General features: G+C 35.0%; 7 protein-coding genes, 1 long non-coding RNA gene and 1 pseudogene across 16 annotated transcripts; 5 read left to right on the plus strand and 4 right to left on the minus strand.

The window, feature by feature from the left end:
- Positions 1–8,522: 8,522 nt before the first annotated feature.
- LOC120344561 (integrin alpha-M-like) lies at positions 8,523–20,365 on the plus strand. Its single transcript, XM_039413843.2, has 10 exons — positions 8,523–8,899; positions 14,297–14,373; positions 14,650–14,819; positions 15,250–15,367; positions 15,776–15,956; positions 16,504–16,567; positions 16,836–16,978; positions 17,229–17,334; positions 19,163–19,268; positions 19,743–20,365. The coding sequence occupies exons 1-10, from the start codon at positions 8,652–8,654 to the stop codon at positions 19,856–19,858; spliced, it is 1,329 nt and encodes a 442-aa protein (XP_039269777.2). The 5' UTR covers positions 8,523–8,651; the 3' UTR covers positions 19,859–20,365.
- Positions 20,366–24,242: 3,877 nt separating this feature from the next.
- LOC120344563 (integrin alpha-D-like) lies at positions 24,243–31,884 on the plus strand. Of its 2 annotated transcripts, none has more exons than XM_039413845.2 (10): positions 24,243–24,635; positions 24,729–24,805; positions 25,261–25,412; positions 26,313–26,430; positions 28,244–28,412; positions 29,058–29,276; positions 29,810–29,924; positions 30,317–30,434; positions 30,820–30,938; positions 31,621–31,884. In XM_039413845.2, exons 1-10 carry the CDS (start codon positions 24,403–24,405, stop codon positions 31,636–31,638), a joined length of 1,338 nt encoding a protein of 445 aa, XP_039269779.2. In that variant the 5' UTR covers positions 24,243–24,402; the 3' UTR covers positions 31,639–31,884. The 2 variants fall into 2 exon arrangements, 1 of the variants encoding a protein (XP_039269779.2); XR_005569730.2 differs by having other exon boundaries at positions 24,248–24,635; positions 30,820–31,556.
- Positions 31,885–32,021: 137 nt separating this feature from the next.
- Positions 32,022–44,940, plus strand: LOC120344797 (collagen alpha-1(XXI) chain-like). Of its 2 annotated transcripts, none has more exons than XM_039414106.2 (10): positions 32,022–34,529; positions 34,884–34,969; positions 35,909–36,057; positions 36,498–36,614; positions 37,296–37,467; positions 37,977–38,052; positions 39,701–39,840; positions 42,778–42,886; positions 43,306–43,426; positions 43,520–44,940. In XM_039414106.2, exons 4-10 carry the CDS (start codon positions 36,500–36,502, stop codon positions 43,660–43,662), a joined length of 876 nt encoding a protein of 291 aa, XP_039270040.2. In that variant the 5' UTR covers positions 32,022–34,529; positions 34,884–34,969; positions 35,909–36,057; positions 36,498–36,499; the 3' UTR covers positions 43,663–44,940. The 2 variants fall into 2 exon arrangements, with proteins under 2 accessions (XP_039270040.2, XP_077968726.1); XM_078112600.1 differs by having other exon boundaries at positions 37,982–38,052.
- A 2,844-nt stretch (positions 44,941–47,784) lies between these two features.
- Positions 47,785–57,025, plus strand: LOC120344291 (integrin alpha-X-like). 2 transcript variants are annotated; one of them, XM_078112483.1, is made up of 11 exons: positions 47,785–47,982; positions 48,182–48,267; positions 49,350–49,498; positions 49,924–50,041; positions 50,437–50,608; positions 51,974–52,049; positions 52,493–52,635; positions 53,102–53,207; positions 53,633–53,750; positions 53,847–53,971; positions 56,634–57,025. In XM_078112483.1, the coding sequence occupies exons 1-11, from the start codon at positions 47,861–47,863 to the stop codon at positions 56,658–56,660; spliced, it is 1,242 nt and encodes a 413-aa protein (XP_077968609.1). In that variant the 5' UTR covers positions 47,785–47,860; the 3' UTR covers positions 56,661–57,025. The 2 variants fall into 2 exon arrangements, with proteins under 2 accessions (XP_077968609.1, XP_077968608.1); XM_078112482.1 differs by having other exon boundaries at positions 47,786–47,982; positions 53,847–57,025.
- A 108-nt stretch (positions 57,026–57,133) lies between these two features.
- On the minus strand, positions 57,134–71,534 carry LOC120344290 (NACHT, LRR and PYD domains-containing protein 14-like). Its single transcript, XM_078112481.1, has 13 exons — positions 68,243–71,534; positions 67,844–67,942; positions 65,833–67,212; positions 65,175–65,503; positions 64,287–64,439; positions 64,049–64,210; positions 62,971–63,135; positions 62,328–62,492; positions 60,811–60,975; positions 59,801–59,977; positions 58,553–58,717; positions 57,849–58,037; positions 57,134–57,374 (listed from the first exon to the last, which is right to left on the minus strand). Exons 1-13 carry the CDS (start codon positions 68,274–68,276, stop codon positions 57,303–57,305), a joined length of 3,255 nt encoding a protein of 1,084 aa, XP_077968607.1. The 5' UTR covers positions 68,277–71,534; the 3' UTR covers positions 57,134–57,302.
- Positions 71,535–80,581: 9,047 nt separating this feature from the next.
- Positions 80,582–83,398, minus strand: LOC120344793 (uncharacterized; annotated as a pseudogene).
- A 10,819-nt stretch (positions 83,399–94,217) lies between these two features.
- LOC120345116 (integrin alpha-D-like) lies at positions 94,218–101,318 on the minus strand. 3 transcript variants are annotated; one of them, XR_013475567.1, is made up of 11 exons: positions 101,020–101,318; positions 100,601–100,677; positions 100,074–100,222; positions 99,845–99,962; positions 99,214–99,385; positions 98,753–98,828; positions 97,611–97,753; positions 96,991–97,099; positions 96,386–96,506; positions 95,516–96,277; positions 94,218–95,155 (listed from the first exon to the last, which is right to left on the minus strand). XR_013475567.1 is itself a non-coding variant. In XM_039414515.2 (10 exons), exons 1-10 carry the CDS (start codon positions 101,208–101,210, stop codon positions 95,934–95,936), a joined length of 1,500 nt encoding a protein of 499 aa, XP_039270449.2. In that variant the 5' UTR covers positions 101,211–101,318; the 3' UTR covers positions 95,225–95,933. The 3 variants fall into 3 exon arrangements, 1 of the variants encoding a protein (XP_039270449.2); XR_013475566.1 differs by having other exon boundaries at positions 94,218–95,216; XM_039414515.2 differs by lacking the exon at positions 94,218–95,155 and having other exon boundaries at positions 95,225–96,277.
- Positions 101,319–104,999: 3,681 nt separating this feature from the next.
- LOC120345118 (uncharacterized) lies at positions 105,000–107,828 on the plus strand. The gene is made up of 3 exons (XR_013475488.1): positions 105,000–105,455; positions 105,911–106,018; positions 106,775–107,828. It is a non-coding gene; the product is annotated as an uncharacterized LOC120345118 (long non-coding RNA).
- A 2,612-nt stretch (positions 107,829–110,440) lies between these two features.
- Positions 110,441–119,303, minus strand: LOC120345117 (integrin alpha-D-like). Of its 4 annotated transcripts, none has more exons than XR_005569827.2 (11): positions 118,315–119,302; positions 117,874–117,950; positions 117,352–117,500; positions 117,123–117,240; positions 116,253–116,424; positions 115,802–115,877; positions 115,470–115,612; positions 115,009–115,117; positions 114,370–114,490; positions 112,635–114,229; positions 110,441–112,139 (listed from the first exon to the last, which is right to left on the minus strand). XR_005569827.2 is itself a non-coding variant. In XM_078113088.1 (11 exons), the coding sequence occupies exons 1-11, from the start codon at positions 118,503–118,505 to the stop codon at positions 112,131–112,133; spliced, it is 1,269 nt and encodes a 422-aa protein (XP_077969214.1). In that variant the 5' UTR covers positions 118,506–119,303; the 3' UTR covers positions 110,446–112,130. The 4 variants fall into 4 exon arrangements, 2 of the variants coding, with proteins under 2 accessions (XP_039270450.2, XP_077969214.1); XR_013475503.1 differs by having other exon boundaries at positions 110,442–112,139; positions 112,478–114,229; XM_078113088.1 differs by having other exon boundaries at positions 110,446–112,139; positions 114,126–114,229; positions 118,315–119,303.
- Between the last annotated feature and the right edge of the window lie 24,876 nt (positions 119,304–144,179).

Consider the following 144,179-nt stretch of genomic DNA (forward strand, 5'->3'; position numbering starts at 1 on the left):
AGGGTCCACATAACAGTCTATAAACATAAAAATATATCTATACACACAATATAAACACGGACACTCTAGTCCGCGACACAATCACCCACGACAAAGGCAACGTGACTACAACGACAAGGCAAATGCAATAATATTATTTGCCTACACTGGACCAATGCAATAAAATCAGATTCTAATGGATTGTGCGCACTCAAGTCTCGCTAGCAGGCCCGTTTTTCCTCGCGGCACACCTGGGAATCTTTAGTGTGTCTCGGCACACAGTGGAAGTGGAACACGACATCCGTCTATATTTAAGCAGACTAAGCCGCGTGTTGCTCAAATACGGAAATTAATGCTGCAGACAAATCGCGACTACCGTACGCTTTGTATTTATATTCAATTTTCTCAAGATTTAAAAAAAAAACAGATGACAATGAAAAGTTTTTACAATGTTGGTGCGAAATTCAATTACATTTTCGTGACCCAAAGACCCAAAAGCCTTGCGACTGAAAAAATAGGTCGCAACCTTAGCGTGTACGGATCCAGTAGTATAGGAAAAAAAACTTGTTAACAATTTGAGGGAAAATTCTTTTTTTTTGATGTTATAATATGGCGAAAAATATCCATCTTTTTTTAGAACATAGTTGACGCATTCTGCATTAAATTTGAATATTTGACTGATCACAAGGTGAATTTTACCAAAAATCTGTTGGCACTGAGTTAGAATAACATGGCACTTCGTTTACATGGAAAACCGTAGACAAGTTGAATTTTTGACCTTGAGCTTAGTGACGTAGGTCTGTTACCAATATCGTACCATGTGTATTTGTTAAACAGGTGATCGTGTGTAGTTAAAAGGGTAATTAATTCATTCATTATAATACTTTAATTGCCAAAAACAACTTATAATTCAACTAATACATTTCTTAAATACAGTAATTGTTTTAACAACGAGACGCACCAGATTAACCTTCCCGTGTCTACGTCTTAGGTAATACAACGTGACAAACGGTGCAGAATATTTGGCGCGCTCGCACACTTCCGTTTCAATGTATTATACGGATATTTCTTTGTTAGCTGACTAGGTCTTAGAGCTTATGGGTTGTAGTAGATATCAAAGGGGACAATGGAAATAGATAAAAAGTTGACTTAAATTTGACTCCGTGATACAATGATAACGTTGTTCTAAATCAGACGACGTATTATTTTATAGAGAAAGTATATATGTGTATTAAAATACTATGAGAAATGTCGTTACTGTTGTTCGCCGGCACATGGTTGTATGTTGCACATTATGTACTGGCTAGTATCAGGTTTAACTTTAGTTTGAATTGTATAGAAATAACCTTTTTTAAAAATCATTTTAATGTATCACCTTACAAGATCATTAAGTTCATGCCAAGTTTGAAGTCATCAATTCGCCCACGATAAGTATAGTACCACTTATAGCTTCGTGCAGTATACCTGGTATCGTTGAAATTGAAGCTTTATAAGGTAGAAAAATGAATATTTTAGGATTTTGAATCATTGAAGGGTATAGCACTGTTTGAGTGGAATCTAGCGGGAAAGTATCTTAGTTTAATATAGTGCAGTTTACGAAAATAGTGTACATAGTTTACATGGCGGTATATTATTATAATTATATGGTACTTCATAAAAAACTATGAGTCGCCTATTAATTATGGTAAGGAAGGGAGAAAGTTGAGATGATACTATTTATTAAATTATGGTCCCAGTTGAGTATTTCATAACGCTGTAAGTCATGAAAATACTGCTTCACTACCAAGTTTTCTTCTGAGGAAGTAGTTGTTTGAAACAATCAATGACATTTCTGGGATGCGATTGAAATCGTGTAGTTTTACTCTGATTTAAACTTTCTGAAAAAAATAAAATTTACCGTTTTGGGTAAGCGAGATAAGAACGATAAACATACTTGTTCGGGAATAATCCTCATCTATGAATATACCGGCCCAAATTGAAATATATATTGTTTTACTGTTCGTAGTTGTTATTCTGGATTTTATTCCAAACGTCACCCCGAATATTTATTGTGGCAAAACATTTTCTGTTTGGAGTCTGTCACGTTCATACCGTTACTCAGTATTGTTTGTATTCTTGACCTTCCGATTCAAAAGAGCCAACCTGATAATTTCCTCTTATTGTTTTGTTGCCCGCCCACATTTTAAGAAGTATTCTTCGCCAAGAATAAACCATATATGGCAGATGCCTTTATAAGTGAATCTTACCTGGTGTAGCTTTAAAAATTTCACGATCAGGGCACAAAAAGACGAATCAATTTACAATTAAACGCCGTTTTATGATGAAGTATTGGGCAACTAAAACGGCCTCTTTTAACTGCCTAGCTAGCAGGTTAGCAATCGGGGATCTAAGATTTATTTAAATAGAGACTCTTGTAACTTGTGTGCTCGTGATTCAATTTGCAGCATAAGAAAAACATTATACACAAAACACGAGGAATCAATGAAAACGATCAGATTATAATTTGATTTGTGCGTACTTCCAAAGCAAGCTAATTTATAGGTGAAATATCAACCCAGTGAAGTCCAGCTAAAATAGGAATCATATAATATCAAAACAATCCACTTAGTAATAAAATTGTTGAAAAATATCCATCGAAACTCCGTTGACCATTGGTTCATTATTAGACTTCTGAAAAGTTAGTTTTAGAACAAATAAATTAATCTGCTCTGATTCTACAAACCCGTAAATTCGGCCTGAGCTTCCAAAGATGTTTTGAAGTGTAATGCAACCAAAGCAGGACATTACATAAAGCCTACAATGTATATCAATACTTGTAGCATGGTTAATGCAAATTTATAATTCGATTTGCAGGTAGTTTGACAGACTATATATAAATAGTTGAGTTACAAGTATTTACTGGTTTTTGCAATTTATACGATTTCAGTACGGGTGCTTCAGCAGCATTGTTGTCCTTAGCGGGAGATCAATGCACCATAACGGATGTGACTTGGCTTGTTGTACTGAATGAAAAAAAACTGTATATTAACTTGAATTTTACATAATTAAACCGTACAATTAGTAAGAATCGTCCATTACCTAGAATGCATTTAAATGCGATTTAGGTCCACAATCACTTCGTTGTTGTAATTTTGAATTTCTGTATTATTACTTTGGTAAAAAAGAGTTTACATTACCTTGAAATAGAGGTTAATCTTATTTACAAACAACAGGATGGTATATATCGAACACACGCAAATGCTGTGTGGAGTCATATTATAGGTATATTCAAAATAACTTGTTTGTTAAGTTCATCGGAGTATGAGCACCTGTTCTTGTCATTGTTATAATAGCGGCGCATATGCCTCTATTGAAATTTACAGAATATTGGAAGGTGTGTATTTATTTTTTTTTATATGCATTTCGAGCAATCCTTTATATGATTTGCTAAATAATCTGAATTATATAATCCGGTTTGAGATTAGAATGAAGTAAAACTTTAGCACAGCGCTTTAATATTTAGATAGAAAATGCAGTTTTGTACCAAAAATTACGATCTATCCTATACAAGACCGATTTAATAATATATCAAAACATCGCTCGGTTGTTGGGTTTCTATCCTGAATCAGAAAGGGAATTTGGTAACATCCTAAGCCAGATACGTGTGTTCCACAGAATACTTGTGTGTTATCAACAGCGATGTAGGCAGATCTTATGTAAAATTCCGATTATTCCCCAATATGTTTTATGGATTGTCGTCGGTCATTATGGTCACTTCCTCTGACTAGGTATTGGCTACCACGTTAAATCATATCTTCCTGAATGAGTCAACTAATTAGATTAGATGTTAAAACAGAAGGGCATTTACAAATTGCGGTGGTCAGAAGCGTTAGCCGACAGACAATACGTTTTAATGTAGCTTGCGATACGGATTTGTAAAAGGGAAAGTCGCTTATTGGCTAACCTTAGGAAAGAGGCCTGTAGATCACGTTGGTGTATTATTGTTGTTTCAGGGTTACGACAAAATTGATCATTAATATAGGACCAACAACTTTTAACTTTTTACAAGATAACTATAGCAGTGCTTTTTGAAGGCCATTACTATTTTATTTTTATTTTATGTGATGTTTTCCGAAAGTCCGTGAAGCTCATCGAATGCGAAAGCTGGATCCCAGATGTCGACTGAGTTCGCGCAGATGAAGTTGCACATATTTTTCTATTTGCTTTCCATAATGCCATATTTCACGGGCCATAAGATGCACTCTAAATTTCCTTTCCCTCAAAAATCGTTCGTGCGCGAAATTTATGGATCTGATAGTGCTTTATGACATATTGCACGCACTTGAAACCAGTACCCGTTTTATGAACAAACCGCCATTTTTCTTCGAAAATAATACAATAGCCATAAAAATATAAGATTTTTAGTGTTTACTGTGGTTTGTACTGTAACCCTATTGCATCTTATATTCCGGTGCGCCTATTTATAGACAAAACCCCAAACTATGCCATTTATTGACGATGCGCCTTATAACCATGTGCGGCTTATAGTCCGTAACATACGGTAGCATCTATGATCTATATCAGGGGTTCCCAACTTTTTTATCTCAATTTCCCACTTTCGATTAGGCTGAGTTGTTATTTCCCATTACATATGGAATTATTTAAAAAGAATAATTTTCCTGTCAATAATAATTGGTATGACTTTCTATGATATAGGCTTGCAATTGGTGTAGAGGTTGAAACCCCATGAGAACATTCATTGCGCCGTCTAGCATCCCAAGACAGTGACGATCCATGTAAAGAAAATCAGTTTTATCCATCGAAAAGAACAATTCAATGCTTAAAATTCCAAAAAAACGCATCAAAGTTTTCATCACATTACACCGTCCATATCAATTTTGCTGTTTTTTTTACATGATAGACCGGAAGTCTGAATCTATTTTTGATAATGCGCATTGCTATTGGACAAGGTGATCCGTTCATCTTTGACGGCGCAGACTTACTCGGCAGAATATCATCACACTCTACGAGACAAAGTTTCATTTATGTCCCTCCGATGTTATGAAACTTTTGGTTCTTGCTATTCGCAGGACATCTACAAAAGACGCAGTTGATATCACCTTTGAACTCATTTGAAATTGCCCATGTTGTCGAATCTTATCCTGCTTTTATTTTGCATTTTTTTTTAGCAAACTGATAAGCAAATGGGTATTTGAAATATGTTGCTTCATTTCATGGGGCTACATAGAACCATTGGAGATGGTCTTAGTGCAAAAAACTCATTGCGGCATTTGCTCAAAAATTTTCGTTAAAAACGTGGAATGTCGCCGAGATGACTATGATCGTAAATATATACTACTACTATGAATATATATACTTCATTTTCACATAAGCCATTACCTTTTATTAACAATTTAGCAGAATGGAGGAACGGGTCAAATATTTGTTCATCAGAGCGCGTGCCTACCCAATATCTCAGAGACAATTGAATAAAAACTGTTCTCTTGTGCGGCTCTGCAACGAAAATCTTTTTGCGTAACGTTTAAAGCATTGGTGTTCGTTCGAGACATGCCTGTGAGGTTGTAATCGGCCGACCAAAGATCAAAATGAGTTGCGTAGCACGATCAGAATATCATGCCCAACAATGTGATATTTTACTAAAGTTTTGATTAATTGAATGGGAATCTTTTTCCGCTTCATGGCATATATTGTGATTTTCATCGTGTAATATTTAAGAATTGTGTTGTTGTGCGTACTTTTTTAGAGAAGCATTCAATTTCCCACCTGCAACCTCCAATTAAGTATACTAACATTAACATGGGAACCACTGATATATATAGTCAGTCAGAAATGTTCATGTTAGTATACTTAATCAAATTTCAAACTTATGTATAGTCAAATTTACATTTTTAACATGAAAACCTCGAACACTTCACCAGTATTTTTACCATTACTGCCTCACCATATTGACATTGACTCTTATAGATCGCCACGTCCCTTATGGTTGTGATAAACGGATCAGGCCAAGATAATTTAGAAAATTTTCGATCGAAACATTTTATTGTACTTTTAGGCTTTTGCATAGAGTATTGTTGGAACCAAAGCTCGTATCGTAGATTTACATTTTGTTAAACCAACAACTAAAGAACAAATTTGATATCGATTAATTTAGTTACTGATGTTTTACTAAACCAATTATCACAATTACAATTGACATCAATGCATACGCAAGACACCTAGAACGTGAAATGTCATGAATTTGTAAAATTATTACAAAGCAAAAAAGTAACAATTTTCTGCCTATGTTGAAGCGTAATGCTTTGACATCTGGTTCTAATTTGGCGAAAAAGGCGAAATATATGAACGAATAATCCGCGTTGCAATTGTTAATCAATTTCATATTACTATGAAAAATACTCGGCGAATTAACTTTCATGTACCTGTAATTGTAATTCGTTGTTGTTGAGATCACCACATCTTCCAACGACAACGGTGAAGCTACAAATAATCTTTTCTCGTTGAATTTCCATTTATAGTGTATATATAAATTGCAATCTTTGCGTGATTCGGTAAATAATAAAGGGGATGACTATAGAATATCAGTTTCGATAATAGCTTCAGAGCTACCCAAAACGACAGGAAATTGGTTGGACGACAATACGTTGTAGAATGGTGTACTATTACATGATATTCCTGCAACAAGTCTGTGAATGTAAGATATTAGCAACTACTATTCATTACGTATAGAAAGAAGGATAGATAGATAACACCAGTGTCCATTTTAGTTGCCTTCTCAATAGTGGGGGATATTGGGGTGTAATGAAGCAGTGTCATAAATTGTCGTGCATAGGCTAAAGCCGTATATATAGTAATATATGCTCGAATATATTGCTTATATTTAGAAAATTTCTTGGTCAGTCGGTTACTTGCATTTATATCTTTGCTTTGGTCTGCAACTATAAATGATGGAGGTGTTTAGGTAATCTTATCTTCTACTTATTTACAGATTTTATTGTGTATCGTATAAATTGGTATCGAAAGATACATAAGACTGTACTTTAGGAAAATGATAAGTTAAGAACGCTGACTAAAATGACATATTTTTAATATTTTCATGCTAGCACTTCGAATAAATAAAATGTTTCGACGTCAAAATTTAGGAATAACATCATGATAATAAAGTATTTTTAGGTGTTTGACATTTTAATTACGTTTTATATGTCAATTTCGCATAACGAGAATTATCCGTTTTATTATTTGAAAAAATATTCAACCAGTTATTAACACGTAATCATCCCTGAAATATAATAAATAATGACTTGCTTTGTCGAACGGAAATTCAAAAAGCAGATGACCAATTGCTCATAATGATTCAGGTAATCTATAGTTCTATACCTAGGGAAATGATCGAAAATATTAGTGCGTTCCGGTACCTGGTACGTTTCATCATCGTAAAGCAATGTCGCTAAACCAGGATATAGCTTTAGTCAGATGACAGGGAAGGTGGAATTATGAGATATACTCAGTGTATTTCCAAAATTTTGACTTTGAGGTGGAGATATTTCAATCATATAAATATGAAATATGTGGCTTTAGCTCATTGTGAATTATATAATTGCAATATTAAGTCTATGCATCTGAAACAAATAACTGTCTAACTAATCCTATACCCAACATGGACATGCAACCGGACGAGAGATGCCTCATCTTTAAGCCCTTTTATCGCCTTTCCTCTATCTCGGGATAAAAACTTCTTATGCCTAATATATCAAGTGTTGACTTTCATATAGACTTATAAATAGGAATATCAATAAATCAGAAAAAAAGCAATTGAACTATATTTGTTCAATATGCACTTGATTGTGGGTCGTCGTGCCATGATTCGCGCTAGAGAGATATATTGCACCACGATGACTGTTGACTATAGTAAATATTTCCGCTTAATTTCCAACAAGCTGAATTTAATGCGAGGAAGTGCTCGATCAATTTGGAAACAGACAGCCAAGTACGAGGAAAATTTCTCTAAACATGGGCACCTAAATTATTGTTTAAAGGTACAAATTTTTCAAAAAGAGGCAAATTTCAAAATTGACGACAACATACAATTTTGGGACAATTTACCAAAAATGTATAAACAAATTTCAAATTGACAGGTCGTTGAATGCATGCAATGTTTTGGCACAAACTCGCACTAGCATCCACGTGCTTCATTTGTGACTGGATATTACCAATTTCCTCAATTGGGACCATCATGCAATATAACGATGGTTCAAATAAAATGAAAAAATTCAATTGTGGCAACTATTCTGTTCATTGCCTGGACATTTTTACATCATTACAGCGATAGAAAACATGCAGGGTTTCAGTTTATTTTCAGAAATACCATTTGCAATTCTCCCACTTTATATAGGTTTTGTAACAAATACCTACTTACAAGCAGTTGACTTCAAAGCACCTGGTAGCGTGTTTTACCAGTAAGTACTAGTAGTTAAACTTATATATCAAGTAAGCTGTTTGATCATAGTTCATTGTTATGATTTTTTCAGGAATATTTACTTATATATTATAGTCTTCATTACTTGGAATATATCAAGAAAAATTTTCACTATCAGGCAAGAAAAGGTGCTCTATAGTTTTGAAAACAGTGTGGGAGTTTTCAGACTATATAAACTGTTATATACATTAGTATCACAATGAGAAAAGTTATGACAATCTTACGTAACTGCTTCGTTCTTGCTGCTATATTTTGCTCTTCATCTTTCGGATTCAATTTGGATCTTACTGTACGTAATGCCAAATTTATGACGTCGCCAGTGCTTCAGAATCTTGGTAAATCGGTACCTGGATCACCGATACCACAACTTGACTCAAATATTCCACCTTCGTTTTATGGATACAGTATGAATGTTATGCAACCAAGTAATGGAGATATAAATTCAAAGTAAGTATCATATATTATCATAGTTTAAAGATTTATATTAATACCTATCGACGACAAGGATTTCAATGTTTATTAAGTTGTACTGGAAGGTTCTACACATACTTCCAAAAATATCAGTAGTAGCAATCATTGACACACATAAATACGAGACTACTATATTAGTAGAAGGTTATCGCGGTACAGCATAGCCTTATGTTCAATGAGTTGCGTAGCACGATCAGAATATCATGCCCAACAATGTGATGATACAGCATAGCTGTAGTGGACATAGAATTCTAGTTGATAATGGATGATTTCATTCGACAAAGTCGTTATTTGTTAGGCTGGAAGCGGCAATCCCTTGATCGCATCAATGCTGAAAATTGTAGACGATTTTCGACGGCGACAGGATTCGTAACGTTCATATTTCAGAGCGAACTGATAAGTTTCAAAAAAATTCACAAAATTAAGGTATTTTCAGAAAACAATACATCCCTTTGAACCCATGCGCATTGAGAAGAGACGTAGTTTTGGGAGGAACTCCTTAGGGGGAAATATGTCCATCGTCTCATGGTGTAACACGTCGTATAGAAATATAATGTAAATTTACGTTTTTTTTTCTATGCTATACTATACCTAACCAAAGTCTAAAACGCGCAATCATCACATGTCTTCATCGTCAGTTAAGAAAATATCTAAAATGTCATCATATTGTAATATCGTCATGTTTCGTGAAGCAATATGAAACCGACAAAATCGATACAAATGGTTCAATCACACAGGTTAATGTCAATGACTATAACTCAAAAATGAAAGCTTGCTGATCTTCGACACCTTCAAATCATAATACTTCTATAGTATGTATGAACGTTTTAATGAAACATCACATGAAAAAAAATCAGAAAATTCATTTCCTCATACTGTATTTTTTATTTTTATATTTGTCGGTAATATAATACTTGAGGAAACATGCTCAATGACTCATACTTCGACTTTAAATATGTTGTGATCATTAATTTATATTCCCACAAAATTACAGTGATATGATGTTGCGGTTTTGTTATAAAATTGACGTGTTTTGATATCTTGAGTCTTGACTATCGAAATTGGCCAGACTGAAATATATTTATCAGTGAAGTTTTGAAAATTGTAACATTGCATGGAAAAGTAAATAAAGTAAAGTAAATCGGTTAAAAAATTTCAAATCAGTTTAATGATTAGGCTTCTATGCGATTTGGCAATCACCGAAAACAAAAGAGGGGAGACTCGCACAAGTATACGTAGCAGGTGCTCGTAGGGCGCTTAATCCAATGGCTTATTAGACCTAACTCCAACGCAATCCAGAATAAAAGAAATGAGGAGGGAACTTATTAAATGAATAAAAAATATATTGGTTACTGGTCATATGGCATACCACCCACACCTATAGCCTCGAATTGCTATTTTTAAATAAGGCTAGAATATATTATTGCTCTTTCAAGTAATTGACAAGAGCTGATCACAATACTGAACTATCAGACGGTATCAACAAAATATCTGGTAAATATAATGATGATTATTTTTCAATTACCTCAAATCACACCTTAGTTAACACGTTCCGTGTTAATTTATGAGATCACATAATTGCCATATCAGTACTACCTCCCGTAAGATAATAGGAATACTTACCTATTGATAACTTAAAAAGCAATAGTGCAATTTCAAACCCATCAACAGAAACATTAAAGTAAATAACTTGGCAATAAAATATTCTAAACGAGGGATTGGCGTGACATAACAAATAAAAACAAACAAACTGTAAAAGCAATATAGTATTCAGACAGCTAAAAGTCATTTAAACTTTACGTATGAGACTGAATTTAGATTGATAACATGTTAGTAGATGATCAAAATTAATATTAAATGATTGTTTTGACAATAAATTGATCTGTCACATTTAAAGCAATAGCTATAGAGGTAACACTACTTACTCTTTGTTTCATTTTTGGGTAACCCCGTAGTATGTGTACCAGATTAGGGTTAGGCCATAAATTTATTCATATTTTCCTTATTTTAGTTTTATTCCGGGTTCGGGGACTGTTTGTGATAGTTAAGTGAATACCCCCCTGCCCATAGGTTTCAGTCCCTTTACACAACTAGATGTAAAATAGGCGAACAAAATTGTTTACCGGTACCTCGATATTGGTACACATAATTCTGGAGCGCCCATTTTTGACCTAAAAAATGTCGCGTGGGAAGTCAAGTTTACTTTCCAACCAGTAAAAAATCGAACGTAAAGAAATTATGGAGAAAATGATAATCACACAGTTTTACCATGGAAACCAAAGCTGTCTATCTAGCAATGGCACCAGAAGTTCTAATATATAATTTAAAAAGATCGGGAACTTTAGTTTCGGAACTATTGTTATGGATGACAAGAACCATCTAAATTCGACGAGTTATCTAATTAACATCACTTATTAGAGATAGATAATTACTAGCGTTTAAATAGCCATAGGACCGCGAGATGAACGGGGTATCCCCCACTCATTTGCATTACTTGAAGCAGAAAGCAACAAAGTCAACTATTTTTAAATAAATTTTATAATAAACTTTTTATACTAGTGTTTTATTAACAACAAACATATACACTAAAGTATGGATTAAATGTAAGAATGTTTACAATAAAATGTTGAGTGAAATGTATTAGTAAATCCATACTGTTTGTTTCTGATATTTTATTTATTTGAATGTTCAATTATATCGTAGATCGATTGTTCAAATATTTGAACAGATATTCAGAAGAATGACAGTATTATATGTTATTGTATAGCACAAAAAAAATATGCTGTGAGCGCTGGAGTAAGTCATATCTGCCGTTTAATACAGAAGACAAAATGATTAAGAGACAAAAAAAAATTGATTTAAAGACAAAAAGAACGAAAAATCGAGTTTACATTATAGATTGTATCTATTGATAAAAATGCGCAATTTATTCAATATTGTTTATGACGTAACAAGGTTTCCCACTATAGTTAACATTCACTGATGATACTATAAGAAATACATAGTGAGAAATTGTACATATATTTAGTTTATTGAATATGCATGTATAATATTTTTCCATGCATTTTATATTGTAAAGCTTATTTTTCATACTAACTTATTGTTCAAATGTTAAAAGTCTGGGGTTTCGATTGCACGAGTGAGGATTTAACAAATATGTTTTGCTTCTGACTGTTTTACATGGTTTTTCAAAAAGCATGTAACAAAAATAAAAAGTCCACGATCACATACAACCAAAACAAGTGCCATTTTAGCGTTAAAAATAGCATTTTGACAAAGTCGTTTTGATCTCACATAACCACTGAAAATTGCTACCCCCTGATGAGCACCTTCGCCTATCACTCCAAAGGCCTATATACCAAGATGACTGATCATAATAAACAAATCTATAGGTTTTCGATTTGATGGATTCAATATGGAATGCGTTATTTAACCACATATCCGTATGTGACCGAGTGTTGTCTTCTTGCAAATTTCCCATTCACATTCTACATAGTTGTCATGTCTATATTAGAGATGTACCGATGTATCGGTATCGGGTATCGGTATCGGCAATATCGGCCATTTTTTCGGTATCGGCCATGTATAGGTATCGGTTAGATTAAGGCCGATATTTCCGATATATTTACCTTTTTGATATGGTCCAGAATGTTTTAAAAGATAAGTTGGAATACTACTTTTTAATTTATTTTTTGTCTGGAGAGATCGTGAGCTATGAGCCTTACATGTCCCTACCCCCGCGAGGGAATATGATTCACGTATTTTTAGCTATTTTCGCTGTCAAATTTTTATATTGACATTTTAAATATTACATAGTAATTATGAAAAAATATATCAACACGGCACATAACAAAAAGCAATTAGGCGCCCAGTTTTGAATCATACAGTGGAATTGGGGTCCTTATTAACGGCACATGGACTTTTGGCACGGGTATAAATTCTGACTGTTTGTCGTCAAGTACGAGTGTCATTTAGTCCGACGACATCGATAAACTAAATTCCGACACAATTATCTCTCTACGCAGATATTAATTTTGTTTAACAACACAATTTCTTTATAGATATATTGACATGACCGCCTAGCCCTAGAGGGCCTAGAGTCCTAGACTGTCTCAAAATATATGATAGCAATTGTATAATAATATAAAATAGTAAAGTAAAAAAACATCCTCGACGGTTATAGGTAGGCCTTCTTTTGGTCGGTGCTGATTGATATTCTTTCATGTTGGCTTTGACTTATTGCGTCGACGATTACGATTAGCCACGAAATAAAATATTTGAAAAATGCTTTTAATTTGAACGTAGGACGGCGGCTCTAGAATGTGTGGGTGATATTCGATATTCTCTTAAACACGAATAACGATATTCGAAGGTCGCGATATTAACATTAAATTCAAATTGGGCATCCCGGCTTATGAGTTTTCTAATTGAACACCGAGATTACTAGCGTTACTGTACAGTGTATCTTAATCAGTTGAAGCAAACACCAAACTTTAATTTCATATTATGTGATATATCATTTTTCGATCTGAAATAATGTGTACTATGAACAACGCTCAAAGACCATTGTTTTAACCCGTCTGCCCTACACAGCACACCTAATTAAGTAATATTTACATAGTATCGGTATCGGAATATCGGTAATATCTGCCTTTTTGTAGTATCGGCGTATCGGTATCGGTATCGGCTTTTTTAGCTGGTATCGGATCGGTATCGGCGACAAAAGTGGTATCGGTACATCTCTAGTCTATATCATATTATTATATGCAGCAAGCGCACCGTCAAATTAACACACAATTTCCGAAAATTATAAACTGTTTTAGGACGAGCATGTCATTTTTTCATACTCTTTCTCGCTCAATAGAAAAATTAAATATTTGAATATTTTCTGCCATCATGCGTGTAAGGTCATTTGTTACCGGTACAATTTTGCAAATCAAGTCCGGAACTGATTGTTTGGCAAATACAACACACAGCGTTTTACCATAAGGTCATGAAGTTTCATTACGTGATAATGAATATAACCATATTTCTTGAACTTCACTGTATGAAGACAAATTCTGACAAAACTGGGCGATATATTTTAGGGACATGGATACTCATAATGTGATTAAAAATTATGAACAGTGTTATGGCGCCGCAACGTTTATGGCGCGGAAAACGCTAATTTGATACTAGGAAAAAAAACTATATTTTTAAGCGCGTTTTGGTTCATTTTTTACGTGTAGACATATATATGTGTGCACCGGTTCATGCAGAAACAATACAGAGGTTTCTAGCGGGGTGCAGGTAAAATAGCGTTGTTGATATAAATATAATCGTATCGAGAGAATGCATGCTGCATATTTAGGCAATAATTATTTACTGTTTCAGAATTTTTGTTGGTTCTCCTCGTATGACAGATCCGTCAAATCCGGGGTTACAAAAAGCGATGACAAAACCAAAAGTCGGTATGTATGCTTTAATATATCGATTCCTTAGTTCCTCAATTTTCATTTTCTTGCTGTCAAAACATGACGTTCTGATGCGTCATACTATAACGAAAATAGTAGTAATATTTCTGGCAGTCAAGTTGTAAATTAGGCATTGTTTATCAAATCATTTTTTTGCAACAGTAATTTTATATGCGGTCACTAAACTCTTAATAACAAAACCATTGTCGATATTTAAATTTTTTTCTTGATTATTTCATCAGCAAATTACACAAAACAATTTTTTGGGTTCAGGTGAGAAACCAAAGTTCAAACCAACGGGCTCAGTGAATTCTTGTCCGGTCAAAGCAGCCTTATTTGCTGTATCATCTGTTCATCCCACATGCAGTCCAGCGCATCCTCCTCCACAAGTAGGAGACGGCCTGGGGGCAAGCTTAGCTGCGGCACCTGACGGACAAATGTCGGTAAGCAAACGCATGTTACTTTTCTGTTATATACAATTACGTAATAGTTCGTAATTGGTAATGTTAACAATCATAAACAGAAATGTGCAGTCTGAAAGAAGTTCCGATTGGATGTAATTTCAAACATTTTCTTCTCTTCTGGATTTTAATATATTCATTGCATTTGAGTACCACGTTGTTTTTAAAAAAAAATTCTGTTATATTTGTCAAATTTATTTTAGAGGGTATTGTAGATTAATTCTGATTTCACATGAGATACCAAAACTGCGAGTCATTTAAAATTCATATTCCTCTCACTTCATTTTAACAAACGTATTGTTAGTAATTACTATTAGTTCTGAGTAAGCTTGGTGTAATTTAGTTCAATGCATAAATTCAGTTTCTCAAATTATACTTTTTAAAAAATAAATATATGATAAAATATATACAGGCCTGCTCACCAGGACGGGAACAAGAGTGTACAGCAGACAAATACAGCCCGGGCTTTTGTTATACTTCAAAAAATTATGGACGGAATTGGAAAATGGATCCGCATTCGGCAAAAGCAGGTAAGTTAAAAACAGCTGAAGATGTTTGACTGTATCTGTGATCGAAATTTTTTCTCCGATTTGATCTGAGTTCACTTTTGACCTGCAGTTTACCAGACGGAACGGAATATTTTGTACCTTTCTCCAAAATGTTTCGAATTTGAATTTTTTCATCAACTATTGCTAGTATATATGGTATTATAGAACCAATCGGATTCATCATTTATAGTCAAGCCCGACACAGAAAGATCTTTCTTGGTGATTTTGAGAAATATGTGGCTCGTTATACACATTACATTCAGGTGCGGACAATGCGAGGGGAATTATGGTTTTCTATCTAGTCGATGAATCTTTATGGTCATCGATGTTTGTAACAGAAAATTACTTTCATAAAAACTCGCAATTTCGTTATTTCTGTTTTGTTTTCAGAATGTCCAGAGAAGACAGTTGATGTTATGTTTGTTCTTGACGGTTCTGGGTCTGTAGAAGGACATTTTGATAAAGTAAAAGACTGGGTGAAAAATGTTACCAAGTTATTGAAATATCAAATGCGAATCGGGCTCATCCAAATCGGCATTGTTCAGTACTCACATTGGTACAGCGATGGAAGGTATCTAATAGGCTTGTATATTATTGTTTTTTGGATATTTAATTGTGATTAGAAAAAAGGCTCAGATTCATTCGTGATAATTTTGATTATATTTTATCGACAGCTTATTCGACACCTCGTCCTAAAATGCAAATCATTAAAAACTCGCGAATTCGTAATTTATCTTCAAATAATTACTCTTTTCCACAATATTGTAATTGGAAGATAACAATCAAGTTCTGTTCCCATATAAAAAAAAAGATAAGAAATAGTATAGAATCTCGAATCTAAGAAGGCTTACAAGAAGCCAAAATTTATCAAAAATAATTTGCAAACGATATAAATAAAATCAAGAATTTGATTGATGGACTGAAGAAATTTCACTGGTATTGATAAATGAAATGCCATAAAAACAATATAAGATTTTTACATAGATTTATTTGAACGAATTTAGAATATATTTTAATACTAAGCACCCGTACGTTGCAGTCAAGTACATTGATTTTTCTGGATGTTCTCATAATAAAATATTTTCAATTGAATAACACGAAATTTATTTACCTTTCAGACGTCAGAAGCATATAATTACAGAAGTTGAATTAGGAAGATATTCATTATATAAAGATTTCGCGGTGAGAATGCATTTTTATCCTGTTTAAATATTTTTGATTTATTTTACTTAAAAAAAAATGCGAACCAATCTAAACTTTAGATCAAGACTAGAATTCTGGGCCAAATTTTGGGTTTGTCTGCTTACAAAGCTGAGCTTGAATCACATTCTTTTTATTAATTCAGTTAGATAGAGTAAAATACAGCTATAAATATTATTATAATGTATTGAATGTATAAACTATAGGTTAAGTTATGAAAACATATTTAAAACTGATGCTTTCATTACAGAAAGCTGTAAATAAAATAAAGATTCATAAATACACAACTTACACCGGCCGTGCTCTGCAAAAAGTAAAATCAGACTTCACAGCTTCAGAAAGATTTGGAAGTTCTAAGAATGCACAGTTAATGTTTCTAATGACTGATGGGAAGTAAGTTCTACATAGGCTATTTATTCATGTGGATTTACAATTGCTTACTGAACACGAAATGGACTACGGATAAATTCAATCTAGTTGACCCGATATTTGACCCAAATTTTGCTGTTGTTTTATCGATAAGAACACTGAGACAATGACGTCTGGTACAGTTCTTTTAACGTTACCGGTAAGTCTTCCTGTCATTGTCATTTGATCTTCGTGTCAACATAATATTCGAGCATTGCACTCTTATATTTTATAGATCTAATGACGGAGAGCTAATCAAGCCTAACGCAGACGCACTACGTAACTTAGGAATTACGACGTATGCAGTTGGAGTTGGCCAAGCAGACAAAAAGGAACTACGGGTGTGTATATATTTTGATTTCATCCTATGCTACATTGATATTAAAATTGAACTACTCATATAGGCTATACCTAATCAAGTTTAGGCATTCAATATATTATGCAAGTCAAGAACTTCGTATAGGCTACTTGTACGTTGCTGGTTTATAGACTATATATATGAAAACATTTAATGGTAACTGAATGGTTTGTACTAGAGATGTACCGATGTATCGGTATCGGCAATATCGGCCATTTTTTCGGTATCAGCCGTGTATCGGTATCAGCCGTGTATCGGTATCGGTTAGATTAAGGCCGATATTTCCGATATATTAACCTTTTTGATATGATCCAGAATGTTTTAAAAGATAAGTTGGAATACTACTTTTTAATTTATTTTTTGTCCGAAGAGATTGTGAACTAAGAGCCATACATGTCCCCACCCCCGCGAGAGAATAGGATTCACGTGTTTTTAGCTATTTATCAGCCAAATTAGCTCAACTAATTTGGCTATTTTCGCTGTCAAACTTTTATATTGACATTTTTAATATTACATAGTAATTATGAAGAAATATATCAACACGGCACACAACAAAAAGCAATTAGGCACCCAGTTTTAAATCATACAGTGGAATTAGGGTCCTTATTAACGGCACATGGACTTTTATCCCTCTACGCAGGTATTAATTTTGTTTAACTACACAATTTCTTTATAGATATATTGACATGACCGCCTAGCCCTAGACTGTCTCAAAATATATGATAGCAATTGTATAATAATATAAAATAGTGAAGTGTAAAAACATCCTCGACGGTTATAGGTAGGCCTTCTTTTGGTCGGTGCTGATTGATATTCTTTCATGTTGGCTTTGACTTATTGCGTCGACGATTACAATTAGCCACGAAATAAAATATTTGAAAAATGCTTTTAATTTGAACGTAGAACGGTGGCTCTAGAATATGTGGGTGATATTCGATATTCTTTTAAACACGAATAACGATATTCGAAGGTCGCGATATTAACATTAAATTCAAATTGGACATCCCGGCTTATGAGTTTCAATTGAACACCGAGATTACTAGCGTTACTGTACAGTGTATCTTAATCAGTTAAAGCACATGGATACCAAACATTAATTTCATATTATGTGACATATATATCTTTTTTTCAATCTGAAATAATGTGTACTATGAACAACGCTCAAAGACCATTGTTTTAACCCATCTGCCCTATACAGCACTCCTAATTAAGTAATAATTACATAGTATCAGTATCGGGATATCGGTCTTTTTGTAGTATCGGCGTATCGGTATCGGAGTTTTCAGCTGGTATCGGATCGGTATCGGTATCGGCGAAAAAAGTGGTATCGGTACATCTCTAGTTTGTACCAGGACTTGCTTTGTTTATGATAAGTAATGTGACAAAAGCCCAATGTTCAAATATATAGCCGCGAAGGTCCAATAACTAACTGTATTAGCTAGTAGGGTACCGGTAACCTATGCGGTTCACACACTCATTTGGATGAGCACTGTGAGCGCAAAATCAAAACGACGGATAGAGGGGACGTAAGTGGACACGCTTGACCGAAAAAATACCAGTGTTCTCCAAAACTGAAATAAAACAGCAAAATTTCGGGTGGAATAATAGCCTTCTAGTGACTACATATTTTTTGAGAACATAATAATATGAAAAATCGATTGGTTCAGCATTAGCCACGAAGAAAGCAATTTTTCAGCTCTAACAATGTCGCAAAGTGACAACGATATGGTTAAACGATCCAAATGACCATTTTGTGTCTAATAAATATATGATACTAGTTGCAAATTATTCAAGCCATTTGTTTTTTTAAGAAAATTGCTGGTGTAAGAGAAAGAGTTTACAGTGTTGATAGCTTTGATGAACTGGGATCGCTTGTCAGTGATTTGCAAGAAAACATTCTCAATTTCGTATTAGAAGGTGAGTGCGTCTGTCGATGTTTTTATGCCGTCATCAATTTTTCTGATATTGCTCTTGTTATTTATTATCAAATAATTGATAATGACTATGCTCTGGGACTCCGTAAAGTACTTTGCACTTCTTGTTTTATATACACAGAGTAACCCATGAATAATATTTTTCAACGCGGTTTTCTGATTACCTACAAAATCAAAATATTCAATGTATATTGAAACTATGCATTTCAAAACAGTTTCTTTCTTTGAATGTTCTATTCTTTCACTGTTGTTAGCCTAGTTTGTACAAGAAATCAGTGACGTAATCATGATAGAACATAGTCGAATGCTGTTATAGGCTACAATAAGTATTATGTTATGTAAACAAAAATATATATGCTACTGTTGGTTCAAAACAAGTTATATTATATAGGATTAATTAAGGCTTTTTTGGTAACATCTTTTTTGGAAGATAATATTTCATCATTTTATTTTGCAGGCGGTGGTTCGTCATCAACAGCAGATTACAATTTTGAGTTTGCCCAGACGGGATTTTCATCCACATTTGACGAAAATGTAAGTGTACTTACAATAGGGTCTGTATCGTTGCTATAGCAATTAAAATATAGGCTCGGAATTTTATATTGCTATTATGACTTAATAATGTTAGAGACAATTTATTGTTTGCATGTATCCTGCTTGTTGTTTGTGTATAATGTGGTTGAATGTGTATGACGTGTGAATATTGCAGAAAAGCGATGCGGGCGCGTGATGTCGATCTCCAGATAACCGATTCTACATTTATCGCATAAATGCGCAGAAGATTTTATCAAGGACTACAAAATCGCACTTTGTATATACAAGAATATACACAAGATAGATGGACGCATTTATAATTGAGTAATCTATTACCTTAGTCGGAATATGTTATGTTGAGTGCGACATTAGGTGAAAAGGTGTCGCTTTATTCAGTATTGGCAAAATACAGCCTTCGTTTTCGACTACAACTATCTAAGAACCACTAGTTGGTGCCAATGGGCTGCGTTTTCATTCGAAACCAATCGTTGCAATCGCGGCAACTGAATCATTTGCTACGGATCAACGCTTTGTTTTTATATAATGGATATCCGCCATTGTGTAGTCAATCATACAGAAGTATGCACCCAACAATGCTATCCTTGAAACTAGGAAGAAAGACAAGAATAATGTAAGTAACATTTTCATGCAATTAATTCGTTGATTGACTGAAAACTCAACCATATAAGAAAATCCTATACGTCAAAGCAAGGTCTTGCCTTTTATCGGCCCTGAGCACATAAGACCTTGGTACCATATATATATATAATAATAACTAAGGTTTCATGTTATCTGAAATTGAGCAGTTTCAATATCCATTACTGATTGATGGCAAAATTATGATTTTAATTTACATTATATTTTTAGGAAATAATTCTTATGCCTACAAGCATTTAGGATGATGATTGCAAAAGAAAAATAGGCAAATATTTATTTCAACCGGGCATATATTGAGGTATGGAACATTTGACCAACTATAAACATTTTATTAAATACTGAGGTGCCATTGAAAATTCGACTATGGAAATTTCTGTCGTGTCCCCCTTTTCTTGGTGCCCTAACACGTGCTTGTTTTGCCTAATTTAAATCCAGCCCTGACGTCTTGGATAATAAAGTTGTTCACACTGCACAATCTATGTAGGTAAGGAAGACTGTGGTATGTATGTAAGTATAAAATATGGATGCAACTTGAATCATTATTCAGAACTCATTATTTAATAATACTGCAAGATAATGCAATAACACTTAACAGATAATTTAATAACACTTACAGAGCCTTGAATTTGAGGGCACTAGTAACAATATCAAAAAGCGTTTCAATTTCTTTCCTGAAAAAATATTTTGAAGAAATTCGAGAAAAAGTTTTCTAAGTCAGGTGAAAGTATTTTATGGTCAAAATTATACTTATATACATAATATTAATATTTGAGCGCACAATAATTAGACAAAACAGTACTTCCAAATCTATAAGCTTTGAAAAAAAATTGTTCTCAAAGAACCTTCAAATTTGAAAAAACAAAAATGTCTTCAACGAAGCTTAGTCAAATCGATGTTTTGGTAGCTCACCAAGGAGGTATGCAAATTGGGTTTGAATCACAAACTTATTTGGTAGAAAAGGTTTACAGCTTTATTATTTCTATATCTTCGATGCAAACAAGCAAGCCCCGAAATTGCTATGGTCAGCATTGAGTCAGATATGATCCATCATTTGACAGAAGTTCTTTGAAGGTTTATATGATAAAAACAGGAATCCCTTATGGACTCACAGCATAATTGAATGCAAATTCTATGCGTCACGCCTTCAGTACCATTGGCTTTTAGATCGTTCTCGAAGATCTAACAAACGGGAGTCAACAAAGTAAAAAATACTGCTCCGGACTTCTGTCCAATTGCCCAAAACCTCGTTCGGACACAAAATTCCGTCGTAGATATGTCATCGACCAATTATTTTCGACGTACTCCTTCAATCTTACGATAGTTGTACGTAAACCTCATTCCATGCCTTCGTTTTTGTACATAGCTAAATTCCATCAGAGTTTTGGATATATATTTCAGTTTCCTAGTCTACTTCCATGCTTAGCAATTACATCGGGGTTTCAAGCTTATACGTGTTTTGCCACGTGAATTTCGAAGAACGCAATAGCTTGTACTATCTTATTATTTTTATTGTAAATCTGATGATCTAGGTTTTTACGTAGTGTTTTATTAAGGTTGCTTGAATGGCTAAGCGTAATCCCAATGCTCGATTCGACCCAGATTCCAATAACTGTTTTATTGCATGATAAACTTGAAAAAAAATTTAGAATAATCATAGTAATCTCTCGTAGCTCAAGTATAAAGTATGAAAAAGATTTTCTCAATGAAATTTTTCAGTCAATCATTTATGTTACTTAAACTGGTATTCTTACTACTTAAATTGCCGCAAGATTTCTAAATATCAATACTCCACAGTTTTCAGAAAGTTACGAGATTCACCTCTATTGGGTCAAAGATGATCTGAGCATAGCAATGTGCGAGATAAATACATCATGCCATATTGTGCATGAATCATCAAAATATTTAAATAAATGGGTAAGAAGCTGTCTCGATGCCAATTCAGCAGCCATATCTCTAATGAGTCAAACGCGTGATTCAAATTACGTAATTCACTTCATAATAGAAGGAGAACCAGAGAGACTTGCCATACTGCAATACAGCAATTATGATTCAACTTCTCATCGAATCCAAAATGCAGACACTATAAAAAAGTGGGATGTAGGCCTATAAAATTGCGAGCTTTGATAGACAAACTACTAGACCCTCTTGAAGTTTGTGGGATATAAGTGTTTTTTGGGCAGAATTGCATTTATGTCGATTTTTCTCGAACGAGTAGTAGCGACTCCAATTATTTGGTATTTCAATTCACGTTGAATCTGGAAGCACGAATCACCGCCACGGGACCTGGAAAAGCAAGGACAGTTCGGGTACCGGCACCCTGATACATGTGCTGATCGTAGCTGTTCCAGAGTTCCAGCTTCGTTCAGGATATCGTATGGTTTTTGAGTATATGCCTATAATTAAAAATGAATTCAAACAAAGTTTACCGAACTAAATGATCGATACAAATTTATTTGTACCTGCTTCCGTTTCGGTTACAAGTCAAATTTTTGTGGTCAAACTCGTTTTTATCCCCTATGTTGAACTAATAAGCATTGATAAACAAATCTTCTAATGATCTAATCTAACTCCTTAGCTTAGAGCAATGCGCCTTTTTTGTGTCCCTTACTTGTGAAAAAAATATTATGTATATCAATATACAGATGTAAACAAATATTTTAGTTTTTTTTCAAATGCGATTGAATGAAAAGTTTTTTACATACTCTTTACTAATATTTCAATTCATTGTGATGATGAACGAAATCTCAATGAATTATTTAAAATTTAACGATTATGTTATGTTTATACAATAATAAAATCCAATGGTTTCAGGTAGTTTTTTAAAAGAAAAGACTTTTGGACAAAAATCGAGATGATTTTACCGCACTCAATTCACAAAAGATTATATGAAACTTAACGATAATGTTAGTTATTTAATGTATCCATACACCATAACAACACTCTTCCGCAAGATTTTATTGCTTTTTCTTAGTTTTTAATAAGTAAAGACTCCCTGACAAAATCGAGATTATTGTTGCGTTAAATAATTTGGCGCTTCCTAAAGTAATAAATCGATACGGCTTAATTACTTTTTACCTATACGGTTAAAAATATTTAGTAAATTAAAAAATATATATACTTGAAATTGAGAAATTGATACAATTCGTCTTACATTTTATTTGACTATTGAAAAGCATACTTTTTGTACCATAAATGCAATTCAGAGCAACCTTATTGTTTATTTCTATCTTTTTAGTTACGTGAAAATAACTAATAACTTTTATATATATTTTTATATAAGTTTTACTATACGCACTTTAACAAAAAAACGAACACGACGACTTTTTGAAAATGGTATATTGAATCGTGCCAATATCAATGCTATGGTTTTAATATTACCTAATTAACCTTTAGATATTATAATACTAGTTTTTTATGAAGTTTTTAATATGAAATGCCAGTGTTAATGAGTGGGTCGGCAAGTATCTAGTTGAGGATACCTATATATAAATATATAATATATAACCAGCTGCAATAATTTATAATAAATACTGTATAATACTGGGAGCGATGGCCTGGATATTAGTGCGTTAGACTTTTTAGACAACTTTAGCTACCAAGGTAAAGATTTGGCTTCAAACATTACCTTTGTCACTGCCTTATCCAGAATGTAATATATACCGGTAGAAAACTTATAAGAAAAGTTGGCGTTTGATGTATCAGTGTCCGCTTACGGAACGCCTTGTTTAGATTGTAATTGAAAAAAACTTGTAAAATCTATGTCTCTAATCTATTATCGTATGTACAAGTAAGTCACTTTATTAAATTACTGGTGTTATTTATCTACCCATCTAAGTTTATGTACATGTGTCGAAGTGACCCGTGTTTACTAAGTTAAGTAATTTTTTACAACGCAAATCCGGGAAATATCCGGATCCGGATAGATCATGATGTTGAAGACAACGGTGCAAACATTTTTGGTACTGATCATCTTACGAAAGACGTTTTCATATAATTTGGTGCTGACAGAGAAAATGGCAACGTTTGTTACGTCACCTGTCGTGGAACAACTAGGAGTGGCAAACATTAGCGGTGGAATAAAGCAACTTTCAGCTGACATTGTTCCTTCTTATTTTGGTTATAGTTTTAATATAATACAGAAGAGTGATGGAACAGTCGGGTAAGATCAACGAAACTTCAAAAAAATGATGCAATTTAGAGTGATAAAATAATGTATACATAAACTTATCTTTAATTAATCAATGTTTCACAGAATGATGATAGGGTCACCTAAAATGATTAACCCAACAAATCCAGCATGGCAAGATAAGACACTCGGAATAAGCCAAGGTGAGATTTAATTCACTCACGAAGAGTAATTATTTGAGCTGTTCTATAATCTTCGCTCCCACTTATCAATTTTTTACAATTTGTTTGAGTATGGAATAAAACCTCTTGATTTGAGTAAACTTTCTTAAAATCTTCCTAGTATTATCAATCTTAATTTGATCAATCTAGACGTACCTATACAATCAGAACTCCACATCCCTACAATTATATCCTGCAAGTGTATCGAAAGATGCCAGGTATACAGAAGAAGTCATATTTAAAAAATGGTCTGTGTGTCATTATAGAAATGTCCGAAAATATTTTATATAATGACTTGTATATTTCCACCAAATACTGAAACTCATACTTCATAATCTCGACCAAAAAAGTTTAAAGAATTTAATCAATTTTTACATTTATTAATTCGTTAATATTCTTTTTAGTTTTTAATAATGTAAAGTGTATTTTGTGCTTAGAACCAAAAGGAAGTATTGAATCATGCGCAATATCTCATTCCTTATTTACAACCGGTGATATTCCAACATGTGTGCCGGCTTACCCTAACAATCCACAAAATGGAGACAATTATGGGTTAGCATTCCCAGTACGACCAGACGGAAGAATTATGGTGAGTATAAGTAAATTTGGCTGGAACTTGAGAGTGCGCTCTTCTGTATTAACTTAGTAGTGATGGGGTCATGTTTCTCAAAGTGACATTGAAAAGCAAAGTGATGTCACAATATAATTATGTGTTATAATCAAGGCGTTAGAATAAAATATCAAATTACCACACTTTTATTGTTTCAACCCTCTTTTTTTGCTGTAGCTCTTTTTACCAACTGCATATATATGTAGTCTCAGATAGACGGGGTTGACGACTATGATTGTTCGACACGAAGTTTACGTATACATCGCTTTGCTAAATTGTTGTTGTTTTCAGCCTTGTTGTTGTTGTGTTGGAATTGTCGTTATTGCCAAAAATAATCAATTTTCTTCGTAACTGAAGAATATATCGATTCAAAATTTTCAGTCATTTGGGATAGTTGGATCAACGAGAAGGTTTTTATGTGTCTTATATTACCTGATATCTCACCAAAACTGGGTTCTAAACTAAAGCCTTACCTTACCAGTACCGATGTACAACTTTCGTGTCCACATATTTAAGCATTGTTTGTTGATATATATCTGTTCAATGAATCTTTGCGTTGCGGATCAGCTTTTCTTCGCATATCACTATATATACTCAAATATTTGATGAAACGGGTTTCATGAAAATACTATTGAGTGGAATAATTACATGAAGAAAACTGTGCAATGAGGGCAAAAGTACATCTTTGGCTATACATTCACATGAAATGACATAAATTTACAGAACAGACCTATTCCAGTTGAGTTATAAAGCCACAATTGCACAATTTTCGCCCGCTTCTTGTTCTATAAAAGATTCATTTCAATATACCGTTATATTAATTATGTGATAGAACCGTGCGTGGTAATTGCATTCTAATTTAATTTGCACTATTTGCAGACTTGCTCACCTACTCGGATTCAAAATTGCGGTGACTTATTATATAGTCCCGGCTTTTGCTATAAATCGAGCGACTATGGATTGACGTGGGTAGAAGACGATAACACAAAAGCAATAAGTAAGTAGGCCAAAGGATTACAACTCACTTTTATTTTATTCTTCATCTCTATTGTTAATAAGATATATATAACTACTGACTATTTCAATTCATGTTGTCCACGCAAAAGTTGAGAGGTTTCATTTTGATGATCAGAGTTATTCCATTAAATCGCAACGTCATAAAATAATGAATGCTAAGTGAAAAAAATGCCTTCTCTAGAACATATTTGACGGCATTCTATTGGTATATATAACCTATATAAAATCTATTTATATATATGATAGTTTTTATACTTAATTTTGAGTTCGAAAAATCTGTTTTAAATTGCCATGGTTATGTATATATCTGTTGAACCAATCCCCTTTCTAACTGTCATGACATTCTCAGTTGATCAATAATGTACGAATCATTATGGGATTTTAAGTCATGCGAATAAATTAATCATTTTAATTGATATATTACGTCAAATCTAAAAATAATTCGATTTAATCTGTTGGCTACATGAATGAGTAGTGCTCACTGAAGCACCTTGATCGTACCAATGATGTCATAATAAGAATCATTAGATCGTGACCATATTGCATTCAAAATTTATGTTCTCCAGTATGCAATTACAGTTATTTTTAAGACTTCGAACCAACGTTGCCTAACCATGGAAGGATTACTCCCCAGGGAGAAATTTTATCATTCTTGGGGATGGAATTTGCTTAGTATTAATCTGTAGTACAACTACTATTATTCTTCATTTATCTATTATTATTATTATAATGTTTATTTATGCACACAACATTAACTGCTCAAACTCTACAAAAGCGCGTTACGGTGATTCGTGCATAATACTAGCTAAGGGTTCATTAAAGATCGAACAATTGTAGTAATTTTTATGCATGGAAATGGGGGGAATAAAAAGTTTCAAATAGGCGAAGCGATAACCTGGAAACGACAGCTGTAAACAGTACTATCAAATCGGAATGTGGGTATTTAACTCTTACATATATAGACAAGCTTCCTAATAAATCATATTATTTTTGAAATTTGGGAAGTTACGTGCTATAGATGTCACTGATATATTCCCATTCGGAAACATATATAAAAAATGAAATTAGTATTCATACAGAAACAAAGAGCAATGCTCAAATATATGGACACGAATGCCAAAACAAAGTAGTACAGGTATGTGATATTTCACAAGACCGATTAAGACTGACCACTAAGTCGCAACGATAGCGAACGCGAAATAAATTTAAAATAAAGAAGGCAATAGCATTCAATCGACAAATTCAATCTTTAACCATTGAAAATTTGTGTTCCGTATCCTTCGTCCAACTAAATCGATTCCATATTCTATTCAATTAAAATAGATCGGGCTTGGAAGAAAGTGTTTTAAAATGTACTGAAGTCGTTTTGCTAACCTCTTGAATACTTGAAAAATCGTTTAAGCTAGTGCATCCCAACAATTTTCGATATAAATATTCCACCATATGCCTATATCGAATCTTTCAACCTCACTACTACTTCTACCTCACTATGCATAAAAATTCTGCTTCCCAGGCTATGGTTGCTTGCAACTCGCAACCCGGCTTTTGTTCAGTTCGAATTGTTTATAATGTGTGAATAAATAGTTAATACGGTAATACTAAAAAGGTAAAGAATAGTAATGCTATATTGAATAAAAAGTAATACATATATATTTCCCTCCCCGGGAACAACAAAATTCCTCTCTTGAGGGAAATTCGGGAAATGCCGATTTGAGTTAAGCCTCGATGTTATCCATTGTCTCATTTAATAACAATAAATCTTGAATGCTGGAAACATGACAACTCTTTTCCAGGCTGTCCTATTTTACACGTCGAAGTCTTGTTTGTACTTGATGGATCTGGATCGGTGGGAACAGAATTTTCTAAAGTTAAAGAATGGGTCAAAGAAATCTCGAAGAAACTTCAACTTGAGGAAGGAAGAGTCACAGTCGGTGTCGTTCAATATTCTCACTATACAAATGCGTAAGTTTCACTATTAAAAAGAGAAGTATTCGAGAGTCAAAGGTCAATTTGGATTCGTTTTTTATGTTTAACGGAGAAAAGAGATGATAATACGGTGTGAGTTCATGGCCAACCACACAGCCTATGGTACATTTTATCGTCCGTGATTCGGTTATATTCCGTGCTTTCTGAGGATTCTGTTTAAGTTGGAATGGCGAACATCCTCAATAAGAATTTCTAATCACCAGCAGTACAATACGCAATTACTCTCTTTGAAACATAATTATCGCTCTTCAATTATTCAATGTTCGCGGATTTCCTTTAACTGTTTTATAAACTCTGTGTTTTATAAAATAAATTCGATTACTGGTTTGCGTTTGGTGATTTAGCCTGCTTACAACTTGGTAATCAACAAATGCAGACAGTAAATCCACGCAACATCGTTATTCAGATGCCTGACTCATTATTGAAGCTTGGCATGAACTTGATGCAATCAGTTTGAAGCAATGGTAGGAATTGCTACTGTTCGGATAATGAGATATTTACGAAAAATTGTAATTTTCACTCCACTCAAATTTACTATAACCATATATATATTCAGTAATCGATAAACTGTGTGTATGATTTTTCATTTAACGTATATTCGAAAACATCGTTTTATTTCAGTTCGGATATCGACAACCAGCCGTGGATTGTCACTCACATAACAATCGGACAATTCAAATCTTATGAAACATTCGCGAACGAAGTAGACAGAATCAAATTGCAAGGATATACAACTTATACAGGAGCCACATTGAAAAAAGTTGTCACGGACTTCAAAAATACCAAGAACTACAACAAGGCTTCGACCAAACAGGTCATGGTGTTACTAACTGACGGAATGTGAGTTTTCGAATTCTGATTCAAATAATTCCGAATGTATTTACAGTGGCTAAATCAATTTATTTTAATTTTTATAGGCATCCAGAAAATAATTTTTCAAGACAAAAATTTATTTAAAATTGTTATAGCATAAAGAACAACGTTTCTAATCCAGTGACAGCCCTATGTCTGTTGGCTTCTTAAAAGCAGTTGGCGGGTCGACATTTTGAATTCCCTGGTGATGGAATTAGAGTAACAAAACATCGAATTTCCAACCAAAAATCAGTAGCTGCCTTCAAAATGTTCAAGAAAAAAATGTTATTCAACGCACAAGAAAAATTGAAATTAGAAAGTCTCCAACTGTAGAGGTGAAAAAACCTGGTTCCAATCTAAATTTCGAGTCAAATATTTGTTAACTCGAAGTCGTTTTCTTGATTGTCTACATATTGTACATCTATTGGACATCTTTTACATATTGGATAAAAACCATAATGTCTGATTCCCATTTCTTATCAATATCCGGATAAAATCTATCACATTTTTTTTTAATACAGGGCGAAGGATACAGAAGATGTTGCAGTAAATGCGGAATTTTTGAGACAGATGGGAGTAATACCGTATGCTGTTGGAGTGGGAAGCAATGAAACTGTGAACAGAACTGAACTGAGAGTAAGTCGCATACTTATCTGTGGCAAATACACTAAATCAGTGTTTTTCAGTGGGGCGTACACAATTTTTTGAGGTAGCGTAAAGCTGATTGAAAATAAAAAATATTTCTTAGATTTGATCTCGCTCGCCTTATTTTGGGTATTTACATTTCTTTATTGTTTAGAGATTGCAATTCCATCCACGTATTCCCAGTTTTTTTTTATTATACATACTTTTGCCCTACTATCTGTTATTTGTTGGTTATTACTGGCTAGTCATTTTTGAGGTGGTGCGCAATACTTCACAAATTCCAAAAAAATGGGCGCGTAAGAAGTTTGAGAAGCACTGCAATAAATAAAGGGTGCAACAATATAAACTCATATACAGGACAAATTTTGAATTGTTCATTTTAGTTAATAGCAAACGGTGATCCGGAGAACGAAACTAGAGTTTTTATGGCAGCAGACTTTGACGGGCTAACAGCTATTGCGAAAGAATTGGAAGCAGAGATAGGAGGAATTGTACTTGAAGGTACATTTGTAAGTGTGAATATAATGAGAGTGTTCGATTCTAAAAGCATTGTTTTTGTGATTCCGTTTCTTACCATTATCTCAAAGTCTTAAATAACTGGCTAAATTATCCCATATCGACCTGGACTGGTAACCGGACGAGGGGACGTGGTTCGCAATAGGATTAAGCCATCCTATCGCCTTTCTTCTCCCCTGGGATAAAAATGTAAACCCTACCCTATCTTAGAAAACTGGTTAGACTGAAATTATCAACCACGCGAAAGGAATTATTCAAAATGTTCGAATACAAATCACCTTCGACCTTGCGTTAAAAAACCATTGTAAAAGAAAAGTCATTATAAAAAGGTAGGAACTAGACCACGATATAAAACTTTCTGATTTTAAAGGTACTACTGGAACTGGTGGAACAGGCTACAAAATGGAGTTTGGTCAATTAGGACTTGCCAGTGCCTATGGTCGAGGAAGCACTGCAAGAAATCGAAGATCTTTTGTAAAAGCTCATCCGGTAACTTGAGTTTGATAACAAGTGAGGTCCCCATCCTCATCCCAGTGATCGCCATCCTTGCTGAGCGAATACACAGACGATTATTACTCCTGGTTTGCGAATTGAAATCAGTCTGAAATATTGATAGGTTTTTGCACCAGAGGGTTAATCACGTGACGGCTGGTGGTTCTTCCATCATATGAGACCATGTATATGGTCCGATTAAATTGATCTTATCTCATGACAAAATTCAGCAAAACTTTGTTTTTACTCGTTTACGTTTAGCTTTCTTACCCGAGTTAAATGTGAAAAATTCTATGCAGTACTATTTATGAAGCTCTTGTCATGCGAACACTTCCAGTGTTAATTGTTTTTCTTAAAACCAGCTTGCAGTCGGAACTATTGGATTGTGTTTATTTTTCCATGTTGACCTTTTGTGTGGAGATGTGTGTGTGTGTGTGTGTTTGTGTGTGAAAACAGTATGTTTTTAATTTGTCTGTTGAATGTTTCGTATGAATGTGTCAGTTTCTATATGCTCGTATGTTTGCTTAGAACGACGGCCGCGTTTTTTCACGGAATTTTAGGACCGGATACGGGAAGGTCGACAAAGATGATTCAACTGCAAATAAACACCTATTGGTAAGTGTTGACATTCCGACAAAACAAAAGAATTTCCATTAAATATATTCTATAATTTCCACAGGTATCGGAAAATGTGTAGATTTGCGGGAACATCAACAAAGCCAAGTTAAATACAGAAATGAAAGAACAACGGGGTTAGAGACAGCAAAATAATTTATTCCGAAGAGCCGATTCCATGACAAAGCAATTTTCAACTTTCAAGCATCATTAGTCAGCGGCATCACCACGGAAGAATTTATAGCATTGATTGTACTTTACAACGGATTTTTCTATCTTTTAATGCTTTGTGTTTAGCATGGTGGAAAGAAATTGAAAAAATTAAAAATAAACAATTATGACGCTAACCTATTATTTCATCTGTGGATTCGTTGAATGCATTACTACGAAATAAAGCCCATATTTTAGTATCTCTATTTTAATATGTTTTGCGAGACATGTAAAATATGTCGTTTTTAGTATTTGAAGTACAAAATAATAATATTACACGTCATTTTTGTTCTGTAGTATTCTGGAGTTTTTGCATCCACCCTAAGTAATTTGCAATGATTTAGAAATAAGGATACATCGTTGCTAAGCACAAAATATCGTCGCCAAAAGAATCTTTCTCGTGTTTTGCTTTTAGTCAGTACAGAATATTGGTAACATCCATTTGACGGTTTGAAGTCGTTCATTGTAGAAAATTTGTGAGCACATAGTCACACTCTTTCACTGAAACAGCCAAATTAGAATATCAAAAAGAGTTTTCCACGTGATATTAGCGAGATGCAATTTATCGTGAGTCAAATAACTTTTGAACTTTTTGTAAGGCGTTTCCTACCGTCGTTTGAAACAAACTTCTTTGTTATGAGTCAATTTACTGAGAAAACTGCTATATACAAATTTACAGGGGTCTTTCTTTCAAAATGGGTTATTCGTCTTAACTAGGTGATGGGCATAAATTCCGGGACACGAAACATACAAATATAGCATAAACTACGAAAGTAGAGCTTTACGCTTCTACGAAATCAGGTTGTTGGGTGTCTCAAATATGGCAGCTTTTATAGCAGGGGTTCTACAAATCCTAAAACTATAGTTTATAAGGCTGAAGGTCGGACCATCGAACAGCCCATCAAATGAACTCGAATTTGAACGTGCAAGTGCTGTGCAATTTATGAATTTTCCCATGCACAGTGTCATTTTTTGATAAACTGCTTACATCGGTACGTGATACCGGAAGAGAGGTCATTTTTATGCATGCTGTTCCATATTTGTGTAATACAAAAGCGAATCGTTTCCACTGTATGCTCGTTTGAGATCAACAATTGCTCGTAATTGTATCCTATTTTGGTTCGATAAACAATGTTATCGTTACTAGTAGTAGGTTTTTGCACAATGATGTCGCTTGGGTTGACGAATTAGGCTAACCACATCTTGGTTGTGTTGAATATGATATTTTTCAAACACCACCCAATTTCGAACTTCCGCCATGTATATATATATATATATATATAATCAGTTTGGTAGACGGGTAGACATTTCAACTTTTTCAATCATAACACGTCATTAATAAACATATCACGTTGTTGAATTCTTGTTAGTGAAAGAAAAAGCATTCAAAAATAATGAGATACCGAATTGTACACGGTATGCGCAAATAGGTTCCGACCCATCTGCTTATAGGGTGCACATTTGCTCAAGAATCCGTTCTTACAAGACTTATATTTCTGCGAAAGTGCGTTCTTGCAGAACTACTATTTTCGTTCATTCCGCAAAACAACGTTCTCACAAAAGTAAGTTTTCCTTAATCACGTAAATGTTTGTTTTGCAAAACTCAAAGTAATCTGAATAATCTTTATTCAAGCAAAAAGTAATTCACAGAAAAACATCGTTAGCGCAAAAGCTCTCGTAAACCGAAAAGTATGTTTTTGAAAACATCCCACAAATTTCTTGCATAAGACTGTTCTAGCAAACTACTTTTTCGTGGGCCCGTTGATTCCGTTTGCATTATATTTATGGCAAATATCTTAGGTATTGAAATGTGAGTCTACGTGGCACTGAATGAAAATTAAATAGACTGATAGAATGCTGTTTATTTCTGTTACATTTTATCGTTAAACTGGGATGTAGCGGTCACTAGAAATTATGGTGAGAATGGAAGTGAAAGGAGACAAATTTAATTACCAGGAAGTAGTACAATAGACGCACTCAGTTTTCGGGTTTGAACGGAACTGATGATGATGAAAAGAATGAACCATGTCATGAAGCTCATTTGGAGAGTGGTATCACATCATTTATTGTTAAATATAGATCCGTCTATGTGAGTTTTTCTGCACAGAAATCAGGAAATTGTATTTGACGCTAAAGCATGACCCATATTATTTTATAAATTCTGACAAATATGATAACAGAAACTATGAATCATGTCATTTCCTTGGTATTGAAAATGGAAAAATAGAAATTTAAATCAATTTTTGTAGGCAAGTTACTGACATTCGTTGCCCCAATTTTTCATGTCTTTGGCAATGTGTAACTCTAAATCATTCTTCCTTGCGCAATAGCAGTTTTAAAATTTTCTTCAGCAATATATTGTTCGGCAATTGATTAGCAATTTCCGAAAACACATGTGGCCGATGTGTGTAAAGTCGGAGAATATATATATATATATATTAGACTTTTCCACCTAAAGAAGTATAGTGGGTACATTTTTTTAGAAAAAAACGTACTGAAGATAAGAATCTATACAGAACCCATGACAGAACACGCAAAAATGCAGCTTCATATATTAGTGTACGGAATTATGCTACTGGTAACAACAAAAGTAGACGTATATGGGTTCAACTTGGCCTCGACTGACGGAACTGCACAATATATGGTATCACCTGTTGTTGCACAATTTGGTATCAATTCATCACTTCAACTACCCACCAACGTGAACAGTTCTTTCTATGGATACGACTTTAAAATAATTGTTAATAGCGGAGGAAATATCAGGTAAATGGATTTTGAGTTAGATTGTTCAACGTGTGGATTGAAGCGGTAATCCGTTGAAACTTTATCTGCTTTTGTTAGGATATAAACACATATATATACTTCAGATCAGGGATTCTGAACGTTTTTTTTCTTATTTATTCCTGGAAAAATCTCTTATTTAAAAATTTAACATCAAGTCAGGTCCAAGTTACTCTAATGCCAATTTACCCCCAATTAAGAGCCTTCGCTACAGATGATCTAATAAGGAAAACATGTTGAATATTTGATGAGAAACTCTTGATAAAGTTATTTTTTATTATTGCGTTTTGCAAAGATAGATACTCATTTATTCTTCTATTTTGCGTTTCATTTTAGCATGTTGATCGGATCTCCAAAAATGATAGATCCCGCCTCTATGAATTTGCAGATATCTGAAAGCACAAACAAAGCGGAACAAATTGGTTAGTTATATCGTAATGACGGAGGAAAATTTTATTCTTTGAAGACCTATGTTCATATTTGTGAGAAATATTTTAGATGAGGATGACGATACGTCTTTGTAGAGATACGTTTTAAGGTGTACCTTCCGCTAAATTTGAGTACTGCTATATTGTGAGATCTATACCACACCGTAAGATCTTACTCATGGTGTAATAAGGGATATCAATAAGTGATGGGGAATACAACACAGCACTAACTTGAGGTCAATTTCATGATATGAATGGGGGGGGGGCTCACGATACAGATCACCCACATCTCAATAATATCGACAGAATTGCCATTTGCTAGTATCCCAGATATGATGTTATGCAACAAAATTACAGCAAATTTTGTAGCCTAGCCAAGATATTCTAGACAGAATTCTAGACAGCCCGACTAAGACAATAAGTGTCCCTGAGCTATTTTGTTTGTGGGACCCTTCCCACAGTGACGTCATTCAATTTTTATAAAACTTTATTTAATATAATATTTTTGACAATGTAAAACCTAATTTTCTCCTGATGACCTCACACGCGGAACCGATGACTATAATTGATAATGGGCGAAATATATTCAATAGTAATGGTAACCTATCCACATCGAGTTTGTGCTATTCGGAAAAAATATATATTCACCAAGAACTTTTGTAGAAATGTGATTCCACGAGTAATCGTTATCCGTTATAATATATATTGAGGTTGATTAACGTTTTTTCTGCAATGCAATGACTTATATGGTAGCGCATTGCTTTACTTGAGCATACACTCCTCACTTCTAAGATTTAACAAGTGGTAACTATATAGAGTGAACTGAAAAAAAGACATGGGTCTTTTGATAGCAAACCTTTTACATCTTACATTCCAAGCATTTGAATGTGTACTACTTAAAGTAAAACTGCAAGTTGTATTTATATTATATAGAGCCAAAAGGAAGCATTCACGTTTGCCAACTTAATGAGAAGATTTTTCAAGGAATATCTCCAAAATGTACCGTTAGTAAACCCATACAACCCAAAGCAGGAGACAATTTTGGGATATCAATTTCAACAACGGTTTCGGCAAATATCATGGTGAATACGTATAGGCTACATAAAAATACGTAAAAAAATACTATATATATATATATTATATTCAAATCAACCAAACAATAATGATTTTTAGTTGTAATAACCAACGTCCAACAACGGTACATATGATGAACATATAAATTATTCATTCAATAAACGTAAATCTGTTTATACGCACAGTCATATGCGCCGGTTCAAAAATATGTCTCAATATGTCTATCTCAAGTTAATTATGTCCCTGCATTTTCAAGTTTTATGGTGGTATTGCAAGGGCTATGAACCAATTTATGGAACCTCAATGTAGAAATACTTTTGTGGCAAATCATTGTTAATTTGCTTGACTTCAATCATTTCAATTTGACTAACCCTAACCCAATCTAGTTGTTAACGTCTTGTTTTCACGGGGATATATATATATAACATGAATACTTTAACAATTAAAGTCATGCTCGATAACTCGAATACAAGATTGTGGAAATTTGAACTACACACCGGGATTTTGTTTCAAATCAAACAACTTTGGTTAAAGTGGGAAAAGGATAAAAGAACCAAAATGCTAGGTATGTTGACATTAAAATTATTCAATGAACAAAAGAAAAGTACTTATTCTAAATTATTCTTACGTAACTTATGATATTTTCTGGTAGTTCAATTTTAGAGATCAATGCCCTATGTACAGATGAGAAATATGTATATGATAAATTTGAAATCTGTATGTCACATTCTTCGAAAGCATCTCCCGCCGAGCGCTACTTGGTACGCCTGTACTCTGTAACTTGCGAGACTCAATTGCGAGACTCAATAAGCCCACGGTATAGATCAGGTAGTGTTTTATTGCCTACGTTCAAAACCATCACTGGTTGAACCTACAGTCCAGTGCACTTTATGTATGACTTAAAACCCAATCTAAGCACATGAATGCGACTAATAACCCGCTGCGCCCAATAAGGTCCGTAAAATACGTATATTAAACCTGGCTTAGCAGTATTTTAAATGTAACTCATTGGACATAACAAAAACAATCACAAAATCCACCGTTTTTGATTTTGTATTTAACATTCGAAAATCTATATGTAACGTTTGGAAATGCTTCGCGACCCACGTTGAATTAGCTTCGCGATCCACTGGTTACGCATTGTAACCGTCGTCACCCGTATTTAATAAAATATTGTATCTTGCGAAAATATTCTTTGAAATATCAAAAAAGCACCCGTGCCGTTTATTTATGCATTACACTACAGGATGTTCAATACGAAATAACGAACTTTTGTTTGTCTTGGATGGATCTGGATCCGTTTTAAAAAAAAATTTCCTGATTGTCAAGAACTGGGTAAAGACTATAACTAAAAAATTAAACATTGACAAAGGTGCAGTAAGAGTTGGAGTCGTTCAATATTCCGAATATGATAATACGTAAGTTTATATCATGATTTACCAATATTAATCTTTATGTTGATGACGATCCGTGCTTTTCTTGAATACTATAAGCTTTATAAAATCCATTATACAAAGCAGCAGTATAATGGTTATTGCATGGCGGAAGAATAAACAATACGTTTAATAATGCCCGAAAATTCTCTAGAGCAGTTGTTTTCAACCAGGGACGTATGGACACATAAACATTTCATTAGATTCTACTTCATGCTCAGCTTCAATTGCAGAGCATTGAATAACCCGGTTCCGAATCCGAGTAGACCGGAATTGCGACTCAAGCAATTCCAACTGCGTCTTCCGAATTTGAGAAAGTTGGATTTCCTACCTTATCCAAGTTTTAAAAACGAAAACACTGGCTTACTAATCCCATGCCATCAATAACGCCAGATTTTGACCTCGCGACATTTTTTAGTTGACAAAGGCCATACATAATCCCAAAACAAAAAAATTATGGTGAAAATAGAGCTCTATTTTATTTTTTACTTCAGTTTAGATATTCAGAAGCAACCCCAAATAAAAACATATGTTAAAATAGGACAGTACACGGACTACCAATCTTTTGCTGTGAGTAAAAATTTTCCTATTCAGTAGACATTTCAATTTCTTTAGATCTATAGTCCCGCATAATATCTTCTCATGATTGTACGCGGGAATATCCAGTTGTGGAATTAAAAATTTGGAAAACAGGATCTCGTTTTTATTGAACTCAATAACATCAGATCCTATCATTTCAAAAAATGTATATGTGCCCCTACGTAAGCTACATTAACATGACACGCTTCCCATAAATATAAGACATAACTATCGGAACGCTAAAAATACCTCTAGACTTTAACTGTGGTACATGTGACCAGTTTGCTGCGGTCGAAACCCACTGCTGCTTATTTCGTTCGTAGACTTTATTTACATTAAACCAGTGGTACCCAACCTTATTTCAAGCAATCCAAATTTGAAAAAAATAATTTCTGTAAAATCTCGCGACTCAAGGATATGTTCAAATGGGCTACTAGGCAGTATACAGTATAATGATTATGCCTTGAATGGTCACAAAATTAACTGACTACCTAACGAGAATATCGGTCAGAGACCGAAGACTTATCGATCGAAAGTTAGGGGATCCCCCAAAACAGCGCTCTTACTCCGTAGTGACACCTTGTGTCCCATCACTAATTAATTAATACCTCGCTAATTATACGACATAATTCACCCAAAATCAATAGGCTTCTGGTACGACATATGATGAATGCACATGCAAAATGGAGCAGATTCAATCTCGCTTTCGTGAGATATCGCGTGCATCTAACAGACAGACAAACAGACAGACAAATACCTATCAACATACTTACCGATTAAAATCGATAAGTAATAACAGAAGATGCCAAGTTTTTACGCTGTGATACTTTCCACATTTAAAATTACCATAGAGCAACAAATAAGTCGCGACTAGGGCTGGATCTTTTCGAATACCTGATGATTTCAGAATCAAATCGAATATTTTTTCAAATCGAATCTTGAATACTTGGGAGATATATAATTGTATGTTACTTTCTTCTTGTATTGGGTCCTTCAGACACATAAATTACTGGAAACGATTGGTGAGCGTTCACACACAAAAAACACGTTTTCATCAATAACTCACTACAGAAAAGAGTCATTTGTCAGAATTGCGTTGCAAAAAAAATATGGTTACGATAAAAAAAAAAATTGAGAAATTTACCTCGACAAATGGCGGGGAGGAAAAAAACAAGATGGCGGCGATTCGAAATTTTGCTCTGAACCGATTCGGATAATTTAATATTCGATTTAATATGCCCAGGCCTAGTCGCGACCCATAAGTTGGAGAACACTACATTAAACTATAGTAATGTCCATTGATGCCTTTTTTCATTTCATGGTTGCTTACACACCTTGAACGCAAAAAGTATTAACTAGATTGTTTTACAAACTGTGTAACGTTGTAATAATAATTGGGTATTTTCATTTACTATTTCCTTTTGGAAAACCAGTTGTTTTTCGAATTGGCAATTGGTTTTCTAAAACTGAGATAAAATTATTTGTAATACCGTATTACGATATGAACAAATACTGCATTATTTTAAATAATATTTGAAAAAAATTATCTCTTGGTGATTCGTAAGTGGCATTAACGAAAAACGATTTTATCAGTAGCCTGCATATTTCTCCTCGTATCTCAATTGCTTTGTTTCTATAGGCTGCCATGGACGAGATACCTTTTTTATCTGGGCCCTCAACCCATACCGGTGAAGCCTTGAAGAAAGTTGTTTACGATTTTAAAAATACTGAACATTTCAAGGAAGCAAAACAAGTTATGGTTCTACTAACGGATGGAAAGTAATGAATTATATTTTATTCGGGGGTAAAGTACAGTACAAAAATGAAAATCGGTTGGACGGACTAGGTCAGAGGTTCTTAAACTGGGGGGGGGGGGGGGGGGGGGGGGGGGGGTGCTCACAGGGGGGCGCGAGAGGTCCCAAGATGGGATCGGAAATTTACATGTAACGGCTCTTGAAACGGTCTCCGCGTTCGTTAAAACCACCGGCTTTTTTGTGTTATAATAAATTTTTCTGTCTCGTAATAACTACAATAATTCAAAATATCTCTCTATTTTAATTCATTTGTGTTCCAAGGTAACTCGCGGTTGCGGCGACTCACGACAAAATAAACTCATTACCTATCTAAAATACCACGCCAATCCGCGGACATAATAAAGTGTGATCAACTGCCAGATTATATTTAGTTTTTATATATATTACACTCATGCGAATTCGTTGTCGTCATTAGAAAGATCAGGTATAATATCCCAAAAGGAAATTTAAATTTAGTACAATTAAAATACATGTAAAGTATATTAGTAGATGAAAAATACATATTCATCGAAACGAAATCCCCGCGGTACGGCTCCTGAGTCAGTCCTCGAGATTACGCCAGTCGTTAAAAGAGCCGACTTTTTCAACGGATATGTAATGGTTTTTCTGTTGAATAAAATATTCAATCCATGATCGATATACTTGCTGGTTGCTTTATTCATTTAATTGTGATAAATTAAATCTGCGATTGCGTCGATAAAATAAAAGCACCACTACTCCAAAATAACACGGAAATCCGCAACCATAAAAATGTCAATTACATATTGTTTTGATTTGTATTCTTGTCAATTTCACCAATATGAGCTGTCCCTGCAACTCCTAGTCCGCTCTATCGCAATGCCGCCCCTCGATTAATTCCAAGATATCACCGTTATAGATATTCCTAAGTCTGCGATCCCACGGAGTAAAATTTCTTTCTAGTCTGTGGTTTTAGAACACTACTGGTGTGCCGCACGCACATGGAGATTATGAGATTTTCAATGTCTAAGAAAGTGTTTTTAATCTGTCGCGGTCCACCCCAAAACAAAACTCATGGTGTTTTCCGTTTTATTTTTAGTATTTTATAATGCCACTTTTACAGTAAAGAAATTTTTACTTACGGATTCACTTCTTTATTCTATCTTTAGCATCTAGTCGCTGATGATTATATAATAAAAACTAACTCGGTTTCCTCAGAGATGTCATGGTTCCATTCGAGAACAAAAAAAGTAATTATAATTGTCTTCGCGGTATGAGAATATGTCGAGGGAATATGTCGGATGTAGGGAGAATAAACACCGAAATCAAGATTTTTAGGGCTTAAATAATGCTGAAATAACACGCCACACTGACGTAAACAATGGAGATTTAAACAAAATGCAATCGCAAACGCCTTAGCGACTTTATTTTTCAGCGTTCAAGGGCCGGGGAAACGTCCACATGCATAATAACTATTAAAAAATGAACTGATTTTAAATTTACATAAATTCATTTGCACTTCTCCATTTTGTTTAAAACGTTAGTCAAGCCAAGAAGTCAGTAATTGTTGCTTATTTTTTTAACACACAGTAAATAATTTTTGCATTGCTCAATAGTGATGAGGTAAACAATCTAGTGAAATTTTACGTGTCTTATGTAAACGTTTAAGCAGAAAATCGAACAAACATTCGAAATCTTTGCAGAAGAAAAAATGTACCATTTACATGTGAAAACATACTATATGAGGTGAAATTTAGAAATGCCATAAATTGGTTCATCATTCAAACTGGAAGAAAACTTTGAACACATTACAAAATACTATACTTACCAATCTGAGAATCAAAACAAAACTGAAAGCACAACCGAGTTGTTGACAAGCAGGTTCACGCCATGACGACAAAAAATGGCTGTAGCGAATTGGTAAAGTGTGTGCAATTTTACTGCAATAGAATAGTGCAAAGAACATATATATATATATTCATTGAATAGTGTGAAGTGTTTTTTTTCACAACATTTTAGTGACAGATTTTCCATTGTTCAGCACGAAATGCTATTTTGCGAAGTGCTTTTTATTTCACTTTTTAAATAAAAAAAAAAAAAAAAAAAACATTAAAGCATAGGTTTATTGCTTGATTAGTTTTACTTAATATTTAGTTTGACTTTGCCAGGTATTGCAAACTGAGCGGAAAAACGAGAATGTATGATGACCAACCACTATTTGGCTTTATACATACGACAGTGAATGGCGAAGTTGTACTCCGAAGCGTTTTATGCCTAAACATTCTGAGCAATGACGCTATGAGACCAACACTCTTATAGCGCCATCTTAATATATGACAACCTGTCCATCACAAAAGCATTTTTTCAAAGCAAAAAGAGGGGGGGGGGCGCCAAGTTTGTAAAATTTTTCAAAGGGGGGCGCGGCTCAAAAAGTTTAAGAACCACTGGACTAGGTCAATTATTTCCATGTTTTAGCATGCATAGTCGTGCATAACCTGGTCTGAAATCAAAAGTAACAAAATTGGTGTCCCTGGTAGAGCGTTATAGCCCTAATCTGGCCCTTTAAACTTGATTTTTTACATTAAAACTGCTTTTCTATGTATTAGAACTCGCACGATAGCAAGTTTCCATTTATTTTCAAGATTTCTTATGGGGAAGTTGGTATGTTGGTACATGCACTGAATATTGCTTTATATCTCTTCAAGTTGTGTGTGATAAAATATACCAATTAACCAGAGTAGCAAATATTTGCTACTTTTATAAACTGTGATTTTATTCTTCACTCTTTGAGTAGTTTTTATATAATAATATGGGGACAAGTTTTAAGATTTCAAAAGTAAATATTGAATCATAAAATTGGAATTATTAAAGACTTAATAACGTGACATTGCGGCATAGAGTCTAAGAAAAACTCGTAGAATAACCTGAAATTCTTTTTTCTCAGAGCTTCCGATACAGAAAAATCAATTTCAGCAAATGCTAAAACATTACGGGATATGGGAGTAACAACCTACGCCGTTGGAGTTGGAAACTATGAAAGACGTGAACTGAGAGTAAACAATATTTTTGACAATCTATAAAGTGAATTTTTTGAAACAATATGTTGTTTTTTGTTATTCGCGAGTTTTCTTGGTACGTTTAAGGAATTAGAATGAATGAAACCGAATAACTGCATTATATCCGGATATGCCAAAAAGGTAGTTGTGGTTATTTTACTCTTAAGAATAATTGCTCCTAAAGTTTTATAAAGATTTAATTAGAAGCGACACAATCATACTAGTAGTTTGGCATGTACCCGATGCAATATTTTTGACAGCTTCAATAACTCAAGCTGAAAATATCTCAAACTAGTTGGGTCGTCCAATGTCATTGTCGAAATTATGAACGAACTTTCCCACATATAGTAAATTGAACCTTTAAATTAAACCCTTCAAATACCCGAAGTTACAATGTAAAAACATTTTAATTTCAGTTAATTGCAAATGGTAATCCATTGAACGATACTGGCGTATTTAAAGCTAAAAACTTTGATGCACTTGATGCAATCGCAAATGAATTACAAAATGAAATTGATGAAAGTCTTGCTTTAGAAGGTGGGCAATATTTTCTTTCGGTGATTTGAATAAAGCTTTTCTTTAAAATTGAATAAACCAAGTCTTACTTACGATATCTTTTCAATAATGAAGGTTCGAATGGGGGACAAACAACCGCTGGTTATAAAATGGAATTCGGTGCAGTTGGTATTGTTGCAGCATACAGTACATTAAAACCGGAGATCCGAAGATTGCGTAATGATACAAGAACCAATTCGGTAACAATTATTTACTGATATTCAGTTATTAATTAAACTGAACAGGGTGTTGATACGGTATGGATGTTTCCTCGACCATTGAGCCCAGAATAATTCTCCCTATATCTTACTATTGCAAAAATTTAGCATGCTTATTTTGCGAGTGTTTTGGGAGTTGTAACTCACAATTGGATTTACATGTTCAAAACCATTCTTTTATTAAAATATACAACCACGTGCCGAGTACAGGTACGAATAGTAAATTTTAGTCTAGTCAATTGCAGCTTTTCTCTGACTAATTTTTGATTATTGTAAATAAACTAAAGCTCGTAGAAAGAAATAATGACAATTGAAATACTCCATTTACAACTAATTTTTGGCAACATAACTGAAAACTGACAAATAAAACAAACGCAAAACCAGGCAATGAATATCTGCGATCGAAGTGTCGTCTGAGTGGCTGCAAAATTACAATTGTTACGTCATGTTTGACTTTTTGTTGATTGGTCCTTGTTACGAAAAATAAACAAGGAAAAAGATGCTCGTGGAAACATCCATTACAAATATATGTATTGATATGTAGGATGTCCAACTTGCAGCCGTAACTATTGTATCGTGTTTATTTTTCCATGTTAACTATTTGTGTGAAGATGTGTGTGTGTGTGTGTGAAAACAGTATGTTTCTAGCTTGTGTGCTGTATGTTTGGTATGTATGTGTCAGTTTCTATACGCTCGCATGTTTGCTTGGGACGACGGCCGCGATGTATAATACGAGATTTTAGGATGGGATACGGGAAAGACGACGAAGATAATTCAACTGCAAATATAAACCTAGGTAAGTGTTTGCTATTCCGACGAAACAAAAGGATTTCCCCTAAACATATTATATAATTTTCATAGGTCTGGGAAATGTGTAGATTTGCAGGAACATCAACAAAGACAAGTTAAAAACGAAAATAAACGAACAACGGGGTCGGAAACGACAAAATAATTTATCCGGAAGAACCGATGTCATAACAAATCAATATTCGATCCTAGTGCTGCTATATGAGGATATCTCCAATTTTCAAGCATCTTTGTTCAATATAACGGACTATCAAGCCAACCTTTTATTTCATCTATGACAATGCATTACCACGACATAAAGCCCATATTTTTGTATCTCTATTCTAATATGTTTTTCGAGACATGTGAAAAATGTCGTTTCAATTAATTGATGTACAAAATAATAATATTACACGTAATTTTTTTTTAATTCCGTAATATTCTGGAGTTATTGCATCCAATTTTCAATAGTCATAGCAACAACATTTCCAATAAAATTTAGCCTCAAATGAATTACATTTTTTTAGAATAATTTTAAGTGCCTTTTGAAAGAGGAAATATGATTTAGAAATAAGAATACGCCGTTGATAAGCACAAAACTTGGTCGCCAAAAGAATCTTTCTCGTCTTTTGCTTTTAGCCAGAACAGAATAATGGTAATATCGTTTTGGCGGATTTGAAGTCGTTAATTGTAGACAACTTGTAAGCAGATAGTCACACTCTTTTACTGAAACTGCCAAACCGGAATATCAAATAGAGTTTTCTGCGTGACATTAGCGCGACATTAGTGCAACTTATCTTGAATCAAATAACCTTTAAACTTTGAAACGATCCTCATTTGGAACAAGCTTAAACGATCTACGTGATTAGTCGATTTATAGTGATTAGTTACCACTACACATAAATTGTTTGTTGACTGGTCTGGTTTTCGGATTGTGACCCCAGCATTGATTGGCAATCATTTTGTTTTGCGTTCGTTAAACTCAAACTGTCTATCTGCTGTCGATAGCCTTCGGCCGTAGTAAATAGACGATTGAAACACCCTTTGAGTTTTATTGCAATTCTGACAATATACATAGAATACAATGCGCACACAGTTAGATCAATTCTTATCTGACTAACATTAAAAATATGGCAGAATATATTGATTTCTACAGAGCAATTAAAATATAACCGAGAAACAGATTTTTACATTAACAATGAAAGAATAACGTGTCATTCCGGTTTTTGGGTAACTTTAGGTTTTCTACAATCAAATATTATTAAAAGAGTTTTCTTAAAACTTATTACTAGCAATTAAAACTTACTAACAATTAACTTGTTATTGTCAAGTCATCGTGTTCCTGGTCATGTACTGACTCCGATTATGAGATTTGGAAAGTTGTTTTCAGGTGGATAATTAGGGTTTTCCAGGATGTTTTGAATTAACGTTATTGGAATTTTACTGAAAATGAAATTTATTATATCGGGGTCTTTCTCTCAGCATAGGCTATTTGTCTCTACTGTTTGTGGGCATAGCTTTTGGGACACGATACATACACATAGAGTGTAAATTACTAGACCATTGAGCTCCTACAAAATCAGGTTGTTGAATGTCTCAAAAACGACAGACTTCAGAGCTTGGTATTCAACTTTTTATCGCAATGGAACAAATCCTAAAATTATGGTAACGCTGAGGGTCGGACCATCGAACAACTCATTAAACTGTTAGCAACTCGACAAATTAAGCTAATCACATCATGGTTGTGTTGAACATGAAGCATTTCAAATGCCACCCAATGTCGAATTTTCATTTCAATCACAACACAGCACCAATAAAAACATCACGTTATTTTTGTAAGTCAAAGAAAAGGCATTCAAAAATAATGGAATACCAAATCTTTTATGGGCCAGTTAAATAGGTTCCGCTGGTCGAACAGTGGCCCGCGGGGCCTGCCCTAAATGGCACATTTGCACAAGAATCTGATCTTACAAAATTAATATTGCTGCGAATATGCGTTCTTGCAAAACAACTATTTTCGTTCATTCGCACAAAACAACGTTCTCAGTATAGAAAATTTCACTTATGAGCAACATACAGAAGTTCGTCTTGCAAAACTCAAATAAACGTTTCACAAACATCCATTCCTGCAATACTAAAACGAGAATATCGGTCAGAGACCGAAGACTTATCGATCGAGAGTTAGGGGATCCCCCAAAACAGCGCTCTTACTCCATAGTGACACCTTGTGTCCCATCACTAGTTAATTAATAACTAATTAATGGCGTAAAACTGGAATTTAGTCAAGTTCGTTTTCAAAAACATCCTACAAGTTCTTCTCGCATAAGACTGTTTTTGCAAGCCACTTTTTCGTTGGTCTTATGTATCAAAGTATGAGTTCACGTGTGACACTGACTGAAAATCCATCGAGCTAATAGAATACTGTTCTTTTGTTACTTATCGATCTTAAGATCGGTAAGTATATTGATAGGTATTTGTCTGTATGTCTGTCTGTCTGTCTGTGTGTCTGTTAGATGAACGCGATATCTCACGAACGCGTGGTTGAATCTGCTCCAAATTTTGCATGTGCATGCATCTTACCTCGGACCAGAAGCCTATAAATTTTGAGTTAATTATGTCGTATAATTAGCGAGTTATTACCTAATTACCGATCTAAGATCGATAAGTCTTCGGTCTCCGACCGATATTCTCGTTTTGTATATTGTCGACAAACTTGGATGTAGCGGCCACTGGAAATTATTATGAGGATGATGCTAGAAGCAGACAGATTCAATTACCAGGGAAGTTGTACAATAGAAGCACTTAGTTCTCGAGTTCAAACGGAACTGATGATAAAAAATGAATGAACCATGTCATTAAACTCATTTGGCGAGTGGTATCACATAGCATAACTTATTGTTAAATATATACCCATCGTTCAGAGTTGTTTTGCACAGTCAGGAAATTGAGGTACTTGACGCTAGCATGAATCCTATTATAAATTTCGCCAAATATGGGAACGGAAACCATGAATCATGTCATTTCCAACCTATTAAAATAAAGAAAAATAGAAGTTTGAATCCAAATTTGTGGGCGAGTTACTGACTCAACAGTCGTTGCCACAACTTTGTCATGCATTTGACATTGTGTAACTCTAAATCATTCTTCCTTGCGTAATAGCATTTTTAAAATTTGCTTCACTATTGTATTGTTTGGTATTTGATCAGCAATTCCCGAAGGCATATGTGGGTGAAGGCGGAGCGATTTATATTTTTGAAAATAAAATATATATCAATAGTCTTTTACACCTAAAGAAATATAGTGTGTAAAAATGCTGCTTCATATATTAGTGTACGCAATTATACTACTGGTAACAACAAATCTAGACGCATATGGGTTCAACTTGGCCTTAACTGACGAAACAACACAATATATGGTATCACCTGTTGTTGCACAATTTGGTATCGATTCATCACTTCAACTACCCACCAACGTAAACAGTTCTTTCTATGGATACGAATTCAAAGTACATGTCAATAGCGGTGGAAATATCAGGTAAATGAATTTTAAGTTAGATTGATCAACGCGTCCATCGAAGCGGTAAGCCGTTGAAACTTTGTTTGCCTTTGTTAGGTTACAAACACACATTTCAGATCAGGGATCCTAAACGTTCATTCTCTCATTTATTCTTGGATAAACTTCAATGTGGATCTCTCATTTGAGAACTGATTTTATTCTTCGCGTTTCATTTTAGCATGTTGATCGGATCTCCAAAAATGATAGATCCTGCCTCTATAAATTTGCAGATATCTGGAAGCACAAACAAAACGGAACAAATTGGTTAGTTATATCATAATGACGAAATAAACTTTTCTTTTTTGAGACCTATGTTCACGTTTGTGAAAAATATTTTACGTGTGGTTGGACGATTACGTCTTTGTAAAAATACACCCAAGGTTTGCCTTGAGCTAAATGTGAGTTCTACTATATTGTGAGATCTAACACTGTATAGCGTGAGATCTGACTCAGGATGTGTAGAAAAAGGGATAAGAGATATAGTGCTATACTAACTTGAGGGCTAGGGTTAAGGTTGATAATATTTTCTTCACATATATAACCGACGAATATAATTGATAATGGGCAAATATTCAATGGTAACGGTAAACTATCCATGTCGAGTTTTTGCTAAATATTCGGAAAAAATATATTTTCACCAAGAACTTTTGTATAAATGTGATTCCACGAGTGACCGTTATCCCATAATATATATTATGGTTGATTAACGTTTACGCCAGAGGTTCCCAAACCAGGGGTCGCGACCCCAAATTGGATCGGAGTGATAAGTAGGACGTAGGGTTGCAAACAGGTCGTGGGGTCGCTGAGGTATGGTAGAGGAAGGATACACAAATCATCTAAGATTTGACAAACCGTGTTAAATTTAGCAGTTTGTACCATGGCTTACTGTAAAACAGGCTCGTAAGCATCGCTCTATGCTTAAGCTATAGAAAATGTACGTGCTTAATGTGACATCACTGTTTGGTTTTATCTTATTTTACTTAGTACCGCCACATGACCAAACTCAAAAGTCCAGTGAAAGAAATTTTAAACTAAAGTTTCATGAAAAATATATATATTGACCTGGGGTCGCACTGGGCACTTGAAAGTTGTCTTTGGGGTCGTCCTGAAAAAAACTTGGGAACCCCTGGTTTAAGCCGATGACTTATATGGTAGTGCATTGTTTTATTTGGGCACATACCCCTCCTATCTAAGACTTAACAAGTAGAAACTGTGTGGAACTGAATAAGACTCTGATCTCTCGATATGAAACCTCAGATTTTATTTGACAAGTTTTACATCTTACATTTCTTGCATATCAATATGTACTATTTAAAGTAGAACTGCAATTTGTAGTTATATTATAGAGCCAAAAGGAAGCGTTTACGTTTGCCAACTTAACGAGACGATTTTTCAAGGGATATCACCAAAATGTACAGTTAGTAAACCCACAAAGCCCAAAGCAGGAGACAATTTTGGGATATCAATATCGACAACGGTTTCGGCGAATATTACGGTAAAATATACGAAACATTCATCATATATATATATATATTATATTTATTCAAACAGATCAAATAATAATGTATTTTTAATTGTGCTTACCAATGTCCAACAATGGAATGTAAATCTGTTTATACGCAAAATCACATGCACCGGTTCAAAAAAATGTCTCAACTGTCCCAAATGTTAATTATGTCCCTGTATTTTCGAGTTTTATCGTCAAGTATAATATCAATTGGTGGTATTGCAAAAGCTATGAACCAATTTATGGAACGTTTGCTTGCGCTTGGATATAGAAAACTTTTTGTAACCCACCATTGTTAGTTAATTCGCTTGACTACAATCATTTCAATTTGACTAAACTTACCCCAATCTCAGTTGTTAACGCCTGGTTTTCATGGGGGTATAAATATAACATGAATACTTTAACATTTAAAGTCATGCTCGATAACTCGAATGCAAGATTGTGGAATTTTGAACTACACACCAGGATTTTGTTTCAAGTCCAACAATTTTGGTTTAACGTGGGAAAAGGATCAAAGAACCAAAATGCTTGGTAGGTTTATATTAAAATTATTCAATGAACAAACGACGAGTACTTATTCTAAATTATTCTCATTTAATGTATGATATTTTCTGGTAATTTTAATTTTAGAGATCAATGCCCTATGTACAGATCCAAAAGTAAGCCTTCCGCATTTGCGTACTTGGCACAATGGTGTTCTCGTTATAACCTCCGCGCTTGACTAATATTAATTTTAGCATCGCTTGTAGTCAAAATCTATTTCATAATACATTCGAGGTTCATACACATACATAATGACCGTTTTGGTACACTTCCGTGCTCGCTTTGATATACGGTCGTCACACATATATATAATTTAAAATTTTTCAATTCAAGTTACTTCGAAATAACAAAAAGCATCCGTGTCGTTTATTTATGCATTACAGAATGTCCGAGAGGAAATGTTGAACTTCTATTTGTCTTGGATGGTTCTGGATCCGTTGGAGAACAAAATTTCCAGATAGTCAAGAACTGGGTAAAGACTATAACCAAAAAATTAGACATTGACAAAGGCGCAGTAAAAGTTGGAGTCGTTCAATATTCAAGTTATAACTATACGTAAGTTTATGCTAATACTATAAACTTTGAAAAAGCCATCTTATAATGCCGTATAAAGGTTATTGCATAATAAGTGTAGCCAACACGTTTCACAGTGCCCGGATAATCTCTAGAACAGAGATTTTCAACCAGGGTTCCGTCAGCACAGTCAAATATTCATGTAAGAAATGTGTTTCACTAGCGTTTCGTAAAAGAAGAAAACGTGTTTCGCGTCAAATTCTCGTTTCACATATTTGGCATATTGGCACTTTATATGATAACAAATATATTCATATAATCAAATATACATATGATCAATAGCACAGGGATTACTCGAGCCTCTGAAATTGGGTTTCGCTACACCAAGAAGGTTGAAACCACTGCTCTAGAAAGTTAATTTTGAAATTTCAGTAATTCTGTCTCCAACTAATTTATTTCATTTTTCCACATTTTCTTACTCATTTTAAATTATTTAACTATTTATTGTTTCAAATAAAATTAAATCAAAATAGTTTTAATTCTTCTGGGAAAGCTTTGCAGGAGCTGACTGCCCACTACTGCACTACTTGAAATCGGTCTTTCGGTAAATTATTATCTATATCGGTTATGGACATATAAATAGTTGATTCTATAGGGAGAAGCGATGCAAGTCTTAAGGATAAAGACTGTTCACCCTAGTATTCAAAGTTCGTTTCCCACGTTATTAAATTGACACGTGTTATGGAATGTGACTCCAATCTGGATTCCCTCAGACGATAATATGCACACGATGTTGAATGCCGAATTGTTGTATATTATTGAAAGATGCACGATCCAACTTCCAAATACAGATAAAATTGTAGCACACTTAATTCTAATGCAGTAAGATTACGGTCAGATCACAAGTGAAACAAAAAGCACGATATTATACAGTCCTCTCGGCAAACCGGAAACGATACGTCATCAAATTGGTCGAAACGAGAAAGGCAAGACATGTAGTGAATGCATTATCGCTGGTGCGAAACATAATGTGGCCTATTTGTGAAACATTACATGCTATTAATATGAAAGGGTTAAATACATTATAATCCATATTTACACAATGCACATTCGCTACAATTCTACTTCATACTCGGCTTCGACTTCAAAGCATTAACAACCCGTTTCCGAATCCGAGTAAACTGAATTATGACTATGCGGCCACGCAAAATTAAAATTAAAAAAACTTATGGTATTCACGTGCCTATTTCTATATATACTTCAATTCAATCGAAATTTCGGATTCCGTCTTCCGAATTTAGGAAAGCTGGAATTCCTACTCAATTTAAGATTTGACTAAGGCCATACATAATTCCAAGACAAAAAAATGATGGTGAACATAATGTTTTATTTTATTTATTACTTCAGTTTAGATATTCAGAAGCAACCCCAAATTAAAACACATATCAAAATAGGGGAGTACACCGACTACCAATCTTTTGCTGTGAGTAACTTGTTTTTTCCCATTTCATTTACTACTATTTCCTTATTAAAGAAGTTCTTCAAATTGCCAATCGGTTTCTAGCGAATCCGAAGACTACCATGAAATTTTTAATTATGTATTACGATATGAACAAATACTGAATTGGACACGGAGTGAACCTATATCTCGTTTTGTTATTACGTTGTTGTTGTTCTTGCTCTTTATTATGGACTTTTATCGTTGTTTTTGATTACTGAACCAATTGCTTCGAAATGTTTAGTTGTTAAAGATTGTAAGTTTTGCTAGAAGGCTATTGCTTTTGTTTATTCCGAATATTTTTGTGAGCTTCAATAGATTCGTGTTTTGTGTGCTATGACGTCATTAACGCGACATTTTAGCGACATAAAAACAATTTATTCTATGATCATTTTTCTTTTCGTAACTCAATTGCTTTGTTTCTGTAGGCTGCCATGAAACCGATACAAATATTTAAATGCTTTACCTATACCGGTAAAGCCTTGGAGAAAGTTGTTTACGATTTTGAAAATACTGAACATTTCAAGGGAAAAACAGCAAATCAAGTTATGGTTCTACTAACGGATGGATAGTAATTATTTATGTATTATTCGGGGCAAAGTACATTCAAAAAATAAGTTTCGAAATCGGTTGATCAGTTATGCACTCACTTGTTCACTGTGAGTGCATAACTGAGCAAGTTTCCGTTTATTTTCGTGATTTTTTACGTGAGAGATCTCTATCCAAGCTGGTACATGTACTCAATAATGATTCAATTTTTCCATTGTTTCAATGCCAGAAATAGAAGCAATACTTATTTATTTATACAACAGATGCTTACAATCTGAGATTGAGCTAAGTTGATAAAGTTTGAAGCAAAACTTTACCATTATAAATAGTGATTGTATACTTTCCTATAAGTAGTTTTTTAATATTGAAAAAAAGTCTTACGATTTTGAAAGTCTATAATGAAATTATTAAATACTCAATAACGTAACATTACAGCTTAAGGGCTAAGAAAAATTCGCAAAATAACTTGAAATTTCTTTTTTCTCCAGTGCTAACGATCCAGAATCGATTTCGTCAAATGCCGAAACATTACGGGATATGGGAGTAACAACTTACGCTGTTGGAGTTGGACGCTATAAAAGAAGTGAACTGAGAGTAAATATCATTTACAGAATCTATAAAGTGGAGATTTTCAGAATATTTTTGACAGCCACAATAATTCAAGCTGAAATATCTTTAACTAGCTGGGTCGTCCAATCGCATTGACGAAAAAATGAACATATATATATATATATATATATATATATATATATATATATATATATCCTAAGTGATTCAAGAGTCTTGCTGCACACTAACACAAATATATTTCTGTAACGTTTCGTCTGACCAAGGTCAGACTTCTTCAGACATACATAGTTCAACTATAACACGAAAAGCAGTTACATGCATATTTAAACAATCAGTTTAAAATTATGGGAGTCGCGCATGTTGAGTCGCGCATATAGTCAAATTGAATATTTGAATTAAACTCTCGAAATAATTAAATACGTTATAATGGTTAGTCATTTTAATTTCAGTTAATTGCAAATGGTAATACATCGGACGATACTCGCGTATTTATAGCTACAAACTTCGATGGACTCGATGCAATCGCAAATGACTTAGAAAATGAGATTGGAAGTCTTGCTTTAGAAGGTGGGCAATGTTTCCTTTTAGTGTATTGAAAATGTCTTTCTTTAAAATTGAATATATCAAGCCTCACTTACGGTATTTTTTTTTTTAATATTAAAGGTTCGAGTGTGGGACAAACAACAGCTGAATATAAAATGGAATTCGGGGCAATGGGTATTGTTGCAGTATACAGTACATTGAAACCGGAGATTCGAAGACTGCATAATAATACTTTAACCAGTTCGGTAAAAATTGTTTACTGCTATTTTTTTTATTAAACTGAGCAGGGTGTTGGTACAGTATGGCAGGGTTTTCCAAACTGGGGTCCGCAGACCCCTGTGGGGCCATCATGACTGCACAGGGGATTCGCAACGATATGGAAAGAGTTATCTTATTGAATTGCGTTAGTCTGTCAGTCAGTATTTAACGTTGATATGTTTGATTCAGACTTTCATGAGTTTTATTTCATCAAAGAAAACAGCATCCTTTCTCGTTGGTTAGCCACAGAAGTTGATACGACATAGGATGGGGGTCCGTCAAAAACAAGATTCACAAACAGTGATCCGCGACCCAAAAAGTTTGGGAAACACTGCAGTATATATGGTAGCCGATATAGATGTTTCCTCGACCCTTGAACCCAGAAAAATCACGCTATACTTTACTATTGAAAAATTTTAAATGCCTATTTTGCGAGTGTTTCAGAGAGTTGGGTTTTACAGCAATTTGATTTAACCACGTGCGCATACAGGTGCTACACTACTAGTTAATTTTAGCCTAGTCTATCACAGCTTTTTCGGACTAATTCTTGATTATGGTAATCAAACTAAAACTAATCAGAAGACATAATGACAATAAAATACCTCATTTACTGCTGATTTTTGCAACACAAATGGAAACTGACAAATAACAAACAAACGGCGAAAACGAGGCAATGTTTACAATCGTGCTTGAATATCTATCCTGGTCGAAATGTCTATAATTATGGTGGGAAATCGATGTTCGGGGAAACATCCATTACACATAGATGTATTGATATATTGCTATGGTCGATATCGACTACGTTGGCAAAAGCATTTACAGATCCGACAAGTTTCAAAAAACGTCAGTTCAGAATTGTGGTCTAAGTGCCTTGGTCGATATCGGTCAAAACAGAAATATCGATACATCTTCAGTATGCAATGGTGTGAATTGTGAGTGTGTATGAATGGAAAATATCGCGATATTTAGAATCTATAATGAAACGATTGGTTCGGTGTTTGTGCTCTGTTTAAGCGAAATGCGTGTCGGTGTCGCGTTGAGTGATAGTCTCTCGCTATGCTTATACAGCCAAAGGAATTAAATACGCAGCCCATCGAATCATATGTAGTCTATATACTGCAGAAGTGGATAAGGTTGTTAGATAAAACATCAAAATTTGGTTTTAGTTTGGTTGTGGCAGCATCCGGCGGGCCAGATTGAATTACAAAACGGGCCGGATTTGGCACGCGGGCCGTAGTATACCCATGTCAGGTATATCTGTATACAAGATACTTTCTAATGATTGTCGGTATATAGGCATACATGTTGTGTTGTATGCATAGTGATTTATGGCAATATTATATTCTTCGCTGCATAAGCATGTTACGTTACTAATCCTTCCGGCCGTAAAAGCTCAATGATATAGGGACATAAATGTCCTAACAACAATCGGGAATTTTTCGAGGTGGAAAAAGGTAGGTTTCAACTCTGACTATACTAATTATTTTTAATTTCAATTTGATCCAATTTTCTTATACCGTAGGTGTTTTTACAAATACTGAAATTATTGTCGATATATATCATATATTGTATATATATATATAGCTCAGAAGAATTTTGTAAGTGATAACCGTATTTTTAAAATTTTGTTTTTTGACTTCGATTTGAGAAAATCGCCTCCTTACAGACGGATTATTTTGTTTATAAGCTTTTTACAGGCCTGTTTCACAACTTCGGTTGCGACCTGTATAGTAGACCATCTGTGTTCCGTTACCGAAAAGTGTACCATCTCACAGTTCCGAGGCACGGTATATTATTACATATCAAAGGATTTAATGACAAATGCAGATCACCATCGGATTGGGGGAATATCATTGAGTTGAAATGCTGCATTTAGGATAGGATTAACATATTTAACGCGGGAAGAGGACAAGACAACCGCAACCGAAAAGCGGTTCGTGACCCATTACCTTATGGCGGCGAGGAGTCCAGCAATGCCATCTCACATAATATAATTATTCCCCACAGAATTCGAACCCACGCAGGGTAATCAGACGCCCGAAGAGAGCGTATTTTAACTATAGCAGGGTAGGATGAGATTTACATATTTATTCCGAAAGTTAGGTAAGTCGATACGACGGCTTAATCATATGGCGAACTACGACCCCTCGTCCGGTTACCAGTCCATGTCGGATATGGGTTTAGTTAGCCAACATGGACTTGATGGTGGAAGAAGCCGTTATCGACTAGCCGTTACGTGAACACCCTAACCACGACGTGCCGCTTGGCTGAGCTCATCTATTTTAAACATTTTTTCTGCATTTGGTATTTCATTAGACGTAGCCTACACCGCATTCTCGCGTCTAAAGTATGATGGAATTCCATATTTTGTGTGTGTAATCCAAAATTGAAAACGTTTCTCATTTAGCAAGAGATTAGGTATACGTTTGATAGAGTAGAAGTTCATCGCTCTGAAGTTGCACGAACATACTGACAGATTCTTACAGACAAAGACGTTGGATTTCAAAACAAAGGCCTCTCATGTCATCGCTATAATAAAACAGAATAAATACTGGACAAACTTGTTTCATGTAATATCGATCATCTGCAAAAACTTTGCGACAACCAGATATCCGCAATTGTAATATCCGATTACAAGTCGCTTTTCAGCTTCGGACGATGATGGGCGTATCATAACAATTCCTACATCTTGCTTGCAACGTTAGATGACAACCAGGAGAGCAGGAGTTTAATCCCAAAAATATAGACACACGAACACGAATAACATTGTTTTTTTCTGGATCCGCAAGCCTGTTATACTTGGGTGTAATTTTTACCTATATTAATAATTTTAAATTGCTCATTTCTCTTTTAATCCCATTTGATTTTTTTCTATGATACCGTACTATACTAATCCATGATAAATAAACTTATAAACAGCATTTACACGAGGGTCGTGAGCCTAGATAACCCTTATCGGTCCTACACACCTACCCACAGTCGCGCACTAAGAAATTCCTAGTAATGGATTGTTGAAATATTTTATGCATTGAAAAAATTATTCATTTTTAAAATATGTGTTTATTATAAAACAAAGATAGGTTAGTCTAAACCTGGAAGATAATTAAAAAAAATATTTTAATTACTAAAATATTTATTGAAAATTGAAAAATATAGCTCAATTAATATTTTGCATAGCTTTACCAATTAGGATTGAATAAAAATAAGATGAAATCAAATCATGGCGGAGTCGCAGATTAAAAATGAGGTGAACATTGTTTGCAAGAACACTACACTCAGATATATCCCATTTAGTGGAATTGTCACATTTTTTCGACTTCAAGCACTAGGTTTCCTTTGTTGTACATATCGATTCTGTCCTCGTTCAAAGACAATTTTGACTCCTGGCTCCTGTAATTAATTCCCGTTAACAGTAATTGGAATGAGTGAATAATGAATTCGATACAAAATATAAACATGCAGCTTTTTAATTTGCCATAGCACAGCTGTAAAACTCATGAAGAGAATACAAGCGAGCAATGCTAAATATGTGGATACAGAAGCCCAGTAAAATTCCAATGACAGTTGAATGTTTAGTGAATTGCACTGAATGAATGCCATAGAGTTACAGCAAATGCTGTGTGAAGGTATTGTTATATAAAACATCCCTGCAGGACTCGGTGATAAGATGAATTAAAAATATAAGTAGTAGCGTACTAGATACTTCTTCAACTATGTTTCTGAAAATTGGAATTGATTTGTTCATTAGTTGTGGAGAAAAGACCGCAACAATAAATTTTTGATGATTTGAAAATGATTTGGGTCTGGAAAGTCAATTTTTCAAATTCCACAAAGATGTGTCCACTCAATAATCATATTACTTACAATGAATTCAAGTTTGTCTAGTTCGTTCTGCAGTAGTTGCTCATATTCCTCTTTACGTAATCCAAAAGACCATGCGTCCAATGTTAGTTCTTTATTTACATTTGGTAACAAGTTTAGTAAAATGTCTATTTCTGCTTGCGTTGTTATTCTCGGCTTCATAAAATACAGACCAAAACTGAGCAAGTCAATCTGGGATAAAAATTGTGGTTCTTTATCAACAGAATAGAAATTCAGTATACAGCAAAAAATTCTTTTGGAAACAAATTTCAAACTTCGTTATTAACCAGTTCGATATTAGCCTAATATCTGTATATGAGAATATGGAAATTTGAAAAAACAATACCTCTTTTCATGTCTGTATAGAGAATTGACAGAAAAGAAATTTTATAGTAATAGACCACAAGTACATTGAAGACAAAGATATAGACTGAGCTAGCTCCCATGAATTTATTATTTACTTCTATAAAGACTTCTGTATGTGTATGATTATACCCAGATGTTCCAGTAATTAAGATGCTTTGAATAGAAGTTTCCCCCTAGAATATGTTACAAATGACCAGTTCTGTGTTATGGGTGGGTATGCTGTAATTATTATGATAAACTTCATATGCCGCAACAACTACTATTCAATATGGCGTTTCTTTTATCCATTTTCACAATCGTTTACAAACCATGGTGGGAGAGTTTCTAATTACAAATTGTACCTTTGCTTTCTTCATGCCTTCTGCAAATTTTGCAAGAGTTTTCTCTTCTAATTCACATTGACGAACAAACAAAGTTTTCAATTTACATTTTCCAACGAGTTCCCCAATGTAATAAAGACCCCATTCTCCCATATTCCGATTTCTGCTCACGTTCAGTTTCGTAAGCTGTCGCAAAAAATCATCAAAATGGATGAAAAACAAAAACACTAATATTTCCCTCTTATGTGGGAGATTTTCACCATAACAGCGAAGAGCAGACACAACCTCTTATTTTTGCAGGGAAGAATATCACATGGATAAACACTACATGTATGTTAAAGGGAAGTGAAACAAGATATACATAGCGCTGAAAATAAAATATTTTGAATCCATATACAAATTATTTTCACACTAATGTATTTGAGTAGTTTATTACATTTGAACCGATGTAAAATCTGAGTGAAATAAATTCTCTCTGAAATTATGATTTTATTGTAACATTCCTACTCTGTACTTCCTTGCATAACAGTTTGAATCCTAATTTTTCAAACTTCAATAAAATAAAAAGTCAATGGGTTAGACTAAAATCATCCAATGGGGCAAAAAGAGTCTCTACTAAAGTACTAAAAAGAATCACAAAAATATTAGAATACACAAACAAAGAAGTATCATATAAAAGTTTCCAAAACAAGTTTTTGGTGAACAAAAACAATTTCACATATAAACATCTAAAACAATTTTACCATTGGTAGGTAGGCAAGGCATACGAGAGCTATATGCAACGAAATGGGAGCATATGATATGAACTATTGTTGCTACAAAGTAAAAATCATTCACTCAGCATACAAAAAAGCAAGGTTTATATATACATTGTACTCAATTAACCCCATATACCACCCAACCCCCGTACTGTGTAGCATTGTATAACTTGAAAGAATATATTGGATATATTTTGAAAGCACTATGTTCATATTTATTTTTTTTTGCATTACGGAAATTTGCATTACTGAAAATCAGGGTCACAACTCACAACAGCCATTTAGAAATAAAGAAGATTGATATCTGAGTGAACACTAAAGTGACAAAAGCTACAGAGATTATAACGAATTAGTGTTGAATTGTATGTTAATAATTTCCAATTGATGTGAAACTCATAGGGAACATATTGCTTAATCTAATTCAATTTGAATATCTGATACAATACAATATGCTCGGAGATTGTACATAGTTATACATCAGGGCTGGTAAATGAGTATAATATTTTTGTACCTTTTCAGTATTTACTGCATCTTTAAAACTTCTGATTTCCTGTGGTGATGGATCACATTCACTAACATCAAGCTCTTTCGTTTCACACATGTCAGAAATTTGTCCCAGTGCCTTGAAACCATCAACCCCTAAATTATCGTTACCACTTATGTCGATTCTGTGTAATTTTGCTGGTCCCTGTAATACATTGGGAGGTGAAAACTAGTCGAATTAAAACAGAGAAATGTAAGTAAATATCAAACGAAAACTCTCTGGTTGTCAAGATATGTCAATGATACATCCAATGAAAAAAATTTTATCAACAGGTTTTGGCCAGACAAATCTTTACAAAATAAGTGTAAAAGATGTTTAAAGCATTGGCCTAACATAGCAGGTTAAATATTTCAAGTTCAAATCATTTGCCCATCGCCATCACATCACTCAATTAAAACAAATTGAGTAGGCCAGTGTTTTCTCAACCTATGTGTAGCGACCAAAAACTGCACCAAAACTGCAAATTTTCTTAGGTCTTTCTTTTCCACAAAAACCTAAAAGTTGCTAATATCATTTTCTTATAAATCTTATGGTACAGGGATCGCAAGAATCTACTAAAACAATTTAAAAAAAAAATTGGGTCGTTCGAAAGAGGTTGGGAACCACTGCGGTAGGCTATGCCGAGCCGGAAACATATCTCTACTTTCAATTAGTAGCTGCTTCTACAAAGCTTTATCAAGAGTCAAAGACATGTAAAAACGTGCTATGCATGCATGCATAAAATTATTGCAAATCCACTTATACAAATACAGAGAGAAATGGGCATCGATAAATGCACTCTACTACAATGAACCAAGATATTATTCACTCGACAACTAGTTCTATTAGATATACACATTGATTGGATCACAATTACCCTGTGGATTTAATTGTGCTCTCCTCACAATTTTTACATTTTTGATATGCCGGTATGTGCCAAAGTTTCTTGTTTATGAATACTATTATAAAAGGAGTGAAAAAATATATAGAACACTTACGTTTTCACCTTGTAAAGAGGCTTTTAAACTGCTCATCTGATTACTGGTCAAGTTGCAGTATCCCATGACCAGATCATTTGTTGCACAATTTCGAATAATTTCACCCACTTGATTCAGGCAACTTACATCCATATTGCTGTTTCGACTCAAGTCGAATCTATCTATCTATATAAAAAATAAAATTTTGAGGCAAGTGTTTATACACTATAAGATATAATCTACATATTTATCCCTGCCGAGAGGAAGCCGAAAAGAAGGCTTAATCATATGGCAAACCACGGCTTCTCGTCCAGTTACCAGTTCATGTATGGGATTGATTAGCTAGATATTTGTTGTCGGAAGCATGGTCTTGATGGTGGAGGAAGCCACAACCGGCCAGTGGTAACGTGGGCCACCCCCGTGGCGACGAGGAGTCCATCAATCCTCTCGCACCAAACTATCCCAGTGTGAAATTGGAACCTGAGAACCCACGCATCGTAATTGAAGGTGCGATGGTGAGCATATTCCTAACTAATTTGCGAGACTGAAGAGTGTAGGGTTGGTAATTAACAAGCTTAAAGCATGCGAGTTTCGGTGGCAATGCTGAAGACGGTCTGGAAAAATCAACAAAGCGTGCATACACAAATCTGGGAGTCTATAGAAAAATGTCTTCATAACGCCACATACTCGGGGGTGCCGTTGGGCTTGGTACCTTTACCCGCAAGCCCTGGGACAATTTTCGATAACCATCCGGGTTCCTCGCTAGGCAGCATACAACACAGGTCAGCAACCTTTAGCATTAAAAGAGCCATCTGCATCATTTCAGTCAAACTCAAACATACTCGGAGCAGCAACATCATATCAAAACTCTCGGAAAACCAGTCATGATGCAATTTTCTAGTTCCTACAAAGAAGAAGCCGAATAAATCATAAATGATACAATAATGCAGTTTACGTTGAAATGAAAAGAACTTGGAAATGGAGGAGCCAATAAACTCATTGAAACTGTTTTGATAGCAAACGTGGTTGGTAACCGCACATGAGGCTGTAGTTGCCCAGATTAGTGGACCATGTTATATACCATTGGTTCTCAAACTGGGGTCCGCGGGCCATTAGGAGTCCGCGAAGCGGTTTTAGGAGGGCCGCGAGACAACTTTAACCTTGGCACAGAAGCACTTTGATTTGGAGTAAAATTTTGGCATGCTTTTACAGTGTTTCTCCAAAGCACGACACGCTCCACCGAAGACATTATTACGTATAACAAACGTTGGTGAACGTGTCAAGTACCGTAAATCAGAGCGTATTGTTTATGGAAGGCGTATGCGGCTGGTTGTAAATTTCACGAGGTAATTTAATTGCTTGATATACCACGTTGCTATTTGCTTCCATTTATTTAGTGGGCCGCGAGTAATCAGCAAAATTGAAAGAGGACCGTTATGCATAATTTTTCAAAAAGTTTGAGAACCACTGTTATATACCATCTTCTCAAATAGTATGAAAAACAAAATCTATCCTCATTATCAAAATTCAATCCTCACCGCCCACTGGCCGAGAGATAATTTAAGTTCTGCAAGCTTTTCTTTCGTCAATGAGCAAGATGTAACAGCAAGAGTATTTGCTTTGAAGGTTTCAGTGATTTCGCCAATTTTTTTCCATCCATTTGGTTGTATATCTGGTGTCAGAAACACGTTTACCATCTGGATCTGTTAACAATACATTTATATTATCATATATATTACAAAAATAAATAAATATTACATTAAAGGTAATACACAAAATGAATGATTCTGTATAGGATGATCAGACTAAGTCAGCGTTCATTCGTGATAATCTGCATAAGCTGAAATATTCTCTATAACATACTAAATACAAAAGATAATGCTCAAATATTAACACATCAGTTTTTTCACTTTGGTACCTGTAGCACAGAGTTCATCAGATGAGCAATACTAAATAAAAAAGTACTTTTTCTGGAATAACAGAAATAAAGAAGCAAAATTTTAGTAAAAATATTGGGTCGCAAATGATTAAAACTAAATAAAATAACAAGTAAAAGTAATGGCCTTTTTTAACGACTTTTTTCCATCTTCAAGTGCAAAACATTAAAATTGATAGGCATATTAGTTGCGTTGTGGCGCTTATCAAAACGAAACATTCGTGTCCAATAAATATAAAACAAACCTCTTGTTCCGGAATAGCTTGCATAATTTGTTCAAGTTGATTCTCAGTTAACTCACATTCAGATATTTTGAACTCTCCTATTTTGATACATTGGTTCAATAACTGGCAAAGGTTTGTTAAAACCGAATTTCTTTCATATTCTGTTAAACTTACGTTGACACTGTCCTGTAAAATACCGGTTACATATTTTAATTGCTACTCCAAAATCAATGCTATGTATATGCTCGTTTTACCGCCCGATCTTGATTAAGGGCCCGTTTGAATAGCTGCCCGTGTGAACAGATTACAGAACATAAAAATAAATAAGGGCCGGTGCTCGAATACCCGCCCGATGTAAAAGCTGATCTTTCAGTGGTAGAGAACAATAAGAAATAAGCGCTTTTGTCACAACGCTGTTGAATTTTAAGCGCTGGTAGATAACACTCAGGCCTTAGGTGTCCAAAAGTCAAAATTTTTGTTATTCTAATTCATTCTATTTCGTTATATAATTTTACTTTAAAAATACCAAGCGCCCGTGCTTGAATAAGGGCCGGTTTGAATAAGGGTCCGGTTAGTGAGTTTGGTTAGCCATCCCGGGCTACAAAACAAGCAAATATGGTATTTATAAGAGCTTTGGGAGTATGCATGTAAATTTGCCAAGTAATTGTGATTGATTTAGAAGTAGAGGCTGCATTATGGAATGTTGCCAGTACACACAGTGACTTGATGGTGGAGGAAGCTGTGATCACCGACCAGTGGTTTATGTGAAATACCCTATACGGCGGAATAAAGTCCCGCAATCCTTTTGCACATAATTATCCTCCACAAGATTTGAACCCACACACAGTGATCAGAGGTGCGATGGCAAGCGTTTACTGTAATGGAACACCTTTGTTGTATTAACCAGCATAAAATTTTAGAAATGTCGGATATAATAATTGTTCTCTATTCTGGGTGATAATTATGCTCAGAATGGTAGTTCAAATAGCAAACCTGGGAACTCTTCACATATAATTTACCTCTTATGAAGGCCAAAAATTAAAAAATTTAAATTATTTCTTTTAAATTAATTTTTGATGTTTTGAGTTAATACCCCTACCCTTGTATTTGCTTCGATAATCAATTCTTCTAATGTTCGAAAGTAATGTTGTGTGTTGTAGTCGCTGAAATCAAGTATTTTCTGGTCTTGTAGCATGGTTTTAATTTGCTGTTCTTCTGTAGCACCTTGAACTGTTACATCATAGACATCTAAAGCAGCATTCTGTTAAAATATAAATATTTATAAGTAAAGTTTCAGTAATTTGTACTACGAGTTTTAGAGGAAAATTTGGTAATACCTTCGCAGTCTTTTCATCAAAATCTAATATGTCACTTTGTCTGAAACCACACTGCCAATAATTCAATCCTTGGCCACGAATGCAGATTTTGTGCAAGTAATACATGCTGTTTTTAAGAAGACTGCGATTGAAGCACACGTCAAACACTGTAATCTAAAAAAGCAATCAAAAGTATTAACGAGAAGATATAAGAGTGATATGGCACGACAGTATTTATCATATATATTATTTGATATTGCTTCAAGTAGTTACAATGGTCAGAACTATCTCTCTATAAAGTAAAGTATTATAATGAACTATGTGTGTGGGACAATACAAACCTAGAATTACCCATCCAAATAGATAATGGCATATACCGTAATTATAGAAGTTTGTCATTGACAAAAATTCAAACCAAAAATAAGCAAGAATATTATTTTGAATTGAAGATTTGTTTGAATTGCAAACCAGTCAAACTGATTTTAACTCAGATACTGTTCTCTTTTTATACAATGCTTTTTCATGCGATCCCTCCGAACAATGCTCTATACAATCTACTATTCTTTGGAAAAAACTGAATATTACCAGTTTGGAATTGCCCAACCAATTTACACCCTGGGTGAGGTGGGGGGAAGGGATTGAGCCTGAGACGTGTAATCTTCGATGCCAACACCCTTTTATGTTCAACGCTTTATTCACTAGGCCAGCGATTCCCAAACTTTTTTTTCATGTGGCGCCAAATTATCAGGGGGAATAACTCGCAGAGCACTTACATGAAAAAATATGGTGCTCTTCAATAAATCTTAATAATATCTTTTGGGAACCACTGCACTTGGCCATCGTGTTGCCAAATTTTGAAAGCATATAACATGCAACTACATTCAACATTTTTATTACAAAAAAGTTTACCTCTACATCTGAATCTCCAAGTTCATCTGATAAAACTTTGAGGTCATAAGTATTCAATTGACAATTGTCCAGCGCCATTATACTGAGTCGATCACAATGATAGGTAACACTTCCCAATGCATGAAGATCACTTGTTGTGAGCGGAATTCCAGATAAGTAGATTTTTTTAATATTTGTCTTAGCCAACTGCACAATTCTTTCGTCAGCTCCACACTCACAAAGACAGATCAAAATGTTGAGCATTCTCATTGGTGGAATATTTCCACCATTCAAATCCTTACGTAGAGAATCCAGCAAATACTCTTGCTTTGTTTCAATGATATAGTCATCTTAATAATAAGTATTGAATATGCTAACGAAAATCACACCTTCAGACTTTTGGTTAGATTAAAATGCTCTTAGGTCACCAACAAAATAAATGGAAGTCAACCATTTCAAAGTACTATAATGAATCTCAATTAAGAATTTGGCTGAATCGGGTTATAAATTTAACCTTATTGACATCAAAATACTCCAATGGAAAATACGTTACCTGTCTCTATAAATGTTATATATTTTGTATACATCAGTTATTGAGACAAAAATCACCTCTGTACACTCTCTTGATAAAGGGAAGCTTATAGAAATCTTGCCAATTTTACAAAATATGTATTCTCACCTCTATAGCGATTCTTGAGAAAACTCATTTTTGCTGTACTTTTGTTAAACAGTAACCCACATAACATTTGTCGAACAACCCCATATTTGGAAGTGTGGATCTGTTTGTCAATCAGTTCTTTGTACTGCAACAAATTAAGATTAGCCATTTCACATGCCGCAAGGAGTTCTTGAATGGTCTGATGAACAAAGAAAAATGAATAATCCTCTTCCAATAAATTCTGATCACACACAATGTTTTTGTCTGGAGTCGGAACGCTGATGACAAGATCTTTGATATCATCAATATCTAAATCATGTTTCTCGAAATCATACCTAGTGAAAACCACTATTCCTCTTTCCATGCCATCAAGAGAAAGTGCCATAAGATTTTGCATTATTTTGTCGACATCCTTTCTAACCTTGAGGTGTTTAGATCGTATATGATTTTTTAGTATTGTCATAATGAGCCCTGAAAGATTTTCAGGTATATCTTCTCCATTGATGTACAAGATAATAACAAATATTAGAAATAACGGTGTCGAGCAAAGAAGCATCAGTTTGAGTGATTTTTTCAACATAGATTCCAAAATGATACCTCCTTTATCTTTACCAATGTCTTTCACCAGTGATATAATAGAATTTCGTGAAAGACCTCTAAGAGCAATTGTTGAATCTGGCCTTATTTCTTTGGGTAATCTGTTTATGCCGTATTCTCTGGATGCCAACAATATTTTGCAGTAGGGAAATAGATTTCCACATAGAATATTGTAGATAATAACTGGTACAGGAGCTTTATCATCATAGTTAATCATATTGTGATGCATATCCTCACTCAGCACCCAAGGGGCAGTATCCAAACCATCTAATACCAAAAATGATTTCTTCTGATTTTCAGGATTCTTGAGCCATTCAAATCCATATTTGACGGCTTCGCCGCTAGCCACATTGAATATAGCATAAAGTAATTCTTTTGGAGTATACTTTCCATTTTTTAAAGACCAATCTTTAATATTGATAACATGGATAAATTTCACTTCTTTCATCAATTCAATTTTACCCTCCAATACTAAAAGACAATAACGTTTGAGAAGCGTTGTTTTCCCACTTCCTGCCCCACCAACAAAAACAATATATCTTCCATTGGAATGTACAGTTTCAAGATGAACAGAGATTTCTTTTTTCTTTTCTTTTGCTGCGAGTCTACCTCTTTCATTTATGACTGAATATTCGACTTCATCCAATGCGCAGCCCCCACGAAAGAAATTAGTTTTGAATAATTCTGGGGCAACTTCATTAATTTGCTCCTGGAATTCATTTCCATACCCTTTCATAATGGATGGTTTGGCAAGCCATCGAGATCTTGCATTCACGCCATCAATGAACTCTTTCTCCAATGTTTCTAGAGTGAGAAGTATTATTAAAATTTATAGAAATTTGTTGGTGACAAATATGACGAAAAATAACGAAGCTTGAAGTGTGCTTAAAGTGAAAAAGACCTCGATCCATTGATATAACGGAGTGGGTGGGAAGTATGAGACAAGTGAGTCCATGTTATAACTTGATTTATAAAGCTGTGAGAATGCAATTCAGTCAGCGGTTCCCCATACTTTCAAAACTGAGTTTTTGCAACACATATCACGTCCATTAAATAAATTTAGACAAGCTTTATAATACACAGACATTCATTAAGCTACCTATGCAATACAGGAGGTCATTTTTGAGAACATGAATGATTGCAACAGCCAGTTTTATTTCTATATCTCATTGTTTATTTTTATTATCGATATTTATCTATTATTTGATTGTCGAGTTCTGAATACGGTTAGATAAAAGTAATTTTTAGGCAAGTGGATTGTATTTTTGACACACTGAAAAGTATTTTGCAATGCACAATATTCAAGATTATGGCTGTTGGTTACCGTATTTTGTACAACAAAAAGTGTTTCTTTTATGCTCTATTTAGTTTCAATCAGACCTTATCGGCAGAATAAATCCTTCAATTGCATGATAAAAAAAGGATAATATTGTACCTCTTCGTTCTTTACTAGGTCGACCATCTGGAAGAACAAAGTTTGCTACGTCTATGTTAGCATGCTCAAAATGATTAGCGACTCCCACCAGGCCTTGCCCTGACAAAAAAAGAAGCAGGATTACCACCAAACTATATCTGTATATATACCCTGTATACAGAGAAAGATTACCGGTACTGTACATCAAAATGTTGCCATAATGCATAATGCAGTAATGTTATTAAAGCTTTTTGTCAGTCCTAAAACATTCAAACTTGGCTATATACTGCTATAAATACAAACTGACCGATGGATATGTTAAAGATATAAAACTTTTTGCTAAGCATTTTCATTCTTGACACTAAATTTAATATGATAGTCCAGTACCGGTAGTCCAAATAGCATGATTTAAATCTTCACCTGGGGGTTCACCGGCACCTTCGGTGTGATTCATGATTTAAACTCAGATATGACAGTATCAAATTGCTGTATTGATCAGAGCTGAAGGCAAATGCACATGAAAATGGCAATGTCAATTTGTTGATCACATTACTAGCTGGGATACTTACAAGTTAAAACTTAGAAAACCACTTAACAGAGAGAATTAATACATAATAATTCAAGTTGTCACATTATTTTAATAGCACAAGTACCGGTATCGGGTCGCATGTAGTTTCGTACCTAACGTACATCTAGTAGGCGACTAGGCGTAGTCAGTTCTTTATCGTCGGTGCGGATGCCATTTTGGGCGATCGTAGTATGTATGTATGTTTATTCGTCTTCGTAAAAGCAATATAAAAGAGTACCGGTAAGTAATTATAAATACTGAAGACGGGATGTATGCACAAGACCATATTGGCCTAAAACACAAATGCGCGGCATACACCCTTAGTAGTATTTGGCAAGCTCTATGACGTGATTGTGACGTCGTAGTGACGTAATTTTTGGATGGCGTAGTCAGGCGAAGGTTAGGATTGGCATGTCAAAAAATTGTTACGCTACCCCTACTAGAAGTACGTTAGGTACGAAACTACACGAGACCCCAAGTATCAGATTCAGAGATTTATTTTCGTCATGCAAAAACAATGCGCGATATCGAAAATGAATAAATAATATAATGTGAAAAAATGACAAACAGATATCGGCTTGTTGCAGTTGACGCGGGGTCGCGAAAAGACTCGGATAGTCATCTAGTCAGCGACACCTTGCAGCTGAAATTAAGCAGGAAATATAGCATACAGGACACTCAATATTACACATTAACTTAATTGGAAACGATCATACAGAAATGGAAGGACAAAAAAATAAATGAAACTCAATAATACACATTGGCTTAATACACAATCGTCCAAAAAAGGAAAAACAAAAGAATTCGAGTAACTACGGGAAGCCACAGACACCGTGGAATATCAAACCTTTACTCAATTAAATACAGTCATATAAAAAAAAAAGAATATAAAAAAGCAACAAAAAATTCGAAATAAACCACTGGGTGCCACAATGAAGTTGAAATGAAAAGAATACTTTAAATTTAAACACAATACAGAGAAAGAACCTCAACAAATCGAAAATACACCACGGAAGTCACGACGTATCCATGTTTAATTTCGAACAAGTGATTTTTTAGCAATGCAATTACAGAAATACCTACTGGATTATGCAATGCATACACATTGCTTGCTAATATTTTCTTACAACGTTAAATGGATACCGGTAGTTTACATCCTTATCTGTTTACTTTTTGTGTTGTCTATGTCAGAGAACTGACGAGTACCAAAAACAATTTTTTCACGTGCAATCCTAACCCTCACGTGACCACACCATCCAAAAATGACGATCGCTGACGTTAGTCAGTTCCAAAGTGACTATATGGTCAGTTCTTTATCGTCGGCGCAGATGCCATTTCGGGCGATCGTATGAGTATTTAGTAGGATAGGATAGGATTTACATATTTATCCCGGGGGAGAGGAAAGCCGATAAGACGGCTTATCCATATGACGAACCACGGCCTCTCGTCCGGTTACCATTCCAAGTCGGGTAAGGGATTAGTTATATTGTTTGTTTTCGGAAGCATGGACTTGGTGGTGGAGGAAGCCGTAACCGACCAGCGGTTACGTGAACCATCCAACGACAGCGAGGACTGAAGAGTCCAGCAATCATCTTGCACATAACCATCCCTGCATGGGATTCGAACCTGCGAACCCACGCAGAGTAATTAGAGGTGCGGTGGCGAGCGTATTCCTAACGCTTAGCCCGTTGAGCCACACCGCTGCGCTTTTGGGCCACACCGCCGTGCCTAATAAGGAATTGGCACCAGTGAGGAGTAGTAGTAGGCTCTATGACGTGTTTTGTGACGTCGTAGTGACGTAACTTTTGGATTGCGTAGTCAGGTGAGGGTTAGGATTGGCATGTCAAAAATTGTCATGCTACGCCTACTAGAACTACGTTATGTACGAAACTACACGAGACCTTGTAGGGGTCCAACAGATAGAACTGAGTGAAAATTAAAAAAAAACAATATCAAGTTTCCAAAAAAAAACTCCAAGAACTACCGGAGATGTAAGATATGGGCATTTTAGTGCGTTCTAGTCGGCTAATTTTCTCCATAAGGTTATCACTAGGCAGTTTAAAAACTGTGACCGCGAGCAGCCACAAGTTATATCTCCGTCATTTTCGAGGGGAATCGGGTGAAATTTGGAACAAGGAGCATCAGAGGAAAGGGGAAGAAAATGAGACTTGATTTACAAAAATTTTTTAACAAAATAACCGAGTATTTGAATTAATTATGCGTGAGAAAATCACCAAACATGACGCCACAGACGAAGAACGTGCGGCTTTCTGTTTCGTTAGGTCGGCCCACACTATGCAAATTCGCGCTTTTGGGTAATAAATTATCAACCATTTTTGCACTATCCTGGACTAAGATCCACTGGTGATTTATCATATAAACCACCTCATCGCCTTTCTTTTTCTCACTATAAATATTTACATCATATTCTCTTCAAGGTGACCTTTGACACACAGGGATTCGTTAAAGAATTGCTCATATTTCCTAATTTTACTCCGATTTTCCATAAATATGTGGCAAACAAAACACAGAATAAGATATTTAAGAAATTTATAAAAACAAGAGAGCAATGCTCAAATATATGGTCACTCCGAACAATTCCCCAAAAATCATATGCGGTGACTTACCAGTCAGCCAGTAGGCCTACCTGTATAAATAAACAAAGCACCACATCACAGTAATCAAACAGACAAAAACACGGTGGTCACAAATTGGTTGACAAAGATATTATCGACGTATAAAATGCGCACTCCACTCCCCTTTAAATTTAAAAAAAGCGAAACCTTCAAAGATGGTTAAAGGAAACACAACTCCAGCAACTCTACCAAGTTTCATCTTTTTATCTCTTATATTTGTATGGATTTTCAAGCTTTTGACAGCTACGAGTTAGACAGTGTCACTGCGCTGTGTTACGGTACCGTACAGTACCAAAACTTCTCTATCTTTAAAAACATTGGGCTTCTAATTGCATTTCTGACCGTCTATATTTTAAGAACATGGTTATTTCGAACAAAACTCGTCAAATTATAAACAAAGCACCACATCACAGCAATAAAACAGACAAAATATATCGACGTACCGTATTGGAAATGCGCACATCCCTATTCCCCCACCTACCTGTAATGCCGGACGCTCCTTATTTGCAAAACCAACTTATTCGATTTATCACCGTATTATAACAGCAGATACCACAGCGAAGCATTTCGACCACTGTCTATAGATACTGAGATATATTCACACCAAGCGAAGCAGTACAGTACCGGTACGGTTTACCGTACAAATATATATTCACACCAAGCGAAGCAGTGAAGTACGGTTTACCGTTCCTCTAGACTAGACCACAGTCTACAAATATATTCACACCAAGCGAAGCAGTAGGTTACAGTACGGTCTACCGTACCTTTAGCATCACCGCCATTCACCGGTAACATGTTTTTTTTTTTTTGTATTATTAGTTGCCGAATTAGATCAAGATTATTATCCATTTTTTTACAATTTTGAATATCATGGTTTTAATTACCACCATTTCAATAAGTCATATTGTATATACGAATTACAAAATCATACAATACCAATTTATCGATCACATATATATACATATTACATCCATGTGGGCAACCCTAAAATGCGGGAAACGGGAACGACGGGAACTACGGGAAATGCACTAAAATGCGGGAACTGCGGGAACGACGGGAAATTGCAAAAACTAAAATGCGGGAACTACGGGAATGACGGGAGCTACGGGAAATTTCACTAAAAAGCGGGAAATTTCACAAAAAGCGGGAATGACGGAAATCGCTTTAAGGTACGGGAAATATTCCTTTTGGAGTATGTTTAGGGGAAATTGTTCTAGAAAGCGAAAGCAATGGTATATATACGCTTGTGGGTGTATGTACGTGAAAATTTATCTAAAAGGCGGGAACGACGGCAAATCGCGTTAAAGTACGGGAAATACTCATTTCAGAGTATGTTCAGAAGAAATTGCACTAGAAAATGGAAGCAATGGGAAATATACGCTTGGGTTGTGTGGATACGGAAATTTCACTAAAAGATTCTAATAATATTCGGATTCGGATAATATGTATTTGGATAATATGTATGTTAGTACAATTACTCCGTACATGCACACTCAAGTATAAACGGCACTCCGGAAGTATGTGCAACAAGATGACGCATAACTTGAACTCTAACCTGGTATACATACTATGTTCAGGTTGTGCGTCATCTTGTTGCACATACTTTGGGAGCACCCTATAAACTTGCCGTTGCTTTTGCTATTCAATGCATATTTACCCCACACATACTCTAAAATACACATTTCCCATACCCTAAAGCAAATTCCCGTCATTCCCGTCTTTTGTGAAATTTCCCGTAGTTCCCGCAATTTGAAATTGACAAATTCCCGTCGTTCCCGCAGTTCCCGCTTTTTAGTGCATTCCCCGTCGTTCCCGCAGTTCCCGCATTTTAGGGCCCTAAAATGCGGGAAACGGGAATGACGGGAAAAGTTAATAACAAGCGAGAAAATGCTACAAAAAGCGGGAATGACGGAAAATCGCCCGAAGATAAAGGAAATATGTATTATAGTACGATTACTACGTACATGCACACTTAAGAATAAACGGCACTTCGGAAGTATTTGCAACAAAATGGCGCACAACCTGAGCTCTAACCTGGTACACATACTTGGTTCAGGTTGTGCGCCATCTTGATGAACATACTTGAGAGCACTGTATAAACTTGCCGTTGCTTTCGTCCTTGAGTGAAAATTTAGCCCACACATACTCTAAAATACATATTAGGGCCTATACATTCAGGGCCCTAAAATGCGGGAAACGGGAAAATTTACTAATAAGCGGGAGAATGTTACGAAATGCGGGAAAGAGGGGAAATTGCTCTCAGATAGGGAAAATATGCATTTTAGAGTGTATGTAGGGGAAATTTCACTTAATAGCGGGGAATTTCACACAAAGTGGGAATGACGGGAAATTGCTCTAAGATGGGGGAAATGGGCATTTTATTGTGTATGTACGGGAAATTGTACTAGAAGGCGAGAGCAACGGGAAATATACACTTGAATGTGTAGGTACAAGAAATTGTATTAAAAAGTGGAAATTACGGAAAATATTACTCATGAGTAGGAACTATGTGATATTTTGGGAAATTTTACTGAAAATCAAGTGGGTATAAGGGAAATTCTCTAAATAAGCGGCGATGACGGGAACAACGGTAATTGATGGCGATGACGGCAATGAAAAGCGAACGTATTGACAAATGACGGGGAGAGTCGGAAGAGTAAGAGCATCGCGTAAAAAATAAATAATATGTATTTAGCTGTTTTTTAGCTGGCGATCTAAACCGTCTTCCATTGTTTTACGTAATTTATTACGAGTGTTACTTGTAAATTTTTGTTATTCAGTGAATTGATATTTCCTGTTAACTTAGCATCATTACAGTGCTGTTTTATTTGTGTGAAGGGTGTTGCCCAATATTTTCTTATGCAAGTATAGGTTTAATGCTCCCTATAATCTGAATCTTCCTTCTGATTCTCTTTAAAGGTATTTTAGTGGAATTAACCGAATACCCTCAGAGATCAAATAGGAACGCAATGGATTGTAATGCAAAATTTTCATATAGTGTAAAGTTGTACGATCGAATTGAATTGTTCCGAACAACAGATAGTGAAATACACTTAAATCAATGATGCAACTATATGTGATGAAACGAAATTCCATGGGCCCCTCCCAAAACTTTCAACATTTTTTGAAATGCAATTTGTCAACATTTGCAGTGAGACATAAATTCTTACGACTTTGTCAACGTCAATGTGCTATATTCTTGAACGATTTACTGAAAACCGGACGTTCCCCGGCTTGCTATCAATAATCCCTTTTTCAAACGAATCAACCGATGAACCAACTTTTAACATCACACATGCATGGTCTTTGTTTCTATTTGGGCGGTGTAATACCTTATGAGGGTTGTAGACGGTATAGTTTAGCTCCTGTACCTCCTATTGTAATTAGGCGACCAGTAGAGATATATTGGATTATCCCCTTGGTTTTAATTTGTTGTGGTATTCTATGATTTGTCTTGTGTGTATACAAAATTTTATTCTAGGTTAAGGTTCTGCTGTGAAATGAACGTGAAGGCCAACAGAGAGAGAGAGATTTTATTTCGCGCACCAGAAAAAACATTCATAACAATAAATGATGGCTAAAGAAAAAATACACTTCTTTCGGTATAGACTGGAAGGAGTGATACGATCATGCAGTCATCGGAGTCAGCTCCCTCCAAGTTTACGCTGATAAGTTCACAGTAAAATATGAGTATTAGAAGTGGTTAAAGTTCACGAAACATGCAAATGGTTAGTGTGGTTTGAGAGTTTTTGCATGGTTTGCGAGAAATTCACTCTGTATCCCAACCAGAATTCAACTCATGCCTTTCAACTAGCGTTTTAAAGATAAATACCTAATGATCAATATCTACTCAAAATAATAATTTCTTCTCAACAAAAGTGTAGGTAGGGTAGTGTTGTTTCCTAATATGTAACCCTTGAATATTCTATTACTCGCAGATTTATTTTCCGTTTTTCAAGTCGTTTCGTGATGATCAATTCATTGGCTAGCTTATTGAATATAAATGGTGTCTACATCAACAAAATTCGCTAATGTCTCATCCACGATAAATTTGAATTGACATCAATTGCGTCATAATAACTTAATGAAGAAATGATCCTGTTAAGTAACAATCCTAATTCCGTTATCCTTGCAGAAGTCAATATCTAAAAATTAAAAAAACCTTACCTTGGTAACCAATATATTCCTTTACCCTATCGCCCTACCCTAAATTAAATATAACAAGAGAGCTGTGCTCAAATATATGGACACGTCACAAGGTGTCGCTATTTTTATTCTGACACATAAAAAACGAATCTCTTGAAGTCCACAGAAATTTTTGAAATAAGTAAAAGTGATAGCCTTCTGGCGATAAAATTAATCTTTAACCACTGAAAATTTCAAAACAATTAGTCAAGTATTCGAAGAGAAAAGCGATTTTATCATGAATGATCAAGCAAAAGAAAAATAATAATATAATATTGAAACGATCGTTATGTCCACAAAAGTGTACAATAATCAGCTTGGCGATATATTTTTCATAAAAATTCATCTTTACTGTTCACTCCTATTTATAGAATCGATCAATTCGGCAGTGGAAAACAATATAAATTTATTGATATGGTGTGGCCAGTGATTTTTCATTTATTCATATATATTTTTTAACTACCAGTATGTAATTTATCATGTTCTTCTTACTTTATAACTTCTGTATTGGTTTCCTCCATCTTATATTCTGTGCGTTTTCAACCTTATCTAAGATTTTGTTTGCTCTCCTGATATCATAATCGGTTTTTATTTATTTATGGAGTCGAAATAAACTTATATTTATTAATCGTGATAGATGAAACGCGCGCTACATAGCTTGGACAATTTCGAAAGCGCAGCCTGCCATGTCTTAGCAGGCTACATATGAATTGACTTTATAAGATGCTTTTCTTGCTGTTGTGGAAATAAAAACGATTTCCGCAGGAATCTTATGCTGTACATAGATTTCTTGTTCTTCCCGAATCTCGCATTTCATTGTAATGTCCTGTATAAAAACACCTAAATATAAACTTCCTGTTTTACAGCGATTTTCTCAATCTTCCCGCCTTTTCCGTTCTTCCCACCATTTTCAATACTTACGTATTTTGTTGCAATTTTCTATATAAAACTTCTAAATACTTATTTTCCGCATTCCCGAGATATTCTTACTCTTCCCGCCTTTTCCGCCATTTTCAATACTTACGTATTTTGTTTCAATTTTCTATATAAAACACCTGAATACTTATTTTCCGCATTCCCGCGATATTCTTACTCTTCCCGCATTTTTCCGCTCTTCCCGCTATTTTCAATACTTACGTATTTTTTGCCCATTTCTATATAAAACACCTGAATACTTATTTTCCGCATTCCCGCCATATTCTCACTCTTCCCGTCTTTTCCGCAATTTTCCGCTTTTCCCACCATTTTCAAGACTTACGTATTTTGTTGCAATTTTCTATATAAAACACCTAAATACCTATTTTCCGCATTCCCAAGATATTCTTACTCTTCCCGCCTTTTCCGCAATTTTCCGCTCTTCCCGCCATTTTCAATACTTACATATTTTGTTGTAATTTTCTATATAAAACAGCTAAATACATATTATTTATTTTTTACGCGATGCTCTTACTCTTCCGACTCTCCCCGTCATTTGTCAATACGTTCGCTTTTCATTGCCGTCATCGCCATCAATTACCGTTGTTCCCGTCATCGCCGCTTATTTAGAGAATTTCCCTTATACCCACCCAATTTTCAGTGAAATTTCCCAAAATATCACATAGTTCCTACTCATGAGTATTATTTTCCGTAATTTCCGCTTTTCAATACAATTTCTTGTACCTACACATTCAAGTGTATATTTCCCGTTGCTCTCGCCTTCTAGTACAATTTCCCGTACATACACAATAAAATGCCCATTTCCCCAATCTTAGAGCTATTTCCCGTCATTCCCACTTTGTGTGAAATTCCCCGCTATTTAGTGAAATTTCCCCTACATACACTCTAAAATGCATATTCTCCCTATCTGAGAGCAATTTCCCCTCTTTCCCGCATTTCGTAACATTCTCCCGCTTATTAGTAAATTTTCCCGTCATTAGGGCCCTAAAATGCGGGAAACGGGAACGACGGGAAATGCACTAAAAAACGGGACCTGCGGGAACGACGGGAATTTGTCAATTTGAAATTGCGGGAACTACGGGAAATTTCACAAAAGACGGGAATGACGGGAATTTGCTGTAGGGTATGGGAAATATGTATTTTAGAGTATGTGTGAGGTAAATTTTCACTGAAGGGCGAAAGTAACGGCAAGTTTATACAGTGCTCCCGAGTATGTTCATCAAGATGGCGCACAACCTGAACCAAGTATGTGTACCAGGTTAAAGCTCAGGCTGTGCGCCATTTTGTTGCAAATACTTCCGAAGTGCCGTTTATTCTTAAGTGTGCATGTACGTAGTAATCGTACTATAATACATATTTCCTTTATCTTCGAGCGATTTTCCGTCATTCCCGTTTTTTGTAACATTTTTTCGCTTGTTATTAACGTTTCCCGTCATTCCCGTTTCCCGCATTTTAGGGCCCTAAAATGCGGGAACTGCGGGAACGACTGGAAATGCACTAAAAAGCGGGAACTGCGGGAACGACGGGAATTTGTCAATTTGAAATTGCGGGAACTACGGGAAATTTCACAAAAGACGGGAATGACGGGAATTTGCTTTAGGGTATGGGAAATATGTATTTTAGAGTATGTGTGGGGTAATTTTGCATTGAATAGCAAAAGCAACGGCAAGTTTATACGGCGCTCCCGAAGTATGTGCAACAAGATGACGCACAACCTGAACATAGTATGTATACCAGGTTAGGGTTCAGGTTGTGCGTCATCTTGTTGCACATACTTCCGGAGTGCCGTTTATACTTGAGTGTGCATGTACGGGGTAATTGTACTAACATACATATTATCCGAATCTGAATATTATTAGAATCTTTTAGTGAAATTTCCGTATCCACACAACCCAAGCGTATATTTCCCGTTGCTTCCATTTTCTAGTGCAATTTCTTCTAAACATACTCTGAAATGAGTATTTCCCGTACTTTAACGCGATTTGCCGTCGTTCCCGCATTTTAGATAAATTTTCACGTACATACACCCCCAAGCGTATATTAACCATTGCTTTCGTTTTCTAGAACAATTTCCCCTAAACATACCCCAAAATGAATATTTCCCGTACCTTAAAGCGATTTCCCGTCATTCCCGCTTTTTGTGAATTTTCCCGCTTTTTAGTGAAATTTCCCGTAGTTCCCGTCATTCCCGTAGTTCCCGCATTTTAGTTTTTGCAATTTCCCGTCGTTCCCGCAGTTCCCGCATTTTAGTGCATTTCCCGTAGTTCCCGTCGTTCCCGTTTCCCGCATTTTAGGGTTGCCCCATCCATGTCCATTTGAAGTTCAGTATAGTTGATCCGTGTCATTTTATTAATTTATAATTATATTACCATCAGTAATTAATTTGCATGGAAAAATAAAAGTTTTCAATAAATTAGATAGGAATAGGAAAAACTTCCATACCATGATTATAGGGTTTTTCTACTTTCTATCCATGTTGATGATATACAATAAATATGGTAGATACCGTTGAAATTTAAATGAAATAACACTATATACATATTTAAAGCATAACAGATTTATCAAATAATACATCAATGGTTTCATCGCTTATTATTTTCAATTTTGTTCCTTCTCCCATATACTTGATGGCAGCTTTCAGCTTGCATTTGAAAATTGTTCGCATGGTTGATTGGTAAGTTTGCCCTTCTTCAAATATAATATAATTTCGAAAATCCCATACCGGTATTGCCCCTTTTGCACACGCAATGATCAGTCCTAATATTGGTTTTACATTTTGTAGGAAAATTATACTTTTAATATTGTACTGGGGAGGTGCAATGTTACACCATTCCCAGAATTGTCTAACATAAACGCATTCAAAAAATAAATGTATACAAGTTTCTACAATGTTGTTGTCACCAATGACATTAAACAACATGATAGGCAACTCTGACGTCACTCCATAAGACTACAGGCGAAAGATTGTATTTCATGATACGCTCCAATGCACATATTTCTCGTCGCCTTTCGCGTCCGTTTTCCGCTCGCTTTTGCTACTCGGCGTCTTTTTTTACGTGTAGTACCTGCCTTTTTGCGCCTGTAACGGAACAAAATAATCTCTATATCTAAGAAGTTTTGCTCACTTGGAAAGCTGGAATGGCAGGCAAGCTGTGAAGAGCAATTCTGGACATCATAGACGTTTTTTATCAGAGAAGATTACAAACGCGATAGCGGAAAGATTTGTGTGGAACATTTTGCAGATAATGACAAAGTTCAAAGTTAGTAATTTTAATGTTTGCGCTTAATCATTGAAATTTCAGTTAAAGAGGGTGTCATACAAAACTGTGCTGTGATACAATTCCATAACACAAAGTTTGCACCTATCGAACTTGCTTTTGTAGGTGAATTTATTAGACATATTACATATTCAGTTAATCGTAGGTAACATTGCTGGTACATAATGCATCGTAGATAGGTTTGTTTAAATTTAGGAATTTAGCTCATAGCCCACTAATTAATGTTATCTTCTATGCAGGAGGTTGCAGGGCTGAATTCAACTTGCAGCCTTACCGATCACCTGACGATGCTCATTTAGTTTGGCTCGAGCAAGTATTCTTGAAATGCTTGTGTGGATGGAAAGTGGAAACTACCTATATTTTTTGCCTTCCTCCGATTTTAGACAAATGTATTCTGAGGGATTTCGCATAAAATTCTTATTGATTGTTGGCTGTTTATAATTCCTATTGATTGTGAATTCTGATTATAACAAAGAGTTAAAATTTTTTTTACCTAATTTACTGGCACCTTTTTCTTGTCAATACTCCAAGCTGAGGTAATAAACAAGACAATACATTTATGTCATCTGGAAGCAAAATATGCACACTAATTAATAGTTTGGCACATTGAGATAATACATCATGACAGAAAATACAAGTTAAAGATATGTATGACCATCACATGGTAATTAAAATTATAAAAAATTAATAGGGGCTGTGGAGTATAAAAAGTTCAAGACAAAGAAAAGAACAAATGTTCATAGCTCATGAACTCTCAATTTTGCCTCCATTGCTTTGTGAAGGCCAATATATTTCGAGTGGCTGAATTGGTTTACCTTTATGAGAGCAACGATTTTGTATTTAATATAGCAAAATTATTTCAATTTAATTGAAGTGATATTATTTCCCAAAGTCAAACTCATGGGTTTTCGAGAGCCGCATTGAATTTCGGAAATTGTAAAAAGGGCCGCAAACAGTTTTTGATAATGTATACTTAAAAGATATTTTTAAGATAGTTTTAGTTTGTGACATGTATTGTGATGCAACTAAACAGTTGGATTAAGTACTCGATGTAACAACGATCGCTTTAGCAATTAAATACGATTATTCAAATTCGACCAAATTTTTTAACTGCTATTAATTAAACATTTAGTTGCACCCAACAAGTTCCAATAGATCAGATAGAGGCAACATCACCATGCAGAAAATCAATTGCTAACGCGTACACAGACACGAGCCAGTCGGTGGCATCATCCCAGTTTTCATCGTTCGTCCAATACGCTATTGTATACTTTTTATTTTCACTGACTTTGCGAATTAACCCGTTGTAAAGAACAAGCGTTCCATCTAGTGACCACATATGGCATACCTTCCCTCCCACAACTGTTCCTTCCACGATAGACCTCACAGATTGTTCGCTTGGAAAATCGAGGTGTGGATAACACAGTTTCAAGCTATCTAAATCCGAATTTTTTTAAATTTCCTCATGTTTTTTTCTTACTTTTATGTCTTGTTTTTCTTGTTGAGTTTTCTTCCTTTTTAAAATATCAACTCTAATCTCTCTTTGCTTACTCAATCTTATAATTCTCTGCCTCCTTCCATACTTGACTGCTATAGAGAGAACTTTTTCCCGGCTTTCATCATCCATGCCCTCCAAATATGCAAGTGTATTATTTTTACAGGCCCTCATCCTACACGACAATAAAAAACAGAGTGTAGCATTTGTAGATTTGGACTTAGATGCACTAAACATTGCCATATTTCCTCGGTATCAATGTTTTGTGATCTTGCTAAAGCGGTTTCTTGTCGCAACTTCTTTGTGATAGTAATATCAAAGTAATTTTTGTATTGCCGCTCAAGAATATCGATGGTGGCCTGTAAGCATGTAGACATCATTTCCTTAAACTTCGGGCGGCTAGGTATTTCTCTTGACTTGTTTAGCGTGGTGCTCATGGCAAGCTCGTCTCCAAATTTTTTTTTATGGGTAATAAGAATCCGACAAGGGTCTTTTAACGTGTCCTTCAGTGCTCGAATAACATTTCGGACAATATCAATGCAATCTACATGATTCACATTGTCAGCAGCCGAAGTATAAAATTTGCGCATCAAGGGTCCTGTCAGATGTTGCCCCAAGAGTCCAAGAACTTGTAGTTGAATCCTCGCGTTGTCAGAGTTGAAATCTTCTAATAGCTTTGTCCGAACCTCAGGCAGGGATGTAGCGCGCCGCATGTGTCGCGAGAAAGCGTCGTGATGTTCAATTAAGATGCCGGCGTTGTGGAACAGAATGTGTAGCCGGTTACCCCTATAACGAGGAAGAACACCCCTCCGGAGTTTTAGCTCGTCCAGGAAAGCAACAAATGCACGTGCATCACACTTGCCGTCCTTGTATCAAAACTTATTGAATAAAAGAATTAAATTTGCAGCAATGCAGTCGTTCCCATGAACTTTACCTCTGGACACCTCCATCTCTTTGCGTGCAGAAGCACTGGAGTCAAGGGGATGCAGATGGCAATTTAACACGTTTAAAGGCTTTCTCCAAATTTTTGCAACCTGGCGAAGAGCAGCATGATTTGCGGCACACCTGTCACTCATTGAATTGCTAATATTATTTATCAATCTAGATCTAATGCCTTCAAACGTAGATTGTTTCTTGAAATATACATATGTCTCTGCCATCCCCTCCGCTGTGCGGCAAATGTGGTTAGCATAATTATTAGCTGTGCCACCAGCCAACTCATCGATTGCAGCCGAAACACACACCCCGTCTTCGTTGTAAAATGAACACTATTAATATGAATGCCATCTTGTGTCTTTGCATCACACCCAAGCGTAACATCCTTTTCACGTAAAAGTGCTTCTGCTGTCTGCAACTCCGCAATTGTGCCTAATTCTCTCGCCATGAGTTCGACCGCGCTCCTTTTCGAAATAGCTTCGGGTTTGCGACCTGCAACTCTTTCAAGCTCTTCTATTAAAAAAGGTATATTGGCTGTAGGCACTTTGTTAATTATACAGGTGAATACTTTCTGGTGAATTACTGAAGAATATTTCTTTTTAAAATGTTTCTGGCTATTCTGAGAACTAGTAAATTCCTCCACTGTTTCCTCCAAAAGTAAAATCTGATGTTCCTGCGATTCTATCTTTTTCTTCATTTAATCAATTGACTGGTTATGAATTTCCGATAATATATCATATTTTTTTCTTCTTACGTATGCCAAGTGCGTACTTTTTACGCGATGCAATTGTAATTTTAGGCACTTTAGTTCTTTGTGTAAAACGTTGCGATTTAATTTACGCTTCAGATTTCGGATAATTCTATTTCGATTTTCAATTATTTTTATTTTCCTTTCGATGGCTTGATTTTCAACTTTGTTTGGTAATTTTACCTTTTTTAAAGAATTTTGATGTCTCTTTTGTACTTCCGTCTAAGTTGGGCATTGAAAAGAGCATAATATTTTAGTTGATTGATCATTTCTTTTTTCCTAGGTGTAAATTTTTTAGATCTGGCTCGTGTACTAGTTGTTTCTGGTGATTTTGGTTCTAATGTGACGTTTTCAGTGAAGTGTAGCATTGAGTCCAAATAGTCATCATACAATATTGAAGTTTGAGCACTTAGATCAAGACTATAATCCACATTTTTTGTATCTGATACATGCAAAGGAACAATGATGACTCGGAAAATTTCAGTAAAGATATTGCGGAATGCTTCTGCTTATTTGCAATCGGTTGGTCTTTTAAATTTGACTAACGTTTTTGAGACAACCCGTTTAATGCCGGCAATTAATTTTGGCGAGTTATCAGTGATATCACGAAAGTCTTCCCACCGTTTTCTTTCAGTAGCAACCCGGCTTTTATTGCAGTTGATGTATATGAGAAGGATGTGACCGTTCCTGAGGTTGTTGATCAACAGTAGTGTCGAATAATTTTCGAGTAGTATATTTTTCGCCACACCGGGAGGGTCTTGTTCCAATTTTCTCTTATTCTTTTTAGGGGGCATCTGTATGGTAAGCTAATGCACGGCATACCACTTTAAAATGAAATAAACCTATTTGCTTACCCACGAGAGTTACACCGTTTACCGATAGAATACAGTTAAATGAGCAATATTATCAATACTGTATACGCAACCGTAGTAGTATATATTTACGACGCAACGTATGTTGTCAGATTCAAGGTCACATCCTAATATGCGTATATTAAAAAATTTTGTAGCGTTCATAGCAAGAAAGACTTGGAAATAATTTTTTATTTAAACTTCTCCTTATTCAAGAAAAGAGAGCATTTAATAGTATTACATTGTTATATGTCGAATCTTCGTGGCATCGGAAAAATTTCGCATTTCAAATTCTGGCAACTGTCAGTGCAAAAAAGATGGTCGGCGAATCGCGCAGATTCAGCCCAAAAGCTGCGGGTTTTTAGGTTGACAGTGGTTCGTTGCGGGTGATAATTAACTATGTTCTGAATATACAAGCTTCAAAAAATTGGTAAGTATCAAGTTAAGAAAGCAATATACGTATTCATATAACTTTTAAGAGTGTCCATAGTCGATATCATTAATTTGCGATACTTTGAAGTTGAAGGTAATTTTTAGAAGCTCCAAATGTTTGGAAGTTTATGCGTTAATGAAAAATTCAAATGCGAAGTCATAGTCGTGTATTTTATCTAAGTTATGTTCAATTTTTAGGAAATTCCAAGCTACTGCATGTAATCTGTAGTGGTTTCACTCCATCTCAAGTATTGTACCTTTTACAGAAGTTTTTTCTCCACTTAACCTATAATCATAACGTCCCTATTTCTAAGATTTGTCCTCATTTTGAAGGTTTTTGTTTTAGAAAATATTTGTGTCTTTATTTCTAAGAAACATCCTTATTTTGAACGTGTGTCCTTATTTTTGGTCTTATGAATGAATATACCGGTAAATTAAACTTTGAATTCAGTTTAGATCTGGAACTTCATGAGAGATAAAAATGAGTAAACGTAAAAACCTTTGCGGTGATGATTATGAGAAAGAATTTAATGGCGTCAAACGAAACGAAGAATCTGGAATCCATAGGTGAAGCAGCAATTTCTGCTCACAATGCAACCCAAAAACACAAGGCTCTCCTCAAGAAAGTAAATCAAATCAATCTATAAATAACTTTTTCAAGAGTCAATGATTATACAAGGGTCGCACTGCATGAATACATTCTGTTTATTACATTTCATTCATTGTTATCTTATTACTATGTTTCCCTGTTCTCATTTTGGGGTTCATAATGATGGCAGCCATGTCTATAATACTAAGTCTAAAAGCGTAATAACCACCAATCTCACAGTCGAAAAAAATCGAAATTTTAGATTACATAGCAGGATATTATATTAGGGAAATTTATCACAGTAAGGCATTTCAGCTAGTCATAAACTCGTATTGTTAGAAAAATTTACGCTTACGAAAGTGACCGAGAGAAAAGATTTCACAACGAAACATGCTTATGGGGAACATTGAAATGACTATCTCAATACATGCAAGCAGCTGGAAATTATTTCCATCATCACATCATTGAACATCCAACACTTGATATAAAAGAAAAATATTTTCAAATCATTCATGAGCAAATACCTATTAAACAATGTAACTGAAAAAGTATTCGAAAATTGAAGCAAATGTATACGCAAAGTACTGCAGCCAAAATAATAACAACAAGTTGGACAATAGGTCTCATGGAATACGAAAACAATTGAAGAAACACAGCAGCTAAAACGAAGATTAAGATATATGTGATTACAGTCAAGTTCCCGTATCCTGAAGTATGCGTACCAAGAAATGAGGACACCGGGACGTAGAATGTGTACCACGTTAGGGTTAGGCCATAATTTTATTCAAATTTACCTCATTTTAGTTTTATTACGAGTTCAGGGACTAACCAAGAGAGTTTTGTAGTATTTGCACCTAAAATATGGCCTAACCTGGTTCATATATATACTATCTTCTGTTGTCCGTCATCTTGATACACGTATTTCTGGAGTAGGCTACAATGTGTACCACGTTAGGGTTAGGCCATAATTTTATTCAAATTTACCTCATTTTAGTTCTATTACGAGTTCAGGGACTAACCAGGAGAGTTTTGTAGTATTTGTACCTAAAATATGGCCTAACCTGGTTCATATATATACTATCTTTTTTAATAATTCATAGAAATACAAATTAATATTTTAATTATTAATGTGATCAAACACTGAATATTGAGTTATGTTAATAGTGGTATTGATGTTTATTGATGCTTTGGGAGTGGTTCTTAGCTGGGGTAAAAAGGAAATTTAGGTTCTATCACCTATACATTTTCATTATATGTGAACTGGAGCACCGATGAATTCTCAGCCACGCGACCTGCAAAATATGCATCTTTTAAACTGAAAATCTTTCGGCGACTCATTCAATATTTAGGGTGAGGCACTAAGGGCATAGCTGAAGATTTTGAAAGGGAGGGGGTTCTGAATATTTTAATTGACAAGTTAAATATTTGTTTTCAATAGTCCCGATAATCTAACTCTAAAAAGTGTTTCAAGCCACGAAAACAATATAGAAGACTTTTATTTTACGCTTAAAGGGGGGTCTGACAGATGTTTGGTCTAATATGTTATCTAACCACATGTTGAAGGTACTAGTATTTTGAGCCCGCCATATGCTGGGAAAGCAGTGGATTGTTTTTTTTTAAATATGAGTACAAAATGTGTTGCATGCAGCTGTATAGAATTTATTTTGTCAAAAAATTCTTGAACTAATCACCTGTTGTAGACTTCTAGTGTGTAAAATAATTTATGATATTTTGGCTGATCCACTGCATTCTTTTGTCTCCAGATGTTTCAAAGGGTAGTAGATTTCCGTTTATATGGAAGCCACGTCAGTAGTGCTGTTGCATATGTCAAAAAAAGGTATTCTGCACTTTGCAATACTTGGCAGTTGCTTCAAATTCAGATGTTTCCGAAATCCTAGTAACAGATGCCGGAAGAACCTAGAAAGAACAATTTCCCCGGTTCATCGGTTATTAATGACCTGAATACTGTTGGTAATTTTAGAAATAATAAATATGATCCAAGTATTTAAATGCTCAATAGGAGATATTCCCAATAAAATATACCAATGAATCAATATCCTAAACAATACTTTGTGCTATACCTGTGCTGACAGACATTTTGTCAAGCTATTAAGTTAAACATATTGGTCTGTTAGTTTACTGTTTTAAATGTTTTTTAGACATATCTTCATAAATTTCCTCTAGATGTGTTTCCATGCCAAAACCCCATCTGGTGACAGCAAATCATTCTTCAAAAGTGAGTTTCGAGCCGTCTGCAACAATTTATATTTTAGTTACGGTATTTTGAAATAAACTGCCTAGAACAATTGGAGCTTGGGCCTTGTCTACCATCTAAGCATATCGTCACGCTAATAACCGAATTGCGTAAGTCATTTTTAGCAGTTTTGAAAAAAACGTAAAAAACTTCCTAATAATATTGTTATGCCCTTAGGAGTCAATAATTTGCCATAGTTCAATTTTTTGATCGTAGCCGGATTTAAGGTAAATTGTATGACGCAGGCAAGTGACGTCATAATGGCGCACTGTGACTTAGGCAGAAATGTGTCTATGACTTGGAGACACACGCAATTTTGCAACTTTACTATATGCACCAGTTCTGAAAACTAAACATTCCAAAAACGAATGTAATTTTTAGTATATACAATGTCTAATTCCAAAAATAGTTAATCAGTTTCAATTACATTTTTTTATGTTTAAAAATATATATTTCAATAACACGTTCGCACACCCACCGAAATAAGACTAAGATTAAATATAAAGAATAAAACAGCAATGCACCCAATATAAAAGCCAACCAAGGTGAATTGGACTCGAACAGTGAATATCACAAGTGCACGACTTCCCATACAGTAGTATAAATTCAAATTAATACGCGCTAAGCTAGAATCCGAGATGCAAAAACTCGAAAATACTTAGCCGAGGTTATTTTGCCTTTGTGACGTCACAATAGTCCTGCGGTAACAATGATAATTCATTATGACGAAACAATTGCACAAATGTGCATATCATACTAAATCTCCATTTTTATGGGTTTCAGAATTCTCAAAATAAAATCTGAGTTAACAGACAGGTGCGCAGCATTACATAAATACCTATTTTATAAAAAAAACCTCAAAATCGCCAAAAATGAATTACGCAATTCGGTTATTAGCGTGACGAATGACGATATATGTATTTATTATTTACGGTATAACAGCCACTTTGACAAAGTATTATTTGAAACAAAACTGTGAATACCTCATAAAACAAATTGGAATTAATAAAATGTAACGGTTTCAGGAGGAATATTCATGAGTTCAATAAATGTGGTGTCTTTTGCCGCAAAAGTTATTGCTATTTATCACAAATCAATAATTTAAAATCGCTCAACAAAATAATGCAAGTTTTTTGGCTTATCTAAAATTATCAATATATATATATGTTGAAGCCATATTTGAATAATAGCAATAATAGGTATCCAATTTATGTGAAAAAAGTTAATAGTGCCTCTTATGTTGTCATATGCATATGGTTACTTCGTATACAATGACAGAATGAGTCTTGTAATGTTGGAATGTAACAAATAGCTCAAATCCAATAAAACACAGGTTTCATAATTTTTCAAAAGTCCGGCATTAATTAATTTCTTAACAGTATTTTCAATAAAATCAAAAACATAATCAAAATATACACAACTAATAAATATATGGCTAAGAAATTCTGGTTCTTTCCCACATAAAACACACATATCATTTCCTGCAATATTTCTTATTTCAACTTGAAATTCAAAGTTTTCATGTAGTTTGCCAGAATATCATTATGAACATTCTCACATGCAATATTTATATTATAATTGCGTTGAAAAATTAATCTATCCCCAGTCATAGGAATAACAATTTTTTTTATAAATAGTTTCATGTTTACCTTTTTTTTTATATCTCTACTACTTATGTTATGTTTTCTCAAAAATTCTAATATTACTCTATACTCAATTTGAGGACAAAATCTATTTAAACATGTATTTTTAGTTCTAATCCCCCAAAATGCACTAAGTTGTTTTCCAATATTGTATTCAACAAAGGACATACAAATATGATTGTAATCCTCATTATAATCACATTCCCTAAATTTAAAATAATCTAAGACACTAAAAATGTACATACACATTGTAAATATGGGTATGTTAATAATAGCCATTCTGCCATTGAATACGAATTTTTATATGCTTCTTTTCAATTCATTATTTTCTGGTAAAACAATTCCACGAATATTATTTTCTGTGTTTATATATATTGGGAGTGCTTCTATTGCAATTATGAAAATAATCATACTAAGCGGATCACCTTGACGAATTCCTCTTTCAAATTTAATTTTAGGAGTCAAATATCTATTTAATATTATTCTAGCTTTAGAACCTGTGTACAATTCCCGAATCAAACTTATAATTTGTTTTCAAATCCAAATGTTTCCAACACTTTATATAGGTACTTAAACAGAGTAGGTAACTTTAACATAGGTTCTTACAGAGTCAAAGGCTTTCATGGAGTCCAGTGACAATAACTCATTTTCTCCAATAATATTTTTTTCTTGTTGATGTGACGACCCTTGTTTCACTTGTTAAATCAATGAGCATATAAACAATGAGTGGAAACTTCCAAATATTTGCTCATTAATCCATTGTGTCCTGCATTTTTTACGTCGTCCAGCTAAACGGTTCGTTGCATATGGAGAAAGCATATCGCTCGCTGCAAAAATTTGTGCTTTGCTCGCCAAATTGGCCGTATTGAGGCTTCTAATTTTTCGAATCGTGTTCGGTTTTAGGTTTCGAAGTATGGTACGTTGAAAGCATACTAACTATGAGCATATGCTCATTGGGAATGTGTATATATTATTCAGAAAACGTAGCTATAGCACAGAATATGAAGTCAAGTGCGGGTATTTCTAATTATAGCATGGTATTTAGGTACATATTTATCCAGGGTGAAGCAATGGCGATAAGAAGGCCTAAATGTATGACGAACCACGGCTTCTCACAATCATAGTTTATAAGGTGCTACATACGAAGCCCCAGGGCTCCCCTATTTTAAATTACTCGGTCAGTCTGGGATATCTTGACATTAAAAACGAAGACAAAAATTCGAAGAATAGCAGGGAATCGGCTTTCCTCTCCACCTGGGTAAATATGTTAACCCCATCCTATATCAATGAATACAATGCCCCCACGTCCCCCTTTACATGGGTCGCATTCCGTTTGAGAAACTTTTTCATGCGAAACTTTTTCCACAAAAAAGCAGCACCGTCGTTTTACGGTCGCGCATTATGGTTTCGTCAAAACGATATTATTCTGTGTATTATCACTGCAGCGCAATTAACACCGTCAGACTTTTTTATCTTTACGACATGTTATCTTTTTTAGTTGGCGCTAATAATGATAAATAGGAATGCGTGATTGTTATTCAGTAACGCGCATGTAACCATCGTTTAGGGCGTTCAAAATGAAAGAAGGGTTATAAGCTAATTTAAGGACATTCTTTTTTATTTTAATACAAATACAGGGCGCATTAAAAGCAAAATAGAATTTATTGACAAAAATTTACAACGAGTTACGTAAAATTTACCAACGGCTATCGCCAACAGGCAGAAACGATGAATGTGAGAATTTTTCGTTTTGTTTCATTTTTGCCCATCATATTTTTCAATTTCTAATTTTGCGTAAATCGCGTTTGTAAATTTTAAAAACGTTGAATCAGATAAGCAAGGCATGTGAATAAGGTATTCTATGCAAATTTCCCGAGATATTGTGGAGAAATAATATTTTGACCACGTAGAAATGTCATTATTGCTGATTTATTCACGTGTTAAGTATCAGTGTTTGAAACCAAAGCTGAGTTACGTGAATACTCAACAATTTGCGGAGTTTTTTAATTATTATTTAATACGAAAGTAACACGGAAACGATATAAAATTAAAACCTAAAAATGTCAACTATCAGCTTCACAAATATCGCATCCCGGGGTCAGTAAGGATAATATTGTTCGCTTAAAATTGGGACCGTAACTGTGATACAAATCCTACACAGAAGATAAAAATCAGAATAAAATTAATTTTTGTTGTGAATGCATTCCTTAATAGTTGTCTTTAACATCTTCGCCGATATTCGTTAAAATATTCAAATAATTTTATATAAAAAAAATACGATTTTGCCCACCACTAATCACGACGCATGTAAATAATCATTGAATGACAATAAAAAATCAACTTTATTAGCATTAAATTCCAAGTAAAAGTTCCACATTTCATGCATTCGATCGGCGCTACACGCGAGCGTGTTTTTGTATATATTCACCAAAACCGTCAGAGGCGAGCTACACGTAACTGTGGAATTTCGCTGTGAACGACGCATTGTTTTTAATTTATTACCCGCCTTACGCCGTCATGAATTGAACTTTGGGTGCACTGTTTTAAAACCACCGTAATTCCCCCAACCCCGTTGGAAAAATTCTGGCTGCGCCCCTTGTCCAAGTTCTATATCTCACTATTAATTACAAATATATAATTGCATCCAAATCAACAGTATCTATATATATATGACTATATGAAGGATCGTTAAAATTAAATAATATATATGCAAAAATCATAATTGATGACAAAATGTACTCTAAGTAATATAATAAAAAATATTTTTTTTATAAAATCAGTATTTTTAATAAGTAAACGAATAGCTTACAAAGTCCTGGCAGTCTGGGGGTTCATATGGAGCACCGAGCTATTTGGAGAGGCCGTGGTTCGCCATATATATTCAGGCTTTCCTCTCTCCCTGGATAAATATGTAAGTCCCATGTTATATCAATGAATAAATACAGCAATAACCGCACCCCACGTGGCGACTGATTCATATTCTGTTCTGTAGCTACGTTTTCTGATATGCATTCCCAATATGCATATGCTCCAAGTTAGTATGCTTTCAACGTACCATACTTCGAAACCCAAAACCGAACACGAACCGAAAAATTGAAAGCCTCAATACGGCCAATTTCGCACCCAGCCCAGCTGAAACAAGGGATTTTTGCAGCGAACGATATGCTTTCTCCATATGCAACGAACCCTTTAGATGGACGACGTAAAAATGCAGGGTACAATGGATTAATGAGCAAATATTTGGAAGTTTCCACTCATTGTATATATGCTCATTGGTTAAATGATGTCATGTGATATTAATGCTATATCATGTATTATTACCACTAAGGGCGCTGTGACACTGTCGATCTGTCCTTTGGTATCCTGTTAGCGTGTGCTGTGGTGTGATGTGGTTGGTACCGATACAGTGTGGTTGGTTTTCGGTTGGATTCTGGTCATGGGTGTCTCTGGGAGTGTCTCGTATTTTAGCGTTTTTGGTTGTTGTCAGGGAATTAGCTATCATTAGTACTGTTCAAAGTGTTTTATTGTGTATATCTGTTTTCTTGCTATGTGCTGCCTTGTACTTGTCGCTTTATTGTATGCTTGTCGTTTTGTTTGGAATATTTGGTTGTGTTGAGATTGTTAATTAATAATGGAACAAAATAGCATAAATTGAAGTGAATATTGAGAGGAAACTTGGCATCAGACCATATTGGAAGATATTCTGAACTTGGATAATTATTACATAGACTGCCGGTACGCTACATTGACATACATCTCTAGTAATACTGAGTATTTCACTAATTCTTCTTTCTGGCATTGCAGCTTGGTTTTTGTCTATTATATTTGGTAGTAAACTTTGAATTCTATTCGCTAGAATCTTTGTGATAATTTTGTAGTCTGAATTTAATAAAGTTATTGGTCTATAGTTTTTTATTTCATCTTCTGTCCCTTTTTTGTGTATCAGTGTTATATATCCAATTTTTGAAGCATCGGGTATATGCTCTTCTTCGTACATTACTTTTATTACCAATGTGAACTCTTCTTTTATTATGTCCCATCATTTTTTGTAAAATTCTATTCCCAGACCATCTGGTCCTGTAGTTTTTCCTTCTATAAAACTTTTTAATAGTTTGAAATATTTCATCTCTTTCTATATTTCGCTGTAATATTTCATTTTCTTCTTGTTGCAGTTTTCTCCCTGCTGTTGGTATCCTATTTAAAAATATATTCTGTAGTGTCTCATTGCATTCAACTTTACTATATAGTTCTTTGTAAAAATCTGTAACAATATTCATTTTGTCCACCAGTTTATTTTGTATTGCGCCGTTTTTGTCTTTCAATTTTCTAATTGTTGTTTTCATATGTCTAGTTTTCAATTGTTTGAAAAGGGATTTAGTACACTTTTCGTAGTTGTGATATTTTTTTGCCGTAATCTGGATTAATAGTTTTTTATCTTTCTCTTTTGTTTTCTTGATTATTTCACTTTTTCTATTTATTTAGCAAGGTCGAAACTTTTTTTCCATCATCCAATTTCTCCTTAAGCTTTTGTAATTTTTCCATATCTCTTCTATGTTCCTCTTTTTCTGCTCTGGACATCTTAACAGAGAATTCAATTACTAGGTCTTTTATTTTATGTTTTATCTCTATCCATCATGACACCTTAGATTCAAACAGCCATTGTAATGTTTTCCAGTTATCCCATTTATGTTTCAGTTCTATCATAAAATTATTATTTTCATAAACTTTAACATTGTTTTTCCAATTTCCTCTACCTCTTTCTTCCATTGTTGTATCTACTTCAACCTCAATTATGTAATTATCATGATCAGAAAAAATTGTGGGACTGCATTCATAATCTCTAATTTTACATTCATTTTTAGTACAGTAAAATCTGTCCAATCTTGCTTAAACCATGTTGTTACGCCATGTAAGAAAGGGATTCGCATTTGTGAACCATTCAATGGAATCAGCTAACTGATACACTTCTATCATTTGATCAAGAGACTCATAAACATATTCTCTACGTGGTCTCTTATTCACATTCCCATAACGGTCCCTATCAACATCATGTACGCAATTTGTGTCTCCCCCTAAAAATACATTGAATGATGAATACACAAAACGATATAATTTATCATAGAACACTTCTTGCGTTCTTACTACAGTTCTACATGGGGTATTTGTATTTACCAAATGTATTACCTCACCAAATATATTTATATCTGTAGCAAGTAGGCTACTCTTCCCTCCCCATCCCATGAAATATTTTCAAATTTATGATGCGCCAATTTTGATCCCAGTTCCTCCCCCCGCTTGCTGGTTTCTTTCTATTTTACCCACCACACTCTTCTGCACTTTGCCACGCTGCTTACTTGACTCATTTTTTCCTTGTGCTCTGGGCTTGGGGTTCGTTAGCTTTTTTCTCCTTCCCCTCCAACTATTTTATTTATTTCATTTAGTTCTTCCCCCACTTGCGGTACACGCTGTTTTTTCCTTATGCTGTGGCCTTTTCTCAACTCGAACTAGTTTTTCAGTTCATCTGCCACCACTCGTTTGTGGTATACCATATACGCTGGTTTCTATTTTACCCACACTCTTTGTATTTTATTGACTGCTCAGCTTGCCGCCACAGCCTCGCTGGTTTCTATTTATTCGTAATCGCCCTCGCTTGCTTTCCTGTCTGACGGCTCCCAATATTCCCTCGACCGCCTACCTGACCTGTCTGCTGGTCTTTCCCTACAATCTACCCTGTGGGGTTCAAACCCCACCCTTATACAGTCATACCTGGCCATAATGTTTAACTTCTATTCTACTGAAATAAATGCGTATTCTTGGGATTCTTTTGCAGATATGGGAATGTTTTTTAACAACGCTCATGAAAATAACCGATCGAATGCTTTACAGCAAAATCAATGTTGCAATAACAGATTATAATTTTACGATCGGAAAAATCCTAATCATAACTAGACCTAATCGGACAGTTGATCACGCTTGTCTTTGTCTGCAGAATGGCGTGGCTCGTGGGGTGGTAGTATGAATCTTCATAATTCACTAGACTAGACGTTTTCAAGTATGGTTGTAACATTGCCTCGTTCACGTGCTTTTGTCTGTTTTTTGCAAGTTCTTAAGTTGTGTTTCCAAAAATTAGGTATAAATAGAACAATATCAATGGGTGTTATGTCTTTCGAGGAGATTAGTTGCGATAATCCAGAATACTTATAAACAGCACATAGTTAAATGTTTTGAATAGAAATAACAGGCCTGGACATATAAACCGGTTCATAAATGCCAAATCGCGAAAACATTTCAAAAATAGACATAAAACATTTGCAATGGTTAGGCATAGAATGATTTTCTTATGACTACAATGATAAGAAACAGATTGTAAATTGACCCTTGATAGGATGAAATCTATGCATGCACATATATATATTTTTTGTCAAAGATGATCAATTAAACAGCTGGGTTAAAACTTTTAGCATTGGCATCCTATTAGAATTACCAGGGAAAGTACAAAGTGAAGAAATGTTATTTACTCAGTACTTCTTAAGACTCAGGCTTGAAAATTTTTGTATAACTCCTTTACTCCACGTTCACAGCTCAGAAGTGTCATTTATAAACGGCAATAAGAGTAAATTGTTAGCAAAACTAAATTTTTGAACCGGTGTTTGTTTTTAATTTATCGAAAAGACATATGACATAGTCACATAAGTCTTATGATTCCTTGTTCAATCCAGGTAACGTTGCACATATGTCTTTATTATTCTCCGCTGCAAATAACTTTTACTCTCTCAAATGTTCTGTTCAAAAGTCGAAGACTGATTTAACGAAATAGATGTACAATGCATTCATTTTTTAAATCTAAAAATAAAAAAATTTGACAAATTTTAGAAATATCGAGCACAAATATTCACATAAGTGAAAGGGTTTTGCTAGATTTTATAAATTTTCAGATTATACGTTGTAAACAGATTAAGCAGATAAGAACATTTATCAAAATTAAGTAGCAGAAACTACTTGATTGAAACTACTAGCAGATTGAATCTATCTATCAGATATTTAATTATTCTAAAATAAAATATGCAGATTATCATGTTAAAACGTAAGAAAAAGGTGAAATTTGGGTCGCAGAAAAGGTTCATCTCAAGCGATGTAGTTACCTCGTTCAACTATAAAAAGACAACGCACAAAAATTGTGTTCAGTTGCATTTTTCGGTCCGCAGATGGCCACTGCCATATCGTTAAAATTTATACCGGGCTTATACTAAATAGTTAATAAGGATGAAAGCATACCAAGTCTCATTAAATCTTCCAAGGTGTTATGTCGAATACTCTTCACTTACTTCAATCTGGAATTCTTCATGACTGCCAACGTTGACCGCGCGCGAAAAATACATGAATGCTAAGGCTGCTTGCAACCGCTCGGTACAACAACACAATCTTTCCGCACTCAAACACTCAATCACATTGCCAAAATAAAATCAATCGTGCTCATCCCATGACTCACTTTTTAATATAAAACATGACAAGTATGTATATAAAACAGTATGTTGTTACAAAATTCTTATTCGATTATTGCTACCACAACGGACCTCGATAATGTTGCAAACGGTTTATAAAATTGTTAATTCTGTCAATAGTACAGGCTATTTTTAAGGTCTTCGCTTGGGAATCTTTGAAGAAACACTCCATCCGGTTTTGAATGCGCTTTTCAATCAGAATGTGGGTTTGTGAAGTAAAGAATTGTGAGGTCGAATCGTTTCTTACAATTGACAACCAGTCAGCCAATAAACTTGATTTATCTGAATGTTTACTTACCGTCTGATTTTTCCTCACTCTAGGGAATATGCTATATGCAATAGATATTCCCATCGCTCCAAATTCCATCGTACTAACGGTGGTGTTTTGTCTGGTGTTGGATCCTTGAATTAGTATTATTATGCTTTAATCAACTTGAATTATTATGCTTACTATAAAATTAACTGAAAATCATTGTATCAGTTAATTTCATAGCGTTATAATATTATTACCTTCCAAAGCAACAGCGGTGATGGTCGATTCCAATTCTTTGGCCACTACATCAAGTCCAGAAAATGTGTTCGTCATCAGCACCCGAGTATTGTTACCCTGGGGGTCACCTGTTGCAATTAACTGAAAGAAATAAAATGTCATAGCCAATTTTTAATATTTTTTCACTGTCTAGAAAAATAGAAAGATATATAGATAAAGCTTGTTTAATTAATGATTTGTCCACTTATAAATTTACCCGTGAAATAGATCGCGAGGCTGTGAAATATTATATTAACATAATGGGAGTATTATAAACGCCGTGAATTATCAGTGGAGAAAATAGAATTTGAGGATTAACCTGTGGGTACAGACCAGAAGCGGGCTTGGAATCGCAATGGCAAGGGAGAAATGTTCGGTAAGCAGTTCATGTCACCATCAAATGTGATTAATGCTCTAAATTGATTTGGTTGGCTGTTCCCAGAACTTACTTCATCGGCTTTGGGTCAGCTTTGTGCCGAACAAAGAGAGAATGATTATAATTTAGTTACTAAGGCAACTTCAGACCGATTTTGTTTCTCCAAGCCTGGGAATTGTGTTAAAACTTATAACACCTATGTTCTCTTACATTTAGTTCAGTTATGTTTACTGTGTTTCCGACTCCAACAGCATATGGTAAAACTCCGAGATCGCGCAAATTCTGTGCATTTTCTGTCACGTTTTCTGCGTCTGATGCTCTATGAATATGGTAGAGCATTTGAAAATATGTCTACACAAATCATTCATACATCAATATTATGTGTTATTTATTTGAAAAGATACGTCGAGGTTAAAATAAGAAGAATATAAATCTGAGGCAGAATGACATACAAGGTTTTATGACCATTTGCTCGAAAGCTTAACAACAATGCAACATTCAAAACAACTCGAATAAATGGATATTAGCCTACTAGTTACTACTATGTAAGCCATTGTATAAATATCTCCACATCTAAATATTCGGGTCAAATATGGGACACGAATCAGGTGTATTGATAGTTTGCCCAAAATATTCTTGGGTATGTTCTTGATATTGCTACTGGGAAAACTCGTTATTCGTTCAAATTATGGATAAATCGCTTTCACTTTTAGATAAATGTCCCCTTTAGATAAATGTTTCACCCCAAGCTATTATTCCCAGAAATATGTTACTTTTATATTTTGCAATCTTTTTTATTATGTCATTATAAGTCAAGCAAAGTAACCTACTGCCCATCAGTGAGTAAAATCATGATTTGCTTTGTGGTGGACTCATTGTAATGAAAAGAATTCTGAAAATCGTAGACGACTTTTTGTAAAGCTCTTCCGGTGTACGTTGTATATCCATTTAACTTGATCTTATCGATTTCAACCTATATGATAAAATTAATGATATCGTCAGGCTAATACCCGAATTGCGTAAGTCATTTTTGGCGATTTTGAGTTTTTTATAAAATAGGTATTTATGTAATGCTGCGCACCTGTCTGTTAACTCAGATTTTATTTTAAGAATTCCGAAACTCATAAAAATTGAGATTTTGTATGATAGGCACATTTGTGCAATTGTTTCGTCATAATGAATTAACGTTGTTACCGTAAGACCATCGTGACGTCACAAAGGCGAAGTATTTCCAAGTTTTTGCATCTCAGATTCTAGCCTAGCGCTTATAAATTTGAATTTATACTACAGTATAGAAAGCGTGCACTTGTGATATTCACTGTTCAAGTCCAATTCACCGTGGTTAGCTTTTATATTGGGTGCATTGCTGTTTTATTCTTTATATTTAATCTTAGTCTTATTTCGGTGGGTGTGCAGAGCGTGTTATATTGATGAAATATATATATTTTTAAACATAAAAAATAAGTAATTGAAACAGATTGGCTATTTGGGGGATTAGACATTGTAGATACTGAGAATTACATTCGTTTCTGGAATGTTTGGTTTTCAGGACTGGTGGATATAGTCAAGTTGCAAAATTGCGTATGTCCTCAAGTCATACCCACATTTCTGCCTAAGTCACAGTGCGCCTATATGACGTCACATAATGCGTCATACAAATTAACTTAAATCCGGCTACGATCAAAAAATTTAATCATGGCAAATTATTGAATCTCAATGGCATAACAATATTATTACGAAGTTTTTTACCTTTTTTCTCAAAACTGCTGAAAATGACTTGCGCAATTCGGTTATTAGCGTGACGATATATTTTGAAAAACTTCGAATATTGCAAAATGGGGGATGAGATCGAACAACTATATCTAAGGTGTTTGGAGTTTTATTGGCTTCCCAAGTACCACAACCAAACGAGCGTCCATGAAATGTAATGCTAAATAAAGTATAGTCTGATAAACAAACAAAAAAAACTCACGGCAAATTTTTCATAGGTCTTGTACTGTCCAATTTTAATATATGTTTTTATAAAATCTTGCTCATTGATGTTATGCCTGTGCAATGTTAGCATAAAATATAAATGTTTGAAAAATTATTAAAACATAGGAAAACTAGATTATTACAGATTACAACGAATGGGACAAAACAGACCAAATTCAGGATATTTATAATTATATCCTTCGAAACGTGAATATTCGAAAATCTTTCGATTAGTGCATCAGCATCGTCATCGTCGAATAATTCGCGAACCAAACTTTGACTATGAAGTCTATACCTAAATGATATTTAATAAATCTAGATTTTCCGTGAAATTTATTTCAAATAAATCAAATTTTGTAAATGTTCAAAAGCCCGAAATTATAGTTTCATTCAAAATCAGCCATACTTATAATTTTACTTAAGGTTTGGTTTCATTTATATATATATATATATACTTACGTATCAAAATAATGTGAATATTGAACAACGCCTACAGTAACTTTTCCTGTGTCAATGTCCAACTTCTGTGTTATGTTTTTCACCCATTGTTTGACTATATCAAAACTTTCATTCCCAACTGACCCCGATCCGTCCAGTACAAAAAGAACTTCAACATTTGTTCCAGGGCAGCCTAAATTTATTGTTCGTATGGTATTTTATTTTTGAACGGAAAAAATTCAATGCAAAAATATAGACTTGTAACAGTATCATCCACCATAATCTCCTCATGGATTTCTAGAGCCAATTTGGCTTTAACACTATTATGAAATAATATAATAATACGCGCAACTATATTGAGTCATTGAACGAATTAAAAAAGCTCATATGTGAGTAAAAACTTCCTGCTCGATAGGAACGCACATTATGCTACGGAGGACTATAGGTAAGCCGTGTGTGACATTCGTTTAGTTTAATGTATTCTCTAATCTCTACAAAAATACTTTCGGTCTTTGTTGTCGTCTTTGTTAAAATTTGCTACTTATGCTGTATAAACTTACTCTGCAGTATGTGGATGTTCATGGTCAAGTACAAAGAGTTGAAATTTTTTTTAATTAAACGCTCGAAGATGTGATACACTAGTATTTCATACCTAACGATATTGTTCGGTCATCTTTTTGCCAGATCGAACCGAAGTCGGATGAATCGAAACAAATTCCAGGAGTATATGACGCGTTACCGCAATCTTGTTTCCGAGTTAATGAACATGCCTACAGAACAATGATTTATACACAATGAACAGTTCAACAATGAAAATTCGTCACTTTGAAAAAGAGATATCCTAGTACGAAGATACGTTTAATATAAAAGTGGCAACCCACCATCGAGTTAGCGCCAGATTTCGATGCACCGAACATTCCAAAATTATCTCCCGGAAGTAACTTGGACGAATCCGTTAAGTTACAGTTGTGTGCAATACCATGACCTATTGTTGAATCGAATTCACATGACACGATGCCTCCTCTTGGCTCTGAAATAACGATATACGTAATATTTTTATGTATTCTCCAATTATTCATGTAATCTACAGTCTAGCGGTCTAACCCAACCCTTTTTTTTAAAGCTCTCCCTTTTCTTACATTCCAAAACAGCCTAGACACAAAATAGCCGTATTGATAGGACTTTTTATCAGTATTCGTACCATTCTGCAGAGATTTACATCCAGCGCCTCAAATTAGCTCAGTCCGCAATGACGGATCGCCAGGCGGGCTAACTTAATGCTGGTTTACTACGAATTTACTACTACATTACTACGAGCTAAATTGAGGAAGACTGCAAACTAACTATACCATAATGTTAAATACTTCAATTTCTAAAATTAGCTTGTAGTCGATAAAAGGCCTCTTACCATGGTCAGATGTTATATTTCTTTTATGTAATACCATTGATTCAGGATCAATCATTTTGGGTGCTCCGATTGTCAACCTTGAAAAATAACTAGAATTTGTTATATTTCTCTTCATGGGTTACTACGATAAAAATACGATTTAAATTTTCTATATAATTTATAGCAAAAACGTAGACGTAGTGTTTTGGATCTAGAGTTGTAAGTTGATTCATCTTTGGTCACTGAGTTACCCAGAACCACATGCGCTAAGAACAGAAATACATCAAGTTACAAGAACACTATAACGGAAACCTATAATTAATTAGGTGGCGTTAATCCACCTGAACGCCTGTTTCATAATATAAGGGCTAGCGATAGAATGATATTTCATACAAAATTCTACTTCTTACAAATGCCAATTTATTGCTGGAGATACGTACCTTGATCTATTATTCTTGTCTGTGAATAAATCTAGATGATATCCATAATAACTATTTTCAAATTTCACATTTTCAGCCTGGAGCGACATGTGCGTAATTGCTGTTTCATTCACAGCAAGATTCATCATGAAACCCTTTCCAACTAGTGCTGCCCATAAAAAAATTCCCCACACCATATTTTGAGGCCACATATTTTGTACTGATTCCACCTAATTAGTATATCGGCTACAACCTTAAATATTTCTTATGTTCGGCTGTTACGAAAAAACACAATGAAAAAATCCAGCATTAATTTCAAATGCCACGTCGGTGTAAATATAGGGGAAGAGTGCGATAGAAAAAAAAAATGCTTTCTATACATGTCACGCCTAGTGAATAAGTGCGAGCGTACGCATATTATAAAAGTAAGGTCATGGGATGAGAATCACCAATTTTGACAAAGACTCAATTATAACATATAACTAATTCGTTAGAACTTACAATAGTTGTGACGGAAGCTCTATACAGATTACCTATAATGATCTGTGGCGTGTATTGTTCTATACTTATTACGCATAAAATTCGTTCTGTTACTTTGTACAGTTTCCTTGTAGTCAAAATGAATTAGATGACGTTAATCCCCCTGAACGCCTGTTCCATAAAAAAGGGCTGGCGATAGAATAATATTTATACAAAATTCTACCTATTAAATAAGTAAATAACTTACTACATAAGTCTCTTAATGTGGCCCTTGTGTACACTCGGGTTTCCCATCAAGCATAAAATCACAATCAAACAGTTTTATTCAAAAAGGTGCTCACATGGATAAAAATGCATTACGTTTAACCAGTCAGTTGATTATGAGTACCGTATATTTTTAATTCGCTGTGTAATGGAAAACTAATTTGTGTGTTTCAGCTAGATGTCTGAAGTTGGTTATATGGCCCATCTACAAAAATGCTGCAAACCACTACCCTATACCGTCCTGGAGGGATAAGTTGCTTTTCAGAGTTTCAAGGCTGTTTTTAAGATCCAGTGGATTACTTGATTATGTCTTGGAGGTTGTCAGTGAAGTTGAATTATTGATCTTTGGATTTACGTAATGGCTAATAAAAAGACTTTTGTTTCACCTGGACATGCTTCAGATTTGTGAGGATTCCAACATGTCCTGTATGTTGTGAATGCAAGCCCCAATTTCACCCCTAACATTGGACATCTTATCAAAAATACACGGGCAAAATCTCTATATAGACTTTGAAGGTTTCGTCTGATGTTTTGCATTCCACACGGTTTTTATTACGCACAGCCACCAATAGACCTTATTAATTAAAAACCCATCCTACGCGCAAAAAGAAAAGTGATGTAAACAAAAAAATTTTAACATTAGCTCTTATGGGGAATGTGATCACCAGAGCAGAAATTCGCATTTTTTGTAATTTTCTAGATATCTTTCATTGTAGACGTGGGCAGTTTTGAAGATAGAATATTTTTTTACATCTTTTTTGATATTTTTATCATCATAAACATGGTCAATATTTTTGATAATCGTTCATTTAAATTTTAATGAGCGCGGTGTTTCCGATGATGTCTTTCTCGCTGTACCATGAGATGCTGCCAACGCGCCGTGCTCTGTGGGATATGCGCTGCAAATACGGCGCTAATGTCGCTTTGGGTACGGTAACGGTACTGGAAGCGTTTAACATTGACAATCTATACCCCATACCATTTCTATCACGTTTGTTTACTGGTTTTACGCATTTATACCTGTACAGCTAGCAATCATTTACTGAAGGTGTATGCTGACGTGTTATTTAAACTACCGGTATCGCAACAAGGCTGCAAGAGGTGAAAACTAAATTATTTAGTAAATAGGCCTACGAACAAAAATGTTGGCCAGCCTGCCAATAGGCAGGATAAATTCTACGGTACCGGTATACAAAAAATATGAATACCTCCAACCTATAACGGTACAATACCGGTCTCCTAACTAGGTTAAAAAAAACATGACTGAATACGAGTGAGAGATTTATTTCGTCAACCAGAATACAAGCATTGAATCATCAAAAATTATATACAAAACACACAGTTATTCGGTATAGACTGGGGAGCGATAGCCTACGACAGGGTTGTCCAACCTTTTTGGACGAAGGGCCACATTCAGTTTACGAATCATTGCGCGGGCCATTTGACATGGTAGTTATGTTCTAGTTTTCACTACACCGACTACAAATCAATAAAAAAACAAACAAAGCACCTACATCATAAGAAGAATGGAAATACGAAGATACAGTGAGGTCAAAAGTTTCAACCACACATAGATATTTCAATGGGAATTATGGCACTGCGTTTATCCAATAAGTTTGTCAATGGTAGGTGCAGTGGACGATGTAGCAATGCGGAGCGGGTTTTTCACGTGGCTGTCAGAAATTAGTATCGCATGGGGGATTTTACATGGTTAATCCATGAAAGAACTGCTCCTAGAAATAGTGCTGTCAAATATTGAGGTCATAAAACTGCTTCTTCAAGCTTCACAGAAAAAAAACAGGAAAACAGATTGAAATACATGGCAGACGATAAAAATAAATTCAAACATGTCACACTAGCAATAACGACCACAAATGTACATAAAAAATGCTTTCGATAGCTAGGTGGTGCTTCTCGCGCATTTGAACGACAATTTTTTTATTAGAGGTTTCAATAATGGCTCAGATTTGTGAAAGATATTGGGTTTCGAATAATACCGCGCGGGCCACTCGGAAACCTTCGGCGGGCCACGGGTTGGACGACCCTGGCCTACGACCATCACAGTCAGCTCCCCCCTGCCCCCAGTGTTCGCTATCAAGTTTCACAGTTAGTTTAGATGTTTGAACAATTTAACAAAAAACGCTACTCTTTGGAGGAAGGGTTGACTAAGTTACGGAATATTTTTGGATTCGGTAAAAAATAGTAGTCCATTATTAAACCACTGCTTTTTTTGTAGATTTTCACTTAGTGGACACTCAGCACGTACAACAGTTAATTTATAAAAAAAAATTGTATATTAATAACAAATCAGTAGAAGTCAGCTCGGGTATTCGAACATGTGATGATTGAACTGATAAAAAAATTTGAAGTCACGTTTAGGATATTCTATTAAACAACAATGGAAAAGGTACATTGGAATCAGTCAAGCTTCAAATGCTAATGACATTAATGAAAAGAATATGAGAAATGAAGACTGAAGTTTCCATCTGAGACATTGAAAGACGCTAACACCTTATAGACTTGATAGTGTGGAAAGCCTTCTCACAATGCAGTAATAATGGAACCTATATTTATAATATCATTATACAGATTTTAAGTTGAACTATATGTTTAATTAAAATATCTAATCGTTGCTAATAAATGCTGAAAACCATTTATTTCAATTTGCTGAATGATTAGGGCCAGAAATTTGCTGTAAGGACCATCACCAGGGCTGGATTTACCAATAGGCTAGGCAGGCTGAAACCCATCCAATAAAAACCAAAATAGGTCCTTCGTTGAACGCCAGTTGTGGTCCCGGTACCGGTATTTCTGTATTCTGTTATAACAAGCAGTTGGAGCGCATATCCCACAGAGCACTGCGCGTTGGCAGAATCTCATGGTCTAGTGAGAATGACTTCATTGGAAACACCGCGCTCATTAAAATTTCAGTATTAAAATATTTTATCCTCAAAACTGCTCACGTACACAATGAAAGACATCTAGAAAATTACAAAAAATGCAAATTTCTGCTCTGGTGATCACATTCCATATAAGAGCTAATGTTAAAATTGTTTTGTTTACATCACTTTTCTTTTTGCGCGTAGGATGGATTTTTAATGTATAAGGTCTATTAGACGTGAACGAATTTTCAAATTTGCCAGACGATCTACGTCTAGATGTTCTACAATCTACGGTCTACTATAGGGTGGTGCAAACTCCAAACCACGGCCCGCCGACACATTTCGTGCGGCCCGCTGAAGAATTTTAGCGTATCAGTATCAGTAATTTATTTTTTCCACCATTTGAAAATACGCAAGGTACATATACAGAATAAAATAAAAGAAGAATAGCATTTCAGGGTGGAGGGAAACGCTGAAAAACCAGTACTGGTTATCGAGCAGCGACACCCTAGATGGGGTCTAACACAGCATGACGAAATAACATGAAATAGAAAGCTTAAAATGAATATGAATGAAAAAGCAAAATAATCACACTAAATAAAATTGTATATTGGAAACGTTCAAGTATCCAGCGGATTTTCAGGAAATCCAGAGTCTCTCGTTAAAATAAAAATAGACTCCAAGCACCATCAAGGTAACCACGGCAACTGCTCAGCTGAAGCACTGGCTGCGGGCGAGTGTACAGTTAACGTCAAACCTGATGCCGGAGGGATGTCGGTATTGCAGTAGGAAATTAAGATTCTATTCAATGGATTGGACAATAAATAACAGGTAACAATAAATACTACAGTATTTTTTATATCTAATTTATGTAGGACATGAAACTGTAGCAAATTACATGTCCACAATGAGCAGAAGATTGAAATATGTAACAACAATTGGTAAGTAGACTACTAGTGTAGAGGTGATACAATTCATAATGACAATAGTTGCAAAAAAATATAAGAAAAATATAACATTTATTATCATATAGCATGTAATGGACTAAAATTTTGGAGACTGAAGTCTTAGTGATTGACCCAGCTCCATGTAGAACTAAGGTGCTTTTAAGACCGGGAATTGATTGATTGCGTGGCATAAATGAGCTTACTGCACACAGTAAGATTAGGGTGATACGCTTAAGATACTGTTATATCCAAGTACCTGCCACTGGTCCCATATTAGAAAGATATTGAATGGAATTTGAGCAAATCACAAAAAGAAGATACGAATATTTATCATTCCAGGTATTAAAGACCCAACAGCTTGAAATGTGGTCAAATGTTGAGCTGACAATAGCAAGAAAACAAGACTCAGACATGATATCAACTGGAAGATGTGGCGGCACCGGATTGGTAAGTGGAGATCAAGAGTTTTTTGTATTTAGCTTTGAACATATTGTATGTTGTATCACGCAGGGTTTGGGGAATGCTATTCCAAGTTACTACTTTTTTGTATTTCAAGGAGTTTTGGGATTTACTTGAGAGGAAGCGGGGTACGAAAAATTATTTTTGCGGAAGAGCGAGTGTGATGTTCGTGCACAGACCTAACCGTAAAAAAGTAATTGTCAAAGGCTGCCGGTAATCGATTGTTTTGGAACTGATGCATGATTTTAGAAACCTCAAGCTTGTGGATGTCAGACAATTTAAGCACATTAGTTTTGAGATATATCTTATTTAAATTAAAACGAACAGGTGCTCTAGAGAGGATTCTAACAGCCCTGTTTTGTAAAAATTCCAATTTGTACAAATTTGTAGGGGCTACAGAGCCCCATGCAGCTATGGCGTATTGAATGTGGGACTGGAAGAGAGAAAAGTATACGGTCCGCAGTCTTGTCGAGTCTTGAACATAATATCTCAGTTTACCCAGAATCCCGGTTGATCGTGATAATTTTTTATGTATGTCAGTGATATGAGTATTCCATTTTAGTTGATTGTCAATAAAAAGATATTTATATGAGCTGACAACTTCTAAAGATATACCCTTAATTTTGATTGTAAGATTTACATTTCCAGAACGAGCTTTCGAGTTAAATAGCATTACTTTAGATTTGTCAATGTTAATTGTGAGTTTGTTGCATGTCATCCAATTGTGTATTTTATTTATTTCAGTGTTTGTGTTGGTTTGAAGAGTTATCAAATTCTTCGCGCTATTGAGAAGGCAAGCATCGTCAGCGAACAATTTGCTCAAAAGATTTGATGAGTTCGATAAATCATTTATGTATAATGAAAATTCAAGAGCACCCAACACAGAACCTTGAACAACTTCACAGTGAATGGGCAACATTGGAGACTTATGAGAATCCACCTCCACAAATTGATATCTACCAAGCAGGTAATCACATAATAGATTACCGGCTGTACCTCCAAAACCGTAATTCTTTAGCTTTTGGATAAGGATGTTGTGGTCAACGGTGTCAAACGCTTTCTTTAGATCTAAGAAGGTACAACAGACAAGCTCACCTTTATCAATTTTATCGTAAATATACGAGGTTAGGTCTATAATAGCATGGCTGGTAGAATGACTCGCTTGGAATCCAAATTGACATTTGTTGATAAGATTAAATTTAGAGCAATAATTCAGCATTCTTTCTTTTATTATTTTTTCTAAAACAATGCCTATGGCGGGCAGGATGGAAATTGGCCGTGCACGAAACCATTGGCAGATATTTGTATTTATTGGCAGAACATTTTTAAGTTATTTTTAATATATTCCAACTGGGAAATGGGAATAACCCTTTTCATAATCCCGATGTCAGGATTCATGTTTGTTGAAATCACGGAATTTCAAGCGTAATGCAGCAGTGACGAACCGCAGAGCAAACTCAGCGCCGCGCGATCCAGTTTCTTTTTTGCTGGGTCCGAAGTCCCAACTTAGTCGGACTTGGTTGTTCTTTGACAATAGCACCATGTCTGTTCACTCTACAAGTAATAAAATTAGTCGAATATAACGATTCGTAATAAAATGAGTGTAAAATGGTGACCAAGGTAAACTTAGGAGGAAACGTATTTCCACAACAACGTTAAACCATAGTGTGTGGTGTGCTTTCAAGCAATATCTGTCACGAAAGAATATAATTTGAAGCGACATCACAAAACCAAACACAACAAAAGATACCGAAGACATCACGGTATTTCTCTTTCAATTTAGAAATAACTAAGGGTTTTATATATCTTTCTCAAAATTTTTGAATATATTTAAAGTGAGTGAACTCGCGTTGTTTTGATCACTTTTCTTTATCCGACTGCGGCCCACGAGACAAAAAGTTTTTGCGGCCTGCCAACCTCGCAACCTTGGACCACTCTGGTCTATTGCACCGTCTTGAGTGTCAACATCAGGATCAGTGATTTTAAAAGGATGTGCAGAGGAGTCAAAAACCGATTTTTTTTAGTTTAGTGGATTAAATAGAGCAAATCCACAATAGGCTCATGTTCGTTATTCAGATTGCAAAAAACAACTGTCGCCTCAAAAAATCTGGCCCATCTCGGTTATGAAATCCCAATAGATAAGCAAGGGACTAACGCTATCATACATGACGTAGCATCATAGTTTAAAGACGTGTGGTCGATCCAACAATTGTCTCAGTCTAAAATCGATCAAGGAAACAATTAAACCCAAACACAGGAAGATATTGTTGAAAAGCATATTGTGTCTAGATCCCCACCTTCTTTCGGTTCTTAGACTATCGACCATGGAATCCCAACTCGTAGATAGACTAAATCTTTAAAGTGGCAGTGAATGTAACATAACTTACAATTCAATGTAATGCTTCAAGCGCCATATACTTTCATACCACACACACACGATCGACCCGCTTACTGCTGACGTCAGCGATTCGCAACATATGTTTTTTTTTCTCATTTGATTAGTAACATCTCTTTGTGCCGTGTTTTACTTTAAATTCATTCTAAATATGCTTCAGGTTGAAGATGAATATAAGTATAAGTTTTTTTCGACTCCATAATCAACATTACAATAAAATGATTGATGAAAACAAACAAATAAAGATGATTATAAAATCAGGAGAGCAAATAAAACCTTAGATAAGTTTGAAACGTACATAATATAAGATGGAAGGTATTGCCAAAAAAAATTCGTATGTGTTCACTCACCCAAAATTATATCACACAGGCTCACACGCACCCACACAACCACAGAGAAGTTATCTAAAAAAAAGGCGATAAGCTTGTGGTAAGTTACATATTAAACAAAAATAATTAAAAAAGGAAAAAAAATATTTGCCACATCATATCAAGAAATTTGAAATAGTTGCCACTGCCAAATAGATCGATTTTCTAACCGGAAGTGAACAGTAAAAAATAAGATTCTGTTGCAAACATTTCGCCAAGCTGAATATAGATGGAGTCAAATGCCAAATTGACCAACCAAGGTTGCTAGATTTGGGTGCATGAAGAGGCGGGCTAGACCACTTCATTCCCTAAATTAGAGTCAAATATTGCCAATTATTTTCCAGAATGTAATAAGTACTTTAAAGTTACCGGTAACACTATAATTAAGTGAGGTAGGACAATAGGGTTGGGTAAGAGATATATTGTTTACAAAGGGTGAAGGTAAGGTTTTTTCATTTTTGGAAATTGACTTCAGACAAGGATATAAGGAATAAGAAATCACTTTGAAGTAACCTAAAAAACGAAAAATAAATCTGCAAGTAGATGTTCCAATGACTGGGTGAAGGGGAACGCGCTGACCTATTTATTACAGGCAAAAATAATTGTTTAAATAAATGCTTCTGGGATGCATGCATTATATAGCGATGGATATACGATATATGATGACATTCTGCTTGGTCAGAGAAGGTTATGTCACACCATGCAAAAACACTCAAAATTTCACTATCTATACCGTGGCCATCAAGTCAACTCAACACCAATACCATGCCTTAACCTAAAATGCATTCATGCATAAATGATATAAAAACCACATCAAATTGAATGACCCACGGCAAATTAAAAGCTGGATGGGGATAATCCAATATAGCTCTACTACTCGCCTAGTTGCAATAATTAGTAACCTTGCAGGAACCATATTATACTATCTACAACCCTTATACCACCACTCAAACATAAAACCATGCATATGTGACAAAAAGGACCTCACACCAAGAAAAAGGTAAGATTTAAAAGAAAATACCATCCAGGTATGTCAGCTACCTATATATTTAAAAAGTATACTCATGCATGTCACAATACCATTTCTTTGGTACCAGACTAGGTCTGGCCAGTTATGGTAAGATATAACAATATTATCATAGCTATCCAACATTCTCATTAAAACAATAATGTGCAAGTGTGGAGTGTCTCAAGTTTTTGTCATCGAATACCACTAGAAGTTAGTTTCCAAATAGTAATTTTTAATAGTTGGAAACTAAATGAGACATGACTTGTTTTTGAAAAAATATTTTGGACTTTAAAGTCTTCAAATTTAAGGGAAGAGAACTCCAAAGTTTGGGTCCAGTAAAAGACAAGGAATGCTGACTCACAGATTTACTCATGAAAGGTACGAATAAATCAGAACTACTTCTTCGGTCGAAGCTATTTTTGCATGTCATTAAAGCAATTGGGTAGCGCATTATTATGGAAGTCGTAAGCTAATGATAAAACTTCAAATTCCATCATCTTCAACCTTAAGTATATTTAGCGATTTGAAGTAATGGTCTACAGTACTTTCAAGTTTTCTTTTACCAAAAACAATCCGTAAAAAATTATTACAAGTACTCTGCAGTTTTGAGACGAGTGTTTTATTACCATGAAGCCAGACTGAACAACAATATCAAATATGGATGGCTGATTAGTAATGATTGAAACATTGCTAGTAAAGCTGATTGATCAACATACTGGGATACTTTGGCAGAAAATGCTAGGTTTCTTTTTGATTTACTATTAACATGTGCCATTTGTGATTTCCAAGACAGATTTTTATCAAAGATAACTCCTAGAATTTTTATTTTTTTCACTCTTTCAATTTCATTGCCATTGAGCAGCAGTGGTTTTATACAACTCACATTTTTATGCTTGCTTGGGTGGAATAATACAAATTTAGTTTTATTAGCATTCAGAGATAATTTATTAACCAACATCTAGCTATGAATGTTGGCTAGTTTTTGATTTGCAACTGTGAATAGATCTTCAATGTTTTTCCCATGAACAATCAGGTCAGTGTCATCAGCAAACATGATTGACTCAGGGAATTTCAGACACCTAGACATAACAATAATGTAAGCTAGAAAAAATAATGGGCAAAATAAAGATCCTTGAGTAATTCCGTGCTTCTTGACACAAATATTTGTAGAGAATGAATTGTCATATTAGACAACTTGTTTCCCTTATTACAAGCAGCTTGTGATCCAATTGAATGGGACGCCTCTAACTCCATAGTGATAGAGCTTACTTTATAAAAGGATGGATGGAATGGTCAAGCGTGTCAAAGGCTTTTGAAATATCAAGAAATATTCCAATTGCATGTTGTTTGCCTTCAAACGCCTTGGTTAGTTTTTTTTACCAAAACATTAGCAGCCATAACAGTGGGGTGTTGCTTATGGAAACCAGATTGATGCGAGTGGAAAACATTGTTGGTTTCAAAGTAGTTAGACATTCTACTATACATCATTTTTCAAGAATCTTAGAAAACGATGGCAAAAGACTAATGGGTCTATAGTTGCCGAGATCTGGAACACTACTTTTTTTAAAAAGAGGAAAAACTTTTAGATGTCTTGAAGCTTTTAATCAATAATCCAGTAGAAAGTGAAAGATTGAAAATATATATATATGTCAGAATATAAGCAATGTGTTCTGGAACATATTTCAATATTTTGAATGGAATTCCATCCATTCCAAAACTTGACTTGGGCTTCATTTCGCGTATGATATTTTTTATTTCTAATGATGTAGTTGGCATTGAAAACATGAATGACAGCCTGGCATCAAAGTACTAATTTTTTAATTCATTACACTTCAGTTTGTGCTTACGTTCAGATTGCAAAGTGACAATTGATAGGATGAAATCTATGCAAACATATAAATATTCGTCAAAGATGAGCAATTCAACAGCTGGGCTAAAACTTTTAGCATTGGAATTCTATTAGGATTAACTTGGAAGATATAAAATAGAGAAATGTTATTTACTCAGTAATTTAAACTTCCTAAGACTCAGGCTTTTGTACCAACTTCATTCTTTAATTTCAATCACTTCACAACTCAAATATGTAATTTATAAACGACAATAAAAGTAAATTGGTTGTGGATTTAACTTTTTGAAACAGAGTTTGTTTCTGATATACTCGAATAGACAGACATATCACATAAGTCTTATGATTCCTTGTTTAATCCAGACGACGTTGCATGGAGGTATTTACTTTTTCTTTTAACTCTCACGAATGTCGTGTCAAGACCGTCTGCGTTTCACAAGTTTGGAGACTGATTTAACAAAATCGATGTACAATGCATCCATTCATTGAATCTTGAAATGAAAAAATTACCAAATTTTAGAAATATTGAGCACAAATATTCGCATAAGTGACATAGGGTGACAATTGGATAATTGCGTTTTGCTAGATATTGTAAATTTTAGGGAAGTACCTATACACTCCACGTTGAAAACAAATAAGGCACATAAGAACATTTATCAAAATTTAGTAACAGAAACCACTTGATTTTGAAATTCAAAGATGTACAAATCTATCTATTAGATATTTAATTATTCTAAAATAAAATACAATATGCAGATTATCGTGTCAAAACGCAAGAAAGGGTGAATAAAAAGAAATTTAGAAGATTCAACTCAAGCGACGTAGTTACCTCGTTTGCCGATAAAAAGACAACGCACCAAAATATAGGGTTCAGTTGCATTTTACGGTTCACAGTTGGATATTGCTTTATTAGTGGATGCATGAAAAAATAAGTTGGAAGTTAAAATCACGCTAATACTGAAATTGTGACATGGATTTAATCATACCTATTTTCTTTAAATCTCCGCAGTTGCTCTGTCGAATACTCTTCAGTTTATTATTCTTCACGAGCGCCAACGTTGATCGCGCGCGAAACATACATGAATGCTAAGGCTGCCTGCAACCGATCGGCAAAACAAAATCTACTCACACTCACACACATTCGCCCACAAACTTCATAAAAAAATCTTTCGTGCCCATCTCACGACTCACATTTTAACAAGAAACATTGCAAGTATAAGAAACGGATAACGGGTCATTTTCATCACAACGATCATTCGTAACATACCGACACAGATATTGCCGTTAATGGTTTATAAAATTGTTAATTAAGTCGCAATAAGAATGGCAAATTTGGAAAGTTTTTCTCGATAATCCTATGAAAAAATGTAGGGGAAAGTGGGGAAGGTTGGGACACTTTTTTTCTTTTTCATATTTTGAGCCCTTTATTTTGCACATTCATATGACTTTGCGGGATTATTGCAGAGAGGGGTAAATGTATATTTTATTCAGCGACTAAGAAATTCCTTTGCGACACACATCTTACCACCAAAATGCTTTGAAAAACGTTTGTCAAGTGTCCCACTGTACCCCACTTGTGGGGCACATTCGGACAGACCCTGGGGCACAATGGGTCATTCTGTTAAAATTCAAGGAAGTATGCCCTTAAAAATAAGCAATCAATCAGCATAATCGTCTAAAGAACAGGGAGACCTCAAATTTGAAGATTTAAGATTTTTAAAATCAATGTTCAACCGAAATATTTCAGATATTCCACCAAAAAATTCGCTTACAAATTAAATTATTTTCTAATCCGAATCTAAATCTGGAAATATTTTTGATTCTCGAATATATTTCATATGGGGCCATGGGTCGAAAGATACCATAATGTTACATGGAAATATAACGCATCTATAGGTCTCTAAGCACTTGTTGTATCAAACACTGTCGAATTGTGCAATGTAGGGCATGTCCCACTGAACCCCGGTCCATTGTTCCCCATAATCAACAAATATCTTCAGATCATCTCACGGCGAAATTCGGAAGGCACATCCACTCGCCAACGTTATAAATATTTCACAGTGGACTATAGCTGAAAGATATCAGACGGTGGTTTGTCACGTTGAAAAGGCTAAGTTAGAAAAAAGAAAAAACTGGAACGGTGAAATTTTAGTTTCAACCCCCCAAAACCAATTTCACCTCATAGCTTGCGTCGCTCTACCCGTCCGTTATCCGTTTGCGGGGACGTTGTAACTCACCGATGGACGGATTGAAACATCGAACCGCGAACCGGATTCCGAATATAGTATTAGTGTGAGAGCTGATTTTCCACTGTGCACCATGTCCCAACGTGCCCCACCTTCCCCTACTTCATTCGATTTTGTCTGCGCTTTTCAATCAGAATAATGGGGTTGTAAAGTAAAGAATTGTGAGGTAGAATCGTTTCTCATAATTGGCAGCCAGTCAATAAACCTGACTTTCTCTGAATGTTCACTTACCGTCTGATTTTTTCTCACTTTAGGCAATATACTATATGCAATAGATATTCCCATCGCTCCAAATTCCATCGTACTACCGACGGTGTTTTGTCCGGAGCTGGCTCCTTGAATTATTATTAAGATTATTATGCTATATAAAATTAAAATATTATGCTTAATATATATGTATTAACTGATGCAATGTTTATATACTTTTCATAAAATCATTGTATTAGTTAATTCCTTAGCGGTATAATATTATTACCTTCCAACGCAACAGCGGTGATTGTCGATTCCAATTCTTTGGCCACTACATCAAGTCCAGAAAATGTTCCCGCCATCAGCACCCGAGTATTGTTACCCTCGGGGTCACCTGTTGCAATTAACTGAAAAAAATAAAATAAAAAGTCATAGCCACAGTTTTACATTTTTTCACTAGCTGGAAAAATATATTAATGAAGCTTGATTTGCGTACTTATAAAATTACCTCTGAAATAGATCGCGAGGCTGTATTATGTTAAAATTCCAATATTCGGACAAAACGCCAAGCATTATCAGTAAAAAAATAGAATTTGAAGTTAAACCTGTGTGTACAGTCTACAGGCCAAAATCGGGCTTGGAATCACAATGACAAGGATGAACGTTTCGTTGCGCGGTTTATGTCACCATTAAATGTGATTAACGCTCTAAATTGATTTGGTTAGCTGTTCCAAAAACTTCGTCAGTTTGCGACTTTCGGTCAGGTTCGTGTCGAACGAAGTCATAACGATTGCAATTCTAGTTTTTGTAGCACATTCAGTGAATTTATCAAGAGATTAGTAGTGACTAAGTCAACTTTAGTTCGATTTTGCTTATCCAAACCTAAGTAATTTTACTTGAAACTTACAACATCCATGTTTCTTACATTTAGTTCAGTTATGTTTACTTCGTTTCCGACTCCAACAGCATATGGTAAAACTCCTAGATCGCGCAAATTCTGTGCATTTTTCGTCACATTTTCTGCGTCGGATGCTCTGTATATGTGTTATTTATTTGAAAAGATACACCGAGGTTGAAAGAAGGGAAATAGAAATTTGAGGCAGAATGAAGTACAAGGTTTTAGGACTAATTGTTCTAGCTAGAGGTTTACAACAATGCAACATTTAAAACAACTCGAAGAAACTGAAGTGACGACTATGTAAGCCATTATAGATATCTCTACATCCAAATATTCGGGTCAAATATTGGACACGAAATAGATGTATTGATAGTTTGCAAAAAATGTTTCTGGTTATATCTTGATATTTCTGTTGGGAAAACTCGATATTCGTTCAAAATTATGGACAAATTGATTCTACTTTTAGATAGTCAAACAAAGTAACCTACTTCCCATCAGTGAGTAGAATCATAATTTGTTTTGTAGTGGATTCATTGTAATGAAAAGTATTCTGAAAATCGTAAACGACCTTTTGTAGAGCTCTTCCAGTATACGTTGTATATCCATCTAACTTAATCCTATCGATTTCGACCTATATGATGAAATGAAATGATATATTTTGAAAGACTTCAAATATTGCAAAATGGGCGATGAAAACAACCATATCTAAGGTTTGATCAAAGTTTTTGACATCTGCTTCCCAAGAACCGCGACTAAACGAGCGTTCACGACATGTAATGCTAAATAAAGTATAGTGTGATAAAAAAAAAACATTACTCACGGCTAATTTTTCATAAGTCTTGTACTGTCCAATTTTAATATGTGTTTTTATATACCTTTGCTCATTGATGTCTTGTCTGTGCAAAGTTATAAATGAAATATAAATGTTTAGAAATTACTGATGCATACGAAAACTTATCAGATTATTACACATTACAACAAAAGGGACAGAGCAAACCAAATTCAGAACATTCATAATTATATCCTTCGAAACGAGATTATTTAAAAATCTTCCGTGCATCGTCGAATAGTTCACGAACCAAACATTGGTGATGAAGTCTATACCTAGATTATGATTACTGAGTACTACAAGAGTATCCAGATTTTCTGTGAAATTTAATTCAGTATTCAAAACTCCGATATTATAGTTTGATTCAGGATCAGCCATACTAACAATTTCACTCAAGGTTTAATTTCAATTTTAAATATATAATACATATATATATACTTACGTATCAAAATAATGTGAATATTGAACAACGCCTACAGTCACTTTTCCTGTGTCGATGTCCAACTTCTGTGTTATGTTTTTCACCCATTGTTTGACTATATCAAAACTTTCATTCCCAACTGACCCCGATCCGTCCAGTACAAAAAGAACTTCAACATTTGTTCCAGGGCAGCCTAAATTTATTGTCCGTATAGGGTATTTTATTTTCAAACGAGAAAATTTCAATGCAAAAATATAGACTCGAAACGGAATCATCCACCACAATTCTTTCATGGATTCCTAGAGCCAATTTGACCTCAACATTATTATGAAATAATATTACGCGCAACTATATTGAGTCATTGAACGAACGCACACAATGCTACGGAGAACTATTGGTAACCCGGGTGCAATGTTTGTTTAGTTTGATATATTCTCTAATTTCTACTGAAACACTTCCCGGTATTTGCTGACGTCCTTGTTAAAATTTGCGACCTACACTGCACGAACTTACTTTGCAGTATGTGGATATTCATCGGTTAGGTCAAGTACGAAGAGTTTCGTAAATATGATAAACCCTGTATTTTATTAACGCCAATGCAATTATTTTTATTTTATTTATTTTTTTTCAATTAAATATACCGTAATCATAATCAAGTTTATTTTTTCCATCCAGTAAAGAATAACATACGAAATTGACAAAATTAAACACACATTTTTACTGGGAAGGGAAGTCGCGGGGAACCAGTATTGGCCATTTCTGAGGTCGGAAATTAGGTTTTTAGAACACTTTCAATATAGATGAGTATGGATTTAGCAGCTGAACTACTTATAGCATCCAATAGACATGAAAGTTATATGAGCGAAGATGTGATACACTAGTATTTCATACCTAACGATATTGTTCGGTCATCTTTTTGCCAGATCGAACCGAAGTCGGATGATTCAAAACAAATTCCAGGAGTAGATGACGCGTTACCGCAATCTTGTTTCCGAGTTAATGAACATGCCTACAAAACAATGGTTTATACACAATGAACAGTTTAAGAAAGAATATTCGTCACTTTGAAAAAGAGAGATCCTAGTACGGAGATACGTTTAATATAAAAGTGGCAACCCACCATCGAGTTACCGCCAGATTTCGATGCACCGAACATTCCAAAATTATCTCCCGGAAGTAACTTGGACGAATCCGTTAACGTACAGTTGTGTGCAATACCATTACCTATAGTTGAATCGAATTCACATGACATAATGCCTCCTTTTGGCTCTGAAATAACGATATATATAATCTTATGTATTCTCCAATCATTCATGTAATCTACAGTCTAGCGGTCTAACCCAACCCCTTTTTTAAACTTCTCCATTTTCTCACATTCTTATACTGCAGAGACACAAAAAAGCCGTACTGATAGGACTTTTTATCAGTATTCGTACCATTCTGCAGAGATTCACATCCAGCGCCTCAAATTAGCTTTGTCCGCCATGTCGGATCTGCCAGGCGGGCCAACTTAATGCTGTTAGACTTCATACATTACTACGAATTAAATTGAGAAAGATTGCGGATTAACTACCATATCGAAAATTGATGTTAAATACTTCAAATTCTAAAATTAGCTTGTAGTTGGAAAAGAGCCTCTCACCATGGTCAGATGTTGTATTTCTTTTATGTAATACCATTGATTCAGGATCAATCATTTTGGGTGCACCGATTGTCAACCTTAAAAAGTAATTAGAATTTGTAATATTGTTCCGCAAGTCTTATCTTACAGATAATAAAAAATACAACTTAAAATAATCTATTTAATTTCATGGCAAAAACATAAACGTAGTTGATTAGAATCTAGAGTTATAAGTTGATACATCTTTAGTCATTGAGTTACCCTGAACCACGTATGTTCCAAACGCAAATACGTCGAGTTACAAGAACACTATAAGATTTGCATATACTCAATATCTGAAACCCATACTTAATTCTATAGCGTTAACCCCCCTGAGGGCCTGTTTCATAATATAGATAGAATAATATTTATACAAAATTCTATTTATTCTAAATATGCCAAGTTATTGCTGGAGATACGTACCTTGATCTATTATTCTTGTCTGTGAATAAATCTAGATGATATCCATAAAAACTAATTTCAGATTCCACATTTCTAGTCTGGGGCGACATGTGCGTAACTGCTGTTTCATTCACAGCAAGATTCATCATAAAACTTTTTTCAACGAGTGTTGCCCATAAAAAAACTCCCCACACCACATTTTGGGGCCACATATTTTGTACTGATTCCACCTAATTAGTATGCCGGCTACAACGTTTAATATTTCTTATGTTTAGCTGTTACTAAAAGAACACAATGAGAGAACCCAGCAGGTATATTAAATTTTTAAATGCCACGCAGGTGTGAAACTATCAGGAAAAAGTGTGATAGAAAAAAAAGAAAATGCTTTCTATACATGTCACACTTGGTGAATAAGTGCGAACGTACGCATATTATAAAAGTAAGGTCATGGGATATGAATCACCAATTTTGACAAAGACATGATCAAAAAATATCAGTAACTCGTTAGAACTTACAATAGATGTGACGGAAGCTCCATACAGTTAACCTATAATTATTTGTGGCGTGTATTGTTCTACGCGTATTACGCACAGAATCCGTTCTGTTACTCCGTACTTAAGTTATTCATCTTACATTCAAAATTATTCTAACAAACCAGGAAAGGCAGTACGCCTGCTACCTATCGACCTAACAAAGTTTACTTACTTTTATCGATACGAGGATAATAACTTTACTAGTACGGCACAGTTTTATGATTCCAAGAATAGCTCCCACATTGAAAGACATCAATTATAACAGTGAGAGCAAACCCCTGCAAGACAGTTTGGACCTCCATATCTGCGATTCGGCATTGTGCAATAAACTAGAAGGAAGCGCAATCTGAAAAATCACCATCAGATTCCTTGGAAAAAAATAATCCGATTCACCAAAAGAAAAAAATTTACTGTAGCATTCGAGAGTTTTGGCAAAAAAAACACGAGACAAGCATGACAGGATCTAACTCATCTGCCGTCTTGTCAGACGCCATCATTTCAAAGACAAATAGAGTGTTTTTTTTATTGAACCGGATGTCGGGAAGTCTTGGATTTTGAAAACTGTGCCCAACTTGTATAACAGAATTTCGTTGTCCTTTACCACGGTTCCGTTTTCCTGGCCGTAATTGACTACTTACAAGCCATTTTTTGCTCCAAGAAAAACAATGTAGCGCTGACGCATCAACACGGCAGTTCCCGCTTCGTTTTATACAACGACTTTTAACACAGATGCCAATGTCAAAATTGCAAAATGATCAAGTTCGCCCAGTTCTTTTTGTTTGTGAGCATTCTCGCTAATTGAATATTACACATCGCTAACAAACGCCACGTTCATGAAAAGCGCGTCAAAAATTCTTCTTGGCACATGAACTCCCTCAACACATTCGCTGACATTTATTTATTTCGCAAAAGCGGTAGAGGTAGCCTATATATATATATATAAGAAAAATATTACTGGTAGTCATATTAATCCACGTACAAAAATAATGACGTAACTGTAAAGAGGAAGTAAGTTTTTTGTGAATCGAAAGAGAGCATATTAGTTCTTGGTGACACACTTAAACATCTTTGACAAAGAAATATTTAATTGATTAACATTTTTAGTATACGGATAAGATCTTGCGATGCATTGCTGATTTTTCAAGTATGATGTTTTTGATACGCTTTGATACTTTACTGTACTACTCTACTACTTTTGTACCTCTATACTATTCAATTAACTCAATACATGGATATACATACATGCTAAAACGTGAGATCGTGAAGACTGAAAATTGTCTGAATGAGAAGTTCCTTTCATATACCATGACACATACGATAATAGAAGGCAGAAACTTAGAGAATTAAAACCAAAGACATTGCATCCGGTCGCTACCGAGGAAGACCAGAGGGAAGATCCTCCCACATACCACCCACCAAGTACTGAATGTTAAGTTAGCTGCATTATTGGACACGATAGTTCACATAACAATCGTTTCAATATTATATTGTTGTTCTTGTTATTCTCCTCCCTCATCATGATAAAATCGCTTTTCTCTTCGAATACTGGTCCAATTGCTCTGAAATTTTCAGTGTTTACAGATTGATTTTTTTGCCAGAAGGCTCTTACTTTTATTTAGTCTTAAATTTTCTATGAATCTTATGAGATCTGTAATTTCATTCAAAATTTCGCTGTATCACTTTTCAATCATGGGAACACGGATTTTAATCCGCAAAGCGTGACGACCGATTCCGGAAATTCTCGCTACTCGAAACCATTGAGGTGTATATGCTCTAAACTAGGAATTTTTTTGAGGTTACCGCTTACCGGTACCGGCAATGCTAAAGGTAAGGTAAACTACTGCAGTACTGCTTCGCTTGGTGTCAATATAGTTGTAGACTGTGGTATCTGCTGTGACGTGTTCATATATTTGAGCATAGCTCTCTTGTTTTTTGGTGTATACAGTGAATTGTCTTTTCTACTGGCGATGAGACAAAAAAGAAATTAAGACATTGCATCCGGTCGCTGCGGAGGATGAATTACTGCTCGGAATTTTTTTGGTGAAATAGCGCACTTTTGAAATTAATTCCAAGTCTGTACAATGTATATCATTTAGAGTCTTCCGCAGCGTCATGCGTTAAAGATGACTAATTATGAATTTATTGATTTAGGTTCTTATATATACATACAGGTCTAATACCAGGCCGAATCAAATACTCCAACAATATTTACATGCATATACGTAATTTGCTCATCACGCTATTTGATACAGTCCGTACCTTACTTGTGAAAGTTTTGTGGATATATATAGCACTACACAGCCGTGTAGGCCATTTGAAGCAAGAAGTAAGCCGGACCATGGTTTATTATCCCATCAAAACTCATATTTTGTACTTCAATTCAAATTAGGAATTTATCAAAACCTTACTTCTAAAATTTCCTGCAACTGCAACGTAGACTATATTTTGATTACGACTGGAATCTGTACGGTTCGGTTTTGAGGTCTTAACTCAACACAACAAACCGGGACACAAAAAGGACCCATGCGTGGTTTTACTAAATTGTCGTTGTTGTTGAACGTTTTTCATCAATTTATATGCATACGCGTGTTTTCGCACATAAATTTTATAAAGTCGCTTCGGTCCTGATATAAGTGTTGTACATATTATGTAAAGCTCATATTCTCCCACCAGAGTTCTGCGTATGATATAATTTGCTCTCTCTTTCGATCTCATATTCAATATGATCTCGTTGCATGGGGATACTCGGTTACTAGCAAATTGTCAAAAGGAATAGAAGTTTTATAAAATAAAGCTGTAGAAATATTATCTAATTCCTCAACTCGTATTTTTTATACATCTTCATTCGCCAAACTGAAAATACTAAAATACAAAAACATGTGGGTCTTCCAAGTTGCAAAAGAAATGCTCCAATACTCATCAACTTTGTTACCTAGAGCTTTTGATATATATGATGCTCAAATATATGAACACAAAAGCCAAAACGAAGTATTTTTATGCAATGAGTCGCAGTGAAGACTATTAGAACGGCGGTCTTCACGACTCCGATTGACCACTAACGCGAACGCGGAAGGAACCGCCACAAAGTGTGCAATTTTTTTTCATATCTTTATGACGTCATCGCAAACAAAAAACGTAGAGAGAATCCCATAGAAAATTTTTGAAATAAAATTAGTTAATAATCTTCTAGCAAAAAATGCAATCTATTACCACTGAAATATTCAACGAAATTGGTCTGGTAGTCAATGAGAAAATCGATTTTATCATAACAACAAGAATAAGAACATGAACATAATGATAAAACGATCTATAGTTCTTCTCCTCAGGGATAATTATGTGCAAGAAAATTATTGGATTCCTCCTAGCCGTTGGGTGGTTCACTTACTCCGCCATCAACCTCATGCATCTGAAACGAATAACTAGCAAACAATTATCATACCCGACATGGACTGGTAATCAGACGGAAGGTCGTGATTGTCATGTGATTATGCTGTCTTATTGGCTTTTCTCTCCCCGGGATAAATATGCAAATCCTATCCTATGAAATAATTGATCTAATATACTTTTCACATTACGGCGCTCTCAATTTTATAGCCAAAATGCCATATTCTGCAGAAGAACTAGTCAGTTCGCCAGCTTTGAAATATAATTTACTTAAATTAAATGTGAATGCCATACATAACAAGAGAGCAATGCTCAAATATTTGGACACGAGTAAGATTCAAGGTCGTAAACATGTTAACGATTGTATGGAGGGTTCTAAATATCTGTGAACTAACATCATGAAGTCAACCTCTTAAACATACCCTAAGCACAACAACTCTGTGCAATCTCTAAACAATAAAGAAATGTGAATATCCAAAATAAGGCGGACGAGATCAAATCCAAAAATTATATTTATTTTTATTTAGCTTCACACCCCCTCAAAAATTGTCTACGTCTCACCGTTTGAGAACCACTGCTATAGACCATCGTAACTTATTTGTACTGGTACACGGCACTCCTTAGCTTTACCAGGTCCTGTGACAATGATGATTCACGAGTCTTGAGCTAGTGAATTTGAATGCTAAACAATATGATTCACAACTGAAGTATTGAATCATTAACAGTTCACAGTAACTTACCATACCGTACCCACCCAGTGCGCGATCGATATAGAAAAACTTCCGACTTGCGCGTCGCAAGATTTTGCAAAATTGAAACGCAAGACAAATGTCACGCTTGGCGGATTAAAACCCGTGTTCCCAAAAATAAAAATTAACACAGCTAGATTCCAAAATGAGGTATCAGTTCTGATAGAATTAAAAAAAGAAATAAAGTGATAGACTTCTAGTGACAACAACAATCTTTAATCACTGAATAATTTAAAGCAATCGGTAGCAACAACATATTATCAAAATGATTTATAGGTCCACTGCGTGTCTAAAAACGATACATACCGTACGTACACTTTACTCCAGTAACACACATATTGGTATCGATAAAAATACTTAATGAACAGCAACGAGAGGCAAGTCGGGTGTTTCATGTGATAGAAAAGAGAGGCACAATAGAAGTTGATAGTGCGTGTGTCGGACACAAACGCGTTTCGATGATTAAGGATTCCATCTGTTATGAGTACACAGAGTCCTAACTGAATGAATAGCGTTCAACGTTCTCCCATAATTAGGCTTCCCGCTGCTTGTCAGCAGGGAACCTATTGTATTCCTGTGTTTTATTATTATTATTTATTATTATTTATTATTATTTATTATTATTATTATTTTTTTTCAAATTGGTCCTACAAACTTGAAATTCACCTCAAATGTGCAGAAGTTCTCAGCTAGCAATAAAATGCAAATTTTATGCATGACTGACCAAGCTTTCACGCTCCAGTGAGCAAAACGCGTATTCAGTTTTTTTGCGATTTCTCAAAATTGATACATGGTATTGGGTTGAAATTCATAACAATGATTAGTGGACATGTTCCGGATACAATATGTCAAGGATACGCATGAGTGATCTCGGCGATACGCTCCAGTGAGCAATATAGGATTTTACATTTTCATCTTCTTCTCGAGAACGACACTACTTAGAGACTTGAAATTTACATCACATGCAGACCAGAAGTCCCCCATCATAGTTTGCAAATTTTATGCATGACTGACCACGCTTTCACGCTCCAGTGAGCAAAACGCGTTTTCAGTTTTTTTGCGATTTCTCAAAATTGATACATGCTATTGGGTTGAAATTCATAACAATGATTAATGGACATGTTCCGGATACGATATGTCAAGGATACGCATGAGTGACCTCGGCGATACGCTCCAGTGAGCAATATAGGATTTCGCATTTTCATCTTCTTCTCGAGAACGACACTACTTAGAGACTTGAAATTTACATCACATGCAGATAATAAGTCCCCCATCGTAAACTGCAAATTTTATGCATGACTGACCACGCTTTCACGCTCCAGTGAACAAAACGCGTCTTCAGTTTTTTTACGCGGGAAGCCTGTTAAAGCTGCACGCAGCTCTAGTTCTCTCTTGAAATATCAAGCTAAAACTGACGGAACATTTTCCATATTATATATACATGCTCATTGATTGAAATAATTTACAGACAAATTCCCCCAATTCTAAAAAATACCGACCCTCGACCCGAATGCTTTTTATACTTTGTATTGTACTATATATTGCATAATTTTTGACGCGTATTTTGAGAGTGCTTACAAATGGGTTTACAAGTTTAAAAGCATAATTCTTCTCTGATATTCAGCTCCGTGCCGCTTACAGGTAGGTACTGATAGTTAGTTTTAGTCTAGTTATCTAGTATATCCCAGCTTTCCCGGGATTAGTATTTGAATAATGCAACTAAGCTAGCGCAAGACATAATGACAATTAGGTTATTTGATTTACTACTGTTTTATTGAAACACATCCAAGAACTGACAAATAACACTAAAATCATAGAAACGAAGTGATATATTATACTAGGGTTGGATTATCCGGATAGCGGTTAACCGGATAACCAAAAGGTATTTTGCTATCTGATATCCGGATATTATTGTAACGGTTAACCGGATAATAGAGCAGTATAAATAATGCATATGCGCATTAGTGATTCTTATATTTTTTGTTGAGTGGCCACTGACATCTCTCAGAGCATATAATATTCACTTATATCCACACTACTCGGCCTATATTTTAGTCATCCGTGTAATGCTGGAGTGAACTTGACTATAGTATTACATCACAAAACACGCAGAAAAATGGGATTATTGTGTATTTGCGTTATAGAAGAGCCCGACTTACCTTAAAATAAAAGCATTTCCACTCTAGATATGAAAATAAATGGTAAGCTGCACGAACAAATCCAATTTCTTATTTTTGCGATCTTGAAAATTCATCAAATTTGAGCTACTATTGCAATTCCAATGAGTATAATTTATTTAGTACAATAAATGCAGATATTAATTAGCTTATAGTTATATATCAACATTTTCGGGAGAAAAGTCGGGTTCAGTCTCGTCGGTATATAACGCCGATAATTGTTTTATTTCGCCCGGAACTGAAATGGCCGCAGTATGTTATCTATCGTCGTATGTATCTATCGTTAAGAGAGTAGATCTGAAATACACATTTTTGACTGAAAATAAGGAAGTAAATGCTAACGAAAATACCACGACTCTTGATTTATGAGCCAGGGATAGATAAAACAAGACTCTATTTTAGGCGCTGTTGAATCGCCAAAATTTCGTAATAATCGTATTTACTGAATTTACAACAAGGGTAACTTTTCACGGGATGTAACTTCTTTTCAAATCAAAACTGGCATAATGCCGATGTTAATTCCCCAAATAATCACGCGACGTGGAAGAAAACGATCGGCGATGATAACAAAATTAGCCTGTAAAATTCGACCGCCTTTATTAGTGATGTTTTCGAAAATTTCAAAAAGAGGAGGAAAGGCTGTTATTACATTTATGGTTTTCATGGAACTTTCACAAACAAATTTGTTTGCAAAATGGTCTATAATATTTCAGCAAAGTTTAATTTGACAGACTCTGTATCGTGTCATGTTTTTCGTTTACTCATTTAGGGTGGTAAGTAAAGTTGTTCAAAAACTGGCGCAGCATTGTTTTGGCTCTGTTAATTTAGTTTAAAAGGTATTCAAATAGAAATAGATTTAAAGTTGTGGCCTAATTAGTACAAACGTGAGTATATTTACAGTGACATGTTAAATAAGTGAAGTTTTCAAATTAGAAGAAATTTCTGACTAGTTCGGTTTTTTTATATTCATCAATTTGCTTTGTTATTAAAATTTTTGTTCAAATTACATATATCTTCCTATATACTTTACGGAATTTGTCCCCCCTATATTCTAATTATTTTGGACACTTTTCTCACCGAAATAAAATGTTCAAAATGCACGATTTTTGTGTTCATGATTTCATTTTTATGTATGTTCTTGTGGTATATATTAACAAAATTCATTTCGTCGTGCAAGAAATCACAAAATATCATAGAAAACAAAATACTATACATGACAATATTAAATTTCATTGTAATTGATAGGAAGGTGCGGATGATCAGAAATGATCATTGTGAGTCTGCGACACTAAAATTTAGTACGAGTCAAAATTTAAAGAAAAGAGGCTCTAGACACAAAAAAAAACTTTTAAAAAAATTAACAATAAAGTAGAAATAATATAAATCTTTACATATTATTTGAATAGGAGAAAACAACTTAGCAGTCGGGGGAAAAACAATTAGGACACAATATTTTCAAAAAATGTTTCATTTCATTATTCCGCTGTACATCGTACGATTACTGAGCTTAAATTTTTATTTATTGACACATGCAATATTAAAATGCACAATCATTCTTATTCAAGAAAAATAATACATACGGGAGTACTTACAACAGAACTGTGTGGTGGTTTTTGGTCAATTCACCGCGAAAATCCTGCGAAATCGGTTCTCTAAAATCAGCAGTGACTATCCGGTTAACCGGATATTTAAAATACGGAATACCCGGATATATCCGTTATCCGGATAGTGAAAATTATAGGTATCCGAACTAACCCTAATTTATACCCATGCTTGAATGTTTGTCTGGGCGGCATCATAATTACAATTGTTACGTCATTGTTGACTTATTGCTAATTGGTCATTGTTACAGAAAAACAAAAAAATCGATGCTCGGGGAAACATCCATCCCGAGCCGATGCTGTTCTCGCACGAAAGCGCTTGCGTTGTGATACTTTGTATTCGTTTTATTCATACAGCCATTCTAGAGTAGCTGCAGACAAGTAGACCGAATGAAAAATTTGCGGTTATCCTTTTCATTCCGGTCAAAGACGTGAATATATACAAATATTTCATGAGTTTTTTACTTTCATTTTCGTTGTACCTTCCCTGAATGGCTTGATTAATGATTGAATAGCCAGCAATTCTGAGAACAAGTATAGTCAAGAATCTTTCTGCACGTGAAAGAGCCTGAGGATAAATACTAATTGTTATATAGAGCAGTGCTCTTACTCAACTGGCGGACCGCGGCCCGAATCCGGACCTTTCGACCGTGCCGTTTGGACCGCGTCTGATTGTTTATTTCGGCAGCACAGGCATCGTTTTATAAGTATGAGTATATTTTGATTTCCCCGCAAAAAAAATCATACACAAAACACAAACAAAGGACACACAGAAGATTGGGATAATCGAGGAAACTGGCAAAACCTTTATAAAGGTTTAATACATGTAAATATACATGCGCCAGTTTACCCACATCCAACACACAAACATATATTCAAAATTAAAAAGATAAACCCGCGAACGGGTATCGTCCGGGCGTCAAACTTGTGTAGCATAAACATTCGGTGGGTTCCAATTAATAAATACATTTTGATAGGATGGAATGCATGGCTATTGTATGTGTATCACAATAGTGCTTTCCCTACAAAAATATGGAATAAAAAACACTCGTTGGCGTAAAATGGTGATGCTGTAGTTCAATTTCACTGCAAAAATAACAGTGAAAGTTTTTTTTTTACTAAAAAGAACAAACTCTGTAGATAGATTGAATGTTTCATAACAGTCTATGTACAAACATTGATTGGGGTATCGGGTTCTTTTGTCGTTTTCGATTAGTTCAATTTAAAATTATTGTATCCGTTCCAATGCTTCCAACATTAATATATATCAAATTTCCACGAACGACCACCATTCCAACAGGTATATAGTTTCAGATGATTTTGATACTATTTACATACACAGGATGGAAAGATCCATAGGATGTTTCCCCGACCTTTGACCCCAGAAAAATTCTCCCTGTTCTTTACTATTGCAAAATTTTGGATACGTATTTCGCGAGTCGTGATTGTCATGTGATTATGCTGTCTTATTGGCTTTTCTCTCCCCGGGATAAATATGTAAATCCTATCCTATGAAATAATTGATCTAATATACTTTTCACATTACGGCGCTCTCAATTTTATAGCCAAAATGCCATATTCTGCAGAAGAACTAGTCAGTTCGCCAGCTTTGAAATATAATTTACTTAAATTAAATGTGAATGCCATACATAACAAGAGAGCAATGCTCAAATATTTGGACACGAGTAAGATTCAAGGTCGTAAACATGTTAACGATTGTATGGAGGGTTCTAAATATCTGTGAACTAACATCATGAAGTCAACCTCTTAAACATACCCTAAGCACAACAACTCTGTGCAATCTCTAAACAATAAAGAAATGTGAATATCCAAAATAAGGCGGACGAGATCAAATCCAAAAATTATATTTATTTTTATTTAGCTTCACACCCCCTCAAAAATTGTCTACGTCTCACCGTTTGAGAACCACTGCTATAGACCATCGTAACTTATTTGTACTGGTACACGGCACTCCTTAGCTTTACCAGGTCCTGTGACAATGATGATTCACGAGTCTTGAGCTAGTGAATTTGAATGCTAAACAATATGATTCACAACTGAAATATTGAATCATTAACAGTTCACAGTAACTTACCATACCGTACCCACCCAGTGCGCGATCGATATAGAAAAACTTCCGACTTGCGCGTCGCAAGATTTTGCAAAATTGAAACGCAAGACAAATGTCACGCTTGGCGGATTAAAACCCGTGTTCCCAAAAATAAAAATTAACACAGCTAGATTCCAAAATGAGGTATCAGTTCTGATAGAATTAAAAAAAGAAATAAAGTGATAGACTTCTAGTGACAACAACAATCTTTAATCACTGAATAATTTAAAGCAATCGGTAGCAACAACATATTATCAAAATGATTTATAGGTCCACTGCGTGTCTAAAAACGATACATACCGTACGTACACTTTACTCCAGTAACACACATATTGGTATCGATAAAAATACTTAATGAACAGCAACGAGAGGCAAGTCGGGTGTTTCATGTGATAGAAAAGAGAGGCACAATAGAAGTTGATAGTGCGTGTGTCGGACACAAACGCGTTTCGATGATTAAGGATTCCATCTGTTATGAGTACACAGAGTCCTAACTGAATGAATAGCGTTCAACGTTCTCCCATAATTAGGCTTCCCGCTGCTTGTCAGCAGGGAACCTATTGTATTCCTGTGTTTTATTATTATTATTTATTATTATTTATTATTATTTATTATTATTTATTATTATTATTTTTTTTTCAAATTGGTCCTACAAACTTGAAATTCACCTCAAATGTGCAGAAGTTCTCAGCTAGCAATAAAATGCAAATTTTATGCATGACTGACCAAGCTTTCACGCTCCAGTGAGCAAAACGCGTATTCAGTTTTTTTGCGATTTCTCAAAATTGATACATGGTATTGGGTTGAAATTCATAACAATGATTAGTGGACATGTTCCGGATACAATATGTCAAGGATACGCATGAGTGATCTCGGCGATACGCTCCAGTGAGCAATATAGGATTTTACATTTTCATCTTCTTCTCGAGAACGACACTACTTAGAGACTTGAAATTTACATCACATGCAGACCAGAAGTCCCCCATCATAGTTTGCAAATTTTATGCATGACTGACCACGCTTTCACGCTCCAGTGAGCAAAACGCGTTTTCAGTTTTTTTGCGATTTCTCAAAATTGATACATGCTATTGGGTTGAAATTCATAACAATGATTAATGGACATGTTCCGGATACGATATGTCAAGGATACGCATGAGTGACCTCGGCGATACGCTCCAGTGAGCAATATAGGATTTCGCATTTTCATCTTCTTCTCGAGAACGACACTACTTAGAGACTTGAAATTTACATCACATGCAGATAATAAGTCCCCCATCGTAAACTGCAAATTTTATGCATGACTGACCACGCTTTCACGCTCCAGTGAACAAAACGCGTCTTCAGTTTTTTTACGCGGGAAGCCTGTTAAAGCTGCACGCAGCTCTAGTTCTCTCTTGAAATAGTAAGCTAAAACTGACGGAACATTTTCCATATTATATATACATGCTCATTGATTGAAATAATTTACAGACAAATTTCCCCAATTCTAAAAAATACCGACCCTCGACCCGAATGCTTTTTATACTTTGTATTGTACTATATATTGCATAATTTTTGACGCGTATTTTGAGAGTGCTTACAAATGGGTTTACAAGTTTAAAAGCATAATTCTTCTCTGATATTCAGCTCCGTGCCGCTTACAGGTAGGTACTGATAGTTAGTTTTAGTCTAGTTATCTAGTATATCCCAGCTTTCCCGGGATTAGTATTTGAATAATGCAACTAAGCTAGCGCAAGACATAATGACAATTAGGTTATTTGATTTACTACTGTTTTATTGAAACACATCCAAGAACTGACAAATAACACTAAAATCATAGAAACGAGGTGATATATTATACTAGGGTTGGATTATCCGGATAGCGGTTAACCGGATAACCAAAAGGTATTTTGCTATCTGATATCCGGATATTATTGTAACGGTTAACCGGATAATAGAGCAGTATAAATAATGCATATGCGCATTAGTGATTCTTATATTTTTTGTTGAGTGGCCACTGACATCTCTCAGAGCATATAATATTCACTTATATCCACACTACTCGGCCTATATTTTAGTCATCCGTGTAATGCTGGAGTGAACTTGACTATAGTATTACATCACAAAACACGCAGAAAAATGGGATTATTGTGTATTTGCGTTATAGAAGAGCCCGACTTACCTTAAAATAAAAGCATTTCCACTCTAGATATGAAAATAAATGGTAAGCTGCACGAACAAATCCAATTTCTTATTTTTGCGATCTTGAAAATTCATCAAATTTGAGCTACTATTGCAATTCCAATGAGTATAATTTATTTAGTACAATAAATGCAGATATTAATTAGCTTATAGTTATATATCAACATTTTCGGGAGAAAAGTCGGGTTCAGTCTCGTCGGTATATAACGCCGATAATTGTTTTATTTCGCCCGGAACTGAAATGGCCGCAGTATGTTATCTATCGTCGTATGTATCTATCGTTAAGAGAGTAGATCTGAAATACACATTTTTGACTGAAAATAAGGAAGTAAATGCTAACGAAAATACCACGACTCTTGATTTATGAGCCAGTGATAGATAAAACAAGACTCTATTTTAGGCGCTGTTGAATCGCCAAAATTTCGTAATAATCGTATATATTTACTGAATTTACAACAAGGGTAACTTTTCACGGGATGTAACTTCTTTTCAAATCAAAACTGGCATAATGCCGATGTTAATTCCCCAAATAATCACGCGACGTGGAAGAAAACGATCGGCGATGATAACAAAATTAGCCTGTAAAATTCGACCGCCTTTATTAGTGATGTTTTCGAAAATTTCAAAAAGAGGAGGAAAGGCTGTTATTACATTTATGGTTTTCATGGAACTTTCACAAACAAATTTGTTTGCAAAATGGTCTATAATATTTCAGCAAAGTTTAATTTGACAGACTCTGTATCGTGTCATGTTTTTCGTTTACTCATTTAGGGTGGTAAGTAAAGTTGTTCAAAAACTGGCGCAGCATTGTTTTGGCTCTGTTAATTTAGTTTAAAAGGTATTCAAATAGAAATAGATTTAAAGTTGTGGCCTAATTAGTACAAACGTGAGTATATTTACAGTGACATGTTAAATAAGTGAAGTTTTCAAATTAGAAGAAATTTCTGACTAGTTCGGTTTTTTTATATTCATCAATTTGCTTTGTTATTAAAATTTTTGTTCAAATTACATATATCTTCCTATATACTTTACGGAATTTGTCCCCCCTATATTCTAATTATTTTGGACACTTTTCTCACCGAAATAAAATGTTCAAAATGCACGATTTTTGTGTTCATGATTTCATTTTTATGTATGTTCTTGTGGTATATATTAACAAAGTTCATTTCGTCGTGCAAGAAATCACAAAATATCATAGAAAACAAAATACTATACATGACAATATTAAATTTCATTGTAATTGATAGGAAGGTGCGGATGATCAGAAATGATCATTGTGAGTCTGCGACACTAAAATTTAGTACGAGTCAAAATTTAAAGAAAAGAGGCTCTAGACACAAAAAAAAACTTTTAAAAAAATTAACAATAAAGTAGAAATAATATAAATCTTTACATATTATTTGAATAGGAGAAAACAACTTAGCAGCCGGGGAAAAACAATTAGGACACAATATTTTCAAAAAATGTTTCATTTCATTATTCCGCTGTACATCGTACGATTACTGAGCTTAAATTTTTATTTATTGACACATGCAATATTAAAATGCACAATCATTCTTATTCAAGAAAAATAATACATACGGGAGTACTTACAACAGAACTGTGTGGTGGTTTTTGGTCAATTCACCGCGAAAATCCTGCGAAATCGGTTCTCTAAAATCAGCAGTGACTATCCGGTTAACCGGATATTTAAAATACGGAATACCCGGATATATCCGTTATCCGGATAGTGAAAATTATAGGTATCCGAACTAACCCTAATTTATACCCATGCTTGAATGTTTGTCTGGGCGGCATCATAATTACAATTGTTACGTCATTGTTGACTTATTGCTAATTGGTCATTGTTACAGAAAAACAAAAAAATCGATGCTCGGGGAAACATCCATCCCGAGCCGATGCTGTTCTCGCACGAAAGCGCTTGCGTTGTGATACTTTGTATTCGTTTTATTCATACAGCCATTCTAGAGTAGCTGCAGACAAGTAGACCGAATGAAAAATTTGCGGTTATCCTTTTCATTCCGGTCAAAGACGTGAATATATACAAATATTTCATGAGTTTTTTACTTTCATTTTCGTTGTACCTTCCCTGAATGGCTTGATTAATGATTGAATAGCCAGCAATTCTGAGAACAAGTATAGTCAAGAATCTTTCTGCACGTGAAAGAGCCTGAGGATAAATACTAATTGTTATATAGAGCAGTGCTCTTACTCAACTGGCGGACCGCGGCCCGAATCCGGACCTTTCGACCGTGCCGTTTGGACCGCGTCTGATTGTTTATTTCGGCAGCACAGGCATCGTTTTATAAGTATGAGTATATTTTGATTTCCCCGCAAAAAAAATCATACACAAAACACAAACAAAGGACACACAGAAGATTGGGATAATCGAGGAAACTGGCAAAACCTTTATAAAGGTTTAATACATGTAAATATACATGCGCCAGTTTACCCACATCCAACACACAAACATATATTCAAAATTAAAAAGATAAACCCGCGAACGGGTATTGTCCGGGCGTCAAACTTGTGTAGCATAAACATTCGGTGGGTTCCAATTAATAAATACATTTTGATAGGATGGAATGCATGGCTATTGTATGTGTATCACAATAGTGCTTTCCCTACAAAAATATGGAATAAAAAACACTCGTTGGCGTAAAATGGTGATGCTGTAGTTCAATTTCACTGCAAAAATAACAGTGAAAGTTTTTTTTTTACTAAAAAGAACAAACTCTGTAGATAGATTGAATGTTTTATAACAGTCTATGTACAAACATTGATTGGGGTATCGGGTTCTTTTGTCGTTTTCGATTAGTTCAATTTAAAATTATTGTATCCGTTCCAATGCTTCCAACATTAATATATATCAAATTTCCACGAACGACCACCATTCCAACAGGTATATAGTTTCAGATGATTTTGATACTATTTACATACACAGGATGGAAAGATCCATAGGATGTTTCCCCGACCTTTGACCCCAGAAAAATTCTCCCTGTTCTTTACTATTGCAAAATTTTGGATACGTATTTCGCGAGTGTTTTAGAGAGTTGACAATTAAAAACTGATTTACATGATCGAAAACTTTATTTTTATTAAAATGTACAACCACGTACCGCTTACACGCTCATTTGAGCATAGTCTATCGAAGCTTTCCCGGGACTCATTTTTGATTATTGTAACTAAACTAAAGCTTGTCGGAAGACATAATAACAATTACAATACTTCATTTACAACTAATTTTCAGAAACACAACCAAAAATCAACGAATAACACGCCAATCCAAAAACATGGCTTGTTTAGAGCCATGCTTGAATGTATGTCTGAGCGAACGAAGTGTCTGAGCATTGAAGACTACATAATGGAAAGAAAACTCATTGTTACCGTCGCAGACGTCGCACGCTTGAGTGGTCTTCTGTAAAATCGTATTCTGGAGGCTCAAACAATGCTTTCTTATGGCGGGGCCGCGTAGAATTAAAGCCCTAAATCTTTTAAAATTTATTATTATAACCGCGTATTTTGCTGTTAATATATCCCTATTTGCGTATTTTTACATATTATTAGAATAGAATGTAAGCAATGTATTCCGTAAGTTTATAATTGGCCACAAATGCGAGCATAGGTATGGCATCACATATTGAAATCATGGCGTTATTTGCCATTCGCGGCACGATTCTGATCAGAAAGTGACTTCTAACTTGCGCGGGAAAGGTCGTCAGTTTAGATTTAGACGATATTTCTTCTGCAGTGGCCGACGTAGGCCTACCAACTTCATAGAATTGTAGGTATTTGATTAGCAGCTGACGGATTATATGACTTGGTGATGGCTATTTAGTTATTGGTTAGGTTCTAGGCTAGACTAGGCTATATAGAGCCCATGAACATGAATGCTAATTCCTGAAAATGACCGTACCGGTACATTCCCTACAGAACTGTAAGCACCTGGATTCACTCTTCCACTAGTCTACATTAAATTGTAATAACTAGTACTAATTTAAATTTGCACTTAGGTACTTCCTGACTGTTGCACTACTTCAATGCATTATGGCACGGAATAGAACGATAACATGAATAGGCCTACTACAACGTTAAAGTTTGCAAACTCTGAAACTGGGGTGGACGATAGCCAAATATGGGATGAGTGGGAAAATTTGACAGAGGAAGAAATTGAAAGTTGTTTTTGAATGTGTAGGCCCAATCAATAGTGCTGAAAATTTCGACAAAAGTCCACCGAAAACTTTACATCATACTTTGACGACAGAAGAAGCTAACCAGCTGTATTCCAAGGCTGCCCATTCATTGCTGCTGAGGTGTCATGTAAAAGTGCCATCTACTCCACCAGTTGTGGCTAATGATACAATAAAATCTATAGCTATTTCACATCGCAAGCTAAAACTGGATGACTTTTACATGGAGTACTCTAAACAAGTAACCTCAGCTAGTCAATTAGTGGGACTACCTCAGGCAATTGCTGCTCAGTTACTCATCAAATTATACGATGAGGTGGCTAGTTTTAAGATGAAAACCCCACATACAAGTGATTATCAAACAACAGGGATAAATGCTCGGAAAGCAGGTAGGCCTAAGTCTTCCTAGTCTGATTTAATGCTGATTTCGAATTTATTTTATTTCTTTACCAAAGCAGAAAACAAATTTTAGCGATCAGTAAGTATTTTATAAAATGACAGTATAGCCAGTTGTTATCTTATGACATAATTTTCTCAGAAATATTGGAATACATTGGTGGTTATGTGACACACAAAATTTTATTGAAGTTTGGCTCATCGTTAACTGCATGCTTAACTCAGTCACAACCCAGAGGCAGATTCATTGAGAGTATGCAGAAAAAAAAAAGATTGTTTGAAGTATCCCTCTGAAGACGTCATGGGAATAGTTAGCAGAGTATATTTACTGCAAGGCAGAGAAGCAGCCAAAGAGTTTAGAGATATTGATTTTACCAGTGTATCACGTACCGGTACTGTGGAAGATGATTTTTACATTAAAAAATTAGTCAGTGACATATCTAGCAAATCAGAGATGAAAGGCGATCTGCTCCAGAAAGCTTTGACTTATTTATTAAATCTTTTACTTAAAGTTTTGAATCACAATTTTGCTAAACATATATTCCAATCTAAAATGACATCTTGCCAAAAGTTTTCTCGTAGTCATAGGCAGTCTTTATGTAAAAAGTAGTACCATATTTAACAACCTCATTCAAATTCGGCCTAGCTTGTCAATTTTAGGATTTTTGTACCAATTATTTAATGTTTTGTGCTGTTTAAAATTGTCCTTACACTGACGTTTAGTCTATCAAACCACAAGCTTTGTAAAAATTCAGATATTTTGTTGATAAATTCGTTCTGGAAATACTAAATTCAGAATTCGACAGCAATTAAAATCTATCCCAGGTGTGACTGAAATTTTCACTTGGAATTTTCATCTGAAAATTTTGCACATAAACATTGATTATTGTCTTTTTGATAACCATTTGAGTTTAACTTTCCTAGATTCTAATTAATCATGCCTCATTGCTGTATACCAAGTCGTTCATACCAGTACAGTAAACAGAGTCCAAGGTCAATGTTTAAAATCCTTCGACCGGACTTAGCAAAAAGTGAGGAGGAGAAAAGACATAGACAGAATCTCACTAGTTTCATTCTGTCCATTCGTGATTCCAGTAGAGGTGACTTAATAAAAAGCATGCTATTGAAAGGAAGGTAACATTTTTTGTAACTAGCTCAATTCATTGCACTAAAATTTTCGATAAGAATGAAAACTTCGAATTCAATCCAGGTTATATTGCAAGTGAAGAGTTGGAGAAAAATATCCACCCACTACCAAATGTTAAATACATTTCACTAGTTACCTATGTACGAATCATTCAATTTTTAGCTGCCTGATATGTGAATCTCACTTTCGAGCAGATGACTTCATAGTGCACTTGAGTCGCAAGACGTTACGATTAGGTGCTCTACCTAGGGAAAATTTGCCCAAGCAAGTAAAACAACAGGTGAAAAATCATGTATTGATGTAACAGAAGTTTTTGTTTATTTTCTGTTACCTAAACTTCATTTTCTCTTTATTTAGACACCCAGAAAACAACCTGCTCCTCGAAGACCATTACTAGTCCCGCCTAAACACTGCACAATTCAACATCTGTGGAAGGCATCTGAGAGACTATCTTCGATCTGGAGAAGTATTAAATTGCAATATTTTAGTTTATACCTTTTTTCAGCTTTTTACTGAAACAGAGTTGATGAAATAAATCTTTTTTATGAGCAGGTACTTGGTCTTTCCATATCCATCAGGAAAATTTCATAGCTGAAAAATATGTATCTGAGGAAGAAATTTCTCCTCCTATTAGGTGACCATCTATCAACTTTTCTATTTATCATCATTTCTATCACTAAATTAGAAGAATATCCATGATCGATACAACATTTTCAAAGTAGGGGGTAATAGTAATCTGGGTCCATTCGATTCAGAATTGGAGCAACGATAATATGGAATTAGTGAAGACCAACTATTATCGTTCGCCGCATTGTCAGATAGTTTGTATGTACTAACTTAGAGCGTTCTTATGCTGTAGGATTCTAATTCATCATATTGAACATTTTAATTTATCATCAGTGAAAGATGGACTGTCTTGCTGTCCCTGTGAAAAATATGAAATCAAAACAGTGTACAACGGGAAATATGAAAAAAGAAGTGACATACCTGATGTTTCTTCTGACGATTTGATGCTTATCGATGAGACTTTGCACAAGGATATTTCTGTATGTTTAAAATTTTCAATTTCTGTCAGCATAGTGTTTACATGCATGGCCCTACTCATATTTCACTACCACTTTATATACTCTTTCAGAATTTAATTGACCTTGAGGCACCCGTAATGAATGAATGGCAGAAGATGTTTTTTGAAGAACAAAATCGAAATGATGAGGCAAATCCCAAAGGCCGCCGGTATCATCCTGATGTGATCCGTTGGGCGATCGAAATGTTCTCTAAATCGCCTGCTGCGTATGAACAATTAAGAACTTCTGGAGTTTTGACTCTGCCTTCAGCAACGACATTGAGACAATACAGGTAAAATGATAATATCAAGTAACTTTAGGCAAAATATATCATATTTATGATAACATCCTTTACATTTACCATTACATTTTATCTGTATTTTGGAATCAGTAAGTTTTATTCAAATAGAAATATTGCCTCTGGGGAGCCTGGCATTACTTCTCTTGCATTACTGACCCTCGATAAATTGACATCTTCCGTGGAAGCGTACATTACTGTGGATGAAATGAAAGGTAAGAATGCAATGTATGCAGTAATTCGAACATTCAATCAGATATCAAATTTATTTTGTTTAGTGAGAGAAAATTTGGTATTTCGCGATGGGAAATTGGTTGGATTTGTAAATTATGGAAAAAGAGGAACGTCAGTCAAACTTGCAAGTCATATCTGTAGTATGTCAATTTAGTATGTTGTTTCCATTACAGCGTGAAATCGGTTTATTACTTATCGATCATAAGATCGGTAAGTATGTTGATTGGTATTTGTCTGTTTGTTTGTCTGTCTGTCTGTTAGATGCTCGCAATATCTCACGAAAGCGAGGTTCAATCTGCTCCGAATTTTGCATGTGCATTCATCATATCTCGGACCAGAAGCCTATTGATTTGGGGTTAATTATTTTGTATAATTAACGATTTATTTTTTAATTAATTTTTTTTTCTTTTTTTTTATAATTAGCAAGTTATTAATTGATCTTTTTTTTTTTGCGGTCAATCGATAAGTCTTCAGTCTCCGACCGACATTCTCGTTTATTGGATGCGGCTTTCTGCCTTTGCCCTATTTTTGCCATCTTTTAAATGATGTTTTTCTTTATTTGGCAGTGTTTTACCTAAGGTTTCAAAAAGGAGATCTCATTGCCTTTAGGTTGGTGGCCAACAGCTACCACCCCTGCTCATATACTGGCGTCTATGTTCTGGGAAGCTCTTGGTATATGTGAGTAACGCAATGTACACATCCATGCTGTAGTGGCAGACGGTGCTTCAACTAACCGAAGATTCTTCAAAATCATCCATGGTAGCATATTAAAGCCTGATTATACCAACTTCACAGCTCCAAATCCATACAGACCGGATCAGCCAATATTTCTTTGTTCCGATACTAGTCATCTGTTGAAGGTAAACTTAAACTTCAAACCACTCTACCTCTTTTTTGTACCCGTGTCTGGGATGTCATGTTATTATACCAATTTATGCTATTTCACTTTACTGTGATGAGCAATTTTACAAACGTGAACTTGTTTTTTAGACTGCCAGAAATTCATTGTATTCGTCGTAACCCGGGTCTTCAAAGTACATGTGCAAACAGGGTCATGATATACTTTGGACCCACATCAAAGAATTATACACATTAGACCAGGCTCAGCCACTGCATAAAACCAGACTCTGTAGGGTGCATATGGATCTCAACTCCTATTCAAAGGTATGTGAGTAGAGTAGATTTTATGCAAATATCCCTGAAAAATTTCTTGTTTTGTTACTCACATCAATTTCACATTCTCTGGAGTTCGGAGTTCTATAAGTATGCAGTAAATATGATAATTTTCACTCATGATGTCTTCAAATCTTAGATGAGGGTCTCTATTGCAAGGGATGTGTTAAGCTGGAATGTTGGGCAGTCACTGAAGGAGGATGTCAAGGGGCTGAATATATTCTTCTCTTTGACAGGTACCATTAGTTGTTTATTTACTCTTAAACTTAATGTGCCAAAATTTTGGATTTCGTCTGCCAAAATCTTCAACTTTGCTTGTTTTGTGTTAAAATCTAAAGGTGGTTTGAGATCGTGACCTGTGGCGCAAAATGCCCAATTAGATCGCCACATGATGAGCGTCTAAAATGGCTTGAAGAGGACTTCATTTCGTACTTTTTGGAATGGCAAGTGAGTAATTTTCTCTACTTATTTTTCAAAGCAGTTGTATTATATGTTCCAGTTGAATTTGTATTTTAGAACGAGGAGGTGCTGTACAAGGGAGAGGAGAAAAGAATTCTAGCTAGGCCAACTCTGGAAGGATTGCTTTTCACAACCAGGAATATGGTTAAACTTGCTAAACGTCTTCTACAAAATGGTCTAGAATATGTATGCTTGAGAATTCTGACGCAAGATGTGCTTGAGGCGGTATTTGGTGATCTTGTAAGTCACTTTTGCATGAGCATGGAACACCTATTTTATTTGGTGATCTCGTAAGTCACTTTTGCATGAGCATGGAACATCTATTTTATTTGGGGATCTCGTAAGTCACTTTTGCATGAGCATGAATCACCTATTTTTGTTTGACACAATCTCATTTTTTCTCTGTGCACACTATCAATTTCTTGGCAGTTTCGCAGTGTATCCAAAAAAATTGTTGATTTTCTCAAAAAATACGTGTGAAGGTTGATGTACACATTGAGGCAAATGCGTCATGGCTGAGTAGTTAGAATGCCTTTGCTATGTAAGTAGTCTAGTTGAAAAGATTCTTTTCAAAATATATGGCTGCGTTAACATATCCTTGTTTGGGATGAAATTGCAAAAAAACATCAAACATCTATTTTTTTTGGATTCACTGCATGTTTTGTATGATTGCACTCGCATGCGTATGTTACACTGTTTTCTTTCATTCAGCGCTCAAGAATGGCTCACTGCAGGAATCCTGATATATCACAGGTTGGTTATGTTATTTCCGCTGTTACACAGCGTAAAATTATCAAGAGAGTCAAGGGAGGGAATACCACGTTTGGTGCACAAAATCCTTGGCAATCTGTGTGCAGCGACCCACTTCCGAAGCGGCAGAAGTTCCCAAAACAAATAGGCCTTCAAATCAGTCTCTTGCCCCAATTCAGCGATCACTGCCTATCTGATTTGGGGATTCTCCTGTAAAGAGAATCCAACACCTAGACTGGAGACCTTGACGTGGTGTGTTGGCTTTAAACCAACTCCAGTCGGCATATTTAGCTTTGATTTCCTATTTAATCAAATGAGAAATAAAATGAACATACTATTTTTTTGGACTGGATTTATCCCGGGGGAGGGAGACGCCGATAACCGATTATGTAGCGAACCACGGCCTCTCGTCCGGTTAGCAGCCTATGTCGGGTATGGGATTAGGTAACCCGCGCAGGGTAGTCAAGAGGTGCGATGGCGAGCGTATTTTTAACTCTTGACACGATGCGCTACCGCGAGCTTCTACATGTTTGGAGCACGTTTGTTATCGCTAATCTAACCATCTTGCGACGATCGCGTTCGAACCCAGTCAGGATAATTGAGTTTTAAATTAAATTAAGGTTCATAAGTATTGCGATTCGCGATAAACACCTAATAAAATTTGTTCTTCGCAATGCTACTCATTCATGTCGCGAATGAGTATTTAGTAAGCGCTCTTATACGGAAAATATAAATAAATTCATCTATTACCGATCGACCGCTTTTTAAAATGTTAAGGTATCAATGGTCTGAGCGGCTTCAAAAAAATTAATTGTTACATCATCGTTGACAATTTGCTGATTGATCATTGTTACGGAATAAACAAGGAAAACGATGCTCGGGGGAAACATCCACCCATTGCCGTACTGGTATCGATGTGCGACATGTGTATCCAAATATTTGATTCATTCATTGCTCTTGTATTTAATTATTAATGTATATATTTGAAGTTTCGTTTATTTAATGAAATAAATTTTCTGAAATGTCCGGACCCCAGTAATTTTAAAGTTTTGTAAACGGACCTTTGGTGAAAGTAGTTGAGTAGCCCTGCCCTAGGGTTCCGCAACACATGTAGTGGGGTTCCGTGAGTTTATAGGGTTCCTTAGGGGTTCCACGTAAAGGGAAAATTGACTGCTGTAAAGTTGCAAAAAATTCTTCTTTTTCGTTTTTGGATGAATTTCTAAGTGCGCAACAGCAAGAAGGAGTCCTAGATATCCGTAATATCAATTTGGAAGAAACCTTCGATAAACCTGTGAAGGAATATTTTTGGATTTCTCCTCAGAAAGAGAATACAGTAATTGCAAAGGAAGCATTAAAACTTTTGTGCCAATGTCCCAATACCTATTTGTGTAAATCAGCATTTTCTGCTTTAATAACTATTAAAAACAAAAAAAAAGGTTGTTTAAAGAGTGTAGACATGAGTATGATAATTGCTTTGAGGGTCGTGGAGCCACGATTCAAGAATATTGCAAAGGAAATGCAAGAACAACCTGGTCATTGAATTTCACGCTTGTTACCTTCTTTCTGTTTTGTTGTTGAAGTAGAAATATTTGAATTACAAATATTTCGTGTTACGAGTATTTCGTGTTTTATTTTTGGTATTTGGGGTTCCATAAAAAACGAAAAAGTGATATCAGGGGTTCCGCAATAACAAAAGGGTTGAAGAGCACTGATATATACTGTTGCTAAAAGTATCTCACAAGAATCCATTGCAGTATGTGGACCAAAAGAAATTCCCTACCTAATGGCTTAGAAAAATCAAACTCAGAATTTCGTTCCAAACTTTGCAACATTTGTTATCATCGTATTAACCAAAATCTTTGTTTTGAACATATTACTGTTTCGGAGTTTATTTTTTCTAGGGAATTCGCTTACTAAAATGGGCTACTAGAGACTATTTGGACTGAAAGCACCAACAGGAAACTCCGAAGGATAGCAAATCACCACTGAGGAGATGGCGACTTCAAACTCCGCAGGCTACCTCAGCAGGATGCAATATGAAACAATGAACTGAATTAATATTTTAACTCACCCTTTTAATCTTATTATCATGCTTAGTTAGACAAAGACAATAGAAACAGCAAATTAGGTTAAAGATAATAAATTACGATTACATCAAATTTGAATTCAGCCATCAATAGAAACAGTTCTCTTTGTCAAAGTAGCATGCTGGGCCCTTTCTTTCTCATATAGTTCATAGCACAAAATCAAATATATTCCTCCCTTCCTTCCCCCATGAAACTATATTACTCTATTGTGATCCTAATACAATTAGGGCAATCCATGACATGGAAACAATGCTTCTTTTTATAAAATATTAGCCTTAATTAAATAGTACTTTTATACATTTATTTTCTTCTGGCAAAAATGCAATCATGACAGGCTTTGTTGAAATGCTTTTCTTCAAGTTTATTTTTCCTTTAATTCTTACCACATTCGGCTTCAATTTTGGAAATAAAACATGAATACCTAAGAATTTGACACTCGAACTGAAGTATTACAACAGAATCTGTATGGTTCACATTTTTGCTGAAATAGATATATTCTATCAAAGACTCTACTAGCGCCCTTGAGTGACGCCATGTAGGCATAAGAACCGCAAGTTTATCTCTTATGCTTCGCCCATTCATACTATATAGTCTCACCACTCTAAGGCGCTGTATTTGCGCCTAAATTTTGATTTCATTGTTATGTATATGTTTATTTGGTGTTGTGTTGTCTCTATTTATATATATTGTCTTGTCTTATAAACTCCCCTGTATAAACAGTTTTGTATACTCCACCCTTACCACTTTCACCACACCAAACGACCCATTGCCCCACCTTGCACAACTGTCTATATAAGGGAACATACTATACATATACGCAAGTCTTATCTTACAGATAATAAAAAATACAACTTAAAATAATCTATTTAATTTCATGGCAAAAACATAAACGTAGTTGATTAGAATCTAGAGTTATAAGTTGATACATCTTTAGTCATTGAGTTACCCTGAACCACGTATGTTCCAAACGCAAATACGTCGAGTTACAAGAACACTATAAGATTTGCATATACTCAATATCTGAAACCCATACTTAATTCTATAGCGTTAACCCCCCTGAGGGCCTGTTTCATAATATAGATAGAATAATATTTATACAAAATTCTATTTATTCTAAATATGCCAAGTTATTGCTGGAGATACGTACCTTGATCTATTATTCTTGTCTGTGAATAAATCTAGATGATATCCATAAAAACTAATTTCAGATTCCACATTTCTAGTCTGGGGCGACATGTGCGTAACTGCTGTTTCATTCACAGCAAGATTCATCATAAAACTTTTTTCAACGAGTGTTGCCCATAAAAAAACTCCCCACACCACATTTTGGGGCCACATATTTTGTACTGATTC

Source organism: Styela clava, chromosome 5 (genome assembly GCF_964204865.1).
Source record: "Styela clava chromosome 5, kaStyClav1.hap1.2, whole genome shotgun sequence".
Taxonomy (NCBI): domain Eukaryota; kingdom Metazoa; phylum Chordata; class Ascidiacea; order Stolidobranchia; family Styelidae; genus Styela; species Styela clava.

Excerpts from the sequence above, each read along its gene's own strand:
- LOC120344291 (XM_078112482.1), top strand. The coding sequence starts at position 47,861 with ATGGTATCACCTGTTGTTGCACAATTTGGTATCGATTCATCACTTCAA. Across the intron at positions 50,609-51,973 it reads TATTCAAGTTATAACTATAC|TTTAGATATTCAGAAGCAAC; the intron begins GTAAGTTTATGC and ends TTATTACTTCAG. Across the intron at positions 52,050-52,492 it reads CCGACTACCAATCTTTTGCT|GCTGCCATGAAACCGATACA; the intron begins GTGAGTAACTTG and ends TTGTTTCTGTAG.
- LOC120344561 (XM_039413843.2), top strand. The coding sequence starts at position 8,652 with ATGAGAAAAGTTATGACAATCTTACGTAACTGCTTCGTTCTTGCTGCT. Across the intron at positions 15,368-15,775 it reads TCCGCATTCGGCAAAAGCAG|AATGTCCAGAGAAGACAGTT; the intron begins GTAAGTTAAAAA and ends TTTTGTTTTCAG. Across the intron at positions 16,979-17,228 it reads TTTCTAATGACTGATGGGAA|ATCTAATGACGGAGAGCTAA; the intron begins GTAAGTTCTACA and ends TATATTTTATAG.
- LOC120345116 (XM_039414515.2), bottom strand. The coding sequence starts at position 101,210 with ATGTGGCCTCAAAATATGGTGTGGGGAATTTTTTTATGGGCAGCACTA. Across the intron at positions 100,678-101,019 it reads GACAAGAATAATAGATCAAG|GTTGACAATCGGAGCACCCA; the intron begins GTACGTATCTCC and ends TTATTTTTCAAG. Across the intron at positions 97,100-97,610 it reads ATTTTACTCACTGATGGGCA|AGCATCAGACGCAGAAAACG; the intron begins GTAGGTTACTTT and ends CCATATTCATAG.
- LOC120344290 (XM_078112481.1), bottom strand. The coding sequence starts at position 68,276 with ATGAATCACACCGAAGGTGCCGGTGAACCCCCAG. Across the intron at positions 65,504-65,832 it reads TCTCAAGAATCGCTATAGAG|ATGACTATATCATTGAAACA; the intron begins GTGAGAATACAT and ends CTTATTATTAAG. Across the intron at positions 64,211-64,286 it reads TTGATGAAAAGACTGCGAAG|AATGCTGCTTTAGATGTCTA; the intron begins GTATTACCAAAT and ends ATATTTTAACAG.
- LOC120344563 (XM_039413845.2), top strand. The coding sequence starts at position 24,403 with ATGATGTTGAAGACAACGGTGCAAACATTTTTGGTACTGATCATCTTA. Across the intron at positions 24,636-24,728 it reads AAGAGTGATGGAACAGTCGG|AATGATGATAGGGTCACCTA; the intron begins GTAAGATCAACG and ends AATGTTTCACAG. Across the intron at positions 26,431-28,243 it reads CGATAACACAAAAGCAATAA|GCTGTCCTATTTTACACGTC; the intron begins GTAAGTAGGCCA and ends ACTCTTTTCCAG.
- LOC120344797 (XM_039414106.2), top strand. The coding sequence starts at position 36,500 with ATGCTCGATAACTCGAATACAAGATTGTGGAAATTTGAACTACACACC. Across the intron at positions 42,887-43,305 it reads ATGAAAGACGTGAACTGAGA|TTAATTGCAAATGGTAATCC; the intron begins GTAAACAATATT and ends TTTTAATTTCAG. Across the intron at positions 43,427-43,519 it reads TGAAAGTCTTGCTTTAGAAG|GTTCGAATGGGGGACAAACA; the intron begins GTGGGCAATATT and ends TCAATAATGAAG.
- LOC120345117 (XM_039414516.2), bottom strand. The coding sequence starts at position 118,505 with ATGTGGCCCCAAAATGTGGTGTGGGGAGTTTTTTTATGGGCAACACTC. Across the intron at positions 115,613-115,801 it reads AGACTTATGAAAAATTAGCC|GTCGAAATCGATAGGATTAA; the intron begins GTGAGTAATGTT and ends TTCATCATATAG. Across the intron at positions 114,230-114,369 it reads CACCGCTGTTGCGTTGGAAG|GAGCCAGCTCCGGACAAAAC; the intron begins GTAATAATATTA and ends TAATAATTCAAG.